The sequence below is a fragment of the Anoplopoma fimbria genome, chromosome 8 (genome assembly GCF_027596085.1).
Source record: "Anoplopoma fimbria isolate UVic2021 breed Golden Eagle Sablefish chromosome 8, Afim_UVic_2022, whole genome shotgun sequence".
Lineage (NCBI taxonomy): Eukaryota > Metazoa > Chordata > Actinopteri > Perciformes > Anoplopomatidae > Anoplopoma > Anoplopoma fimbria.
In genome coordinates, this window is record NC_072456.1 from 15,172,491 (window position 1) to 15,316,669 (window position 144,179).

Sequence of the window (144,179 nt, forward strand, 5' to 3'; positions counted from 1 at the left end):
TTTCTTGTGCCCTCAATCTCTTTCTCTTTGACTGTGCTTTGACAATGCAGGGAAACATACAAGCACATCTCGGTAAACACGAGTGATGTGGTTCCAGAGTTTAAAAGCTTCACACATAACACTGGCAGACACAACTTGAGGCTGTTTGCGTGACGGAAAGGAGAACTTGCTAAGAAACTGACAGCACTGCATCTGTATGTGTGTGTGAAAAAAAAAGAAAATAGTTTGTGTGTTTATGTTGCTTTTGGCAAGTTATTCATTTGTGTTTTTTTTTTTTTTTTTTTCTTGCTCTCTGTGTGGTTATCTTTTGAGTTGGTCGGTTTGGAGCTGATGTCCACCTTCGGGGATGCGCATAGCATGCATTTCTGATTATTTTCACCTGAGGCTTCACTTGTTAGAGTCCGTGGATAAATGTATATACATTATTTATACAAATTCAGGGCGAGTGAAAGCAGGTTTAACACATTTACAGACAGGAGGCCAGGCACTGCAAGCCAAGCTCCAAGTGAGGATTGCTACGCTGTGCGCCGGGGATCGAGCTGGCCTCTTGCCCGGTTGTGACCAGCATCCTTAATGCTGCACGAGAACACTATCATCAACACCTCAGCAATCCAATACTCCCTCAAATCATTTTTTTTCACGAAGAAAAAAGGAAAAAGAATAGATGTCAAAAGCTTGGTTTGTTATTCCAAATAAAAGAGACATTAAAACATTTACAGAAACAAATTCAGCAATTTCGTGACTCTTCCTGCTAGAGTTTGCAGAGACTCTTACAATCCCAGTGTTAGTGCACTTATTGAAAAGGCAACCTTTTAACACCTTGTTTATTTCAGATGAACAAAATGTTTATTTTAACATCAATATATACAGTACCAGTCAAAAGTTTGGACACACCTTCTCATTCAATGGTTTTTCTTTATTTTTATTTTTTTCTTCATTGTAGATTAATATTGAAGACATCCAAACTATGAAGGAACACATATGGAATTATGTGGTAAACGAACAAATGCTCAACAAACCAGAATATGTTTTATATTTTAGATTCTTCAAAGTAGTTGAATGAGAAGGTGTGTCCAAACTTTTGACTGGTACTGTATATATTTGGTATCAAACAATATGAGAAGACATGAATATATCTGATTCAGAGCAAGGCAGCAGCAGGTTGGATCATTCAAAGGAATATGACTTTGTGGTGCTAGATTGACATTTGATCAGTCAGTCGAGTTTGATATAATTTCCTGTGAAATAGAAAATATAAAAAAAATAAAAAAATCCTTTCTCGTTTGTTGGCACAGGATTCCATGTATTTTTCACAAAACTGTACTCGTCTTTAGATCATTCATTAACCTTGTGTCAAAAATCCCTTTGTGATAGCAGATGTATGTTTCAGTAAATAATGGAGGTCTAATTTGTATTAACACCACCATTTGTGCTGTTGAAGGTTGAGACGTAGTGAACCGATCTGCTCTTTAAATTGAATTGCTTTTGATATAACATTGTTAAAAACCAAGCTAGAAGACTTCAATTGAAGACCGTAATTCAGGTTAATATTTTCAACCGGGTTAATAAGGTTGGAAATATTTCGCTTTTTCATCAATTTAAATAAGACTTGTTTAGTTATATGGTCTAAGTGAGGCAGTTTGCTAAGAGGCAAACAAAATATTTAGATGAAAGCTGTATGCAGACACAAGAGTCACACGCAGTAAAGGTCAATGGCATACACAGTAAGACAGGCTCACACCTTACTGAAACACTGATTGGATAGAAAAAATCTTACTGAATGCTGAAGGATATTTAAAACTAGGTTACAGTAAAAAAACAAGACATTTATGTGTCATTCAATCAATTACAGGGTCAGTTTTTTTAAAGAGAAACGTTTTTTGCTAGTGACCAAATCAATGACAAAATGTGCTTTAACTAAACCTTCAAATTATTAATGATTAAGAATACTGTATTTTGTAATATAACTTTCTCCTAAAACAAATTGGAAAATGTTCCCCTCCTCTTCTAAATATACCAGTTAATGGTATGGCCTTAGTCTTTACAGTTATTACAGTGTAAATAGATATTGTTTTCCTAATTTGACTTGACACTCCCCACTTACCAATACCGGTCTCCCATCCAGGAGCCTCCTCCCTCAAAGGTGGATGCCTTGCCGGCTGGTTGTAGTCTTCATGTTCCCATGGAGCTGGAGTTTACAGCTTCCTGTTTCCCTCGCAGCCCTGCGCCTCAGAAAAGCTTTGGCCTCGTCCACGTTGACTGACCTGGATGGTGATGGTGATTGTAGTTTCATATTGTGATTCTTTTTATTTTTTTAAATCAGAGAATGTTTTTTTTTTTTGTATTAATGCCCCTTTTTCTTTAAGAAACGAATATTTGGTACATCTGTGTTTCAAAGTGTTGCACACATTATTTCAGTGATCTAGGAAGGGACTCATTCTGCATTCAACTTTTCCTTTATTTTAAGATACAGTGCATGATGATGAAAGCTAAATGCCTCAATTATGATTTAAATCTAAACTTAATTTCTAAGATTTCACTCGAAGTTCATTGTTTGTATGTTTTTCATGGTATATTCTCTGACATGGCTTCACTTGCTGTACATTTGCTTGTGAAAGTGTTACTGTACATTGTCCAGTAAAGTGTGCGGCAATACTGCAGCCTGTTACGTGAACTAATTAATGGGGCATATCTGTGACCCATTAGTGTGATTTTGGATTCAGGTGGACACTTAAATCACATGCCAGCCCCCTTTCTCTCCACTGGTTTCCTGTCACTCTTCTGTCAAACTATCAAATAAAGGCCAGAATGGCATTGAGAAAAAATAAAAGATGGAGCACAACAACTGATTTCTCTTCTGATCTCATTCCTGCATGTTTTACTAAAATGTTATTCAATGGATGTTGTAATATTATTTTTTTCCCCCACAAGAAAACCAAATATATTGGAACTGGACAGCGTTAGTGTGTGCAAGAAGCGAGATTCTGGTGTTATAAGCATAATAATTATTTATTGAAATATGAGGGGAAATTCTATTAGCCTCAGAGAGACACCCCCCAGGACAGGGGCAGTGAAAGGGGCAACCAGAATGTCAGCAGGAGGGAGCAAAGTCATAGACAAGCGGGAGGAAAATAGCATTTTGATCCTTTGTGTATCCATGTGTGACATGTGACAGCATACATGAGCATGAAAATGCACAAAGGGAAGTCATTGTTTAAGTCCTTGGTAAAGTATTTATCCTGTATCCAAGTCTGTGTAGACAGTTACTCTTAAGCTACAGAATGTAAGGAGAGCTGAAGTGACAGAAAACTGTTTCTCCAAACTTTTACTAAACTTGATCTCAAAACAAGCTCCTGTTGGGGATTGGAGCCAGACTGCACTAAGTCATGCCCTATATTAATGAGCATGACTGTATGGCCTACGTGTGGTACCGAGTTGACCTGTTTGTTATAGGAAGTCCAAGGCAGCTGCAGAAACTAAACACAGAATTTGAAAAAGTTGGTGATAAAAGATTGTCTGATCGATAGACTCAGTTAATGAGAGTGTCACAAAATGGGGCTCGGGACTAGGATCTGCTTCATGACATGTGGTTTTAAGGGAATATTTCTGTACATTAAACATGCCATTGAAAGACTTTTGATCGTTCTATGACTTACAGTAATTGACAAATGTTGACAGGTAAACAAATAAACACCACAGGTTGTTGCGGGAGGCAAGTGTTGGGACATTTAAAAAAAGAAAAAAAACAGTAACAACAATTACAGTACATGTGAAAAACTCCACATGAAAATAATTTAGGGTGCCACTTTATAAGAAAAAATTAAATAAAATAAGTCAGTTTTGTTCATTTTGGATGCAATACTAGAAGTCACAGCTCACAGAGGGAAAGATGCAGTCTTTGGTATAGGGGCAGACCGGAAAGAACAATGATGATAATCAGGTTGAAAAGAAAATCTGATGTGGCACAAACATCTTTCACACGTACTTGCTTAAATACAATACTCTTTTCAACGTACTGACTTGCATAAACATTAAAAAGACAAAGAAATGGTGGTTTTTTTTCTTCCTTTTTTAAAGCCCATTATTTTGCTCGAGATCTGCATCACTGAACTACTTGTGGAAACAAAACAAGAACATGCTACAGTAAACAAATTTATTCTGGCGCAGACACCTCACGTCATGTAACACAAAGATGGAAACCCAGAGACGCAATAAATTATCTTCATTATTAAGCGTAACCAGTGACATACTGTACATAAAATAAAGGTAAAAGCACTGTAAATAAAAAAAGAAAAAGTCTATATAAAGGTTGAAAGTGAAACGGAATCCTTTTACAGCAACGCTTAAGAAACAAATGTTTGAATGCCAGCAGACAGATAGAAATTAATATTTTAAGTGTGATTCCTTTTTGATTTTAGTGTCTCACGACATAATTTAAGTACTGCTCAAAACAAATAAAAAATAAAATACTGTACACACACCAAAGAAAGCAAACCAGAGGGATCTTTTTTTTTCATTTAGTTGTTTTCATTTTTTAGGAAATCATTGCTTTGCAATTTATGCTTCATCACAGTTCTCTCCCATATGACCACATTAATGTAAACACCTGTTGAATTATTCTTTTTTTAATTTTTACAACATTAATACTTTATATATATATTTGTACATATTTTCATTCACATCTGCACGGTTATCTAGCATGGTAATGAAATAAGGCAAGACTCACATAACTGTGACATCAAAAATCTTTTTTTTTTTCTCTTATAATACTGATTATTAAGGTTTTTGTAATTTCCTTCTTCTGTTCTGCAGCAAGCTTTGGTCTTTCCGGTCAAAGGCAGGGTCAATCCTTCTCCGTCTCCAGAATCACACTTTGTTTGTTCCAGTTGTAATGAAATAATAAAACAGGAGTTTTTTTCTCTTTTTTTGCAGGAAAAGGGCTATAAATACAATTGTTTCAGCTGACATTATTAATTGAATTTATTTAACACTGGTCTTTCTGAGGTACATAGTTTAAGATGATTTGGGGTGATAGAATAAGAAAGGGGAACCACAAGGTGACCATGAGAAGAAAATGATTTCCATTTCATGAGAACAAAAACATCTTAGTATTTTTCTTCTTATCGGCCTATTTATCATTTTGTTCATTAAAGAATCTTCCTCTTTTTTAATTCACTCTTCTTACTCAGATCAAGCTGCCGTGGCAGGCATCTTATGTCTCTGGCCTGGTTGACTGCTTGTCCGTTTGTCTTCAAAGTACCAACGACAGCTAAAAGCTGGTTTCAGTGAAAGAGCACACTGGAGGATCGTCGACCAAAATGAGCCACCACTCTAGTCTCAAAGCTATCTGAAAGATGGCCTCAGCCTCTCACAATGTCAACAGCTCCCAAACACTCAAGGGTTGTTAATGCTTTAAGTTGCAGCCCGCCAGTATTGATAGTCTGTGCCCGTACAGACGATCAGATCCCATCTCGTGCCAAATGCAAAGTGTTTTTTTTGTCTTTTTTCCTTTCAGTATTGTCTTTTCCTGTGTGGTTGAGGAGATGTGGCTCTTCTTTCAGACTATTTTTTATTTTTTGAATAAAGGGATCCATATATTGTTTGTGTGTGCACATGATCTGTCTCTGCGCATGTGTGTTTGTCCAAATCTGCACTCCAAGTTGAAGAAACTTGAAGATCAAAATGAGCTAAATGTAGACAAGAGTTGCTAACCCTCTCTGCTCTTCATCCGCCAGGTCATCACTCAGTCAAGTCTGAGCTGGAGGTTCCGTTATTTGGAGTTTTTGGGTTGCAGCAAATCTCTCAGGACATCTGCACAGCTGCATTATGGCCAGCGCTGTCCCCTCCTAAGCCCTCTTGGCGTGAAGCATTTCAATGAGCAGGTTGTTGCAGGGCACGTCGCCGTTCAGGTGTTTGTAGTAAAGGTATTCTTCGGCCTGCAGGCTGATGGCTCGGATCTCTGGCATCCGGAGGAGAAGCTGGCCAAACTTGTCCGTTTGCTGCGGGTAGTTACACATGACGTAGTCCAGCAGCGCTGCATTGACCTGCTCCTGGACACTTTCTACCAGGTGGAAGTTCTCCAGGTTCTTCACATCTACAGGGACAAGCAAAAAAAAAAAGGTTAAATAAGATGACATTTAAGCAATCTCTGTGAGGGCTGCTGAGAAGTATAGGACTAAAGAAATTACAAATAATAACAAAGCCTAAGCGTAGACATAATGGCTAAGAACTACTAGCCATCGTGTCTCACACAACAGCTTCTAAAGGCAACATTTGTCCACATCCATATAATTTAATCACTGTGGTTAGATTGTGTGCACATCCAGTCCTATATTTAGGCATGGTGTAAACTTCTGAACATCAGCTGCCTTCATGTCTCATGTTAACTCAGAGTTCTTTATTGCAGAACCTATAACTCAAGACAGTTTTATAGTGTCACAGTATCCTCATGGAGACAAATGCATGGGTCATAATGGTTCATATTTCAAAGACAAAAAAGGTGGAATAATTTGTATTCTCAGGGGACAGTGTTACAACGTGACATGTTTGGTTTTTTTTTTCTTACTTAAAAAGGACTTCAAAATGAACCGCATGACGAAATATCCCTCCATCCACTTTCTTTTCCCTGTGAATCATCTCTTGAGACGGCGATGTAGAGGGATCAGGTAAAGGCAAAAAAAATGCTACTCCACCCAAGAGATTCATTCCCCAGGAGTCAATGAATTATGTAGGGCAGAGTTATAGTCATATAAGAACCAGAGCTGCTCCTTAACCTAATGTCTTCACCTCGTCTTTTATATCATAACGAAACAGAATGTGTTGTAATTATTATTTAAATAAAATTGCTATTTAGTGTTTTAAAAAGCATCAATCTTGTGTGAAACAGTAATCACTTAAACTGTAGGGTACAATAAAAGCGCAGGAATTCATATTGGTGGGAAGGTTTTTTTTTTTTTTTTTTTTTTTACTATTAATTCCCTGTCAAAATACGTTTTGCATCTTTCCAAAATCCTACCTTTACGCGCAGCTATAAGCACTTTTCCTTGACAATAATAAGCTCACTGGGGGTTTGAACAGATTATTGCAAGACAAGACAAAAATTTGCTAAATGGATAATGGTGAACAAGAGCGCTGTGTGTACTTGTCATGATTATGAAGCGCAGGGCTGCAGAATATTTAATCAGATAGTAGCTCTGTGTATGTGTGTGTGTGTGTGTGATCTTTTATTAATCTCTTTGACCCCAGGTAGAGTATGCTCACAGTGGGCTAATGTGGAAGGACAGAGTCTCTGTGTCTAGTTGACACCTCCGGACCAACACATACACACCAACCCACACTAATATATACCATCTTTAACACTAAAGCTCTGCCTTTCTCTCAGACACACACACAGACACAGACACTAATCCATGGAAATACACAGAATATTTCTCACCCGGTACCCCCTTCCCACACTCACACACACACACACACACTCCATCCACCCACCCAGAGCATTAGAAGGAAGGAGGGGGAGATAAATCAGCGGCTAATGAGGTCTAGAGAATGAGAAGCAGGTCCTTCAAGGCACTTCCATCTATGATGCACTCTACCATGCTATTACAATATGTATGTGTGTGTGTGTGTGTGTGTGTGTGTGTGTGTGTGTGTGTGTGTGTGTGTGTGTGTGTGTGTGTGTGTGTGTGTGTGTGTGTGTCTATGCCTGTTCCTGTGTATGTGTTAGCTGGCGTGTAGCATGTGCGTGATCACCCTGACCTCTGGGTGACACGGCGGGGGCTAAATAAGGCCAAGAGGAGGGCAGGAAAAGGGGGAGGGGGTGCGGTCGGTGACAAAGGAGGCTCCAAACAAACATGGCATGTGCTTTTTCCTGCTGCCACTCAGCTGTCTGACCCCTTATCAGACTGCTGAACCGGCTTTCATGCCACCAACCCCTCCGAGAAGCATTGGTATAGCCTTACATAAGCTAACCCAGTGGAGTGAGGCCTTTAGGCTCTAACACACGGACGTCCTACGCAGGTCAACAAGAAAAATAATGGACTTGTTTTTATCTGCACAATAAAAAAAATGTTGCAAAGACGTGGAAAACAAACTTCCAGAGTTGCTCAGAAAGTCTTTTAAAAATGTAACTTAGTGTTAATGCATTTTGCTGATTTTCAGAAAAGAGTCCACAACCCTCCACTGCACCTCCCCTCACCCGATATTTCTTACTTTATTCAGATGTTCATTTATTATCTTTCCCTTATCACTGTGTCAAAGCATAGTCATTTGAGTCTAAACCTGAAATCAATACACAAAATACTCATCATGTGTTTAGTTTTTAATTGAAGAACATACTATTCCTTATAAGATGTCCCCCAAATTCACATGACATGACCTCAGTGTCCTCAGTATCAGCCCTGGTTTTTGGAATACAATATATGTTCTTATGAGGGTTCCTTTCTGCCATTAAATGATTTTAGTTTTGTTAACAGTAATGCCGTTGAACCACTGATTAAAGGACAAAGATTAAAAGGAAACATCTTCAAATGCAACGCCATACAAAAGGTCTGAAAATGTACAGTATCTTTTTACAAATTTACTTTTTAGGCATGGTAATTATTTCGTCTGTAAAATTTGTAATGTAATCTGATACGAGATAGGCCAAGTTCCCTCTGCAGTACAGACACCTTCCAAAACACTACAAAAACAAAACATACAGAGAATGAGTACCCAATGTCTCTGTCAAGCTAATTAATGGAAATTGAGGCAAAAAGACAGCATTTTAATTGCTAATTATGACATGAGTCCATTTTGAAATTAAAGGACAATGCCAAAATGACAATAGCTCGATACCTACTCCCTTTGCAAAAAAAATAAATAAAAACACTCAGGTTGATGAGAAATGTTGCTTAATGTTTTTGCTAATCACAAAGTCAAATCAGTGGTTTGATTCTAATTTACTGATCATGCAAAGGCAGGAGAGGGGCGATGAAGGATAAAAAAGGGTTAGGGGCGAAAAAACAACCAAAAGAAACAATTGATCAATGATTCCCAGACAGTGTCAGGTTGGAGCATTAAGTGTGCTAAGCGCTCCCCCCCCCTCCCCCTCTCCTCTCTCTTTCGCCCTCCATCTCATTTCTCAGTCACTGTGGGACTAATTATCAACTTTTTTTTTCACATAAAACAGCCACAGTTCGTTGCAGCGCCGAGTCTGAATACTCAAATGGAAACCCCGAGGTCCCGCGGAATACATTGTTTCATTTGACAGGCGATCATGCTGAAGCAAACGACCTACACACACACACACACACACACACACACACACACACACACACACACACACACACACACACACACACACACACACACACACACACACACACACACACACACACACACACACACACACACACATCCATTCTCTGTATCACAGAGCCCCTGAAATCACCGCTGTGCTTTTTAATTAGAAAAGATTTGCTCTGTGCTGTGAGTGTGTGTGTGTGTATCCGCATGTGCTTTTACACTTTTACACAGCCCTTTGCAATCCACCTGCTCCAGGGACACACACAGTATTCAGACACACTGCACATTCACTCATGCAAATACTTGCTCCATTACAACACTCTGATCTCATTGATGCCTCACAGACTGGACACTGTGGTGTAAAAAAAACTCTGATCCGAAAAAATAAAATTAAAAACACCACTTGGTGTCAAAGTTCAAGCAAACATGCACCACTTTGTTTATGACTTTAAGAAGCTAAAGTATACTGCACTGAGCAGTAAGGCAGCATGGTAATAGACTCTAGGTGAGTAAGACCTGACACTTGAGCCAAATTGTAATAAAAAGACGGGTGAAAAAGATCAGAATAGGCTGATTATGTAAAAGAAAAAACTCATGTTGTACAAGGTAATATGTCACACCTTTTACTACCTCCACACCTCTATTTTCCATCATGCTATTTCCTCATCACACTATCAACTATTTCCAGTCATGTCGTCTTGTTGTCATGTTATACATAGCAAAACATCACAATAGTCTCTCACAGTACACCTTTAGTGCCCCAATCAATATACCTCAGTCACATGCTGCCAAGTTCACTGAGCCGTTCAAACTTCACAACATATGTTTCCTTCCTTGTCCAAAAACAACACATAAAACTCTTGGGTCATAAACAGTTATTGAGTCAAGTGCTGTCAGTAAACTTGGCCAATTAAACGTGAGTGGAAGACAAACTAGTCACTTCCTGTATAGGCGGGAATTGGGGGGCTCCTGGTCTTCCAATTGGGACTTTCACAGGAGTTTATACGAGCAAAGAACGATCAAAGTTGAAGCACCTTTTACTACGGCAGCGGTGCTTCAAAGAGCGAGGAGTTGAACCCGTGTCCAGGCCAAGTCCTCTTTATTGCACCCTACTGGATTGCTATCAAGTTAACAATGTCAACTGCTACTTTATTCATTATTAATCTGCCTCACAGCTCAGCTCCAATCAGAGAAAGGGGCGTTTAAAGAACAGAGCCCAATAACCTTTGACTCTGGGTGGGTTTTACGGGACAAAGTGAGGACTAAGGACTGCCTACAATAATCAACATGTAGAGCTGTGTGTTCACTTTTGAGAATGTGGCTGTGTGAGTGTGTATGAGCGTGGTGTTAAAAAACAGGGCAGTAAGGGATTTCAAAACAAATAAGGTTCACGGGCCAAGGGGCAATGGCCGCGCGGTTAACGGGAATTACGGTGCACTGCTGGGCTTTGTATTGGAGAAAAGCAACCTCCTTTACCCACATTTTACCCTCACAACACAATAAAGTCATAAAGTACACAAACTCGCTCTAACAGCTACACACACACACACACACACAGCAGATTGCATCGATACTCCACTGACAGCATTTCACGTGGAAGTGTGTGTCTGTTTTTTTTCTCTATAGGAGACTCTGCTTCCCTCATCTATCTAAGCTTGCCAGCAAACAAGTTTCTCTTCTCCCCGGAGATCTCAGCCTCCTTTTTTTCCTCCAAGTCCCATTTGGGGAATTCCCTTTCTCAGATACAACGCCTCCACATTAGAGGCGGATAAAAAATACAGGGGGGGTAAACATATGTTGATTGCTCCTTAACATTAAATGGTTGTTCTTTGAGACTTGATACACCAAAGGCTAAAAGGATAACTAGCATCATACAGTGATTATCCTATCACAGGATGCAAGAGGAGGACGTATCAGCTGAATGTTGATCTTTAATAACAATGACTTGACCTACATGCTGCACACATTACTGTTTGTAGATTCATGGTTTAAAAGCCTGCTGTCATAGACAGAAGCGAGAAAAGATAATCATTTAAATAAAGGATTAATGGCGCACACTTGCTGACAGTCTATACTGACAGACATACATGGTGCTGCACTCATTTATACATATGAAAATTGACAGAAATAGTTGTGTAAATAATGAAAAAAGAGCGGTAGAGAGAAACATTTTCACCTCAACTCACCAGGTCAATCATTATGTGAAGTGGGTTGTCATTATCAGAAATTGTCGGACACAGCCCCCTAATTCTGACGTGAGAAATGTGTGGGGTATAGAGGTTTCAGATGCTCTTAGACCATACAACATGCACTTTTTTTGGAGCATACAGGTACACTTACGCTATGATATAGGATTAGGCTTGGATTTACATTAAAACACATCATCCAACATATACGTCTTGGTGGACAGTTTTATCTTAGCCTACAGAGCGCCTATCGCTTATAGCTAATTAGGAAATTAATTTTCTTCTGTATCTAATGAAGTGAAAGGATCTCAGGAAGTATCCTTCACATTAACTGTTTAATCATTTAACAAAGGCCTCATTAAGCCACGAACAGTGACCCTTCATCTAGAAAAGTGACCCTTTGTTTTTTTTACCAGCATAGAGTGATATACTGTAGCTACATGCCCTCAAGCTAACATAGAGCCCAGTGTCCAGAGGCTAAATATCCTCTGCGCTAACAATGTATAATATCAACTGTCTCACAGTTCCTGGAAACCTGTGGCAATCAATGGGGACAGGCTATTGTCAGTGTGTTAGAATAAAGCATGAAGGCTCAATTTGCTCTCCGGCTCATCAACCCCTCCCTTTAGCCACTCAGGGGGACAAACGCCATGCGGCTATAAGAATTACGCAGGTACATTCCAGTTGGGGATATATTAAGTCAAATATTAACCTCCTCTGACAATATTGCTATAGTTGTTAAGCTACACAGGCAGTGGCTGGTTCTGTCCTGTCGCCCAAGGACGGGTCGTCAGGCTCGGCGGGGCGATGGAGAGAGGTCAAGAGATATTGAGAGGAGAGGAAAAGTGCCTTAGGTCCCATAAAAAAAACAAGAGAAAAGGCGCTCCGAACAGGAAGGAGACAAGCTTCCCTCATTGACTATGCCGGCTGGAAGGTGCTGGGGGTTTATCCTGCGGTGAGGGGGGAAAACAAATTTACATCCTGTATCACTTGGTCCTCTTTGTGGCTGTGGTATTATGGACTTACAGGCCTTCAACAAATGGGCACAGCTGGGAGGATAATATCAGTGTGTATAAGTATTAAAGGGATAGTTTGTGTTACTCTACTTCAATGGTGGAAGTTATGTGCCGTCATATTGGTACAAACAAGCTGCTACAATTAGTCTATTAATCGATTTGTTGATCCCTAACTAAGGAGAATAGCCGTGATTTTCTGGTTCCAGCTTCTCACATGTCAAGAGTTTAATGATTTTTCTGTTTTGTGGCTTAAAATATTGTTTACCTACTGGCCCGATTTGCTGCTGTTCATGTTATCAAGCTGCGGACTCACTGGGATAAAAATAATGTTGCTGGGATAAAAAAAATAAAAATAATCACATTGTCTCAGCATTATGAAAATCCATTTGCCAGAGGGATACTGAGAGATTTGAATCAGCAATGAATCTGTGGCCCCTCTAGTCCCCCCTCCCCTTTCTTTAGTCCCTCGGAGGCTGAACCAAACGCCTTTCAATGAGCCAACCTCAGACGGCGCAGTTCACCCACAGGTCCCTGCTCTTTCCCCTTGCTAATGCCATCTGGATTTTACAGACAGTTAAGCCCCCCACACCAAAACAGCTCCTAGTCACATAGCTATATGCAGCTAATGACGCTAACACTCGACTGACAGGCTCAAATCTAATGGACAACGATACAGAAGAAAAGTCACTTTTCTGTGTAATCTGAGCTAATGATCTATGGAGAAGTGTATTGGAACAAAATCAAATTTGAATGAATTAGAAATCAATATGGCTGTACCTGTGTGGGGACTCTTCAGGGTCCTCTGAACTGAACCCCCCCCCCCACACTTCATTTTTACCTGTCAGCAACAGTAGGAGCAGGCTCAACATAATTTGTGTGTGTGTGTGTGTGTGTAGTTGCTGCCTCTTTCTATCATGCGTGTGAACCTTGTTTACATTCAGTGCACTTTTGCACCCCTTGGCTAATTACACACAGGGTTTGTTTTCTGGTGGAGGGAAAGCGTTGGGGAGTGGAGGGGCATGTCAACCTTTCTTGTTTATGATAAAGTGACAGAAAATCATTGGGGGGTCAAGTACCCCCCTCCAACCCTCCATCGCCCCCGAAAAGTCCTGCAGCAGTACAGAAGGTGCCTGGTGTGGGAAGCCTCCCCTTTAATGAGACCATTAAAGGGCCCGTCTCCCCGTCAATAGATTTCTCTCATTCTTTCTCTGACAAATTTGAATTAATAATTCAGTGCCAAGCGCCTGGGGATGTATATTTTCAGCATGAAGGACAGTTAATCCATAGCGTCATTTTTCCCCCCTCTCCCTCTCACTCCTTCCTCTCCTCTCCTGCACTCTCTCGTTTTACATCTGCACCGCTCTCTCCCTCCTCCTTTGCTCCGTTCTCGTTTGATGATGGAAGCCAGCAGGTAGAGTGCAAATTAAAGAGTGTGCGGCATGTTTTCAACACCTTTATTTAACTTCTTTGTTCTCTTTGTGATTTCCGTCCCCTGTCATGTGACAAGTGGAGTCAACTTAAGTGCAAATTGGGGTGTAATCTATTCGAAAGTATTGGATGGCGGTGGCTGTTCTTTCCTCCACCCCAGGGCTAATATAAGATGGCATGTTTGCACACCGACACTCAAAGCTGAAGTTGATTTGGAGAACTGGGGTTTCACTGTATGTTTTGTTCTGTGCCAAATGTAAGGACTTTCAAGTACACTTTACAAGGGCATTAGAGTAAATTAGTAATTTTGAGATAAACCACAAAGACACTAGTTTCATAAAAATAAAAATAAAGATTTCCTGTAGTGGTGTTTGTTTGGTGCAATTTCTAAATGGAAAAGTACTTTGTAGTACAAAAAATGAAGAAAAAAAAACTTAACAAGAAAAATAACTAGGGAAGATCCTGGATGTTTTAATTCCCTAAGGATTAATGGGAGGTTTTTTTGACCAATTAGAAAAAGAAACGGCAACTTTCGTCCAATCTTAAGAAGAAGAAGAAGCAGAATAATAAATAAAAAAAATAATATTAATCATTCTATTTTATCAGATCCTTGTTTGTGGGCAGTTGTAAAGTTGTTGAGTTTCCATGTGTCAGACATCACTGAGCACTATGAGAATTTACAGGCTCACAGTGTCATGCCAACAGTAGCTATCGATATCAGTGCCAGGTGGCACCAAAGTACAGCTTTATGTCTGAGGCAGCGTGCAAAGGCCAAGAGCTGGCATGACACATGTCTGGCAGTGCGCAGTAAAATTCCTTTTCATTACACAAAAATATATTCTGATGATGCGTGTGTGTGCAAAGAAGGTTGATTGATTGATGCATGCTTGTGTTTCAACATGTGTTGGCCCCCTGACCCTTATTTATAACATTTGAAAGCATCTCTAAAGTTTTACATCACTATGTTGTTTTATAATGCAATACAAGGAATAGCTATGCTCAACATGTATGTGTCATTGTGTGTAAGACAGTAGACTCATAGGGCTTTGTTGCTTAAAATATCCTTCAGCACAAGAACTAAGAGACAAGAAAGGAGCTGTGATGGTTCAGGAGTGGGCTCAAAGTAGAGAAAGAGAGAGAGAGAGAGAGAGAGAGAGAGAGAGAAAAAAAGGCTGGGAGGACAAGAGACAGCGAGCACCTGTTGGATCATCTGCGCTTTAAAACGTTTAATCACTGTCTCTGGTTACGCGTGTACACATGCCTCAGCATGCACACACACACGCATCACCTTAAAGCTCCGCTGTTCTCTGCCCTGCCAGAAGTATCTCGTAACCGCATTGTCCAAAGACAAGCACGCACACACAGAAGCTCAAAGAGCAAAGGGAAAAGGGTGTATAATCGTATAGCAGCCACCTGACCACCATATAGCTTACCACCACCATAGTTTAAACACATTCCTCTGCACTGTACACATTCAAACAGGAACACAATGGCTGACAACCCACATGCCAGACATGTCTGTGATGCCAGTGAGTTCCATTTGTGATATCAGGGCGGTAGGTGAATGTAGAGGATTATTTTTACTTCTACTGTTATTGTCAGTGTTTTTTTTTTTTCATGTGTAAGCTCACAAGTTTGCAAAAGTAAAGCCAGTCACAAATCAGTGATCAGTGAAAATCAGTGAAAATTGAGAGCTTCATTCTAAAGATAAGAACATTTTTAAAATACAAAGGGAGGAATACGATTCATAGTAGTATTATAAATGGGCATTAAGTCTTTTTATATAAGTTGGTGTGTCATTCTTTTTAATTTGCTCAACCAGTATGCCTCTGAGTTTATTTCATTCCTTTGGTTTTACATTACTGTAGTAATGGTTGTCCAATGAGTAACACTAACGACACATAGTGAGCTATAGTGGCCATAAATGTCCTGTCATAAAGATTTGTCCTTACTGCGTAAACGACAGTTGCAGCACTATCACTGTTGCGCCTACTGATTGATGGAATGAAGCCATTCACATTTACAACTTAACATATGATTGACAAGGTGGGTGTGTAAAGCTGGAGGTCCATCTGATTGCATATTTATTTTTAAACATTTGACCTGTGATACACTAAAGACTGTCTTAAGCGTATCACAGGCCAATATATATAAATATATATTTATATTGTAAATATATATTTAACAGTACCAGTACCAGTCAAAAGTTTGGACACACCTTCTCATTCAACTACTTTGAAGAATCTAAAATATAAAACATATTCTGGTTAGTTGAGCATTTGTTTGTTTATAATTCCATATGTGTTCCTTCATAGTTTGGATGTCTTCAATATTAATCTACAATGTAGAAAAAAAAATAAAAAAAAATAAAGAAAAACCATTGAATGAGAAGGTGTGTCCAAAATGTTGACTGGTACTGTATATATGTACACACACACACACACACACACACACACACACACACACACACACACACACACACACACACACACATATATATATATATATATATATATATAGTATTCATAATTGATAATCAGTTGTATTTACTGCCAAGTGCCCCTCTGTTGGATTTGAAAGAGGGGTTCTTGTTGCTGTTTTTGCTACACTTTTGTATAAGTAAACATGAATGCAATATGTTGTCTAAAGATGTTCTTTGATTTATAAGTCATATAATATGTCATTATAGCCCCCCCCTTTTTAAATGTAACGCAATAACGTTTACTCAGAGTGACTGTCAACTTTTACATCTCTTCACACGTTTTTACTCTTACTTGAGTAATATAATATATATTTAAAGTAACAGTACTTTTACTTGAGTACAATATTCTAGTAGTCTTTCACCTCTAGTGTGTGTGTGTGTCAGTGAGGGCTTCCTAGAATGCACGAGAGCAAGAAAAGGAAAGAAAAAGCAACAAACCCAGAGTGATAACTGGTGGAGATAGCTCTGTGTGGAGAGTTGCTGCTGTTTCTATGTAATGTTTAGGTAAGGTCGAGGCAGGCGGTCTGATCAATATGGTGCTTGATTGTGGCAGTTGTTTTAGTTTTTTCCCCCTGCTCTCCTGCTGCAACACGCACATAGACACACAGTCCCCACAGTGGATTTGTGCGGCAGGAGTTTCTCTGTGACATCCCATGGCCTCTGTTTAGAGGGCATTAACATTATTTTTTTTTAAATAAATTGAATGATATAGATTAGTTCCAACCGGTCAACTCTATGTCAGCATTGGCTTTGCAAGGTTCAGATTTAAAACAGTAGATGGCATGTTGAGCCTTTTTAGCCCATGAAATGCAGATTTTTTTTTATAAATTCCGGTAAAAAATATCAACATTAACATTAATTGATGTGTTTCATCACAGTACAGTCATGCAGTTTACAGCTCAAAAACAGGTTTAAGTGTGTAGTACCTCCAGAACTTAATAGGTCACGTAAAATCACAGCCAGGGAGTACATGGTCTCCATTCAAATCATTCAAATAAAGAGTGGGAACTCCAATGTATGCACAATTTGTACTCTTAGTCTGTTTTCCTCGACTAATGTGAGCCGGTTCTCCGCAGGGCCCCGGGTAGCCCAGGCCTGTCCTCCTTACCCCAAGCATATATCCCTCAGCATCTAATTGGAGAGGAGTAGCAACCTAGCTAGCACAGCGCTGGGACCCAAACTGCCACTGAGAATGCATTAGCATTAGCATTGCAGCGGACCGACAGGTACATAATGATAACCTCAAGCTCTGCCCGCTGGGAACAGCTCCTGTTCACACACAAACACACACACACATACGTGCACACCGGTACACACTCCCTGCCCCCCCCTTTACACGCAGTCACGTAAACAAGCTAGTGGAATGGAGCCCCAGCAGTGGGCTGCTCGACGAGGAGGAGGGGGGGATCTGTTGCTGCCGTTCGGCTGAAAAGTGTGTGTAATGAACTTGAGTTCCATTGATCGGGACTGAGAGTACAGGACCGGGGGCTGTTTGTCCCAGAAGGGCTGCCGCACCACTGCTCGGTAGCTCCTCATAAATGTTTGAGAGGCCTCGGCCGCTCTAGATCCACGCTACCTGGGTTACAGTGCACACACATCCAGGTTGATGCTGATGATGGATTGATAGTCGGGGGTGGTGGTTGGATGGATCGATGGATCGATCATCATTTTAAGCTTGATGACATTTAGGTGTAATGTATGAGTGTTTTTGTGGCGGAGAAATGGAGGTGTGTTGACGGCAACATTCAAAAAAGTGTGGATATTTAATTGTACTTTTTCAATAAAAACCTTCCCTTCATACATCCACACATTTCATGTCTCTGTCCAGGTGCAGACACTGATATTTGCAAGCATGTGCTAATTTGTTTGCCGAGCTATACTTTCCTATGCTGTATCCCCCTAAGCTCTTAGGCCCTCATCTGCCCCCCTGAAATCCCCATTATGCTGCACGCAGGATTTATATTACTGCAGATATCACTTAGAAAAACACCTGACGTGCCGGGCGGACCGTCCGCGCCGCCTTTTGACTGCTAAGTACCAGCTGGCGGGAGGTCCTCTGCTTTATGCAGCCGGTAATAAAAGTTGAACATTGATTTTCTGTAGCAGCTTGTAACTGTTAATGTTGAGACATCAATAGCAAAAGCAAAGCGCTGGTGCCTTAATAGGAGGCCGAGTATGTGAAGGCGCGAGCAGAGGCGGACTCTAAATCACAGAATCTATCCCTGCCGATCGATAGGACAGTAACTGCAAGTGTCCCTCTGCTTTCCTAATGTTTTATAATAAACTGACAGCCTGTAATAAGGCCAAGGGAGAGGGAGAATGAGGGGGGGGCAGAGATGGAGGGCAACAGTTTCTCCGTAGCTTGCCCATCTTAAATCACCCCACATGGGAGTGCAGGAGAGGAGGCAGAACGGAGTAGACGTTTTTTTTTTTCTTGAGTGAAAAAAAAAAAACTTTTACAGGAGCATTTGTCTGGTTGTGCTTACTGCTATGGTAGTTAGTGAGTGTATCGATGGAGGGGAGGAGAAGTTTAGGGGATATGTCCTGTAATGCTTCGGCAGGGCAGTGAGTTAAAGTGTGTATTAAATCCTACTGCCACCGAGCAGATGGTAGCCGGGCTGCACGTGTTATGACTGCTACTGGGAGTGGATAGTGCTGAAATTAATAAAAAGATTACAGCTCTTGTAATTCTACTTGTTGCAGGAGCACTCTGTTGTGATGAAGTTGCATGCTTTGGATTTATATTAGTGTACTTGAGCAGTGATAGTGCTCGTTCAAAAATGTTTTGCTCATTATAAGGGCTTGTAATAAGAAAGTTGTCTTAAGGTGACAGGCATACATTGAGAATCTAATATTTTCTTACAACATTTGAATACCAGGTCTCTTTGGTTCTACTTTCACCACATTTAGGCCTTGAGAAAAATTATGAAATGTAACAAATGCACCTATTTACTCCACTGTGGTAAGATGCACATCATACAAATGTAGACAATTCAAGATTTTTGAGGCTATAATGTGGTTTTACTTTAAGGTTTCTCTGAACTATTGAAAATGGTAATCTAGGTCGCTAATAGCCAAAAGTATGGTTATTATGAGTATTTAATTCCCATAAGCATGTCTATCTTACTCATTCAGTCATTATAGGATTTAGGACTCAGTAGTAGACTATGCTCTCTATCTACCAGATTGGGAATGAAGAACAACAATGATGTGGCTTGTCGTATCACTTATTTATCACCTAATTGTTTGTTACTGGGGTCCGTCAATTTACAAATCCCTTTGTAAACATAGGGCCCCTATTATGTTTCTTTACTCTCTGATAACAGGCTATGTTAAGAACCAGATAAAGAACAGTGTCAACAACACGATCACCATATAAATCCCTGTAAGAATGTGATAAGACCTAAAAAGAGGCAAGCTTGAGCTGTAAATTGGAAAGATACTTTGGAGATAATCTGGGAAATGTCGAAATCCATCAGGAAACTGTAAGGTTTATCAGGCAAGATATCAGGCGGAGGCTAAAGGGGGGGAGTCAGGTCAAGGGTGAGAGGCGGCCCTTAACATCTCCACCACCACAACTCACCCCAACTGCTACTTAATGACAACAGCCTGCAGTATTGCCAGGTAATAGTGGTAGGCTGGAGACCTGGAGCTTTTTATTGCTTGATAAAGTCTGAAAGCCTTTTAGGCAGCCTCATTACATGGAATTCCCTACAAAGTGGCGGCCGGCATCAGCAGCTGACTGCACGCCACGTTAGATTTCTTCGGCTAAAATTGACAGAAAATAGGCGGAAGTATTAGGTTCATTGCTTTAGGGCACACACTCCCAACTGCTCCTGATGAGATGAAAGAAAATGAAAGAAAAAGTCAGGACACTCAAACATGATTAGCTGGGTTCAGCTCTTCTGTCGGGGGACAAAGTTTGAGCATATATTTTTTTGTTTGTGTCCTGCGTCGCGTTGATGCCCAAGAGAAGCTGATGGGGGTTAAAAAGATTTGTTTGACAAAATGAGGGACCAATACTTGTCAATCAGCACGTGTTTGCCAAGCACTTCGCCAAGTTTCCAAACAGAGTGATGAAAAAGCACTAGACGCAGTCGCTCGAGGCACGGATTGCACTTTATGAACCACATACATACATTTATAGTGTTTGCCCAACTGCAATCACTGCTACTTTATTTCACATTACTGCTGTCATTGCACCAATCCTGTTCCTCACTCTGTCATTTTGGGACATGCAAACATTCGTGCCACTTTTCACACACATGCTTTCAGACAGTATCTGGGTGTATTTTCTCATGAACTTCTAGTGGAGGTAAATATGAAATGTGGATATGAGCTGTGTGTCTACTTCAAGTCTACTGTCCCCAAATGTAACTTTATCTAAGAACTTGGAGTCCTAATAAGAGAGTTTTTTTTTTTGCCTAAACTAAATGCAACATGCATGCAATGCAGGGTATGATGTGAGACCACAATGTGAACAGATTTCCGTTCCCACACTGTACACTGTAATTGTACTATTTACTATTTTACTATTGTAAATAATCACCCTAGTAGCAGTCTTGGGTGATGTAGTGTTTGATATTCCTTTATTGTGTGATTTCTGCTGTTTCTTTTAGTTAAATATGCTTTATTTTATATTTTTCCTGGTCCCTCTTAAAAGCAGGAGAATACATTTCATGTTGAGTCAAGGTTTCTCGTAAGCCATAGCCTAACAATCCATACAAACACTAACCGTAACATTATACATGTATTGATCAGGTCAAATGTACTGATGATGACTCCATTCCGTTGACTTACGGCCCAGTAAAAAGCTTGGGTCCCATTCAGAAAGCAGCTCAAAAAGGAAAGAAAAAGGCCCTATGATGTTGCTTTTAATTTAGTTGTGAAGCGTTGTTCCGGTTATATGCTCCATTATTCGGCCCCTTCAATGGCCTCAATGGATATAAATATTGAACCGTCGTTGCCTCACAATGTTTATCAATCGCCGACCAAATTCTGAATTATTTGGTTCGTTTCAGGAAATTAATATTTGCCAGGCTTTATGGGGGAGAAGGAGGGCGGGTGATGTGCATGAATTAGCCAGCTCCCTTGCTGGCCGGCCAGGGATCAGGGCATTGATTCTGAGCAGCCTCGGCTGTTGCTTAATTAGGATGTACCTGTCTGGGAATTTCAGTTTTTTTTTTCTCTCTCATTGTGTGGCGATACACAGACAGAGAGAGAGTAAGAAAGAGAGAATAATTGTCTTTCTTTTGTCTAGGTTAATCACGTTTGTTGTGTTTGTGTTGTCAGCAGATTGGTGTCTGACCTCGCGGTGCACAAAACCTGTCTTCGGTGTGAAGCCTAAGCATGCTAATGAGAGATCCCAGCATAGGAATACATGTGGGGGAGGGGGTTGGTAAGTGTAGTCATGGAAAGATAAACAGATAGGTTGGCTAAAGTGAGAGGGAAAAAAAAATCAAGGTTGAGTCACTTCTGAAATGTTTTTGTAACACAATTTCACTTGTTTTCAATAAGTCTACTTATTTCATTTTAAAAAAAATATATATTCTTATATAACTTATTACAAAGTCGTGCTACTTGTCATTTACAGTATTTAGAGATTGGTGAAATTATCTCAGCGCAAATGTTTTAAGAGGAAAAGACAGACAGACACTCAACACAAGTTTAAATGACTGTAGTTAAGACATTCAACGGAAGGAAAGGGGTGGAGGAAAAGCTGAGGGAGGGAGGAAAAGAGATAAATGGCAGTTCAGATGCGGGTGAAGATAAACGAGGAGCGAAGGAGTTGGATGGGAGGATGGAGTTGTGATAGATCGAGGCTTACAAAGACGGATGTTAAAAAAAAGAGCGAGAAAGGGCAGAGCAATGAGAGAAGAGACAATGCAGAGGGGCTGGATGAGGGTGAGGGATGGAAGGCGGGAGGGATGGATAGGTGGGTGTCTCTAAACTCCAACCTCAGAGCCTGACTAATCACTTGACAGACAGTTAATGTGGTGCTGAGGCAGCTCTTGAATCACTGGCTGTCTTGGTTTCTTATGAATGGACAACAGAACTGATTTCTGATCGCCGACCTTGAATAAAGAACAGCCAACATTACTGTACACATCATTTCACCATGTTTTGAATATTTATTTCATTGTATTAATAGGCTTTATATCGTGGAAATGTATATATTTTTTTGTTTTCTAATCTGTTATTTGAAGATAAACTTTTTGGTTTGACTTTTAAACAGCATATTACCTAACCAACAATCTTGTTGTGTCCTACAGGCTGAGAGTAAAATGTAAATCATTTTCCATCTTTGTGTTTGAAGGCATACAAGAACCTAATACTCGAGCTGCAACTATTTTATTCTGCAGGCCATTATTTACTAATTTCTTTTAGATGTTTTGGACCAAATGATTATTATTTGAGAAGATAATCATCAAATAAATCAATAACAGAAAAAATTATAATCTTTTGCAGCCTTATTTGATACTGAAAGGATATAGTTCAAATAAACTTCTGGAACAGACAGATTAAATAAACAGGCATGAAATTATGGTTCAGTTTATTTCCAGTGTTTGGCGTTCTAGGCTAAAGATAAAATCACTTGCATTACTTTAATCCATTAAATTAATGTATAATGCAGTGTTTGACCCATTGCTTTATTTAAAGCAAAATAAAGGGAAACACATGGAGATTACATTTACATAGTCAACAGAACTACCAATGAAATAAACCTTTGCTGCAGATGAACCAAACACGAGCCTACAATTCTCTACATTTTAGCAGCTTTTCACTGGCTTTGTTCCTTCTAAAGGCTTCAATATGGGAGCATTATTTAGGGCTATGTCCACAAATCTGCTCCCTCCGCTGGGAGCATTTACCACCCCGCGCTGGTCTGGCAGCTACTCTGGTTCTCCTCTTGGCTGACAAGGACTGGCAGCGCCTGTCTCACCCAATTACACCTGATGGGGTCTGACCTGTAGAGCTGGGTTAACTGGTTGCTGACTGAACAGTCTCTGACCTCTGTCACTGCATCTGCTTTGCCAGTATGGAAACTGTCTGATGCGTGTATCAGAATACATCTGCATGAGGTTTGGGGGAAAGTTGATCAGGAAAGCTTGTTCTTCTTTTCTTATTCTACCTCGAAGATTTTTTTACTGAGTATACTGTAGAGTGCAGTGTGGAGTTAATTCACCCAAAGTGGGAAGAAGAGTCTTTTTTTTTCACCTTCCTCAGTCTGTATTTGAACTTTCGACCCATTGCTCACCTCTTGGCTCCCATGTCACCAGTCTTTCTATTAGGCCTGTGAGCCTTTTAAAGGAAATCAAAGTCCCATTAACAGTGTTCTGAAACCAAACGACTACCAGTGATCCTTTACTGAACTCTGACCCACGCAGCACTCTCTCTCTCTATATCTGCCATTCTGCCGGTCTTATTCTCGACACCCTACGCCCACAAATTATTGCTCACAGTCCTACAAACACTTACGAGATCAATGCTCTGAGAGTGATAATCTCATCCCTGATAGAGGGTGAAAGCCTTCACTTAAGACAAGCAAAGAGTGACAGGGGACAGAGAGGGAGAGAGGGAGAGCAGAGCCATAGAAAGACAAACACACACACAGATCAGGACAAGTGTCTCCTCTCGGCTGGAGTGACATCTATATCCCCGTCTTTATCGACACCTGGCCTAACTAAGAGCTCTTCTGGCAGGGAGGAGGTGACCGATTCATCCACAGAACGAGAGAGATGAAGATAGAGATAGAGGGAGAATTACTGAGACACAAAAAGGATTGGGAAAGAAAAAGGGGCAGGGAGATGGAGGGAGTAAAACTACCTTCATGACTCACAAAGGAGAGCAGAAGCTTATGTAGTAGATAGTCAAAAAAATGCTTGCTTTCTACAAAATATCGTGCAGACATGGGTATGTCATGCCCAATGAAAGTCTAACTATTTCCTCAGACATATTCAAACAGTATATATACCAGTAAAGTAGAACAAACAGTAAGTTCCCACAATGAAACCAGTGTCATGATCAACATAGTCCATTTATATTAGCCCCAGCTGAGAATACAGGGACCCATGTTAGAGATTGAATGAAGCTAATAAAAAAGGGGGAAAGTCTAATCTTTTTAGTTCGGCAGTCAGCGCAGAGCTACCTTAATGCCTTATTTCACTAAAATCTTAATTCATTTCCAGTAGCAACGGCAGCGCTGGTATTGTGATTGATTATGTGTGAGTGAGTCCGTCTGTGGACGCAAACTGTGTAAGATGCAGTCAAGAAACTTTACAGGCGTGTAGTTGAGATCAAAATGAAGGCCAAGTTCGAAGATTGGTGTGGACAGAGCAACGGGCAACAGTGCAATGGTCCTATTGGGCATTCCGGCTGGTGAGGTCCCACCGCAAGATGGTCCCTAGTTGTGTCTGCTTGTAGTTCAAAAGCAGATGTGTGGACGCACACACAGATGTGTGAAGGCCCTCCTGCTGTCTCATTGCAACACACATGATGCCCTTTTTCACTCAGGTAAATGTATGTCTCTCAAGCTCACATCTCTATTCAGCTGCGTGAGATATTCATCAGATCAATTCTAAATCTCCTGGCTTTACATTACTCCAGCCCGTCCCCCCCCCCCCCCCCCCCTCACCCCCCACCCCCACCACCTTCACCAACACTGATCCCCATCAGCCGCCGCTGCGCCCGGCTGTGTCGGGCTTCTTTCACAGGAGGCCTGAACAGGCACTGCCGGGGGCGATACACATCCCTCAGGTGAGCCTTTCATTATGGATGATGTTTCTGCCAAATTATTTAGACCATGAGCCCCTGCCCCATATAAAAAAAAAAGAAGAAAACACACAAACAAAACGCACTCATGCACACAGACACACAGACTCCAATGCCCCACTGCAATCCACCCCATCCCTCCCTATTTCTTCACTATACCACAAACACCGCTAACACAAACGTTAATCCTGCCTGATCACCTGTGTGTGTGTGTGTGTGTGTGTGTGTGTGTGTACTGGATGTGTGTGTGTGTGCACGCTTTTGCCTAGCAGTTCATTAGTCCCTCTTTCTTTGTTTAGAGGAGGTAAAGAAGTGAAAGTATGACCCTTGTGGATTACAGTTGGATGGAGGGAGGGGTAGCTAAGGATGAGGAAAATATTCATCACACTGCTGCTCTCAGTGCCATGGAGGGGCCAGGTTGAGCGAGGCTACCTTGACATCATTGGCCTCAGTAATGTAAGATGTTAAAATAGGTTTGGTCAAGTGTGTGTGTGTGTGTGTGTGTGTGTGTGTGTGTGTGTGTGTGTGTGTGTGTGTGTGTGTGTGTGTGTGTGTGTGTGTGTGTGTGTATATTCCTCAGAGGCCATTTGCTGCAGACTTGTTAGGTAAGAGACAGAGATGACAGTCTCCTGGCAATGTCTGACCTCGGCTTAGAGAGTGGAGAGCAGCTTTGGGATCTGAGCAGACACACACACACAAGCGCACACACACACACACACACACACACACACACACACACACACACACACACACACACACACACACACACACACACACACACACACACAAACACACATCAATGTACCCCTTCTCTTAGTCCCTTTACTCATTTGGCTACATATCCCTCCACTTCCCTCTCCTCCCGAATCCCATGCTCCGTCTCTCCTCCCAGCCTCAGTTTCCTCCCACCTGTCCATCCCAAATGCTTCATGGTACCTGCCTCCCAGCAATCCCTTCTCTCTCCCACTTCATCATCCCCCTATCTCCTTCTTCCTCCCTTTTTGCCTCCTCACTTGACCCCCCAACTCCCTCATTTCCATTCTCACCTGCCAAAACTCAAAGGAAAAAAAAAAGAATCCCAAAACCCCCCAAAATGTCACATCCTGGCTTGTTCCCACATCCTAAACTAAAAATGATGGTCGGCAAGCCCCCAGTTTGGGGAAGCAGACAGGAGTACTAGCACACTTTCTTCTAAAAGAAAAAATAATCTATATCCGTTTAAGTGAACTTAGAATATTTTCCAACATGGACCTGAACTGAAAGTGAAACTTATCTATACTGTTTTTGTCAACGAAGGCCGGTTACTTTTCAGGGCAGTTTCCCGTCAGAAAGGGCTGTCTGATGGTAAGATAAAGGAGTAAAAATATTCTAAATATAGAGTACACATCAAAGGATATATGTTTTTTCTGTCCACAGCAGCTCCTTTGTCAGTACTCCTGCTATTTCTCAAAACAGGCTTCCCGCTATCATTAGGGTTATACACTGAATAAAGAGTGTAAGTACTTCATGCAATGCCATTTCATTTCATTCTAGAGTGACAGCTGAATTACCTAAAATGTAAACTGTCAACATTCATTTTACGTTCCCACTAACTGTTTTTCTCTCTTTTCTATGTTGGAAGAGAACCATACTTCCCTTATTTCCTCCCTTCCTTCCTCACTTTCTCTTTTGTCCCTTCCTGACCACTGGTCCCTTCCTGCCTCCCCTCCTTCCTCCCTTCCCTCCTTCCTTTCCACACCCTCTCTCTTCCCACTTTCGTACTTCCATTTGCTTTTTCTCCCATTCTTCCTGCCTCTCTCTATCGCCTGTATCACTGTGATGCATCCACCATTCATACCTCAGAAGCATCAACTTTAGTGGGGCAGGAACAATTATCCAGGAACCTTTTACAGTATCCACCCTTCAAATCTTTCCACTTCAGGGCTTTCATAGACTCACCCAGGCTGAATAGGACCAGGAACTTGAGGCAGACGAACTCCCGTTGGTCCAGCTGCAGGGAGCGTAGCTTGGCCACCAGCTCCTGAGCGTGGCTCAACAGGTTGTTGAGGGTGGCTCCCGCCTGTGAAGCGATCACTGCATAGTCCACCTGGAAATAGCAGGGAGAGATGAATGTTAGGAGATGATATGAAGGCAGAAAATGATGCATCAGAGGGGGAGTTTTTCTTTGATTTGTGGATGTTTAATAGAATGTCTTGATAGCTTTAGCTTGTTAGCAACTTGTAGGGTAGCAAAGATAGCCAGATAAATAGATAACTCAACATGTTTAGATCAGTGGAGGCTCGTGACTCAAAAATTGGAGAGAACAGGAGGAAAACCAACTGATAGCGTCATGTTAATTTACATTAGTTGACTATTTATCTCTACTTTCTTATGTTCAATGAAATGGGATGGGATCGTGTTGCCTGTGGGTGCAGTTAGCAATAAGTACTTTAAGATATATCTTCTAATATGCTACTGTATAAATCTGCCGACTGCTTTACTGCCAGTTTGTTACTCTCACATACAATACATTGGTAGAGAATTGATGAAATTTGGAAATCATCATTAGACCAATGTCAATATTGTATTCTGGTTGTTGATTGGTGTTTTGGCCAATAATAGATTAGCATTAAAGAAAAAAGATCCCACCCAGAGGAGGACAGCAGGGGCCCACCACTTCAGACAGACTGCACATTCCCCTATATGCCCTGCAGGTGATGATCTTGAAGCATTTTAATCAAAATTCTAATAATTGATTTTTTCCAAAAAAGAGAGAACAATTACTTTATCATACTGACACTTAGTAATGGTTTATTTCAAACAATTACTCGAAGAACAAACCTCCTCTAGTTTAGATAGAGCAGACCTTATAGATATTAGCTTCCCCTTTCCTACTTTTTGCCTTTTTCACTTGATTTTAGTATGTCTAAATGTGGATATTTCTTTGTGATGTTTATTTAGCCCATTCAGGATTTATTTCAATCAATGAAAATATCCTTAAACCCCAATACTCAAAAATTGATAGATAACTATACAAAACACTCAAAATGTAATGTTTTTATCATCCCCGTACCTGCTCTTCTGCACTCTCAACACAGTCAAAAGCTTTGGTCTGTCTGTCAGAGCATGAGACATTGGTGGATGTGTCAAAAAAAAGCAGCTGCAGGCAGTAGGTTTTTTCAGTTTAACAGTTTTTTTTATGACAACCTGCTGTAGGCGTACGAAGAACGCATGGGAGTTCACCTCCAACTGACTAGACCTGCCAGACTTGACTTCTCTCTCTCTGTTCTCTGTTACACAGCAAAACAAAAACATGCATGCTGAGACACAACAAAAACAAGATAGATGGATAGATTACCCATAAACCCATTTTTCTTGGGTCCACCCATCTGTCCAAACACACACACACACACACACACACACACGCACACACACGCACACACACACACACAAGCACTCCTTTTTCATGTGCACCTCATATCTGCAGCCGCAGCACATTTGTCTGGGAGGCAAGTCCTTAGCTGCCACTCAAAGTAAGCAGGACCATATTAAATTTTTATATTTATTGACAATTCATTACCATAATTGACTGCTAGGGTTTCCTGGGGAAGGTAGATGTTGGCGTTTGCAGTTCCTAAAGCTCAGGGAGGAAGAGGGTCCCTGTGAGCCTCCATTTGCAATTAAAAACACCCCCCCCCCCCCCCCGATTTGGAATTAATTTATTGTGTATAGAGAATGATTGGCGCATGTTTCTCATCTATGAAGAAGGGAAGGGTCAAAGTAAATGTTAACAATACATTGTGTTGTCCTCTCTTCTCCTATCCTGCTTTTCTTATCCTTCTCTTTTACTACACTACTGTACCTCCTCTCCCGATTTATCCTTAACTCCTTTGTCCCTCTCTCCTTCCTCCTTCCCACCTTGGAGACTGTTAAGAGTTATGACTCGATGAACAGCAGACACTGCCCCCCTTCCAAGATGTCAATCAATTTACATAAAATCAACTGTGCATGAAATAACTTCATTGAAGGATTGGACTGTTGATGGTGATGCCTTGGGTTATTGCCTTCTAGCCTCAGGTAAAAAGAGAGAAGAAAAAAACGCTATAATGTCACTATAGCAGACTTAGCACTAACCCCGATGACCTGCTTATCAGTCAATCAATCAATACTACTTTATTATCCCTCCTGGAGAGACATAGAGAGTAAATATATGAATAAACCTTCAAATCTTAACACATCATGAATACGATGGACAGCCTTAGCAGAACATTAAAGATGAATATGGAAGGTGAGCTCGGTTTGATGGGTAGAGGGCTTTTGATGTGCGTGGAAGGCATGGATGGAAAGTGTACCTTGTTTCAAAGCACAGAAATCTACTATTGGCCGAGGAACTTCTGTTTTTGCATTTCTTCCTCATTTGAATTTCATGTACACCAGGAGCGTTGTGCTATCAAAATATCAGGATTTTCATACCGAAAACTGGCTGCCAAGCTGTGAGGCCTTGCTTAATCATTCAACAGTTCAGTCCAATCTTTGTCATTTCATGTTTGCACACATTTTTTTTACGTTTGATGCTGTGACAGGATAAAGAACAAGCCTCTTTTCTTCCCACCAAAACCCCCCAAAAACCACTCATGGCCATTTCTCACTGCTGATGGTGACATGACTGCATGGAGCAGTTCAGAGAAAATAAGAAAAAAGACATAAATTAGCAAGTGAAGAACTTTGGGACGAAAGAGACAGAAGACAGGAACTGAATGACAGGCTACAACAGTAAATCTGCTCGTACCATGGGTTTCCTTTCAAGTATGAGTGGAACGGGGACTGACGAAAGAGGCATGATTCAAAGCAAAAGGGGAGAAAAATCTGTCCAAATTTCCATTCTAACAAATTGTCTGTCTAAAAGAGTTTTCTCTAATAAAACAGAAAATAACTGCCAATTTGAGGCCTTTTAAGTTGTTCCCAACACAAACTTTATCAACTTAAACTTTAACCATATAACTGGCCTGATCTGCCTTATTGGAATATATAAAGAAAATGAAAAAAATAGAGTTGGATGTAATGCAACAACAAGACATAAGCGTCCGACCAAACGTAGAAAATCATGTTAAAAATAAAAATGAATGCCGTCACAAATAACTACCTGAACGTGAAGGATAATTACATAATATCCCATTGGCCAATATCATGAGCATATTGTAACAATTGAATGTTAGCACATTACAGACCAGTGGTGGCCAATGAACGGCGCAGTGTGTTGGCCCAAACAGTCATTATGTGATTTGCTATGTGTGTGTGTGTAGCATTTGCTTTGGGTAATGCTGCTACTGTGTTCTAAATATCCCTGGTGTGGTCTCTGTGCTGTCACCCCTGGCCAGGCAGAGAATAATAGGAAATAATGAACTGTTTCAGACACACACACACACACACTACACACACACACACACACACACACACACACACACACACACACACACACACACATAATTTTCCCCATTGCCCCCCCCTCCTCAACACCAGCTGTTCATTAACCACAGTATGCAAACGAAACTGCCGTCCTGTGCCTCCCCTGATTATCAGGCCCTCCTCCTCCTCCTTCTCCTCTTCCTCCTCCTCCTTACTGCTCCGTTCTCTTCAAACTGCTCTCATCATCTCCTCGATCCCTCATTGCTTCATCATCTCCCTTCTTGTCCCCTACCACCTTTAACCTCTCCTCCTGTCCTCCATAGTCTGCCCTTCCTTATCTCCTTCACCTCTTCCTTAGTACCACCTTCTTTTTCTCTCCTTCTCATTCCTCACACCTTTGTCCTCCTTTTGCCTTATCCTCCCTTCTTCCATTGCTTTACTCAACAGACCTCTTTATCTCTTTCCTCTCTGCCATGTTCTTTCATTCTCCTTCCTCCATCTCTCCGCTCATTTTCTCCTCTTCACCCCCCCCCTCTTTCTCTTCTTCTACTTTGCCCTCTGCTTCCATCTATTTTCAAACACCTTTCCTTCTCTCCTCCTCTTCATCCCTTTACTTTTCTCCTGCCCTCATTGTGCATACTCCTCTTTTCTGCCCTCCTCCATCGTTGCTCCAGATCTCCTCCACCTCTTCCATCAGTACTTCTCCCTCGTTCTTCCTTTTCTTTGTGTTTTCTCTTTCGCCTATGCATATTGGCCTGATGTACATGCCAAGAAGGCTACTACTATTAACCACGGTTTGTACTACTCAACACTAGAAGTACTACTGACTATTTACCACAGCCAGTACTTCTACAGTTACTCTGAAACTCTACCCTCCGACCTTGTCTTCATTCAGAATCATGGACGTAATGCAGGACTTCCCTGTCTACAATGCACTTGCCTTGCTTCAATATTTATACCAGCATCTTTTGTTGTAAAACATTTTGTTGAGGAGCAATGTTTTGGAGAGCCAGCCAATCTATAATTTAGGGCTTCTCATCTCACTGACAGCCATGCCACTGGTCAGAGTCATATTCATGATGAGCAGTCTCATGTCTTTGTGTGTGCAGGAGATTATGAAACCTGCTCAACGCTGAAGGAGTCTTCCCTGTGTGTTTGTGTGTGTGTGTTTGTGTGTGTGCGTGTGTATAAAGTCAAACAGAATCACAGTATCCTGAGGCTTTGAGGACCTCGATTCGGGCCTCAGGCATCAGTTCCCACCGAGTTCCTTAAGGGCCCCAGTAAGACAAAATAACATACTTAGCCACATTCTTTATCTGTCCGCCCACTCTCTATGCTGCACCATGCGTAACCGAGTGCTTTATTTATGCGCTGGCAGAGTCTTTATGCACTTAGAAAATAAAAAAAAATGCTAAATTGATTATTCTGGTGACATTAGTATATATCTATAAAGCATTATCCATTTTTAATGAAGCGGGGACTCCCGTGCGGCCGAGTGATCAATACGGCTTTAAGGGAAATGTTGAGGTGTTGCAGGGTCCCCTGAGGAGCAAGTGAAGCATGGTCGGCAGGGTTTTTGAAAGGAAAAAGGAAAGGGTGGAGGTAGCTGGAAGTTTCCAGGGTGGGTTTTTAAACCAACTCACGTGCTGGCCAGTGACCAATAGGATGGAGCCCTCCTTGGCATGCATCACCTGCCGGAAGACGTGGTCGAGGATGAGTAGTTCGCTCCAGCAGTTCTGCAGCAGCTTCATCTGGTCGTCCACCTGGTGAAAAAAAACAAAAACACATCAGGTCAACTATTTGACTCGACTAGAAACAAACCAAAAGAGATGTTTGATCGATTTATATTTCACTAAGACACAAGAAATATCAAGTATCCCATCCTCAAAAACAAATGGTTGAGGCGCTGTGTCAGCCTCAGTGACTTGTCAGTATCACAGGCAGCTGTTTAAAAGGTAAGCTTGCTCACAGGTCAATCAGTTGCCCACTCTGGTATTATTTATTCAACCTCAACACAAAGCTCAAAAGTCCACCATACACACTCTAAAGCTTTCTCATCGCTCAGTCAAGCAATTTGCTCCGTGCCTGATATCACAATTTTGCCAGGTTTATCTGTTTGCCCGTTGCCAGTAGTTTCTGAGTGATTCCACAGATGATAATGATTAAGTAGGCTTTTTTTCTTTTTTCTCCTGAATGCCAGCCGCTGGCTCCCAGGGACCTGCCAGGTGAGCTTGGGAAGCTGAGGTCAAAGAGCTGGTTCTTTACACCAAAACAACCCCCTCCATTGTAACTGTTAGTCTCTTCCCATGCCTGGCTGTGTTAATCATTACTCCGCATAGCCAGACTCAGACAAAAAAGGCCACATTGAAAAGGAAGGAATGAGGAAAATGTATGAGAGGCTCTTTTCTTTCTCCTCCTATTCCCCCCCTTTTTTCCTATCAACAAACATTGTCCTCTTTGTGGTATCATTGGAAATAATGTGTCTTTCTTGGCACACTGCGGTTTTGTGGTGATGTGAATCACTTTGTTGCTTTGAATCTGTGAGAACTGTCCGTGATGTTCATCACTAATGTCAACCACAACTTGTCGGTTGAAGAATGTGGATCGATGTTAAAACTTTGCGACACAGGCAGGTGCAGCATGAACACTGCTAAAAGGAATTTCTTTTTGTGCTGTCTGGAAATTGCACAGAGGTCCGTTTGTTGAAATCTACAATGACCTTAGGTAAAAAAAAATAAAAAATAACTTTATTAAATGAATGACAGTGGCTGTGGCCCAGTCTGAAGTCTATTGCTAGTTGATTAGGATTGTTATGACTAGTGATTGTGGCTGGTGTCAAACAGTGTCTGTTTAACTTTCAGGCAGACAAAATAATAACTGTGCATTAACATTGACCTGGCACACACTGTTGGAGGACAGAGCTGCCCGACTATGATTGTCTTTGACCTCAGCTGCCATTTGGTTGTTGTACTGGTTCTGATGTAGGTAAACCTTCAGATTATTAGGGTTCATCTGGAGATGTAACAAAGTTCCATCATGCCTTCATCATTCTTTCCACATTTTAAATGAACCGTTACAACATGTAATAAATAAAAAAGCAAAGCAAAATGCAGCAAAAAAAAACCCAAAAGTACCCAATGTTTGAATGCCTTACTTCTCTCCCGTTTCTCTTTTATCAGTGAAAGTCAAATGACAAAAAACAACAAAGCTTCTGTGACCTTTTCTAACATTTTTTTTTTGACTCACTTCTCCTCCCTCCTATACATACATTTTTTTTGTAGTCCCACACTGAATGCTTCTACAGGATGAAAAAATTCAAATGCCTTCATTAAAACCATCAGAGAGCAAGAAACACGGTCAAAGGAGGGACTTCTCTATCGGCCCCACTTTTTTTTGTTTCTCCATATACCCTGTAACAGCGTGTGTGTGTGTGTGTGTGTGTGTGTGTGTGTGTGTGTGTGTGTGTGTGTGTGTGTGTGTGTGTGTATGGACGGATGGGTACATGTAAGGCCCAGGCTCTTCAAAGGACCCCCCTTGCATGTCAGCAGTGCTGGCAAGTGTCGGGGTCCTCATCAAAGGGCTGTCCTCACTCTGCCTGCCTGGAAGCTCTTCTCTGACAAGAGGCCCGTGTCATCAAAGCGGGGCAGCTCAGAGGGGATGACGGCGGGTGATAGCGGCCTAGACGAGGGCTGGGGACACCCGCCTGGAAATGGGGAACTGGTGACAGACAGACAGGCGCGAGGGTGGACCAAGGGTTGGGGTTCAGTTCGCTGACCTTTTTTAAGTGCCAGCGACACGAGCTGTTTCCCTGACAAGCTCTTCCTTTGCTCTGTCAAATAAGCGACGTTCATGGCGCCTGATCTTACAAGATCTGCTGCCTGCTCTCTCAGATAGTATGAACTTTCTGACATGGAGTTGACAAGCGCCTCGTATTGTGTTTTCATGCTAGCAAGTCCTGAGTACTATCTGGAGGCATCCAATGCAGTCCAACGCTGGCTGATTGCATTACTTTATTCGCTTTACTCACAATATGACCCAACAAAGTTCAAATGAGCAGTTTTTATTGAACTCACCGGGAGCAATAAAACAGCTGATTTATTTAGCCAGCTAATTCTTATCTCACCACGTCGTCATGGAAAGTGTAGATAACTGCTAATTTACTGTTTCCAATAATGTCGACTGAGTAGGAAACAAACGTGTTGGGTTCTTTTATCCTGAGTGTTTCTCACTTCCCCGTTTCGCCAAGTGATACACAATATGCTTGTTATCACTGCTATCACTGATTGCTAACAATGAATCCTAAAATAAGATCATTCAATGTTATTGATTGACAGGCTTTGTTTAGGGGTAGCAGCTTAGACTCAAAGTGTTTTTGAAGATTAATCTGGAGAGTCATGATGAGGAGGTGTTTGGTGGATAAGTTAATTTGGGTTCTACTCCAAAGAAGATATATATATTTGTTTCTATTAGCAGTGAAGTATCTTGGGAACGTCATTTTGGATTATTTAAAAACTATCAATAAGTAAATATTTTATTTGATAATATAATTCTATATCTGCAACTGACTATAGGAAAGAGATGTTACACATGGTCCAGATAAAACCTTTTTCTCATTTTAATGTAGAAACACTAGTTAGTAACATTGTTTTCCCCCGAGCACATTTGTTGCCTCTAACACACAAACTAAACCAGCATTACTTTTAATCATCAAGTGCATCCTTTTTATTTGGTATTTATATTAACACCTATATATGTCACTGGATGGATCAACCAAATTACTCAAAAACGGAAGCTGTCAACTTCTAATTTCTGCGGTTCTCATTTGTATATACAAAGTAATTTAATTTGCTTAAAGAGCAGAATATTTATGAAAAAACCTTTACTCTGAAATAGTCTTTTGAGTAAATGTTAGCTAGCAAGACACATTTATCACTTTGTGGTTGAAAACCACCGTTTTGCATTTGGTGTCAAATGTACTATTTCAGTTACATAGTGTAAATTCACAGTGACATTTTTCACCAACATAAGTAAAGGAGTTTTCAACATTTGCTTTCACTTTACACGTTTGGACAATCCCAAGTCTCCACCTGTCCTTGGATGGAGCAAGATTTAGCTTCTAAGGGTTACGCTGATGCAGAAAACATGCTCCCCAGCTAACTGGCTTCAAAATCCACATTTTAGGCGTTTCAAGGTGTGATCTATTTAATATTTTAATATTATCATCAGTGTTTGGTTAAAGAATTGCGAGAAATTCCAAGCAGGAACTTCTCCTTGCAGCAGCCAGCAATGAAAAATACATATCCTCCAAGAAACCAATTTAACACCTTTATGATCGTTCAGGCGAATGGGATCAATGCTAGGATCAATCGCTTAGCCCATAGCTTTTGTTCAAAACCACTGGCTGAGATTAATGGGATTTTCCAGAGAGAGAGGTAGAAAAAGAAAGAGAGCGTGGGTGAGAGGGGGAATGAAAGTGCCAGACAGGGAATGAGAGAATGAGAAAAGACTTGGGGGAAATTGAGAAAATAAAACATAATGATTAAGAGCAGATATTCTCTCCGTTTCTGGGTAAATGTAAATTAATTGGAAATGGAGCATTCAGATGCTCGCTGACTAAAGTAATGTTTATTCATAGCCCCCCGCTAAGAGTAGAGCAATTATCGTGGTGTGTTGAGTCAAAACAGGCCAATGTAGTAGAATCTTTTCCCCCCTTTCTTGTGGCCGGGTTTTGGTCTAGTGCCACGAGCATTGTTAAGCTTCGTACGGTACGGCCGGCTTTAACGAGAGTACACAGCTGGATCTGATTTTAATAAGTAGTTCCATTTTTGATGTGGCCTAATGAACAGATTAATGGAATCTCCTTCTGTGGAGCCTTAATGAATGGAGAGAATCATGCTAGTTTTTTTAGACAAGGGGGGGAGAAAACACACACACACACACACATACACACACACACACACACACACACACACAAACCATGAGTTTTTCTGCCTCAAACGACTTGTACATAAACAATAGCTGTGCTTCCATCTTTTCCGTCTCTCTCTGCTGGACAAGAATCAATGCCGTCTCGAAATACTACAGGTGAGGTTTGAAGCTGACATCAATGCTCGCGCGTCTCTAGCAGCCGCCCTTTGGTGCAGTCCTGTCTTGGCATCTGTTCGCCTTGAGCCAAACAGGCCCAGTATTCACCTGGGAACAAGGCATTAATTCACCTAGAACAGCGGCTGTTGTTCTCAGAGCGTTTCGAACACTTAATTATGCCGTACTTGAATGTACTGTAGCTCATTTTTAGTTTATAGTTCGGTAATTTAATTGAAAAGAGTCTCAGTGTGTGGTTTCATTGCCAGCAATAGGATTTTGTTCAACTAATTGGTCATCAATGTATCACAGATCATGGAGCGGTTGACACTTTTTCCAGAGAGAGAGGTAGCACACGCTACCCTGCTGACCGGTTTTTACCATGAGTCTGTTTATTTCTTGACTACCCTTCCTTCCAAAGACCAAATGACAATGAAGGAAAAAAAACAAAAAAAAAAACAGGTCACAATTGACTCATGACACAACAAATTCCTATTGAGTCCTAACCCCAAATCATTTTTGGGCAGCCATAACTTTTAAATGCCACAAATAGAGATACACCCATCAGAAAGAACAACAGCAGAGTGAGTGACAAAATGCCCAGGATGTTCCAGCTATGTGACCTGCTGGTAGGGAGAGGTGAGCGTTAGGTTTCCATGTTCCAAACTATGTCAGGCTGCAGAAGCGGATGAAAATAAAATCATTATCCCTCCCCCTCACTTCTCCAAACCAACTCTTGTTTGTCATGGCATACAGTTTGTGTGGGCCTCGATCCTACGGCTGGCGGGGTGATAAGAATGCTGGGAAAATGAGCAGGTGGCAGGTGGCGCTGCGGGTCTGGGGGGAGGGGGGGGGCCTGAGGAGAGGAATGATAATAATAGAGATAATATGGTGAGCAACTATAGCTTTAGTCAAACTGACTGTCAGCCAGCGGACAAGGTTGAAGATTGAAGCTACCAGAATCTGTTATTTGCTCGCTATACACCTGTTGGTTACCTGACATTTTCCCTGACTTTTAGGGTTCAGCTCCACTGATGCACTCTTAAGCAACATGATTAGCAAATTATCAGATATCCATCCATTGTCTTTAGAGCTGAGTAGTCAGGTAAACTCAACTCAAGGCATTGACATTTAAAAAAAAGAAAATTGCCAGAAACTGAACTTCTTATTTTTATATGTATGTGATTTTGTTTCAACCAATAGTTTCCAATGTGTTTCCAATGGCAAATCAAAGAAAGCCTTAAAAAGCTTTTTGGTGATGCTTGGACAATAGTTATTGTACTTCCTTCATTTGGTAGGTTGAGGTAAACTTTTTGTACCAGCTTCATGTAATGGTTATTAAACATTTATGTACAGTACATAGAAATAGTGGATGTTGTTGTTTGAGTGTGAAATGATAAAATTACAACCACTAAAGTAAAAACTCTTACAGCTTGTCTTATGATGTATTTTACTGACTTTCATGAGGTCTTTAACCAGATGGTGTTTCACGTAATACACATTTTTTTGACCTGATTGATCGTAAACCAATATGGACCCCAAACAAAATCCGAAACAAAACATCAGGCATTCAGAGATACATTAATGCATTTCTCTCTAAAAGACACTAAGCTAGCAGACTTAATGTCAGCTTGAGACGCCATGTGATCTGTACCGTGAATGCATGTGACACTGTATGTGTATCATAGCGTGCATGCTCATCAACAACTCATGTCACTGGCACCTGTTTGTTGGTCGCATGTATCTCTAATCCGACATATCAGGTCGTGCAGATGCCTTTGGGTTTATATCTGACGGAGACTCTAGACTGCTATCAGGTCCCTAAACAGCCATAGCGATGCCTCGGGCCATCTGTGAGCTCATAAAATATGAGCATTGTCACAAGAAGGCCTTGTATCTGCAGACGTACCCCCCCCCAAAAAAAAAAACCAAAACATAATTGCTGTTTCTAAATCTCACTTTAGAAACACATACATTTACTCAGAATACCGTGGAGCATGTTTAATGTTTATAAATGTGGATTTTTTTTAAGGCGTCAAAGACAAAAATGAGGAAATATAAAGAATACAATTTCCCCTTCTACAGAATAAAATCGTTAAAAATGTGTAGCAATTTTTTAACAAAAAAGTAGTAGTCAGAAACATCTTTTTTTTGCTGCGGTTGAAGTGAACTGTTTCTGTTAGGGCAGCGTTGGTCTACACCCTCTTCTTTTCTGAAAAGTATTAGGCAAGATGTTTTGAGTGTGTGTGTGTGTGTGTGTGTGTGTGTGTGTGTGTGTGTGTGTGTGTGTGTGTGTGTGTGTGTGTGTGTGTGTGTGTGTGTGTGTGTGTGTGTGTGTGTGTGTGTGTGAACTCACTGTGTTGGTCTGAGAGCAGAAACCGCTTTGTAAGATTGAATGAATGCTGTATTGTGTGTGTCAGAAAGAATGCTGTGCGTGTGCCCATGTCTGATCGATATTGCCGCGGCACTGAGATTGATCGGTTCCCACGGTGACCGCATTAACAGACTCTGGAGGCTGACCTTTGACCCTGGGAACACTCTGCTTTCGATTGGCCGTGCTCTCTTCCTCTCCTCCTCTTCATATCTTTTCAACCGTCTACACAACCTGAAATTCTAATTCTTGTCCCAGGGTTGTGGTAGAAAGGGAAAACATAAAGCCCAGCCAATCATTTAACATGCCCTCCTGCTCTCCCCTATCCGTCCCTACGTCCTATACAGCATCCTTTTGTCCCAAGCCTTGTCGAGACTAGAGGAAACAGGATGCGGGCCTAATAAGGTCTACTCTGCCTGGGCCTCAGTAATATTAGATCACTACTGATACAGGAAATGTATCTGTCTATGGTGGCAAACCACTGTAGTATTCTGTGTGCTTAACAAATATGTAATTAGATAATAAATAAATAACGATGAGGCAAAAGATACAACTGTGACTGGTACAAATAATAGATCACGGCACGTAAGGTTACGTTGTTAGCTTAATCAAGCTAAGCACACATATAAAAATGCAAACACACATCTGTGAGAATCCACAATAAGCGCCACTACATTCATACGGAAAAGCAAAGTATCTCTGTGGGTCTGCGTTGCAGCGTGAATACCATTTTGTTTGCTCAAGGTCGCTGACGATTGCAACAAACCCTCTTCTCTGTATTATTAGGTGAGGGATCTGAGGATTAACAAAGCACGCCCCAAACTTTCCTATTCTGTTTTTACTTGATACATAAGCATACGAAAGATAGAAAAATCAATAAGGCAAAAGAAAGGACCACTGAGAGGCCGGACATGAATTTCAATTCATATTTTCTTCATGCATGCAATGTTAATTGTTGTCTGCAGCGCCTCGTCTGTTTACTAGATATGTACAAAATCAAGACTTTCTAGGTAACGTCTGCCAGCGATTATATTATAATCATGTATGACATAATGAATCCAGGCGGTACAGTGTCTAAAGAAAAGTGAGCTCAACTCATTGGTGAGGCAAAACATGAGAGAGAGATCTTCTAAAAAAGGCCATGAGAACTGAACGTATGTACAGTAGCCTCATTTATGAAGAAAGTTAATCCATGAGTGCATGGTTTAGAGGAAGGGAGTTTTTTTTCCTTTTCTTTCTGAGAGCTATTGTTTTCAAGATACCTCTGAAGTGGACTACCCCCTCTGCACACAAACACACACGCACACACACACACACACTTGAAATCTCAGGGCTTAGAGCGAAGAAGCTATCAACTAATTATCAAAAACACAGAGAGGCCCTAATCAATTATTCACATGAACATTAGACTGCTAATACACATGCAGCCCAGGGAATGGCATCTCCCAAAAGTAACCCTTCCTCCTCCTCCACTCCAACACAAGACACACACACACACACACACACACACACACACACACACACACACACACACACACACACACACACACACACACACACACACACACACACACACACACACACACACACACATATGCACAAACAAATGCAATCATGTCAAGACCTGGATACTTCCACAGAGACACATAGTAATATCCATACCTGCATACTTACACACACTTACACGTGCAGCATTATGCTCCCTTTCCCGCCACTCCACTCTCCACTGAGTCAAATGCATGCCATCCAAAATGCAAAATAAGTTGTGCAAGTGCACTGTCTAAGGTTCCTGGCTGGGAGCTGCTGTTCATGGAACTCCTATTGATCCATCAACACCCCCCTCCCCCTTCAGACTCCCCAAGCACGCACAAACACACACCCAGATCTTAATCTAGCAGGCCGATTCCTGGGCATTAAGCTCCATCCATTGAATTTTCATGCCGTGCAATCATTATTTGAGTTAATGCTGCGATTTATGACTTGGTTGTTTGTGTGCTGAGTGTGATAGGTATGTGGAGGGGAGGCAATATAAGGGGGGTGAGGCGGGGAGTGTGTATGTATGCAGATTTGTGTGTGAGTTGGTTAAAAGTAAAGGCTTTGCTCTCACTTTATTATACGGTTATTATGGCTGTGAGACGTGAGTGAGAGAGGATTTATGATCATGCATGTATGCAAGTACACGTGTGTGTGTTTTTGTACTATTGGATGTGTTTGTGTCTGTGTGACTTTCGGTGACAGACAGTGGGAAATGACCCCATCATTCTTGTCTGGCTGTCTGTCTTTTAAGAGGAAGCCAAGACAAGAAAGAGAGGAGACAGAGAGGACAGGCTAAAGGCTTCCCCCCTTCTGTATTATTTAGAACAGTCGAGACAGTCCTCCTTAACTCTCTCTGTCTCTCTCACACACACACACACACACACACACACACACACACACACACACACACACACACACACACACACACACACACACACACACACACACACACACACACACACACACACACACACAGACAGACACACACATACTGTATATGCAATATACCTTAACGCTGCTTAGACTAAAGCTGTTTTAAAATGCAGAGACTGACGCAGTGATGCTTTTTGTCTGAGAGGGAGGGAGACACAGATTCCCATTAGCGTTTGACGGGGTGGGATGGGTGTGCTTTTTTTTTTTTTTTTTTTTTGAAGGGGGGTTTAGAGCAGACAGCTGTGAAACCACATCCAAATGTGGCACAGCTCCAGAGATCACTGGGATCACAGCCCTTGATGTACAAATTAAATATCTGAATTAGCTAATTGAGCATTTCCGGAGCTCCTGTTATATATAAACAGTCGAAGTACAAGGAAGATGAGGCATCAAAACCGCAACGCAGCAGAGCAGATGGAGCCCTGCTTCTCCCTGAAGTGTATCTCCAGGACTCGTCTGACAGAAACTGACAGAAATGCATCTGTATTAGGAGAAATAAATCTCTCCGTAGCACAGCTGCGGCAGTAAGAGGCCTAGTGGTGCTGCTGCTGCTGCTGCTGCTGATGGGAAGTGCAGTGCAACATGTGGCGTATAGAGTAATGGCCGTAGGGAAGGTGAGACTGCGGCTTGCCACCTGAAAAACACGTCCTTTTTTTTTTCGTTTTTGTTCAACATTTTTGGTTCACTTCCAGAAATGTAACGGTGTTGTCGACACCCTTCTCAGCAAGTACCCCTTTCAGCATATTTGGTTTATTGCTCGTCATTGTTTCAGCTTGCTTGAAAAGCCGCTTTTCATCCTCCTCTAAGTGGCCGCAATCCTTAAAGCACGCAGGACTGTAATGCTTAATATTAATGCCATGCCTTTATTTCACATGTATGGAATCATTTATCCGTAGCTTGTGCCAGGTTTGCAGTTATGGTGCTTTGGGAGAAATGAAGAAAGAGACTTTATAGATTGAGAGGTGAGGAAGAGGGGAATGGTGTGAGAGTAATGAAAAAGTCCTGGTGTACTGTAAAAGAAAATGAGGAGAGCAAAATTAAAACCAGCGAAGAAAGTACTGCTTAAAGTACGGATAGGGAACAGGTGTCTTTGTCCTACTTTGCCGGCGGGGCTGGAGCCATTTTCTCTTCTGGGTCGTTGTTTGCCGTGCGGCCCCAATGAAATTTCACGCTGGTCGTCACAACACAACCACAGTGTCTAGTGTTACTCCTATGAAATGCATGCATCAGTCATCGCTGTGTAAATTCAATCAAACCGCCTTCCCAGATGAATATAAATACCCCTCTACTCTTTAAGTGTAAAACTAGAAGGCAAGCTGTCGACTCCGCTCCACCGCTGTCTTGTCTATTGTCTCCTGGACCCCCGACCCCCTCAAAGCTCCCCCACTCCCTGTCCAGAATAGACAAGCCGTAAATAAGCATCAAAAATAGACATCGAGGGACAACTGTTGACAGCCCAGTGACGAAAGAGGCAGACACAGGCACAACCCCTAAGCAGGCTGGAATACACCAAGATAATTGAGGCCACGCAACATCGAAACATTAGAAGCTATAGGGGCTCCTGGTGGTTTCTTTTTAAGATCTTGGAAACGGGTTGAAGCATTGTGTTTCAGAGCGCACTTTGAGGATGAACCTTAAGTCGTAGGAAATTTGATTTGACGATTACAAGTTTTACTATTTTAACATATATTTCCATACTTCTTTAATGGAGTCATTGTTAAAGTGGAAAATACATTTTCTTCTGTTATTCACCCCATGTTTCCTTTAGTTGAATTAGAGGAGGACCTGGCTAATTGTTGCCCATTGACATTTTAGTGACATATTTTTTTTTTGAGTTCTTTAGGGCTTATAAAGTGTTTATTATTTAAGCAAAAAAAAAAACCCATTATATTTCATGATGTGACCATATGAATAGATGTCGTCATCATCAACAGATTTCAATGTGGAATGTTATTTCAATTTGAAATGTTATTTCAATGTCAGCCGTTAATGCTTTCCAAATTGTGTCATCTACAGAGACCGAATGCTGGCAGATGTAAAAGAGCAAGATAAATTAGCTGACAGGTTTGCATACTTTTGTGTGGTGAGTTTAGTTTAGAGGTTGAGGGTCGGCATAAGACTGCGGCAGCCACACCTCGGCCCCTCTGACCTCCAGGAAACTCTATAGCCAGGAGCTATTTAGAAGCGAAATGCCGGCACTTCTGTCTGTATATTTACCACTCGCCTGACAACATATCGGCACCCCTCAGCCACAGAGCCCGTCGGCAGATAACAATACTTTTTTACGAGGATCACTTCTAATTTGTCCTTTGCTGCTGCAAACTGTGAGCACCACAGTTTTCGTCTTGCAGAGTTTTTCTGATGGGAGGCACTTTTGAAAAGGTTCCTGCGTAAACTTTAACACGGCTCATAGCTATAAGCACAGCAGAGGGGGGGGAGTTGCTTTGTGTGTGTTTGCACGCTGTTGAGTTGATATTTTTTTAGCAGCCCGGCTAACTAAATCAAGTCCCCATATCCACTTTGTTTACCTATTTTCTTTGTCTTTCATTCCCACTTCCGCTCCACCTTTCAATCACTCTTGCTCTCTCTGTCTCTCTCTCTCTCTCTCTCTCTCTCTCTCTCTCTCTCTATCCCTGCTGATTTGACTGACTGTTTCCAACTTGTGGAAAAAAAACAACCCTGATCGTTCGGGGCCACCGAGGCAAACAGCAAAGCCTAGTAACCTGCGTCACCGTCTTAACAAGCAGCGTGACCTGCCAATAAAAAAGGCTTTTACCCTGATCGTCCTCAAACAAGACTTAAACACGACCTGCTCTTTCTCCCGCCGAATGCCCAAAGTGCTCGCAAATGTGAATCAGGCTTGAAAATGAAAAACTGCGGAAGAGGTGGAGGCATTTTTTTTTTTTGCTTTTCTTTGCCGGTTCATCAGCAGTGGTTTGTAGAGGAGGGTGAGATGGAGAAAGGCATTGATAGATGGAAGTTATAAAAAAACCCACTTCTCTTCTACAGGTTTAGGACGGTGTAGACACTTGATTCATCGGTCAACAGTTACATGTCTTGTCAGTGTCCAAGTGTGCTCCCTTCCTGTTCTCACATATTGAGTGAGGATTCCAGCTAAATGTTGAAACAGTGAAAACATTTCTCTGAGCGAGGATGAAGAAGCTACAAGGAAGAGGAAATGTTCTTGAGGACAGTTGAGTCCATCATTGCCCGGAGCTCTGTAAACTTGTACTTCATGACAGCCTTTCATCCCTCATCAAAGCAACAAGTAGATGAGCAGACTCTGTGCATGCTAAACCTCCTAACCCCCGTCGTCTCCTTGTAGCTGCCGCTCCTCTGGGACGGGCGACTCTAAATCTTCTCTTTTAACAAGTTTCCTGTTCTTCCTTCCGGCTTTTTCTGCAGTCCCCTGGGGTTGAACCTACGGGACCATTCCTGTGTTTGGGAAGCTCATTCTACAACCATCAGGGGATGTGAGGAGGACATTGGAAAATTAGATTTTTGTCAGATCAGTTGTCGCCTGCCATCACAGCCAAAGGATGGCAGATGCTAGTGGAAAATGCAGACTTTGGAAATGCCAGGATATGAATACTGATGTAGCAACAAAAAAAAACATTACACCATAAGAGCTTCCGCTAAACACATGTCTGCAGTTGCTATCTTGTCATGTTGCACACAGAGGAATAAGAACTCTTTCAAATACCAGAGTCTCTCTGAGACGCATACATTTGAATGCATGTTGTCCAACCTGTAGCTGTCCGGATAGAAAACAGACTCTGTTATGTCTGATGCGTGCTGTTATTTGACTGACCACACACTGTATCTTTAAAACAGATCCTAAACCGACTTTTTTCCATTTCGTATCGTATTATTGAAAAAAAAAAGAAAAAAAAAAGGGGGTGGGGGGTTTACAGTATTTATGAAAAAGAAAGAGTGATGTCTTGAGCAATGGTCAATAATTTATGAATGAAAAGAGGCTTTTGTGAAACCGGCCCCCTCTCCCTCTCCCTCCCCCGCACCCCCTCTCCCCCTAACTCCTGCTCCTTCCCAGTGCTACTGATCAAACAGATATTGTTACCACTAAAATAGCAACTTAAAAAAACACACACACACACACACACAGGCGGCTGTAAGACCTGCCTGCAGCCGGGGAGAAAGACTGACAGCCGGGAGGGGGTGAGGAAGGCTGGAGATAAAGAAGGGGGTGAGAGAAGCAAAGAAAGAAAGAAAGAGAGGAATAGAAAGAGAGAGAGAAAAGTCTCCTGACTAGAACAACAGAATTTCTACATAAGTGTGTGTTAGGAAGGACAATACTGTATGTGTATTTATGTGTGTGTTTTGGGGTGTTGGGGTGTTGGGGGGGCGTGTCATCTATCACTGGACAAATGCTGGGCCGGGGGTGTCGGTGGAGGCGAGGGGGGGGGGGGGGTTGTCGGCCAGAATGGTGCTGCTCCTCAAATGAAATAATATATCTTTGAAAGCCTACGCCCCGCGCCGGGCCCCGGGCCCATATATCAAGCCCAAGAGCGTCTGGTGGATCCGCTCCAGGCCCATTAACCTTCCACCTGTTCTCCCTTACACCCCCAGTCCCCCACCTACCGGACCTCTTTTCACCCCACCACACCCTCCCTTGTTGTCCTTCACCATGCCCCCCCCCTCCTCCTCCTCCTCCTCCTCGTGCCCTTGGTTGTTGCCTCTAGCAGCCCCTTGTTCATCTTCCTATTTAACCCCCCCCCCCCCACCCCCCCACCCACCCCAACCTTCCTCTCTTCCTCGTTTCTCTCTTTCTGTCCTTCTCTGGCTGTCCCTCATTATCTCATTCTCATGTTCTCTCTCTCTCTCTCTCTCTCTGTCTCTTTCCATCTCTCTTTATCTCTCATGGTCAACTCTTCTTTTTCTCCCTCCCTCTTTGCTGCGATATCTCTGTCTCTAACTCCATCTCCGACTCTGTCCTCTCTTTCTCTCATGGTCACTCTCTCACTCTAAATCATTCACTCTGTTTCTCTTTCTTTCTGTGCCGCTCAGTTTCAATCTCAGTCACATTCTTTGCTCTTCGCTCTCTTTACTTAATCTGTAACTCATTTGAACTCCCCATATATTTATGTGCCTTGTTCTTTCCCCGTCCTACCCTGCACCTTCTTTCTTCCTAACTAAGGTAAAGCAAGCAAGCTATGAGGTGTGAGTGTGAGTGTGTGTGTGTGTGTGTGTGTGTGTGTGTGTGTGTGTGTGTGTGTGTGTGTGTGTGTGTGTGTGTGTGCGTGCGTGCGTGCGTGTGCGTGTGTTGGTTGTTGGTTGGGGGGGGTGCAACACAGCCTGCCGAATAATTCAAATGCAATGGACCAGGGACACAGTTACAAATCTCTGCCAACTGCGTGCGGCCGCCAACCCCATCACGCTTGCAGTTTGTCAGGATTGGGGTGTCGGGAGGGGAGGTTGTTGCGGGGGGGGATCGTTGACCTCTATGACAAGATAGGCATTGCAGCCTAAGGCTCTGAATCTGTGTGTGTATGTGTGTGTGTGTGTGTGTGTGTGTGTGTGTGTGTGTGTGTGTGTGTGTGTGTGTGTGTGTGTGTGTAGAAGGTGGTAAAGATATAGCACTTCCCAGGGTTCACAGATCACGCCTAAAACGGCTTATTAATTTCCACTCAGTTATGGAGTGTGAAGAAAAAAAGAAAAGGTACATTCAGCGGTCAAAGCAGGGCAGGAGCAATACACTCCCCTATCCAACACACACACACACACACACACACACACACACACACACACACACACACACACACACACACACACACACACACACACACACACACACACACACACACACACACACACAAAAACATGCGCACACACACCCTTGGTTGCACCTTGGAAATTAAACTGCTCCTGGATAGGTCATGTAAAAAAGGTGTGTGTGTGTGTGTGTATATATGAGGAGCATAACCAAGACTGTAGAAAAAAAACCGTCCAGTCTGAACTGGGCGGGAGGGTGGTGTAACTTTAATTTCACCAAAGTAAATTCATGTAATATTTATAGATGTAGATAGAGGGAAGGTGAAGAAGGGGTGAAATTATGCAGCAGGGCAGAGTGTGGCGCATCAGAGGATCTTACATTATTCACTCAGGTAAATCCATAAGTGGAGAATATTCAGGTGTGAGACGTGAACATCAACCCTGTTCTTGCCCCTAACCCAGGGATCTGTCATACTGCCTGATTGACTGACACGAAGCCGCTTAGAGGGGTCGAATAAACGGGTGAGAAAGAGTCTGTGCTGTAAATAATTCTACTGCTTAAAATGCTCGTGGATTTGTTTTGAATTTTGTTTTTAAGACCTTTTTGAAGTTTGAGTTTGTAGAGAATTAATGACCAGGACCTTTCTGAAAATATCTGACTGCCACGGATGGTGCACAGATATGACATGTTTTGTAAACTCTTGATTTGGTTGAATGTATTAGTTTATCGTTCATGATATTGTGATTGTTGTGCTGAAAAAGATAAAATATAACATTTCTAAATAAAAGGAATATATATCAGAAAATACTTTTTTGATGGAAAAACTGTTCACATTTTATTCAAATAAAAGCGAAATTGTAGTTTTACAATATATATAGACTGTCTATATATTTAGTATTCTATATATATTTCTGTGTGTAAATATTACAGATCTTGTTCCATGTTTCCATCTTGTTCCATGTGGATTACCTCACCCCCTTCCTGTCCCTTTGCCCTTCCTGTTGCCTTTCTTTAACTCTTATCTCTCTTTCTCTTTGCTTTTACATTCTGTCTTTTACCATCCTTCTCTCCTTCATCACATCACCTTTCATATTTTCTCCCTGCCTTACTTCTTCCTCTTTGTTATTCCCTCTCCTTTCCTTCCCTCTCCACATTCCTCCTCCACTCATCCCCTCTCTCATCTCCCCTCTTTGTTTCACCTCTGTTCTCCTCGCCTGTCCTTTCCTTTCCCCAGCCATCTGTTTATCCAATATGGCCGTCCCATCTCAGCTGGGAGCTTTCCCAGGGAACAAGACTTCTAATACAGTTCCTCCTCAACTTAATGGCCCTCAGTTCTGCTTTTGCCATTCCCGCTACATGCAGAGAGACAAAATAAGAAAAAAAAAAACTGAAAGAGACAGAGAAGCACAAAAACCTGTCTGGTTCCCCCAAAAAACAGTCCCCAGATGACTAAAATAAACAGTGAAGCCACATTTCAAAACGCCACAGCTATTTTCCTCCCTGCTCCACTTTTATCAGGTGGACGGACTAAATATATGTATAATGTTACACTGCATTTGTCTCAAGACAGATTCTAAACAACATGTCATCTCTTGTTACTCTGAAGTAAACATTTAGTAAGTAGAAGAAAGGTGACGCTTTTCCTTCACAACTGCTTCAACCCTCTTTGAAATGTTGTGAAATACTTCTCAAACTGGGCAGTTTTGTTGAGGCTCAATTCTTTTTGAGGCTGCAGTTTGATTTTTAACTATTCTATTCATGCAAACACTGTTCCTGTTTTGAGTTGTAATTATTTCCAGACTGTTTTACATTGTTTAAATCATCTGTGGTGCACCTGCAATTTTTGCAGAATCAAGAATGAAAGAAAATAAAGTTGGTTTATCGCTTTAAAGACAAAACAATGTTGCCAGGCCTCATTTGTTGACAGTAGATGTCACACACTGTTAACTGGTATTTGGCAGTTCTACCAAAACCATTTACCAACATTTGTTCCTGGGAAGAAATGAGCGTGCAAATGCCAGTGGGGATCATATTTGTTAAATAATCACAGCATCACCAGCGTAAGTGTCAGTCCGTCAGAATGGAGAAGCAAAGGTTTATCACACCATTGTTGCAGTTTAAAGACGTGTTCTTTTAGGGGAACGATCAAGGCTGCAGATTTAAATATGTTTTGTTTATGTCTGATGAGCTCTTTTCTGGGTGTTGTAAAAGCATCCTGGCAAATGTAGTAAATTACTACCTGAAGAAGTGATAGTACATGTGACCAAAGGGTGAGGTTAAATGGGGTATAGAAAGAAAGAATGTTTATGAGAATAACTCCTGGAAAACATGGATCATTTAATGGTAATGACAGCGTAGCGTATGTAAAGGTTTCTTTTTCGTTTTACTGTTGCCAAACAGTGAAATGTCTTTTGGACGTGGTCCCTCCTCTCTAGGTTAACTGTTGACAAGGAACACAAAAGTGCTCGCTGTCCCAACATCAGACAAACATTCTCTGCAGATAGGAAGGGGGGGTGGAGTGGTGTGGTGAAAAGGGAGTAGCGTTAGGAAGGTAAGATATAAACATATGAATCATCAATAGTCCCAATTGCCCTGCTAAAATCTCCCTCTCATTGTGTTTGGGTCGGGAGTCAGGCCAGCCATCCCGACACTGGAACAATGGAGGAGAGGGTAACAGTGGACCAGCAACAGTATGAGTCACCCTCACACCCTCACACACACACACACACACACACACACACACACACACACACACACACACACACACACACACACACACACACACACACACACACACACACAGTGTAAACGAACATCTCATATCTCATCTTATTTCATATTCAGCACAAACAGGAACATTAGAAGAGGTGTTTAAAGAAGACTGTGTTTATACTTTTTATTCCAAAGGTTCGAATATTTAAATTTTATTGGCCAGTTACCTAAACTATTTTAATTTTTAAAATGTTATAAATTATCTTAGTTGTGTCTTGTCCAAGGGCAGTTTATATATATATATATATATATATTTTTACATTATTGGCTTATTTACCGCACTTCACCGCTTTACTTTAATTTCTGTGTAAGTTATATATTTTTTACTAAGTACTGTTTTTTTTAATAATTCTGCTTCAGTCAGAGAAATCTTCATTTCCTAGAATGCCTTCCATAAAGTGGAACCTTACTGTTCCAATTTTACTTTTTTTAAATTTTAAATCAAGAAAACTCTTAAAACCCAGCATCCATTTGGCCGCATAAAATCAGTTTTACTGGAGCTACTGTCGATGGAGAAACTGCTATCAGGGATTTTTTTAACCTCCTAAGGACAAAATTAATGCAGGAAGTCAAGACCAACCATTGCCAGTAGCTGCCTTTTTAAAAACAGTTTTGAGTGGATTTATCCTTTAACACGCAACGTTGCCTTGATGACGGTTGCCACCAGAGCGGGCGGAGGGGTTCATGGCAGGACAGGAGAGGATGAGAAGGGGAGGGGTGGCAAAGTACCGGCCCTGTGCTAGCAAATGTCACTGACAGACAAACACATGCGTTTCCCCCTCAGAACGCACTCAAATGCTGGCCCAGTATAAACTCATACACTCATATACTGAGTTAAGCACTGCTAATATACTTTCATATGCAGTATACAAACTATGAAACACGTCCACAGATTTAAAAATACCCCAATACCTGTTGATAATTATATGTATCTGTACACCGTTATTTTAAAAATAAGTTTTAAAATGAAGCCGAACATCTGCAAAATGTAAATCGTTCAAAGATAAGGTTTAGAATTGCAATTTTCTTGGATCCCAATTTTTTTTTGGGGGGGAGGAATAAATAACAATTAAAAATGTCCCATAATAATTAACAACAATCAAATATTTCATTAAAAAATACTATCCATACATTAACAAAAACTGACCTAAATCTGCATCTGTAACAGCATTGATATCAGGGAAAATTCATACTGAAACTCTGATTAAAAACACAAACTAAGGCTAAGTAAACTAAGCAGGCGCATTGGAAAAAAATAGGCTTAGGTGCAAGTGCAATACCAGACATAAACACCCGCACAAACATACAATACACACACGCACCTGTCTTCAGCCTGCTCCGAATTTTATTAAAATAACCACAAATGATCGTGCGCTCAAACCTGCCAAAACCTTCCCTCATCACACCGGTAATTTTAATCTTAAAACCAGTGCACCAGACCTGAATTGTCGATGTGTTAAACCAATCAAACCTGGGGTTGGTTGGCGGTAACTTAAGACCCCACCCCATCTTCTCAAATCCAAGGTGTTAGAAATAAACGTCCCTCACGTCATACCTCGTTTCCAGTAAGAGAAAGAGAGAGGCGACATGCTGCTTTGGAAAAGAATTGGGAGAGCTCTTTAGAAGGTACTCATAATGGCTAAATATTTATGAGTCCTGTGACCGAGGCCAACTTATGGAAACTAAATCTTTAAACACTTTTTTTGGCAGACGCCTCTCACACACCCTCCCAGCTTGGCTCTATTACCGGAGAAATTCTTTTGTTCTTACGGCGCTAATAATAGAGAGAGGGGCTGTGCGTTATGTGTGAGCAGTGTCTGTGTCTTAATGTGGGTATGTGTGTGTGTGAGTGAGATGAAGGTGTATTTATAGCTTCCTGGAGCGCCACACTAGTCTTGTGACAAACCTTTAATTCTGCTCTGCATCCTGTCTCCCTGGTCCCAGGCTGGTCTTTAAATTCAATATTAAAAAGAGATGTCGGTCAGGTGGATTCAAAACAATGATACTTTAAAACAATGGAACACACTTTTTGTATCAAAGGAAATAAATCCTCTCACGTTAGAAATGTTTTGTCATGTTTGAACAGGACACGACCATTAGCCTGCATGTATTCCTATGTATGAACACACACAGGCACATAAACACATAAACAAAAGGAGACATATTAACAGGGAGATAGAGTGGAGATGGCAGAGGTCCTGGGTGGGTTTTTCTATTTAAATTGGTGTTGAACTGCAGTAGCAAACGCATAAGAGTGGGCAGCAGAACAGAATAGCAACACATTTACACACACACACACACACACACACACACACACACACACACACACACACACACACACACACACACACACACACACACACACACACACACACACACACACACACTGCACAGTACACACACTCTGCAATTATGATTGATAAATAGATTAAACATTAAAGCTCAGCTGAAAATACAACCTCTAAGGCAAACAATTTGAGGGAGATGTTTCAAAACCAAAAATGTATCACAACAATACCCACAATGGCAGTAAAAATGTGTTCAATATCAGTTTGGCTAGCTCACGGTTTGCTTATTCTCCTCACCATCACCAACACTAAGCCTTGCTCAGCAGTTCTCCCATGGTTACTAATGCGAAACAAGCAAAGAAGGACTTTTTCAATCCCCCTTGTGCTTTAGGTAGGTGGCTCTTCAGTTCAATTATCTCCCTCGTTGAAGTGAAATACGCCCCCACCTCCCCTAAACCTATCAGGCCTGCGCAACTGCAACTGTATTGAGCTCAGGTCATTTTCTACCTTTGTAACAGGCACCCAGCTCAATTACTATTCATTAGGCAAACATAATGACATTTCATTCAGCAGCAAATCAGGGAGTGAAAAACACAAGTGGGGGAGATAATTGAATTAGGACGAGAGTGTGAGAAACGGAGAGTTCAGAGTGGAGAAAGAATGATGGTTCAAAGTTAATGGGCAAACCATACACAATTATTCGCTGTGGCCACACCTTACGGCGAGCCTGTGTATGTATGCGTGTTTGTTTGTGTGTGTGTGTGTGTGTGTGGGTGAAGTACTGCACACCGCAGTTGAATGCAAATACAGATCTCGAAAAATGTCAATAGCGGGGACACGGCGTATGCTAAATGTCAACATGTGTTTTTCAAGGACTCTTTTCAGTGTTGTAATTGGCTCTATTTTTAATATTACATTTATCTCATTTGTTATTTTCCCCTTTGAAAACAAAATACTATGAAATATTTGGAAGGGAATTTTTGCAACAGGCCCAGGCCCATGAATATGCAGCTGAGCCTTTGGCGATGCAGTGCGAAACAAACAGACAAAAGGAGTCAGACAACAGGAAGAAAAACAGGTGAGGCACAGACTAATCAAACGCCTTTCATGTCGCTCCGAACATTAACCTTCATTGAGAGCAAATGAAGCTGCGAGCGCACAAACACTCCCTTGGGCTCTGTGATGAATAAGCACGAATTATCACAGTTTTACAGTGAGGCGTTAGTGGACGGTTACTATTGGTCAGTTGGGATTGACGGAGAGCACAGTGTTTACCAAGCTCAGATTTAGTTGATTTAATAGACTCTGCAGATGACGTATACCGAGTGAAAATGCCTTTAAAAGAATGTCCATCACAAATAACTGAAGGTTAAAAAAAAAAATTCCTTTCATTGTGACTCTATTCTCTGGGTGATTTAGTCAGCTCTCTGACTTTTTTTTTTAACAATATGCTAATAACCGACATCTCTTATCATCACAGAGTGTGTGCCCACTTAGATCAGAAGGATATTTCAAGGGGAGATGGGCGGTATGCAGTATTCACATAAAGCCCTCAGAATAGGACCCCGTTAGTATGAAAAGTGCCTGAAGCTTGTAGTCACAGTTTTTGCAACCCATCGCCATAATGTGTCACACACAGGGTAAATGTGGCTGGCTGCTGTATTTTGATCAGGCAGTGGGACCGACAGAGGTGGCAGCTACGAGCAGACAACCCCCCCCCCCCCCACACACACACACATCCCTGTGTACCCTGTATTAGTGTTGAGCTAGTGCATAAAAGGGGAAGATTAAAGGCCTACTGAATATAAAGGATTGAGCACACGACGTTCATGAACTGTGTAAAGTACTGTCAATTATGGATGACAAAGTGGTGAAATAGCATTGAAACAAAATGCAGGGTGATTTATTGAAGGCCTGCAGAGTATCTGCAAATAGAATTAAAGATTAAATAGTAGCATGCTCATAATTAATAGGAATGCTGGCCAAAAGCATGAAAATAAGGTTGTAAAAGATAACTCGGATATATATAACCAAATCCCTCTCATCAAATGGATCGTGTCAACCTACCTTGAGTTCACGGAAGAAGATGCTGCTGCGTGCCCACTCCACGATGGAGAAGAGCGTCTGGTCAGCCATCTTGCACATGAGGCCGAAGGTGTTGAGCTTCTCGTGTTTGCCTCGGCTGGCCTGCTCCTGCTGCAGGTAGGCCATGATCTTGGCCTGAACCTGTGGCTCATCTGGCTCACACTTGAGCAGCTCCACGATCAAGTGAGGGAAGCTGGGCGGCGAGCCGGTCTGGTAGGCGTCGACGTAGGCGTAGCCCATGATGGACTCCGGCGAGCTGGTGTACGGGTCTGGGTACTCAGACTTGATGGTTCGCGTGCCCTGGAAGTGTCCATAGGCCGCCTGGTAGCCCTGCAGGCTGCCGGCGTGCGGCGGCATTGTCATGCTGACCGGCGAAGTGACAAATGGACTGCGGTCGTAGTCTGTGGGGGGCAGGGCGGTGGCATGATGATGGTGGTGGTGGTGGTGGTGACCTGTGTGGTGGCCCGGGTGGTGGCTCAGCGGAAGGCCCTTGGAGGCGGCCGAGTGGATGTTCTGGATGGCCGAGGAGATGGTGAGGTCGGTGGGCACTGCTTGCATCACCTGAGTCATGGCCTCAATCTTCAGGCCGTTGGCTCGGATCAACGCCTTCTTTTGCTGCTTGAGGGCCCGGTCACGTTTGTACATCGGGCCAAACTTGTTGCGACCGCCACGCATGCGGTCCGCCCGCACAGCTGACAGACAGATGGAAGGAGAGATGAAAAAGGAGACAAGAAGGAAGAGGGAAATATTAGCTCCTCAATATGTAAATCTTTTGTCTTGAATGCACTCATTCTTGACAATGTTCATGCAAGAACGCACGATTATTACTAACAAAGTTAGCATTTTATCCACAATTAGGAATCTCGTTGGTCTGGGATTGCAGGTGACTGACTTAAGTTGACAAGAAAATGCTGAAAAATGCTTTCACATGTCAAATCCTCTCTATTATAGCAAACCTACGAGATTTGTCCATGTCTGTGTAAGCATGGTGTTATGGAAGTGAACTCCTCATTTGTAACTTGCATGTAGGGCAAAGGTTTGACTGTGGTGATTACACTTGACATTTACCTGTTGACTCGTAAACCCCACAGGTCTAACAGATAGTGTCGTTACTCATTGACCAGAGACACAAACTTCTATGAACCGCTCAGCTAAGTGATCATTGTACAGCTGGCTATCTCTGTCTGCCACTCAGGAAATGCACACTTCAAAAGCTAGATATCAGTGTAGACTCAAAGAAAGCTCTCTTTCTTCAATTTAGAAATACATGATTTAAAATGCTATCCAATTATTGCAATATCTAAAAACTTTAGAGTGTCACTGTCCATTAGCAGAAGCATTTTTCTTTGCAAAACCCCAAAGGCTAAAAAGAGTGACAATAAGCTCATAGTTTTTTTTTTCTTCGATGAACCAAACATGATGCCCCCTGCCTACCCCCTCAGTGCAGGATCCTGTGGTGAGGATCACAACGAGTCTGTGCTGTGGGTATTTCTAATGAACGAGATGGGCACACAGTGGACTGCTACGAGGGCCATGTGTGATCTGGCCGACTGCTGCCACGGGGAAGCTGCTCTGCTGTCTCCCAGTCGGGGGGCGCTGGTGTTAATTATTCATACTTAATTACCTCTTACCCTGACGAGGCTCGCCGGGCCCAGCGTGTAACGCACTAACGGTCGTCTGGGAGGCTAAGCAACAGAAAAACACTCCCTAATACCAGTTCTGTAGACTATAAGATATTATTTTAATTGTGTTCAATAAAATTAAAAAAACCACATATTTAACTGTATATGCAAATACATGTACACACATTTGCCCTGCTCATACATAGTCAATAGTCAGATAACGGGACAAGTCAGCCTGAGTCCATTCCAGCTTACGATGTCTTGACTTATGAATGAAAGAACAGAAGAAGAAAATTGAAGAGGGGGTGTTGAGAGGGTGAGTTTGGGGGTGAGGAGGGGCACACACACACACACACACACACACACACACACACTCGCACTCTCCTAGCTGCCTTGGGAGTGATTTTAATGACCTCCGTCACAAAAGTCTCACTGATCTTAGCTGAGAGGGGAGACACACACATACATACACACACCCACACACACACACACTCTCACATACTCACACCCACATGCTGACTCCTTCTTGTACACTCTCAGGGAAAACACAGGCACACACATGGAAAGCATCACACACTGGTCCAGATCACACAGAGAGAGATAGTAGCAGGCCCGACGCTTGGCCACCTCTGAGACAACTCAAATGGTATGCAATTTATACACACACACACACACACACACACACACACACACACACACACACACACACACACACACACACACACACACACACACACACACACACACACACACACACACACAAAATCATTGCCCAACACACTTAAGGTCAACCCCACTACCCTCTCAACGAGGCCCGGAGATTATCATGACCGTTAAAAAATTGATCACACATCAATTGAAAAAAAATATGGAATCAGGAGCCGTCAAATGTATCCATTATACATTATTGTAGGGCGACTTTAACTATTAATGATTTCTCCACAACAGCGTACTGTGATTAATGAGCTGAGAAACTAATAGTTGGTCCTACTGGGAAAACAAAATTAGGCCGTGACTGCCTTCTTGGCTGCCTCGGACCCGGGGACCCACATCATCATGAATATCACACAAACACACACAGATTCTTTGTCTCTAATTAAACAAGGTAATTTGCATGCATGTAACACGGATTAATATGGAAGGGGGAGGGGAAGAGAGGAGGAGGACAGTGTATGTGTGAGTGTTGGGGGAGTAGATGAATGTGTGCGTTTGACTGAGGTGGAGACATGTTAACGGGTTAGATGCTTCAGTTTGCAAGTTATATGACACCGTAGCTTCAGAAGGTTACAAGGTTAAAAAACATAGTAGTGTGGTAGTAATTTGTAAATGTTTTCATGCATGAAATGAGAAAAGAAAACATTTTAACACAACAACGTAATTGAATTTCCCTTTCATAAAAGTGTGTGTCCACACTTAAACTCACTGCTAGGTTTCTGTGATGTGTTTGATGTTTGTGGTGTGTCTGGCACAAACAACACAAACTGAATAGATAGCTTGACAGTGACAGCCACCACTGCTGAACAGGCAAACAAGAAAGACAGCCATCTACAGAAATGAAACAAAGTTCATCCACAGCAAGAAAAAATGACTACAGCACTGCACACTCAGCTTGATTGACAGGAATTGTCTGGAAAGTGCAGCTAGGAGTACTTAGCTCAGCGCAAAGGTAAAGGCCAAAAAAATACAGGACACATTTTTTATATATATTATATATATATATACAGAAAGTTATAAGGAAAAAAGTTTGGCTATATGAGAAGAAACTGTGGGTTAGCAGTGAGGCTTTGGGGTTAAAGCCAGGCTGAAAGGCTAAAAGGCTGACGCTGTCTTCCACTATGAATTCCCCCGACATACTGTCTGAGAGCACGTCCACACAAAAACATACTCGGGCACACACACACACACACACACACACACACACACACACACACACACACACACACACACACACACACACACACACACACACACACACACACACACATCCAGAATTTCAGAAACTGACCCAACCAAAGATCTGGTTCCTCTTTTCCCAAAAGTATCCAGCACCCCGTGTACACACCATCTCAAACATGTACGAACCCAAACAACCACACACACAAACACCATCTTTCGCACACACAAAATGTCCTTGCACACATAGCCCTAAACACACTGAAGCACATCACACACACACAACAGCCCTCAGCGCTTATATCCTCTGATTTATGGTTGTTTAATATACAGGAATATTAAGCGCGCGTAGGTGAGGATCCCTGTCGGCTGCCAGCATATTAATGGGTCCCGCGGAGCCTTGCTGACACCCTGTTTGTCATGTCGGGGCCCCGGCCCCTGCTCCGGATGCGCCCTATCCCATGCACACACATGAATACCTATGATACCTATGCATAAGTAATGGGACAGCTCCCTGGCTTCTAGCGCAGGTACTGGGAGGCTGATGGAAGACAAATCAGAGCGAGAAAGATGGAGACAGGGAGGAAATAAAAAGTGGACGGAGAGGGAGAGAGTTACAGTGAAGAATATACAAACATTCAGATGGTGTCGATAATTTGGACTGAATTGGCTCTTTAGAGGTTTGGCATTTATGGTAATTGATGAGTTTAGATCTGATGATGGGTTAACTGCATGAAAAAGATTTAAATTAAAAATCGCCCGACAAAATTCATACCTGAGGAAGCCTGTGTGAGTTTGAATTAAACAAAGATAAATATCTGAAATGCAGCATCTCAAAACTGTAAAGGAACCAGAGAGTAAAATAATCAGCATTTTATCAGTTGATGACAAAAGTCTCATTCAGTTCTTTGTTTTTGCTAAAATATTGTAATAATTTTGTATCATTTATTTATGTTGTGCCTGTCATCAACCTATGTTTTCAATGGTTGTTAAGAAAAAAAAGATATAACTTCTGCTTGGTTGAATAGCGCACAGTGGAAACAGAGTGTACAAATACCACTGTTACGCTCTGTCTTTAAGATGATACACAAGTGAAGGAAATATTAGGCAGCTCAGTGAAGCATGTGATGCAAGGCAACTTCTAGCGAGCATAAAAAGAAAACCATGCCAGTGGGAGCTGTTCAGATACGTCACGCCTCATCAGCTTTATGAATAACACGCTAATGGGTCAAACCTTAGTGGGATGTGGCTTTTTTTCTTTTTCTCAATGAGTCTACACTGAGAGCCGAGACGCTACAGTGCATACCAAGATGCAAGAATTTCTTACAGCACCAAAGCGTGTGTGTGTGTGTGTGTGTGTGTGTGTGTGTGTGTGTGTGTGTGTGTGTGTGTGTGTGTGTGTGTGTGTGTGTGTGTGTGTGTGTGTGGTCAAATGAGTGTGCGGCCACCAGGCTCTCTCATCATTGTGTGTCTATATAATAGAGAGAATGTGCGCTTTTTTTTTTTTTTTTACCCTTTTGCTCCTTTCAGTAACTAGAAAAGATAAATTAACAGGTTAAACAAGTTTTTGTAGACCAATAGTAATATTGATAAAAAAAAAGATATATTAATTTATTTAACTTTATTAAATTTGAATGATACATGAACATTAGGATTTGTAAAATGATACTGGCAAATGTTAGCAACTGATGGTGTGTGGTTAAGGTTATTCTAGGTCAAAGATCACACTTTAAGTGTTCATTTTGGGGATAAACCTGTGTCCTCTTTGACTCTTAAAGTTGATGCAGTAACTGGAAAGAGATCATTTTTTTCATTATTTTATTTTGAAAAAACCTTTCTTTGATGTTCTATTCTCGACACAGAGGAATATGATATGCCTCTGAAGCGTTCCTCCGTTATGCAAAGACAGGCGTCAGGTTGAAATATTTTTGTTATCAGCTCCAGATAATACGACTGATTTCTTAGTGCTGGGATGCAATGATAGACATGTTTACATGACCGTTTACTGTATATCTCTGTGATATGAGCCCGGCTACCATTTCACCTAGTTTTGCTGCCTTCCCACAACTTTGAAACATTAACACACGCAAACACAGACTTCTTTACTGCTACCACCCTCACAGCAAACTGCAAAGATCGCCACGTGGGCGACAAACAGGAGGGACATAGAGCAACACCAGAGAGGCAAAAGTAAACAGTAGAAAAAATTTAGTCAACTTTCTTCACAATTTTTTTGTCCACATTTGGTCTTGATATCCTGAATTCGCATGTTGCAATAACAAAGCACATGACCCCAAACCTTTCCTCTTTCACCGCTATTGTACACACTTTACAAGTGTTTTTTTTAGGTCAAATGACAGCTTCTTCCTCTTGCCCGTGGCCTTCTGAACACCTTTTTGGGCTTCTCATGAATATATGTATTTGTTTACCAGGGCGAGCTGTATGTGTGTGTGTGTGTGTGTGTGTGTGTGTGTGTGTGTGTGTGTGTGTGTGTGTGTGTGTGTGTGTGTGTGTGTGTGTGTGTGTGTGTGTGTGTGTGTGTGTGTGTGTGTGTGTGTGTGTGTGTGTGTGTGTGTGTGTGTGTGTGTGTGTGTGTGTGTGTGTGTTTGTGTGTGTGTGGGCTGAGGGTTGTCAGCCTTTTCTGTATCGGACGTCTTTACTGGTTGTGGCAGGAGTCGCCCACTGGAGCTTCTGGACCCTGACAGAGTGCTGCAGGGCCCGTCTTGCCCCCAAGCTGAAAGCTACCGCCAGCTAAACAAATCAAACGCCACCCCCTCCCCACTCGTGTCAGCTGGAAAATGACAGGCCGGGACATTCTGCCCAGCGGCCATTCACAATTAACAGCAATTAATTACACCACAAATGGCAGCAAAAGGGAAGAAGCCTCCGGAAAGATTTTAGTTAGGCTGTCTTTGCTCTACTTTCACCCTCCCAGGGTCTCATTTCTTTAACACATTAACTTCATTCCAGGAGCCTAGGGATTTTTAATTTTGGATTGAATTACAAATGTGTGAAGAATGTGTTTCAGTATCAGACTGAAACTGTATGAATAACAACACTTACTCTCATTAAAGGACTACATAGAGTAAAACGAATTGCAGTATTTTTTAAAAGACAGTATTGTATCAGCTTCTCGTTTAACAGAATAACAATTATTATCTTTAGCTATTTAAATCCTCTATTTAACACGTATTGAAAGATGACCTTCAGGTTGATTTATCGACTCCAAAATTAACGATTTCAGAATGAAACTTGTCAACTCGTATGGAAAAATAGTTGATTTTAAATATTATCTTTGACCATTGGAAGAATTTCTCTTGCCCTGCCGTCCTGTCACTTCTGGATAACCGTGTTTGAACAAGCTTCTGAGCCACGTTCAAATTAAACAAAGAGGCCTCGAAACGGCCGGCCAAAAGTATCATCATTACCATTCTCGCCCTGCCGCCAAGTTTAATATTTTATCTTTTACTCTGTCTGGCAAGTTTAAGTGCACGGCAGCTACAAGATACCCCCTAACTCCCCCTGACCCCATCTAAAATACCTATAAGCAATGCTGGATTTCAACGCTTTGGTAGTAATGAAAGGTTTCACTTCACAAAGTTCTAGTCAGACATTTGCAAGAACAGATATTACTGAGATGTTCATTGTTAAATGTTTAAATAAATATAATATTCTCCCTCCATACAGGCAATTATTATGTCAGAGCAGGTTTCAACCTTTCCTAAATGGTGGACATGTCAGTTTGGAAGGAAACTATTCACATGCAAATTGATCATGGAAGAATATTTTCACAAAGTAGTCCAAATAGGTGAATGTGATTAACTGTTATCAATTGTGGATCAATGGAAAAGACTAACTCTGTCATTTCACTCAAACACCTCTGTGGAAATCCAGAAGCAATCAACCTCCAATTGAAGCTGCTCCATGTTGATATTTCTCCTCCCAAAATTTCAGCAACAGTAATTGCAAACAGGCATCAAATAAAAAAATAAAAATGATATAAAGCCACACACAAAGAGCAATAACTGGTTCTGCTTTTCCATCCCTGCAGATGATATTGGATAATATTTTTGTGAGTGGTGTTTGGGGTAAAACCCTAGAATAGAAAACATACAGAAAAAAAGAGTACCACATATGTGCACTTTAAAAAAAGATAAATATTCTCCCAGATTTAATAATGTTAAAAATCTTCTGGTGAAAGCTGCCTACAGGCTGTGAATTTGACAACCTAGATTTTGTCTTGAAGTAATGGAATGTAACTCAAGTACTATACTTACAGTACATATTTGAGGTACTTCATTTGAGTATTTCCTGTTTTATTCTACTTTATCCTTCTACACTGCTACAGTTCAGAGAAAAATATAGTAGTTTTTACTCCACTACATTTATCAGACCGCTACAGTTACTAAAATTGTTACTTTACATGTCAAGATTTTACATATAATTTGATTAGCATATACATTATTGCACTTTTAAAGATTAATCTACCCATCAGTAGCCAATATAAAATAATTGAAATCAGCTCAAACTCCTACACTGGTTAACTAGTACATCCATATTATCACTCACAGGGGACATTTTTCTAAATTATTATTGCCTTTGCTTTTGATACATTTAGCGCATTTGATTCATAATGTGCAATTTTAAATCTGTAATGTTGATACTCAAACAAACAATATGAGTATTCCCTCCAGCTCTGGTTACTGCAGACGTTGCATGTTAAGTTCTATTAACAGCCATCTGTTCTGTCTGAGAGCCTTTGAGCAACACATTGCAATGCTAGTGGCCAGTCTGTCATAATCCCTGGTAGTTTGGACATGTAACCCCTTTCTCTTTTATGCCACAACTGTATCCTATTTATCTATTTTGAAGAATCCCAAACTTTTGACAGTTACACATTATCTATCAGACATTATTTCACTTTGAAACACTGTTGAACATTTCTCCCCAGGTTATATCTCATTGTAACCTCATGTTTAAACTGGAAACAGGTTCGAAATACAGATGCAAAAACACCAGCAAAACTGAAGTTTAAAGTCATTGAGCCATGAGCCATACACAAGAACAGTAGAGAACATGTTGCTGTACCTTCTAGCTTCATGCCGACGGTCAGGCACTTTTGGAAGCGGCAGTATGGGCAGCGTTTCCTCTGGGTCTTGTCAATCTGGCAGCTCTGGTTCTCTATACATGTGTAGCGCTTGTTGTTCTGGACGGTGCGCTTGAAGAAGCCCTGCGGAGAGAACCAATTAAGACGTCAACCCGCTTGACCCCTGCAACGCGATGGTAATTGGCCCATTCACACTCCCAGACAGATGGAGAGGGACAGGCTTAATGGATACACACACACACACACACACATAGGGGGAAGTTTTGAAAGCGACCCTCCAATTGATGTTATGAAGCTTTACGGACATGCACATGAAGAATAAAGCAGGGCATGAATACACACTTCTTACAAATGAAACAAATGTCAGTCTTTCTGAAAAAAAAAAAATTCATTACGATGTGGAAAACTAAATATTTGTAATACTTTTTGATAAAGTCACACAAGGAAAATATTTATAAATTAGCATTTGCAACATAACTTCATTTTAATTAGCTTTGAAAAAATAATCAAAACAGAAATTCTCTACATACCGGCCTCACTTAGTATTTTCACTGCATTATAAACTGCTTTATAAAGTGTATGAAATCTAATTTGTGTCCTGTGAAAATGACTTTGCTATTCTCAGTATTATTAATATATCGTCATATTCAGGCAACCACTCCAGAATTTACGGGCAAAGCATCTTTTCAACTCTCCACTTAATTATTGAAAAATATGAGCACAGGAGTCCAAAAATCCAATAAATTATATCCATAATTCACAGTTCCGGGATTACAGAGATTCATACCTGCAACATGGAATTAATTATAGGCAGCTGCAGTGAAAATCAAACGAGGGGAAGATGGTATTAACGTATTCCAGATCTATAACCAAGGAGGAGAATCCTTAAACCTGGTCCTTAAAAAAAAATAAAAATGAAAAAGAATGTGCTGCTGTCAATATCTCACCAAACACAAATTTAATTGACAATCTGCATTGCCTGATCCGTCCCAAAAAAAAAAAAAAATCCACTGCGCTCGGTTTTGGATTATCGACTTCTCAGTGCTAAAAAATCCATGCTTCAAAGAGAACTTTCTCTCCAATTTTCCATTTAGTGCACAGCACGCGCTATAAATATATGGACCAAACTGGATTCTAACATGCTCCTAAAAACCACACAACATCGCGCCTTGAGATTAAACGGCCAACATTCCTGAAAAGCGTTCATTTGACCGGCAGTTCAAACCAAGAAAAGGCACTTGTCGAGGCTTATTTTTAATTTCTAAAGTGATTTCTGTAAGAAACGTTTGCCTATTTCTCGTATCATTACAAATAGCAACCTGTCTCATTTACCCAAAAATGTGACACAATTAAAATACAGTCTGAAATCACCACAATGATCTGAAATGGTATGCTGCAATTATTACTCATAAAAGTAAAGTCCAATTTTAATTTGATAAATTATCTGTGTAATTGGGTATTCCTGACCTTGAAATTCCATCCTAAAAAAATCCACACTCTCTGCACAAAAACAGCAACCAAGGAACTGCTTTTATCTCATGTCAATACAGGCCAGTAAGTCCAACAAAGAAGCAGCAGAAACATGATTCACATCACCACTTTATCTCCCTTGATCCCCGTCTCCCATGCTCTTCACTTGCTCTAATACGTGTTCTGTCTATCTTTGAAATGCAGACAAAATCCCCGGCTTTGCTCATATTTACTTTCCTTTAACTTCTGCGGATCTTTAATATATTTTTGATATGTCCACTGTGCACTCTGGCTCTGACCTTGACCTTCTTACTAGTTGCTTGTAATGCCAGTATTTGAGGGTTATTCTGCTACTGCTCTCTCAGTCTCAGTCTCCCAAAATGAAGCACGCTGGGAATGACCTGTTTGTGTACAATGAGGTCCACGAAGCCAGTTTCAGCTTGTTATTGTTATTCCAGCAGGTATGATGTGGTACCATGTTTACTTTATGTGTGTAGTACAGTGTGAACTAACACTGTCTGGTGTGTATGAGTCGGTAGGATTATGAGGAGGTTAAAGGATCTTGCATTTCAAAACTGGCAACACAACCAAAGCACCAAAAATATTTGACCCTGATAACAAATGCCTCCTATTTACGACTGAGTTTTGGGGGGTTGAATAATATAGGCAGGGGTTAGATGGTACAAGAGGGGGTAGAGGAAATTTACAGAATTATAATGCGAAACTTACTACGGTAGCGCATTACAAGAACTGAAACAAAGGTATTTTTATGTCAATAGAAAACTAAGAAATAAATGTAGCTGCTTTTTTTTTTTTCTGTTTTTTTTCATAGAGCTAAGGAACCTCCATTATTACACTGGAGATGGATTGTACTGCCTAACTGAGAGCACATTTTTAATAACGATATGAGTGTGCAATATGTCAACACACTGATATATCAGTCCTGCTCCGACAATTTCCCTGAATAGATTGCCTGCATTCTAGAGATAATCAATGATGAGCTTCAGGTAATTATCAATTTCATTCATGTTTCAACAAGGATATGCAGCACTTTATAAAACCCTTCATCTACATCCTGCATGCACGCACACACACACACACACACACACACACACACACACACACACACACACACACACACACACACACACACACACACACACACAGCGTTTCAACTGAACTGGGAAATGTGTTTGTGGATTGGCTCTCCAACACGAGCTTGTGCTGACTCTGAAAAGCTGCAGAGATGCCACTGACGTCTCCCTTCAAACAAGTGCTTAGCATCTCAAGGTCATAATATGGGATAAAATCTATAACATCTGCTTTGAATAATGACCACATAGGCAAGAAATGTGCGCCACGGCATCAATACTGTGAGCGGCACTTTTACACCGAACAGTGTTAACACAGAGACAGTTGTCTTAGCTTAATTTTGTGCTGACAGCTTTACTGGGCTAACAAAAAAACTTGGGCAAAGCCTATTAGCTCAGTGTTGAGGAGGTGGTGGAAATAGGCAGGAAGGGACAAATAGGTTGTTGATAGAACTCAAAATAATAGCAGCAACAGTTTGCTTTGCTCTAGCCTCATTATGAACATGGAAACGTTTTGCAGCCGGACAATGTTGCTGTTCTCTTAATGAACTTGTGATGAGAGTTTTAGACAGTTGGATACAGGAGAGTACAAACAGAGACGGTATTATTGTGTACTCTGCTTCCTGGGTTAAACCTCCTTCCCCACCTCCTGTTTCTGTAGGTTGCCAAAATTGCAACAACCCCCCCCCTCCACACACTTTGCATGCTTTTGAACTTGTGTTTCTTTTCCAAGTTGTTAACCGGTTTAAAAAAATCCTCCGACATTCACAGGAAAAGTTTGTTACATCAATTGTCAAAGCAATATTTGACCCATGGCCTCTTAACCTTTTTTTTTTCCTTCTCTGTAATATAAATGACGAGGAACTGAATCTTTACTGTACCGATACACTTGTTGCAAGTCACTCTGGACAAGAATGTCGGCCACATGTGCAAAAATATAACCGCAAAATGATATATATCCACAGATGAACAAAGAGATTGATACGCTAAAGTAAAGCAGCTGCAGAAAAATACAAGATCCATAGTATTGCTATGTATGGGTGGTATTTTAAAATTGCACAGTGCAAACATGGCTGTTTCACTAGTCAAGAAAAAAATTCAGAAAATGAAAAATGCCAAACAGCACATAATCACATAACAGCTTCACTACTGAATATACGCAGGCAACAATCAAACAGTGCTCAGCCACTGTAAACCTAAGACTGAGAGGCTTCCCTGCACTACAGGAACTTTATAATAACACCAATAATAATAAGAAACCTCACTTGCAAAAAAAAAAAACAATTTTAGACACCATAATGTTGTAGATATAAAAGCAAATACGGGAAGGTCACATTCTGCTCAAAAATATCATTGCAATAGTGTAATGCTTTCCACCGTGGGAGGGGGGGGATGAGGGCAACTAACCTTGCAGCTCTCGCAGGTCAGTAGTCCGTAGTGATACCCAGAAACCTTGTCTCCGCAAACGGGGCACATCTCGTCCAAGTCTTCGTCATAGGTGTAGTCCATCATTTTGAACTGGTGGGCTGAGGATGAGACACGGACACACAGTCAGTAGTCATGTGCTGAGCAATCTCTTTTTCCAAAAAGCCCACTTTCATCCATCAAGATGAACCGCGGGGGGAAGCACGCCACGCAACTGGATGCAATATTTTAAAGTTGGACTGTTGGACTGGTAGAGGTTTAATGTGAGTAGGGGAAGACTATGAATAGTCGGGGTTTGGAGTGAGTTGAAAGGACGCGACCATTTATTTCGCCTTGTTGCCTCCCTCTTTTTCGACATGCGTTGCAGACAGAAGCCAAAAAAAAAAAAAAAAAAAAAAAAAAAAAAAAAGCAGCGAGTCTCATAAATATGCATGCATCTAAGTCGTGAACTCGCTGGGGGAAATGGTGAGATATTAGAGTTAAGGATTGGAGGAGAATATGTTACCGCCCACAGACAAATGAAGACACACACAGAGAAGCCCTTATCTCTGCAGGCGAGGAGAAAAAACATCCAAAACCAACTTGATCCAACATTATTTTCCTGTCGAAGAATCTCGCAATGCTAAAGGCCTTCTTTGTGTGTGTGTGTGTGTGTGTGTGTGTGTGTGTGTGTGTGTGTGTGTGTGTGTTTTGATGATACAAACGCAAAGGCAACATTTAATGTGACTTTCTAAGTGTGCAAGGGGGGAAAAAATAGTCAATTTAAGAAGTGTTCAATATAATATGACGTGATCGTATCTATACATAACCAATTACTGTAATTTGAAAATCAATTTAGAATTAAGGGGAAGTTCCAAAACATTGGCACATTTCTCCATTTCTTATATTAAGATTTAAGACTGAATCCACTTTGATTCGGATGTAATGTATAAAGTTGCAGTGTATTTGTTGCACCGCCCCTTGCCTTGCGTATTAAAAATACTTGCATTGATAAGACTGTGTGTGTGTGTGTGTGTGTGTGTGTGTGTGTGTGTGTGTGTGTGTGTGTGTGTGTGTGTGTGTGTGTGCTCAGCAAACAGCCAGGCTGACATTTACAACAGTTACAAAAAAAGCCTTTATGGTTGTAATCATAAAAAGCAGCCAGGATCAAACAGGAAAACCTCAGTGGATGTGGCTGTAAAAGTGGAAATATTCTGTCAACTAGACGCCTTCCAAGGCCTCCACATATATTAGCCCAGTGCTCTACTTCAAAATCCAATCATCTGCTCACTGAGACCTTTTAATTAGACATGATTTCTGGTTTGTTAACGCGCTGCCCTGCTGGGATCCGCGCTGCTTATTCCAGCTGAAGCAACAAGTTCCACCGAGCTGCTGGCTTTTCCACAGAAGCTCAAATGAGACTCAATTTCCCAACTTTCGTCTGCTTTTGAGCGCATAAAGGAGGAAATTTAGTGGTTGTTGTCGTGATGCACGACAGCTTCAGATTTGGACACATTTATAAAAATAAAAAAAAAGAAGAAGACTACTAACATAACCGGGACACTGGTTGCAGTTACGCAGGGATAGAGATTGTGGTAAACAAAAATAAATTAGTAGCTTTTGTTAGACATTGTACTAATGCCATAAATAAGGATTATTTCCACAAATATTCTTTGTAGGTTTAAGCCAGCTATTTTTTTCCCTTAACATTTTAAAATGATCTATTTCAATGAATTATAAAAGAACAATAAACTGGTGTTATGTCAGATTTACATCTTTTTTTGTAATTTCTTTTTATTTATATGTAGCCAATTTGAGTTTAGTTGAACCGTCCTGCTACAGAAAGAAGCGGAGGTTTGTGCACACAGTGTGTGCAGGTTACATTGCGTTAGGAGGTGCAGAAACACACCGGGACAACACAGTCTCTCACCTGCTGCTGGCTCTCACCTCGACGGTCACTTGCTCAAATTTCCAAAAAGCTACAACATTTGTAAAAAATAAAAATAAAAAAAATGTTGCTGATTCCAGGAGAAAACCCTCAGTCAGCCGGAGCTGCCTTGTTTTAGTCCTGCGTAAACGTAGATAACGGGCTCTCTAACAAGCCACTCCTTGACTTGTGAGTGTATGTTATCAGCGTCTCGTAAACCAAGACCGGGCTAATTGATTGCCCGTTTATATTGCTGTGGAATCACACGAGGGAGGATATGTGAGTTTATATTGGCAGAGGAGTTATCCCCTTTTGGGATTCTCTGCTTTATGTGTATTTTTTTTTTTTTTTTTTTTTTTTTTTTTTTTTTTGGAGAAACAGACCAAGAAATAATATTACTTTTATATGCCGTAGGGAAGTTGAAGAAATATGCCCCAATCTAAAAAAAAAATTCTTAGTCTAAGCTGCACATTTTTTTTTTTAAATCATAAACCTAAATTCGCAAATTCAAAGTTAGGAAAGCACCTAAATGATTGACGTTCATTTGTGAGATAATAAAAAAAGATTTCAAAAAAATACATACATACATCGTTAACGCGATATTTGGTACCCCCTATTCATTTAGTTAAACCTAATTGTGAAATTGCCTTCATTTTTAGGCTTTTAAAAAAAAAAAAAATGATTTAATACAGAACGGAAATTTGTCACAAAATATGAATTAGTTGAGCTATTTGTCACACAATTATAATTATTTTACAACGCCTACAAAGTATAAATTACACAAGGCTTCTTAGACTAAAGTTCAATGTCCCGAGGTCAAATATTGGCAGGGGGCAAATCACTAAAAGAAACCTGTGAAATGCTCTGCAGTTTTTTCTTTCTTTTTGATAAATTGGCAACAACTCTACTGTTTGCATAAAGACAAAATCCCGAGTCAATTCTGCACACAATACTAAAAACGAAGTTAATTGGTTTATTAAAAAAAAAAACACAGATACATATCTTTAAAAGTTAAATCCAGACCCCCCCCTCTGCTCTGTTTGGCCGTTTTTTTACGCACCAGGCGCCCTCACACTTCCAGCATGAGTGACTGTGTGTAATCCAGGTTTGATCTGCAGTCATGATTTCTAATTTGTATCATAGTAAAGATATTACTGTAAGATTCAGAGAAAATAACACCTATCCCCAAACCACGATAAGAGAAATTCCCCAAAATATCAAAAACTAATGACCCTCCAAATGCCTAATAATTTAACACGATCACCATGCATTAAAAGCCTAAATTGTCTTATCACAGTCATGTCCCTATACGTTGTCCGCACATACGCGTATTCAAAACTTTTTGGATGCCATACGCGCTGAGGACTTCCATTCCGATAACCTTCTGTACAGTGGACGTGTATGAATGTACCTTTGTGGTCTTTCTGAGTTGATAATGGATTGACAGGTCTTACCTTGTATATTCCTTGGCATGCGCCCTTGTTCTCCATACGATCGAGTGAGTCCCAGGGATTCAGTCTCGACTTTGGGCAGCATGTCAGCGCTGCCGGCCCGAGCAGGAGACTCCGCACCGCCCGGCGGGACACCTGGACGTGAGAGGCAGACGTCCCCACAAACACCTCGGAAGTGTTCCCAACGTCTATTCAGCTCTTTATTCTCTTACTTTTTTTTTTTTGTTGTTGTCTCTTTTCTGTCGTCCTATTATCGGACCATGCTCCGAATATGAAGTCTGATTCAAACGAGTCAGACTGTCTTCAAACGCCCGGGTTGCATAGCCGGTGCGTGTCGGTTCTGATTGAACTTAATTTATGTAAATTTCTCAAAATGACATTTGCGCACAGAGCAGCTTTACGGTAATTATTAAGGAATAGATGCGCGCTGAGTTAGGTAATCGGTCTCTGACTAAAACGAGAAAACTGCACAGCGTCCGGATTGGAATACGATGGTGAGTTTCCCCTTTAGCTTCTCCAAAAGTGGTTTTTTTTTTTGTTTTTTTTAGCGCGTCACCCATGAAAGTGGGACCTTCAGTGTAACTTTCAGGCTTTAGCAGAAGAGCACGAGCCACCGGTGCCGCCCCCTCCTGTGCGTAAAGTCGGATTCGGTGTGCCGGTCGGACTGTCTGGAGATGTGGAGACCTCTCCTCCTCCTCCTCCTCCTCCTCCTCTTCCTCCTCCTCCTCCTCGCGGCTTTGTTTACTCCTCTCTCTCTCCAATCCGGGGCGCATGCGATCGTGTGACATCATCCTCCCCTGCTCCAATCAGGCGAGGAGACCGGCTCACCATCGCCTCTAACCCTCCAGCTCCGTCTCTTCCAAATCTCAGCTGTTTAAATCCCGTTAATGATGGACTTTAAAAGTGGAGGGAGGACAAGGAAATCAAGCAATGTGATGCAACTGCATGTGAGAGCAGACTCCCCACGAGCGCACGGAAGCGCGAAGGCAGCGCGCGAGGTATGTGGGTTGGAGCGTGCTGTAACGGCGGTCTGCAAGCGCGCGCATGCACGATGCACGCCGGTGTGAACGATTCTAAGACTTAAAGTTAATGTTGTTTTTTTGTTTTTTTTTTTAATGTTCTTTATCTTTAATTCTAAATGTAGCAATGTAATACAATGTTAAGTTGACTTCAATAATCAATTCCAGCATCATGTCTTCTGCTTCTGTGATAATCTAGTAACGATCATTAAAATGTCATAAAATATCATTGAATAAAATGTGCTATTCTTTCTCTCGTTCTTTCTTTCTTTCTTTCTTTCTTTCTTTCTTTCTTTCTTTCTTTCTTTCTTTCTTTCTTTCCAACAGGGATATCTCATTTTATAAATCAAACTTCTGCCCATAAGCCATTAAAAAGTAATATAAACTGGAAGCTTTTGGGTTTGTTTGCTCAATTATACAAAACGTGAACAGCTCCGGCCTCGGATTTATAACGGCCCTTATTTTTGGATCAAATCAGCCCCCTTTACGCAATAAATTATACCAACTGCTTCTGAATTATTATCAGTAATTGGCTGAGCAGGGATCAATTAGTGATATGACGCCAAGTGTTTGAAATGTTGTCTATTCCAAATGAAATACATAAAGACAAGAAATAAATATGGTTATATTCGTCCCTTAAATCCACTTCCACGCGCTCCACATATAAACACCAGAACACTTATTTTAGTTCCCAGAGACACAATGTCTCGTTATCATCGGTCTGAACCGGCGGAGGACGAGCACGGGAACAGTCCCGGGGCAGACCGACAGACACACCTGAAGGGTCGCAGAGGGCACACACACACACACACACACACACACACACACACACACACACACACACACACACACACACACACACACACACACACACACACACACACACTTGTAGTCGCGTCCAGTATAACAAGAGAAACAATCAAAGGTAATTATGATAGTTTTAAAGGTAATGTATTAGTCTTATCGACCTGTGAAATGTTGGTATTATTATAATAGAGGATGGAAAATTGCAACCGAGCACAGTAAGGGGATCAAACCACTGGTTAAATACATTCTTCAACGCACTTTGTCTTTTTTTTTTTTTTTTTTTTTCTTCTGTTTTTACTATTTCTCTCATTTGTAATCGCACATTTCATTTCTGAGTGAAATGTTTACTGAATCATTTTCGTTCAATTTCTCTCTCTGTAAGAGTTGGCCTGCTTATGGCGCACTATCAGACGACGTGCTACGAACACTTCTATTATTTCATATGGACGTTTTTCTTCTTTGAAAAATAAACTTTATATGAGATCTGGATAATATTTCAGCCTGATCAATAAACACTGTCAAAAGTTTGACTGTGGCAGCATTGGCTACAATATTGTATCGCTTAAATCCATGAGAGGTGCATGTTAAATGTTTTAATGTGCTTCTGCTGAAAATCCTGTTTTACATAAAAGGCCAAACATGGTCAGCACACACAAAACAGGTGTACCTGCCTCGATTAGGTCCACTGTGGAGCTAACCTGATCCTGTTGTCTTAGTTTACCACTCTTTCTTTTCAGTGACTTACCACTGAAGTTTCATTAATGTCTCCCTACTAAAAATGTCCTATTTCACCCCTGTGCAATTATTTCCTTCACACATTCCCTTGCAACAGAAGGGCCAAACAAGTGGGTTGCAGGGCATTAATAAAGTATAATATGAAAATAAAATAAACTTGCTGTGGACTCAAATCATATGACAATAATAATACTATTCCAGTACCAGTAACCACTGTAAGGGAATGACAAGAGGGAGGACAAGTAGGGGCAGGAGGCTCAGAGAGGGGATGCAGGTTAGGTTATAAAATGACACAGAGACTGATAAGACCTTCTCTGGCGAAATAGCCACACTGGAATGATTAACCTGTATGGAGAGACAGGGAGAGAGAAAGAGAGGGGGGAGTGGGTAAGAGTAGGAGAGAGAGGGAGAGAGCTGTGGTGAAATGAAATGAGGGGAACGTGAAAAAGGAATCTATAAAAGACCGGTCAAAAGGTTCAAACGAGAAAAGACAGACAACAGACAAGCGAACAGTATGTAGAGCACAAGGCTTGTTTATTATTCACAAGCACAATAAAACCCATTGACACCTAAAACTGTAGAGAGAGAGAGGCTCTTAAGTGATACTTTATCTAGACAGTTTACAGTTTGATGTGGTTAAAGTAAAATAAAAAAGTCATGCCGACACTCTCACTCAAACTTTGGACTAATTCTGGGCCACGTTTCACTTCCAGGTTTGGATTTATCTGAATGGCTCTCTCACATAAACACACGCGCACACACACGCGCACACACACTCACCCACACACACACACACACACACACACACACCACACACTCACACACACACACACACACACACACACACACACACACACACACACACACACACACACACACACACACACACACACACACACACAGACATTGACTAAACCTTCAGATACAAAATTGCAGGCTGTAAAACTAATAATTTTACATGCACTTATTCATTAAAGCACAAAACTCACTGTCTTTTATTATCATTTTAATGAGGAACTATTTTATTTTGCATGTGTGTGTGTGTGTGTGTGTGTGTGTGTGTGTGTGTGTGTGTGTGTGTGTGTGTGTGTGTGTGTGTGTGTGTGTGTGTCTATGTGTGTGTGTTATTCAAGTTGTATGTGTGTACATTACCATGTGGATACCTAGTGGGACATGTGCAGCGTTTCCATGCCTGTACTGTTTGCATGGAAGTCTGAGTTCGGTGTGTTTGTGTGTGCTCATTTGTGTACATGACTGAGTGTATGTCTGCATGTATGACTGATCTGTTCTGTTCAAATAACAATAGCCATGGAATTGTAACACACACTAACATCATTAAATTATAATCAACACACATTCGCTATTCATAGTCAGGAAATCACATATCCAGGCCCACCAACCTGAAACACACACACACACACACACACACACACACACACACACACACACACACACACACACACACACACACACACACACACACACACACACACACACACACACACAGTCACTCGCTCCAAAAACATTGCAGGACTCGGCGTACAGAGCAACCACACATAAAACAAAACAAAGACGGGGGCATTGTGACACAAACATTATGAGGGAATCAGCAGAGTTCTTAACCTGTAGGAAGTAGACACTGATGAAAGTAGTAAGGAAGAAGATGACTATAATATCATGGCTTAAATACAGTGAATCAAAAGTATATAATCAAACGAAATGGAACATTCAAAACTGCATAATCACATTTTTTTGGCCACTTGGGGGCTGTTTAACAAGTTCTGAACACCACGTTGTCATATTCTTACCATTTAAAGTTGTTGTAGCAAACATTTTGGGAAATCATTTCCTATCACAGAAAAACTTTGGATTGTATTTTTGCAAGCAATGTAGACTGTGGTGATTTTATCCGCCATCATCTTTGTCTCCTGTCAACCAGTTCTCACTCCCAATGCGTAAAATGCCGCATCTTCGTCAGTGCTCCACGGTGTCTGGCATGCACAAAGCGTGTGTATGCTACGCCCCCGGCTTGCAACTAACTCCGACGTAAACACACCTGCATCCTTATTAGACACTCACAGCAACTGATGTAATATAAAGTGCAGGATACACATGGCCGGCGTGAGGACAAAGAGGAATTTAGCTGAGGATACTGCTGTTCGTGTCGAAGCTGAAAGTAAACGACAGTCGATGTGAGTTGCTAGTCATGTGCTTCTTTTGCCAGTGAAGCAAACTTCAACCATGCTCTTTTTGTAAACCTAACTAAGTGTTTTGGTTTTTTTTGCCGAAACATAACTTCCTGTGATGATGGATTTTTATTTTGGAAAGACACTATGCATGTAACAAGCGTATGTTGACACTTCCAACACTGTCGCTAGAGGGGTAGGTAGAGCGTCGGAGTTTGAAACTTTGGAGCACCAAGTTGTGGTATTTGACGCATTGGGATGAAAATATGTTGGTTCTTTCGCTTTCTGCTCTTCATGACCACTTTTATTGAATTGCACTATTGCCAAACATACAATTCATTTTTTTCCTTGGTGACACATTTTTCTTCAGTTTCTGCTCTATGAAAGCTGTGCAAGTATTAGATAGCAATTCCATTTTGGCTCATACTTATTACTGGTAATCCCTCCGCTGTTGCATTAAAAACTTTTCTTTTTAAATACAAAGTTAAACAAAATAAACACAAGATCAAAGACCATATCCAGAATTTTGAGATCAACAATACTTTTCTTTATAATTAATCAGTTAGAGATGACAAAAAGTTGTCAAGTACACAGTATCTCATGCTGCCTGTACTGGCATTTAGATTTATCTGAGAGCATTATCGGTTGGTTGCGAAAAACACATTTCTGTGGACAGATGGTCAAAATACATAGGAAACGATGTTTCGTGTTTTCAAATTCAGCTTAATATAACTCGTGCATGACGCTTTTGCCTCATTTCTGATTTCCCCTCCCTGTCTATCTCGTATCCCTTTGACTTTCTCTTGTGCCCCTGCAGGTCAACTGTTACCTGTTGGTCTCCAGGTCTTAGGCCGTGGACAGTCACTGGATTATTGGAGGAAACCTAGTCTGTCAACAGCAAATGTTGACATTTGGGCTTAGGAGATAAACCTCACAAGGATCAAACAAAGACTGGCCCTCTTGACTGAAGAGAGGAGTGTGTGTGTGTTTGTGTGTATGTGTGTGTGTGCATGCATGTTTGTGTAAAGAGGTTTCAGTGTTGCAAGTTTGCTGCCGACAACCTTATGTGGATGGATGCTGATATTGTCTGAGGGTTTTGTTATCTCCATGTCAAACGGCTGAGAAAACATGTAAGTGAGGTGAGCCGGAGAACACACGTGTACACACTTTTCTAATGATTTTTTGTAAAACCTAAAGCAAGGATATAAATACATACATGATAAACCTGTATCCAGAATATTTTCAAGCTTGACTGGCACCTGTGTGCTTGAATGTGAAGTCTCACAGAGACACACAATAGAGCTTCACATGATATTGAGAACAGTGCACAACAGGACAACATTTTAAAGATCGGACTGAATACTCTGCATTTGCATTTTGAGATTTCATTACCACAGGAGTTCTGGGACAGTAGTTGAAAGAAATAAGAATATCACTGAGAGGAAAAACCTTTGCTGATGTTTATTTTGCAAAACTATTGTGTTTTTGTGACACAAACAGAAAGAATAATAATGGAATTAAGAAATGACAAAAAGTATTAAAGGAAGATATGTTATTTCTTGCCATGGTTCATTGTGGAGTGGGCAATATAATTATCTTTCTAAGTAAAGCCAAAGAGAAAAGAAATATCCGTTTTTACCATCCTGATGTCTCTCTGAGGATAAGTAGCAAGAATAGAGAGTTTCACAGGAAATGTGGTTCAAAATTGTTAATGTCAACCCCTAAAACAAAGATTACCAATTATGTCTCTGAGTCTTATTTGTCCATGGTACGTGTTGAGAGGTATCACTGTTAATTTGACAATGATGAAATACTCTTTAACATATGCTACACATAGGAGCTGTAACACTGGCTAATGGAGTGGAATGATGCAGACAGGAGATAAGAGGTTAATAAAAAATACTATGGGCTTCTGTGATATGGAGCAGGTCAATGCTTGACACTTCCTCATCCCTGATGAAATTTTCAATTATTGGAATGAGGGATGGTATAAGGGATGGTAAAGGAAGGAGAAAGGAGAGCATCAGAGGGAGGGAGGGGATGGAGGGATACCAGTTTAATGTTTCTGACAGAAGGAGGGGAGAAGAGAAGAGGAAGAAATAAGATCTGCACGGAGCTAAATGTCCCACTAACATCTCTGACAGGAGGGTGGGAGAAGGCAGGGGAGGGCTAGAATACAAGGGAAGAGCAAAAGTAAGAGAAGAGAGGAAGCCACTAGTTAAGAGACCACTGACCTGTCATAACAGAGTAGGGAGATGACACAGATTTCATCTCAAAATCACTTAATTTTGAGAAATATGTGACAAAATGGAATGAAGTGGAGTAACGTAATGAATGCAGGTGTTTTCATATGGGACATAAGAACACACTGAACGGGTTGATGAGTAATGTGAATCATATTTATGGCCTTCACAGTGACCAGACCTCAAATCAGTTGAACACTTAAGATGAAAATACACTGAACGCATAGAGTGCCGCCTCTAGCATCGATAGGGAGCGCTGTGCTGTAGAGGGTCACTAGAAGTTATTGGTATCTTTACTTAAGTAAAATATATGAATATTTCTTCCACCTCTGCCTTAGCTTATAATCATGTGTGGACACCCACAGTATTGTGGGTTGTATCGCTCGGGGTATTTCTCAAATTCAACAACTAGTCTCTCCTCTTCCATTCTTTGATACGTATAAGAGACACATTAATGCTGTGTTCACACTACGACAGGCTTCAAGTCATTTTCAATGAAAGCCGAAGACCTTAAGCTACAAACAGATGCTCGCTGTTTGACAGATGTGACACCACCAATTTAAGGTGAAATGGTCTCAACTTTTATTTTAAATGTGGAGAAGGCCTTATTGGTCACTTTTTTACGCTTCATTTGCATTCTTGACGTTGCCCGATTTTCAAAGCTTGGAACAAGGCTGAAAGTTAAAGAGCGGCGAGACAGAGTACAAGACAAGATTAGATCCGTAGAGAAGGGAAAGAAACAATTAAGGTTGGAGTTAAATATGGAAAGGGTTGAGAGGGAAGTGTGAGAAAACACACACACACATACAATTCACCCTAGTATAAACATTATGCTCGGAGAATGTCCAGGAATATATGCTGCGGTAACTGTGACTCACACAACCTAACCACTTCTCCATCGTCTCACACACACACACACACACACACACACACACACACACACACACACACACACACACACACACACACACACACACACACACACACACACACACACACACACACACACACACACACACTCCGGCATGTCCAAGATTATAATTAATCTGCCTGCCTTTTGGATCTTACCCAAGCACTTCTTTAGGAACAGAGGTTTAATTGTTATATCTACTGTCAGTATGCTGCAGCTCTGACCCTTGACACCCTTTCTACTTGTTTCGTTAATGTGGGCCATCTAGAAGAAACTACTGTTGGACACACTTTAATGGATCTGTAAAGGAGTGTCAGGCCAATGCCTTAAATGTCAAATTTTCCTGTTCGCAAAACCAATACCACTCACTATGGTAAATTTCAGGTTATGTCTTTCTGTAAAAAGAATGCATACTGTAACCTGAGAGCTGTTGTGTCACTCAAAAGACCATATGTTTTCTTTAATGTGTGTAATGGCTCTTTGAATACCGTGCATATACATTAACTTGCACACATATGACCCGATAAACAATGTAGACGCACACACACTCACACTCACTCATCCTTTTCATCATGCTTGTCCCTCTCTCTTGCTCTCTAAAACACACACACACACACACACACACACACACACACACACACACACATGCACAAGCACAGAGCAACTGCTAGATCCATTAGCAGGTCATGTAACAGTCATTGTTCATTGCTTCGTAAAAGCTTCTATTTTCAAGAGCCAGCAAGAAGAAGAATAGTACTCACCAACACTGTATGTGTTATGGTGGTAAGAAAATCCAAACAAACCATAGGGTGAGGTCTCTATCAGAATACAATATGTTGTGTGTGTGCTTGTGGGAGAGAGGGAGTCTGTGTTGATGTTGTTATGCATGCAAGGATTAATAACTACATACTCTATAAGCCCTTTGCATTCTCTTGTTGGTAGGTGTATCGATATCATCATCAGGTGAAATTCCAAGGATAGCTTGCCCTAAGGTGGAATGGAGGTTCCCATAAAACAGCTGGAGAACAAGTGTCAACTCATTGCATTGTTCTCCTCAGAAAGGCATGCAGTTGCTAACATACATGTTTAAAGTGTGACTCTTAATTCACAGCGGAAGTTTGGCCAATGTGCAACTGAGAAAGTCAGTGGACGCCTGCTAAATGTGAACAGGAAAAAGCTCAAGAGCTTGTTTATGGTCCGTTAGAAAACTTGTTAGCTTAGCTCGGTTGCTAATGAGACAATGAGTTCACACAGTTTATTTAAAAGATGAATTTGAACCATCCTCTTCGATCTCATAATGGTCGTCAATCTTTGTCATTTGTGCAACAGTTTTTACTCTAACACAGTAGGATAAATAAAAGTGAATGGTACTAAAGTACAGCTAATAAGCTACAATAGCTTCCTCTATTTTGGTCTCCAAAGTCCCTTCAAAGGTCAGCCCTGTCAAGACGACTTGGTATTGGTCAACTATGCAACTCTCTCAAGGTTCACCAAGGTTACATTTTTTGGATACATTTTGCCGCCATGAGCAGATCTTCAGATCATATCTGATTACATTGCAATTAACAGAATTTGCCAAAAAATAATTGCAGATATTTTAGATCCAACTCAGCCCTTTTTCCTTTTCTTCAACTGAGAAAATAAGACATGAAAAAAAACACCTGGTTGCCAGTACTATTGCTTGCAAAATGATTAACAGGATCAGAAAGAGAAACAAAAAACACAATATTATATTAATTGTTTTCTGACTTGTTTTCGAATTCCACATTTACCACAGTTGGCCTTCAAAAATCTCTAAATAAAGCATCTGAGAAGGAAAAATCACTCTGCTCGCTTTGCACTGACATATGTTATAAGGGGTCACAAGTGATAACTGCTTAACTTTAAGGGATCGTAAGGGGGAAAGTTTCAACAAGGAGGGACTCACTGACTCAAGTAGAAGCAGCATGCTGAGGCACTTTATCACCAAATATCATGTACTAGTAATGTAACAAGCATTTCACAGTAATTATATAAAGCACAGAAAGTTTGAATGGATTTTAACATTAACTCAATCATTCACATTCATGGATTTGAATACAACAAGGATAAAATCCTTTCACTGGGGCAGTTTCAGCCGCCAGGTGAGTGTGCGGTCATTCATGACAGAGGTTTGCTTACACACATAAAATAAAAAAACACACACACACACACACACACACACACACACACACACACACACACACACACACACACACACACACACACACACACACACACACACACACACACACACACACACACACACATACACCTGACTCTATAACAATCTCTTCTCTATTCACATTGCTGTTGGTCTAGGTGAATCCTGGGTGATTGTGAGGGTTATTAACTGCTTTATTCTTCTCTCTTAGACACACACACACACACACACACACATTTACATACACACACACACACACACACACACACACACACACACACACACACACACTCACAAATGCCCTGGGGTCAGTGTGCGGTTGGCTGTAACAGCCTGGATAGTGAAAAAGTGTGTGAAAGAGGATGGACTGGTCTTACTCTGCATGACACAAACACGCACACACACTCACACTCACAAATAGTAATGGCTGGTGTCTGTGGTCGCAGAGCGGTCAGTTGTGACAGACACATCGTATCCCCTCTGGGTGACCCTTGGCCACACACACATACATACACAACTGCACCCAATGGACCATTCCCTTCTTCCTTTATCCAACCCCTGTTCCTTTCTACAAACCTGCCATGCCATTCACCACTGTGCTAATGGCACAGAACAGCTATAAGGCCACACACTCCTCCACCTCTGCCAAACTGGACACATTAGGCAGAAAGTCTCAGCTTCTGTTTGAAATCCTCCAAATCAATGAGGACTACTGTACATAGAATCTAGCAAGTAGCTGTTATGCTGCCTTGCGGTGCATTTCACATGTTATGTTGCTTTTGAAGAGCATTTTATGACTTATGTATATTAGGTTTAAAAAAAGGAAATTCGCTTGAGCACTACTGTAAAACAAACAGTTGTATGAGTAACCTTGCAGTTTGAGAGCCCATTTAATTTTCAGATTAACTTTTAAAACAACATGTGGGAGATATTGTTTTTTGGTGTCTTTCTGATTTGATCAACAGTTTCCCTCCAAATCCCCCATTTTGCATATTTTTGCCTACAATAAGTCTAAACCATACCATCATATTTTGTGTGAAAAGGTCATGTGTCCACACCTGTTTTACCAGGTCAATTTATTAAAGAAAAACACCTGAATAATAAAAACACGGCTGCATCTCTTTTTCTTCATCCTCTTTTCAGTTGCCAAACAACACTACTGTGCATGTAGCCAACATATGGGAAACTGTAGGAAAGACACAGCCCGCGGACAAAATCACTATTTTATGATCACTACATGATCTAAATAAATACAGGTTAATGACACCAGCTGTGTGAGCTGCAATATCGTCATTTGAATTGAGTGATCACAGAGAGAATTGTCATCTTAATTTTACAGCCACATAGTCCCCGACCCGCACATGGGCTTTTGCAAAGGTTCAGGTTTCCCTGTACATACTTTAACACAAAGCAAGCATTTTAAGATTTATTCATATACATTCTAAGGAGATCTGAGGTTTAACTTTTTCTGCAACTTGATGCATTCTTGTACACTTCTCACACTGACTGAGTTAATTCAAAAAAGAAAAAGGAGTTTAAGGATTACCACCATATTGCCCTGACAATCACCACAAAGACAAATCCTCCCTGCACATTTACTGTTCTCATGATGTGAACGTTTCTCATCTAAATCCCTTACTGCTGCCCAGTTTGAGGGGCTAACACCTCTAATCAATGTGTTGCTATTCAATTAGGGCAACTATTGTGCTGTGTCATTCAGAGAATGGCTAATAAAGCCTAATTGCAGTGCAGAGATCCATAAAGTCAGGCAGGTGAAGAGGCCGAGAGAGCTGCTTTATGGGTTTAAAAGAGGGGTGGGGGTGTGGGGGGGCATTGTTCTCCCAATGATAAAGCCCTGCTACACTCTCTGTGTGTGTGTGTATGTTTACTTACCTCTCTGTGGAGGCCTGTAGGTATAATTTTTGGTGACGTTCGTGTGTGTCTGTGTGTGTTTGCTTACCTCTTAAGTGAGAGGCTGAGGAAATGGGTGATGTGCAGGTCACTATGACATCTTGTGTGTGTTGCTGTATGTGCTTAGACCTAATGGAGAGTAAATATAAAGATCCTAACCATTAACTGTGAAATAATGTTTGGTCATGGAGACACTAGGAAACATTATCTATGGTCAGTTCCTCTCTTTGACTGAAGGAATTTGGTCCTGGAAATTTATGCTCTTTTGTTCTTTGTCAATCCTCCACAGCTGAACAAAGAGGTCACATGGGAGCATAAAATGTAAAAGAGGGAGGGGGCGACACTGTGATTAACCTAAATCCATCAGTGATGGATTGAGTAACACCTAACAAAAGTACCAGAAAAAACATTAAAGACGTACACAACCATTGGAGAAGTTACTCTTTAATATTCAATAACTGCATCAGAGTCTCATACCATCAAGAGCACTTTATTATACAATAAAACCAAGTATTGGTACTTTTGGATCACAATAAGTCATTAAAACATGACACATTGATAATACGTCTCTGGACTTGATCACCAGATTTGGAAATTTAAGAGATGTTACATGAAATTGTACTAAAACTTACTTTATATTAACGCTTTCTGGTCTGGCTGCAAAATAAGTCCCCTGTAACCTAAAGACCACCAGTTTGATCCCTGTAATGGTACTGTGTCCAAACAACAGCCACACTGCATGTCTTGTTGAATTTGTTTTGATCATCTTTGTGAATCTACACCTGCTGAAAAGTGCTGTGCTCCTCACTGAAACTAATACAGTCATTTTACAGCCTTTGCTAACATGAGGAATGTAGAAAGGACGTTGGCCAGCAGGTTCTTTGACAGAAGTTTGGACAGAAGGAGAGTTGAGATGCGAGTTAATTTTATCTGGATGGAGTCCCTTCTGCATTGAATCATTTAGTCAGCCAGACAGCCAGTCAGCCAGCCAGTTGGTGAGGCAGCCACTGAGTTCACAGTTTGTCTGTCAGTTGATTAGCCAATCCAGCTAACAAGATTCAGTCATTCAGCCAACCAACCAGAGAATGATTTGGGGAAACAACCCCTTAGTCAGGTGACCAGATAGCTAACCAGGCTGCTGCCAGGCTTCAGCTTGTGATGGCGAGTAAATGGTCTATTTGTGAGACAATTAATTGGTCAGCCAGTCAGGTTATCCCACCACTTATACAATCAGTCAGTCAATCATAGGATCAGATAATTAGTCAACTAGTTATTGAATTGGTAAGTCAGTCACCAGTCAGCCCTGTAGCTGGGCAGTTAGTCCATCTGGCGCGATCAAAAACAGCAAGTCGATCTTTTCTATATTTTCAGGGCTTTACAGGCAGATGTGTGTGCAAGAAAGAAAGAGAGAGGAAACAAGTACTACATTTAATGTAAAAACTGCACAGCATATACATACAGTACGGTATGTGCATTTGTGCATCCGTGTGTACTTGGTTGTGGACCACCCAAAGGCCTTAAGAGTCTCTGGGTGAGGCCTGGACCTGGATTAATTATGGTCCCCTTATGAAGTGGTTTTGTGGCAGGTTGAGGGGAGGGATGGGGTTGTTACACCTGTGAACTCCGTCACTGCAAACCTCAAGCCAGCTCCCTGACATGGGGCGGTAGGTATGTTGGCCAGGATGAAAATGACTCCCAGCTTTCCCCACTTCAGGCCCGAGGGGGAAATCTAACACATATGGTCCATTTACTCATTTGTCCAAAAGCGAAGAAACATCATGAAAGAAGTCCAGATATGTTTTAAGGAATGAGAAAGTTTTAGCTTTCCAGCTGGATAGGAGAGTGAGAGCAATTTTCTGAGAAATGCGGACAGAGTCCCCTGTTGAGGAGATATATAGGAACTGCCCTCTGCTGGGACCCCAGCAGATATAAATGGCGCTTCAATCTCATCCCTCTGGCAGCGGGTCTTCGGGTGTTACCGAGGGTTTGACGCGTTTTACCTCGTACCGATGCCAATAAATCTGTCACCTGGTAGAATCCGTCTCCTGGCCCCCAGTCGCAGGAAACAAATTGTAGCTTTCGGTTGGAGGCAGGGTGGAGAGTCAGGAGGAAGAGGAGAGGCTGGAGGGAACGAGAGAAAGAGAGCGTAAGGGAGAGAGAAGTGACCTGTCAGCCCAGCCCATTCATCATCTGGACAAAATGGTCGCCTTCGTCCTTTTCCGCTGACCAGCCAAAACATCCTGTGGTAAGCAAGTTTTAAGGTGACGTTTAAGTGTGTGTGTCATAGACCTTCTTTTTCTCTTGTTTGCTACCTTTCTTTGACCTCATCAATATTACAAACATTTCCTTGTTTTCCTTTTTTTGAATGAAAAAGAACACACTAGCTCCATGTTTTCATCCAGCACAGTGTAGATAGGTCGAATGTTGCATCTTCTCTCATGGCAACAGAATTTAAGATCACTCCATGAATGGGAATAAGATGAGGTCATGAGTGTAGGAAAAGTCGTGTGTGGTATTTAAAGAACGTGGTGAGGCGGCTTCTCCGGTCGTTCTTAATTATTATTTTTTTATATACAGCAGCGGGCCCCATAATCTGACGTTGTACAGTTGTGTGTAGCTATTACAAGTTGGCATGCTGTGGACCACATTAATGAGGACCTCCAGTTGGAGCGGTCAGGTAGAGTCGGGTCTGTGGTGGCCAGAAAGCTGACAGCTTGGTCCTCTGGAGAAAATGGTGAGCCAGTTTGGGTTTGGCAAGACTGTGGGTGTGGGAATTGTTCATACTGTATGTTTTAATATAGAGGAAAAAGAGCACATACAAATAAATGTACATAAATGCAAGACTGCAATTTCTTAAGGGAACACCAATATAAAGCTTATAAATACTTCAGCAGACATACGTTGTTGCTTTCACACACATGCACAAAGCGGACAAATGCAAATAACCCAGCCCATTTTCTGACGCACAAACAAATTCATTTGGACTAAATTAAACACTGAAATTTCAAACCCTTCATAGTTAAGCTTGTCGAATATCTCCTTAGGCCTGCTGATGTAGAGCTGTGCAAGGCACCTGGAATTGTACAAATGGAGATAAGAGGGTTAGACAGTCTTGCAGACTATCTCTCCTCAGAGGCACCCATGGGTGTTGCAATCCGTTGTACACATGGAAAGTGAGGGAAGTAGTTTTGTGAAGAATACAAAGACCTTGAGAGAGAAGTTAAAATCCTTCCCACATTCTTACTGCTACATGCGTGTTGGATTGACCGACAAGAATTTACAAATTGAATGCGTCTTGGACAGATTGGATAATGTCCCATTTCAACGACGCTTAGTGTGCACTCAAGACGCATTAAAGATGGATTGAAATTCAATTACTCAAACCAGCCCACTAAATGATCTGTGTGGGTGTAAGAGCAATGTGGGTGAAAGCTTGTGAAGATTATGAAACACTTTTGCCTCGTTTTTAGGTTATCCATACCTTTTTATGTTAAGTTTATTAATGGTTGTAATGCCAAACGAAACACCTTATATGTGGAGATGCAAATCTCCTCTGGATTTTATCAGTTAATGACAAGTGGCAAATGGGCCTTAGATGTTGCGTCACACACTTTATTTAAAGGTTAGTATTTGCAGCATAGGTGTCAGATCGATCTATTGCAAACCAATAAGTTGATGAGAAAAGACATTTAGATTTTGTATTTTTACCATGTTTGATGTATTTATGATTGTTGTCAGTGAAGGGGATTAAAACAGCTCCACACATTTTAAATAAAAATAAATATATGAACCTGCCCTGTCTTTATGCTGTACCTATATTTCTACACTTCCTCCACTAACCCTTCAATCTCACCCTGCAACCTATATCTGTCTCTCTCATTTTTCTCACACAAATACACAAACACACATAGTTTTATTTATGTTAACGTACACTAATGCTGTAACGTACACTGCTGAAAAGGTCTCTTACTGTTCCCCCTTAATATTATGGGCTATCAAGTGGTGCACCGTGTGGAGTTTTTTTCTTCCATCGTTGTTATTCTTCCTCAACAGGAGCATCAACTAAACATTTTGAAACTGAACTTTTATTTGTTCTTTCTTTTGCAAAATGTGCAGTAAAGCTTTACAAATTCAGAATTTCTGCATAAGCCTAAATCAAACCATCTGAATCTCATACATTTCAGAACAATATGCCATATATTTTCACATTCATGTACAGTGTGTGATGACTGATGGGCTTCAGTGATGGCCTGTCAATAAGCAGCATGGGCAGGAAATAAAGAGACCCCCCCCCCACCCCCTTTTCCCCAATAGGCAGCAACATAAAGAGAGGTGGGGTGGTGGTGAGGGTGGGGTGGGGTAAGCAGATAGATCATAGTAACAGCCAATAATAAATGGATCATGCTTCTATGTTTTTAAAGCCAGTGGCAGCTGTATTGAATGGGAAACCTTGTGTGGGGGAGAAAATAGAGGTTTATTGATCAGACACAGCTTGTCGGGTGGAGTGGTTGGGGGTGGGGTGTTTGAGGCCCGTCGACCTCCAGGAAAATGATGTGCTCTCTGAGTTTTCTATTTCATAGACAACCAATCCCCCACCCTTCCACACACACTCCAAGTACCTCACCTCCCTGTCCGGTTTGCTGCCACACACACACACACACACACACACACACACACACACACACACACACACACACACACACACACACACACACACACACACACACACACACACACACACACACACTGTTTTTTTAATAGATGGATGGATAATGAGGAAGCTTTTAGGCTGCGGCCACATAGAGACACGGCAGTGCTTGTTTCAGATGTTTGTTTGTGTTAAAGGTGAGGTCAAATGGGGATATTTTTGCATACGTCTTTGTTTTTTTTCTAATGGTCATTCAGAGAGCTGCATTGTATGGCAGTAAGTGAAAACTTCCACAGTGAAAAAGGAAATTGTTGTTTGGATACAGACTTTTGAGGAAGGGAATACTCGGATACAGAACAACCAGCATAGCTCACCACAAAAATGCCAGCTGTTCAGTAACTGGCGTACCTGGCAAATCAACTCAGTTAAAGGAATTCAGTGAAAATCTGATCCTAATTCACCTTGGTAAAACATTTGGCTTATTACTTTATTAAACTATTATCATGTAAATGTCATGGCTATTCCATCATGACTCCTACCTTATGTTTTATTTAACACATTTCGCCTATCATTTTGGCCAAAGTACCGAAACAAAATGCTGCAACTTCAGTAGCCAAACTTCATTCAAGAACTTTCTCTGCTACACGATTTGATTGAAAAACATGTTAGGCGCCAATCTCCCTCCATAAAACATTTGACATACTGATGGTGCGGTGGCTATTTGATTTGCAGAAATGTGCATATTTATTTTCTCAGTTGCCCTCGCCAAGCTTCAATTCCGAAAAGGATTTTCTCTCATTTGTCTGTCCTTTCTTTTCCTGGTATAATTTTCCTTCCTTTTCGCTCTCTCGCTCGCTCCAAATGCCCAGTCGCATGCAGACTGGGTTGCTGACCAATTTGAACAGCGAGGTTTTTCGGCAGCTAAACGCCAGCAAGCAGGAGTGCTGTGGTCTCATGCAGTACTTTGTCTGTGGCCACACAATTAAGGATTTAGGTGTGGCGATAGGAAGAATGTGGAAATCGGATCCTGGCAGCCCACACCCTACTAACTCTTGGTTTCTTTCTTTCCCTTTCTCTTTAACTCCACAATGTTCTTTGAGAGAGAGAGAGAGAGAGAGAGAGAGAGAGGAGGTAGATGTAGTGGGTGCATTTTAGATTGAGATAAGGATCAATGCAGATGTAGAGAGAGCACTGCAGAAAAAAGACAAAAAATGGTGAGGGATTTCATCCTTCATCTAAACTTATCAGGTTTATTTAGGAGTAATTAAAGTTGAATAATCTTGTAGATAACTGGTTTAAATAAATGTCAGGTTTTTACAGGTTGATTGATTGCAGATTGTTTAAATGCATTTGCTCTGAAATTATACTCAGGGCATTTTGAAACAGGTTTTTAATAGAGGATGCACATTTATATACTGTACTTTTGTTAAAGTTTTTCTTTCCGATTATCTGTAGTCTATCTTACCAAATACACACTTTAACATGCAATATGTAACCTGTGCAGCAGCAATGGGAACCTTTCCATCAAATAGGATCTCATTGGGGCTTTCCTGTTTCAGAATTATTATTTTTTTCAACATTGTGTTCACTACAGAATCACCCTATGTTTAAACAGATGTAGATTGGTTCTTTGATCTTATGAGATATTAAAAAGCTAAAACACAAATGTACACACTGGAAAAGTCTACTAACATAAATCTGTACAAACTTGAAAGATACTCATAGAGATATGGATAGGACAAATAAATGAACACAACAACAAGATAATACTGTTCTTGGAAGTATGGACCACCATCCTTCATTCACCATATTCCCCAATATGGTGTATTGACGATGTTGGTGGCAAATCTCCCATAGATGACCAGTTGGTGATCTTGTGATTGTGAAGGCTGGATACTCATCAAACCATTCAGTGACCTTCTTATGGCTGCATCATTCATTATGTTTCTCCACTTTCTTCTCATACACAAAGATAACAAAACAATATCGACCGCTTGACACACATTTATGCATATTTTTAATGCTCTATTTGTGTAAATGTCTGTCTCTGTCACTGCCTGTACTCTTTCTCACTAAATCGATTGAGGCATACACACACACGTACACACACAAACGCATATTTTGCGACTTGAAGGCTCGAAAGGACTTGAACTGAACCTCCAAAATGCATCACTTGCTGACAAAATGCTGCCTGGAAGAAGTATTTCAAAAAGAAAATTCCAGCATGGACCAAATAAACTGCTTCAGCTATGACTTATCAAACCCACAACAAGACCATTCTGCCTTTTGACCCATAAACTTTCTCCATTATCCCCCAGACTGTCACCAACTTATGATCCATGCTCCATAAAACCTCTTCATTCATCACCACCAATTAAATCAATTATCATTCCTGGGATCGGGTCCCGACAAATCACAGCGGTCGATGGGTAGGTAGGCTCAGGCCAGTGGGGGCATTCGGACAGGCAAAATGAGACAGCGGACAGATAGAGTCATCCTTCATGCTAAGTGGGATTGTCCTGACGCAGGCTGAGATAGACCCCGAGGTGTAATGGACCTCTTTGCCTTGACTTCCTCTGGCCTCAGCGACAGTGCAGGCTGGAGAGCAGACCTGGGTCAAACAGCGGCTGAATAGTTTTTATCCAAAGTGAAATAGCTGCCATTCTAAAATTAAAAAAATGATTCATGGCACAAATCTTAAAATGTCCTTTCATTTTTTAAAGCTATAGTGTTAACTTTTCATATTAGACTGAAAAGTAAACAGCACATATTCATAACACTTAAACCATTCGTCCTGGCAACTGAGGTGATGCCCGCAGTTTAAGGGCAGGAAAGTCATTGCATCAACAATGAACACATACAATAAATAATAGAAAGAGGAAAGTTTCTTGAGCAATAAAACATGTCAAGCAGGTAAAACTTGCATGTATTCAATATTTTAAAGTGGACCACCTATAATGACTCTATTGACTCATGCTTGCACAGCACTATTCCTGACACATACTTAATCATTTCAAACAGGAATAAAAAAGCAATGTAATCACATGTTTTGGTGTAAGGTAAAAAGTAAAGTATATATAAATTCTAATATGTTGATAAGATAAAATCTCTTTAAAGTTGTTGCACTCTTATGGACAGTCTTATGGACAGGTGCACTCTTTAAATCACTTGTATTTACCTTATTAAAACTTAGTTCAGGTCTTTTACAGGTAAAATTCATACATTGTAATTAGTATTAAACATGCTTTTTTTAAAATCAACAATACAAATTGGTAAAGGTTTTCAACAAACATTCAGTGATGGACACATATTTATAAAAGTTGTGGATGAGTGAATTCCCTGCATTGTGACAAAATACTGCCAGTTGACACATACTGCTATTGAAAATAATGTCATCTAGGGGACATGACAATTCTACCGGTATAGTCAATGTAAATTAGCTGCATATGCATAAAATACACCGGAGTTGCTTGTGTTGGCTTGCTGTGAGATTGTGTCAGCACTGTCAGATATATCTAACCATCAGCTACATTCAAAAATCACTGATAAGCAAACTCTAGGACAGCTTGTAACTACTATGGTCTCTAGCAAGGGAAGCTCATGCTGGCTCTTACTCCTTCTGCAGTGTCAGAGTCATAGGATGCAGCAACTATCTGGTCCTAAATGTACCATCCTTACAGGACAGTATATAAATAAGACAATATAAGAAATTCTACCATTCTGACCTGAACATTGTTCAAGTAACTTCAACTTTGGCTCATTTGTAAAACAATATCTGTACAAACACTATTAGATGAAAAATTGTATGATGCTATATAATCTGATCCATTTGTTTTGTTGATCTTGATAACAATATTAATAAAACACATTTGACCTATAGGCCAAATATCCATCAGATAATTTTCAGCTCTCTAGCCATAGCCTCTGTTATGTCATATTTTAAACATACTCTGGTGGGGTACCTAATGAATAAATTTTAGGCCCATTCTTCTTAATACATACGAGCACTCGCTTGGTTACTTAACAAGTATACACCTTTCAATTGACGATATGTAGCTACATCTTCCACTCAACCTGGTTGCTCTAAAGGTTTGGTTTGAGAAAATGTTTTAGAATAAAAGATCCATAAAAGCATAATTCTAAATGATTTGCCAACCCATGTAACATATCAGCCTCTGAAATTTTTTTAATCTTGCCTTTGATAAATGTTTTTTTCTTTCTTTCTTTTATACCACTATTGACTGTCTAATTTTATGACAATGTGTCTTGTTTTCATTGTCTAAGCACTTTTTAATTTTTATTACCCCGGAGGGAAATAGTATTCACTGTAGACAACGGCTTTGCTGCCCTTGTGATACACATGCTAATGTTTCAGCATTCTATATACTATTTAGATGGTGACAATCATCACCTTGAATAGTACAACAACAACAACACTATCAGAGAGATTAAAGGAAATTAAGTCCACTACTATTTATGCAGTCAGGACCTCAGGATGTGAGTAATAATAGATCAGATACCATGGGAGTATACCCTCAGAAAGCGTCTGGTTTACTGTCATGTATGACATTAACTGGTGGGTGGCCAAGGGCATTACAGCAGACTATACAGATGTTATAGTTGAGTTTTTCCATCAATTCCATCCAAAACAAAATTGTAGCTTTAAGTGGATTTATAGTTTTTGTATTTAATTACAGCGATTTCTTCCAGAAATATCCAAAGGGAATGGTCGGAGTACAGAGAAGGTAGACCTTGGTCTTAAAGTGCCTTCATGAAGGGACAGGGGAACTGACAGACATAAAGAGAGTGATAGGGAGATGAGAACACATGGGGTGAAAGGGATTTCCTGAGGCGATGGTATCAATACGTTTAGCATGTCCTCTCTGTTTTACTATCGCACCACTGGGTTCCCACCCTCCTTCCCAACATAAAACACATCATCGAGTCCTTCCTGTCCTCTGTAGCTTCCAAAGATGTTGACGGATGTTGGTTTGGACTCAGGGATGGGGATGGCTGCCAAAACCTAAGTCTTATCTTCTCCTTAACCTGCGTCATGTTTGAGACAAAAGAGAGGAGAGAAGAACCACCACAATGACCATGGGGCTATAACTAGTAAGGTCATTTTTTTATTGCAGTAACATTTCATCCATTGTGACTTAAAAAGAGCAAGTTTTTTTTTTAGGGTTGTTACCAAAGGCATGTCTATAACTATGACTGAAAGACTGAGAGAGCAATGGAAAACAGAGACAGGGTCGGTCATTTTGCATTTTCCAAGAGGCACAAATACATCTGGTTCACATGGGACATGAACATTGGCCTCCTGGGTGAAAGTCATGTGTTTGATTGAACCATCTGTTGAGTAGGAGGTCTTTTCCGGTAGGTTTCATTACATTTAAGTAGTATGATGGACACGTCCTGGGGTGTCTAACAAGTAACCTGTTGTTTCTTGAATGACTACAGCATGTATTTCTTACAATAATAATTTTTCAGAAGTCTATTTTTGCAAGTACGACAATGAAAAAAACACTGTAGAGACACTGTACTTAATTGTTTTTATTCTAGACTTCAAAAGTCTATCAAACAAGAGTACACAGCAGTTTACCACAGAGAAATACATTTTAAAAAACATTAACAAAATGCAAATCTAACTAACCAATCTTCAAAATATCATATCAAATATATTTGCCACAAACACCTGTTTCAATACTAGGCAATGTCAGTACGCTTCCAGGGTAAAGCTCTCTAATGAATTTTACAGTTCATTTTATCCCCCTCTCAGACATGTAAACGACTAGGAGATTATTTTGATGGATTTCTTTTCCTCAAAGTATTTTCATATTGTAAAAAAAGATAAGTGTATTAATTTTTGATTAATTTCCGCCCATTGGTCGTAACCAGTTTCTGTTCAGTATTCTGTGCAGTATGTTAGAGAAGGGGGGGTAGAGAAATAAACCAAAACTGACAGAAACAGGGAAAAAGAGAAAGATAGAAAGACAAAGTGATAGAGAAAAAAGAGAAACTGAAAACAAGAGAAAAGGGAGGGAGAGTGAGGTTGAGGCCTGTGGTGGATTGCGGGCTGGGGCTGCTGCTGCCTCAGCATATCAGCCGACCGGTCTAGCCTGAGGTGATATGTTTTCCTCAGGAAATATCTGTGGAGGCTAGTGGGTCTAGTACTGGGAGCCCTGCCGGCTGTGAGCAGCCAGGGAGGGTAGGGGGTGGGGGCTGAGATCGGGGCTGAGGGCTTGGAGCAGCCCAAGGAAAAGACTCCCTTCCTGGGGTAGAGACAGGCGTGAGGCAGCCTGAAACATAGAGCTCAAACATGATGGGGCTTTGAAATTGTTGTCATGCAAGGTGTTTATACTGTTGGTGCTGCTTGGTGTTAATAAGTCAGACAAAAGAAGCGCTTAAATTCTTCCAACATATTTTTCTGGTTTAACTTTTAGGGCCAGTGGGGCCTTTTTTTAAAGAAAAAAAGTTTTTATTCAGCAAAACCACAATGTCTTGAACGTATTGATTTTTCCGATTAAATACATGCCTCTGCAATAAAGAATGTTTTTCCAAAATGAAAGAAAAGGGTACCGATTTTTTACTGACGTCCATATAAATTGAACAACTGTGTTTAATATGTAAAGGGGTCATAAAACTCACTCAACACATCAATGCAGAAGTAAACTTAAAAAAAGAATTATATTTACATATTTTGAGCATTCTTTTAAATAGCGCATACTGTAGTTATACTCAGCTTGATCCTGAGCATTGAGGAATGCTTTCAACACAGAAAAGTACTCTGCTTGCTATACTTGGCTAATTACCAATGAAACTAAATAACTTTAAAACCTTCAGATGGGATGGTTACCATGTACGTCGCTGTTTAAATAAAGTGCTTATTATGCCACACGACTAGTAATCTTTTTTATTTATGTGCAGAGTTTTAGTCTCTGGACCGGGATAAGTTTCCTTCCAAAATTAAATTCTCACCACTGGAAACAGTGTTTCCTCTTACAAAAATAATAATAACAGAACATTTAAGGAAGTTAATGGAAAGTCTTGGTTGACAAAATTAAAATCTCATTACTGAGTTGATTTAGATTTAAAGACATGGAACAATAAATGTTTGACAATGATTTGTTTTCATTTCAATGATGTGAAACACCCTGCTCCTGGTTTAATTAAAACGATTTACTGAATCTAAAGAGTATCTAGATTATTCTCCATTATCTGGTACTGTTCTTTGCCATGATGTCAGTGTTTTCCACTTAGTATTTGAATAGTTTATTGACTATTTTCCCCTCGACATATAGACTTAATCATTAATATGTGAAGGAAACAGAGGAAAAAGGCTTCGGCTTCCAAAAGAAAACTCATGTTCAGCTTTCCAGATTCTACAACAGCATCCTACAGCAACTTCATCTGTTAAGTGTGTGTATGTTTATGTAAATACAGGGAGTGGTGTGCATTTGTGTTTGTGTGTGTAAATATATATACTAGCATTTAATGTAGAAATATCCTCAAATGGGGCATACAGCTCACATTCTTTAGGAAGCATTCTTTATTTGCATTTTGAATTCTGGGATAAAATCATATTTTTTATGTATAAGAAGAATCTCTTCAATAAAAGCAGGTGAGAGGAACCTAAATATAACAGCTGGGAATCTGGGAATGATGAAATATCATTAAATAATTTTCTTGCACTCGACAGTGTCTTGGATATGATGTTTGTCAGCAGTGTGTATTAAAGTGATACATTCCCATTAATATTATAGTTCAATTATATAATATTCTGAAATGGGGCACTTTGCATAATGAGTGCTTCAACTTTTGGTACTTCAAAACATCAAAAGAATACTTTTTGATGCTAATATTTTTGTTACTTGTAACAGAGTGTTTCTACACTTTGGCTACTATTAGTCACTTTGTTTTGTATTGCATTATGGTACCAAAACAGGAGGAGAAAGCTGTTTTCTGTTGTAACCAAAAGCAACACTTTTAGCGTTTCTTATAATGGGAGGTTATGGAAAGAGTGGAAGAGACAAATCTAATTTGATATTAAAGGTAGTTTGTTGAGTTTTTGACCACTGGTAGTGCTATAAAGCAATAACTTAAAGAGTTGTCAGTATATCATGTATGTTCAGGTAGACTCCCATGCATGCGAGTTATGCAAAGCATAGTCCTGCTAATGGTTTCACACTTTTCCATTTATGAAGTAATATACCAATGCTCCAACAAATACAGGCAACAAAGACTGCTCAGAAGCAAATTTGGATGTAAATGATGGACGTTTTAGTTCTATAACAAATAAGTTCTGCAAATGCTTTATGTGCAGGGAAAATCATTTAACATATATGTGCCTCAAGGACACACACAATGCTCATACAATCATCCAAAGTAAACAGATAGATCCTCTTTATAACATTATGCAACAGTCTTGCATTTAAAAAAGGCTACCAGTTGTCATGACCTGAGACCCGTTTGTTCACAATATTTATAAAAGTGACTCAATATCCTCACTGGTAGCCAAGCACTTCCTCGTTTCTAGGTGCTGCTATTGAGGAAAACAAGCAGAGCTTTCCTTGTTGACGGGTGATTGTTTACTGTGAGACAGGTTATGAAGCCACAGCAGGTGAATGACTCAGTGGTTGGAGAATCTTCTTGTGCTGATAAAACAATGCAACCAGCCAGGAAATACGAAACCACGAAAAGCACAGAAAGATGCATATGTGTGTTACTGTAGTGTATTAGTCTATTTATATTTTCGTATATGGGTGTAACTGAGCGTTAGGAATTTGAATTTGTTTGTATTTAGACATTTTCTAATGTTTTTGTATTTGAGTGAGTGTGCATGTCTAAGCATGTACGAACAAGTTGAAAACAAATTACACTTCCATTATTTGTTCGTGTGTGTGTATGTATGTGTTCCTCCTGGCTATCTCAGGAAGAGATATAAAGTCCAGGTCCAGTCGTGATCGATGTGCTCCTGTGTTCAGAGGAAGTAACATGTGTGTGAATGTGTGTTTGTGAGTGTGTGAGTGTGCATGGGGATTTTGGAGGGAAAGGGGAGCAGTTATTTTGGAACTGTCAAGACGGAAATGGGACCGAACCCAAGGAGGATGCAGATACGGGTGTCAACTCACACACACACACACACACACACACACACATACACACACACACTTTTACAAGTGCTCCCACATACAACAAAAAGGAATTGGTGAAGCCACATTGTAGTACGGTCATGTTGACATTCGCCTCATTACTGTGCAAACAATGACCACACTCACACGCGATCACACAAACACACACCTGCTTCTGATATAAAAAAATACTTAGGCTGCAGTCTAACAATGAAATGATAATGAAAGATAAAGGAAATGTTTTGGGTAATACCTCAGTAAAAATATGAACACCCCAAACCCCCCTCCCCTTACTCTGACATTATATCACTCTCATACCTCTGTTAAACACAAACCCAATGTGTGATTTTGTTTTATGAACAAGTTTAACTTGCTGTCACATGTAGATCCCCCATTCCCAGTTACTTTCGTTCAGTGGTTCTCAAACTTTATGAACATTAGAAGTCCTGCTCCCAGATCTTAGGCTATTACCCCCCCCCCCCCCCCCCCCCCATCAGTGTCTATTCTCCATCAGGGGGATATTACTGTACATCATAATAGGTTATAATTGCCAAATTAACCAAAATAGACAGCCAATATATACAAGGGTTAATACCATAATTATCTATCAGTTAATGTAGAAATTGAATATTAAACAAGCTCATTCATATCATATCTGGCCAGTGTCCGGCCTACATCAAACCCAGATCAGGAAGCGGGGTACTGTGTGTAGTGCAGGTCAGACTGACTGTCATCTATATCCTGTGTCACAATGTTAGTCCGAAATAGTTAACTGAGACACACACGCACAAACACCTACACACATACTGTACATGCACAGGCAAGATCTGCCAAGTCTCTCAACCTAAACACTTCTAAATTAATTTCTGAATTTTTTCAACTAACAAAACACGTCCAGTTGATATTTTAATACTTGCAAACCGGCTGTTTTGGTAAATAAGAATGCAAGAGGTTAAAAAAGGTGGTGAAACGCCCTAGTTTTATGCGTGAAGCTTCATTACACAGGAAAGATACAAATATCTTCCAGTATCATTTTCTATGTAGGTGGCTGGTATTCTTAGTTCATTCATGTGTAGTTTTTTATTTGCCTTGAGAGAGGGGATCATAAATCTCTAAATGTAAAGTAAAACTGGTGGAGTTTTACTGCTAAAAATACTGTTGGTTTCCTTGTCTGAGGTGAGAGGGCTTCACGTGTGGTCGCAACTTAAAGAAAAGACTTAATATCACAGCTGGATGGTGGCGTACATTGTGGTAAGTGCCCCAACAGAAACAGAATCTCTCCCTAATAAAGAGAAAAAATAGATCCTATATCTCTCATTCGCTTGGACAATAGTGATATGTTTTTGCTGACAGCTTTTTAGGAGAGATCCAACTTTTCATATGGATATAAAGAGAGTGTTTGCTTGCCGGCGAACCTCCCCGTCTTTGTCCTTTGAGAATCCCCCCCCCTCTGAAATCTCTTCATATCCAGTCCAGCGTCATAAGTGGTGGTCGAACCACAATGTTTTCTCAGGGCGGTTGGTTACACTGTTCTCCTCCCGCGGTTGCTAGACCATGGCAGGGGAAGAAGCTTGTTCAACATGTTTCCCCTTTAAAAAAAATGTCTGCTCCCTCCCTCCTTCTCCAATACCACCCAAGTGTTTGAGATATTCTTACGCCAAGCGGGGGTAGGCAAAAAGTGTGCAAAATGAATCTTGTGACATTGCGTGATTTAGACTGCTTCAAATACAGACTGTGGTGGTCCGTAATCTGGGATACATTAGAAGTATCCCACCAAAGAGGAAGAACCTTGGTCCACAAGACAAGAGAGGCACAAGCATTTAAATACACAGAAGAGAGAAGGTTCTTCAGATCAAATATGTTTAAACGTATTGCTGCTGCTGTTGTTTGGTTGTGATATAGAGGTTCTTGGGGACCTACGTGGATTTGCCTTGGCAAATCAGTGGGTGGATATTGGTGTGTGATTTTTGGTTTTATGTAAGTTAAAAAATGTCTGCTGTCTATTCTGGACAATGGTCTTGGAAGGTGGACTGCACCTTTGCAGGGGTCATGGTCATTCCGTAGTGTTGGTGTCAAGGCAGAAGTAAAGGTATTCAGCTTCACAACCTTAGGTCCATAGTAGAGGTTTATTGGTCCAATGGTTTTGAAGCTTGAAGGATTAATTAATTTTCTTTGAGTACAGGTGGATCTCCTTATCATTGTCCCTCTGCAGCTTCTCCACTTGCTGACTGTGGATGATTGCTTAGGATTTTGACACGTGTCCATCCTGATTAGCTTAACAAACACATGGTCATTTCTGTGTACTGCTCTCCAAGGCTGTGAGTGGACAAGCCTATGAAGCCACATACATTGCACCACCTCTGTTCATGACGTTACAATGTGTGATCTTCATTCTCTACTACACCTCAGTGATAAAGGCTATGAAGCAATGCAGGCATTAAAGATGCACCCCTCCACAACGATCCAATCTGTCACTGCAGGTTATTACAGTCTTGGCCACAATGCGACTGACCTTCACCAAAACTCAATGGATCTGTATGACAAATACATACCAATCCATCCACAAAATCATCAGGCTTTGCCATCAGCAAGCTCATAGAACATATCACCTCACTATTGCATTAAAAAAAACCTAATATTTTTCACTCGCAAATATTTTAGATGTGTTTACCTACACAAATATTTTACCTACACATAGATATTTTCTCCAGCTTAAGAATTGTAAGATCTAAACAAGTGACAACTAGGTTAATGCTGGAAAAAGAATTAAAACAATCTTTCACTCAAAAATTAAACGTAGCTAGCCCTGAAACCCATACTGTTAAAAGAAACGTTAGTCCTATAAAGGAAGACTGGAAAAAGCACACACATGATAATAGTAGATGTGGCTGACTGATGCTTAATAAAAGACCAATCATACCCAGAATTTCCTAAGTGGTTAACATATTAAACCTTCAGTTTCTATAATCTTTATCTAATTGTCTAAGGTGCTAAAGCTGTCCTTATTCACAGAATGCCTACTCTAACGGGTCAAGTTCCACTGTCATTATAAAAGAGCCCCATTCTATTTATTACCAAGAGTGCCTGTGACCTCCACACCACAGCTCAGGAGACGTTAGTACGTTCCTCTTATTTGGATGAAGGAAGTCAATTAATTCATAAATACTTTAGCACGTTTACAGTAAGGCAAGGGGAAGATGGCTATTGATTGATCCCACTAACACAACCGCCCTCTCCCTCTCTCCCTCCCCCCATGTGGAATGCCTTAATGAACCAGGGGCTTTTCTTGACCGAGAATAATGCAATCAGAAAACAGAAGAAAACATAATGATTTTTACCCTGAGTTAAGTGGGGAAGGACTTGGAATATGAAATTGGCTTGCTGTAAGGAGGATGTCAGCGGCCGGTAATTGGTATCTAATGAGTATTAGTGACGGTAACTATCTATTATTTCTCTGTAAAACCAAGGCATGAGAAATTAAACAGTGCAAGATGAAGATATATTAATTTATGTTTGAAAATGTGAATTATGAAAACAACTACAGAATTCATATTTAAGAGCACATAGAAAACCTGATGGAAGGGGCTTTCAGAAGCTGGACATCTCTAGATCTTCTGATCTGACCTTTAACGAAATTTGGTGAAACAGCAAAAAAAAAACTGACCTCACTTTTACAGCATTAAAATGGTCATACCTATGGTGACCTAAACAGACCTGAGCATCACAGAACTCAGCACTTCACAGAAGTAATTTTCACTCCCAGGTCACTAACAGGAAGCGATAATGCAGAATCTGTAAAAGAATGTCTTCAAAATAAAAAGAAGAACAGCTTTTCATCATCTTTTTTCTCTCTGTAGGAAAACAACCACCATATTTCATAGCTGCTTGACAGGGAAAGTGGTGATTGAACGGATTCATATTTTAGCTCAGCAGTGGAAGAGAATACCTTTCCATTGGAAACAGCTTTCCTATCAGGAAAGTCCATGCTCATCAGGGTATTACGCCTACTTAGGGTTATGAATTACCGGCAGGCCATCAGCCAAGCAATGTCTCAATAGAATAAAATATGAATGCACTTTGAAGCCGATTTTATGCGCTTTAAAAACCCATGCAGATAAATGGACGTGTGAAACACTTCTTAGGCTGACTAATGTGGGAAATATTGAGCTAAGTAATTGAAGCTGTTTCATCAATAAACTTGGTAAAGTATATCATTATAGTGAAATGTGATTAACACAGAAATTGTTGGGTAGTGTGGAGAGGCATATAGGCAAATGGAATAAAAGAAACGTACTTCATAATTTACAATCAGAAGTTACTCCTGATTAAAAAATGATGAGAGTACTGATGGTGACTTTACATTTGCCAGTGTGGCCTCAGAAAGAGCAATGAACTTGAAATGTGTTGCATGTGCTGCATGTAATAGAGATACCTTTTCTGGTTCATTTTTCACCAGAAGCACCAGTTAGCAAGTCATTCTTCTGCCCTCTGTCTTCTTTTGTCCGCACAAAGGTTCACAGCTATACAGCAAGCATTATCTCAAATGGAAGAAGTCCCTGTATGTCTGTATGTATGTGTGTATGTCTGTTCTTCAGTTTCCTGGACAACCGTTCATCTGATGGAGTTCACATGGCAGATGTATTTATTAGTGTATTATGAACTAACTACACCTATAAACTGTTGTACCGCATGATGGGGACGGCTTGCTGTCTGACGCTCGCTACAATCATAATTGTTACATCACCAAATGGCATCCTGAATACAGCTCGTTTTTACATCCCTTGCTACAATTTTAATTGTTACACCGCCAAAACAATATTTCTTTCGTTATAGATTTGACAAAATGGTGGGTGTAACAATGTCAGTCATGGGCTGTTTACTTGCTGCGTCACTTGCGCAGTTAAATCTATTGTTGTCAATGTAGACATGCAGAAGGTGCGCTTAATTGTAAGAGCGACACAGTCTCAAGCGATCCCATTTGCCAATTTTCAGGGAACAACTGCTGTGCTCAGAGATAAAAAATAGTTAAACTTTTGGAACACTGCACCACATGTCTTGTTACCAGGAACAACCGAAAGGACGTCACAACATCCTGTTGAAACGTCCGCCAAATTGACACAGACAAATCGAGCAGTGAAGTCTATGTGAGGGATTTACAGTGCAGGAAATCTATTTTTTTTTTACTTTGTTTAGTTTAGTTTGTGAGGGTAACGGCTAAATTACTGCACCATCATCATCATCACAGCATGCAGGTTTTGGTTGACTTATAATAATAATTTAACCAAATCATGGTTAGCAAACAAAGTACAATAATTAAGAAACAAAAAAAAATACAAACTGATTCCTCTATATTACCGAAGGACTTTAAGATTTAAAATTCAACAACATTCTTTATATTCATGCCATCTTTACATTATTCAATTTCAAGGAATTACTTCTTCAAACAAACACAGCCAACAAAAAGTGCAAAAGTGGGGTGACTGTGGAACCTCCTGTGTAGGCTTATGTGTTCTTCTAGGAGTATTTGTGAAGATGTGTCAGTTTTAAACAGTAGGAATAAAAGATTGAAAGAATGAGCAAGGGAAGAAATGTTCCATGATAAGTGTCTGTGTGTGAGAGTGTATGTGTAGACAGGCGGGGGCCATTTGTTCTACTCAGGGCCCCCGGAGCAATCAGTCCGTCAACGGAGGTGGGGCCCGGCTAATTTCCCACCCCTCCTCCTTCCACTCACTCGCTCCCAAGACGGATGCTTTGGGTAATAAGGCTAATCAATACACTTCCTCACAGTCCTCCCCAGCCGCCCCGTCCCAAGATGTCATCAGTCGTTTGTCATCAGGAACGTCACTTGTTCTTATCAGGCATCACCATCTTCTTTTACATGGTGGTGCTGCACACCATATATAAACAGCAGCCACACATACCAACACCTTCTTTTACACACACAAACAAACACATTAATGCTACCAAATCTGTACACATACACAAATTTGAAACACAAACAGTGACCACCTGCTACCTAAAGTACATGCTTGTACACGCATATACAAAGACACCACGTTGCAAAGTGACATACAAAATGGTACACCATGTCGGAACACACACACACACACACACACACAATCACCTCCCAGGCAGTGATGAATAGACACATGGGTGCTCAGTGACAGGTTACACATGCACTGCGGTGTCAGGATCTATACAGAGAAATTAATCAACAATGACAACAGCATCAGCGGCTCCCCCTCCAGCCCACAACTCAACATGCTGTAATTTGCCCTGTATGATTACCCCAGGGTCCTTGGGGTGAATGGCAGCCCCTTCTTAATTAATTAAGCATTGTGCCGGCAGGGTGGTGTCTCAGGAGCGCTTTGCAGAGGCACAGGCACAGTGTCTTTACCTGATGCCACCTTTTAGTATAAGACTTCTCTGAAAAGTTCTGTTGCAACATCTTTGCTCAAGCAAAAGTACACAATAGTACTTTTTTTGTCAACAACTGTAACACAAAGTCACATCAATTGTGCAGGTCAAAACAGGTTAGCAGTGAAATTTGCACTTGCAAAAAAATCATTATAAAACATAATAATTTCATTATAATGGAACATTTATATTATTATTTATCAAAGGGGATTTTGACATAACAGTATATGAAAAATAATTGTATTTATTTTCATGTTGCTAGTTTGAATAGGCTAATGAGTTTATTTTTATTTTTATTTACATATAGTTTAATCTTTAATCTTATCTTTTTTCCCATATCCTTGATATTTCTCTGTGTGACAATAACTACACAACAAGGTCAAAGAAAATGTTTGTACACTTTTACCTCCTTTTACTTTTTTTTATCTCCCTGTGACTCAAATGGCCTTAGGCATGTATAAGCAGTCCTAAAGACATTTGAGGATGTTTCACATACTGAATCTCAGCCAGCATAACCGCCTGCAAGGGAAGAGAAGGAGGAGGGCGATGCCATCCACAGAGTTACCTTAATTCCGGACAGACGCTCAACAATTTGGCTACCTCTCAGGTAAGGGTAAAAACCAGCCCGCTCTTTGATTCCCTCAAGGCAAGGATGGTGATTGGCTGTAGGGGTGGTCCATTCCCGAGGGGAGACTGAGATGGGAGGAGGCAGCAGGTTGACATCGTACCACGTGACACCATTGTTTACCTCCAATAATGATCAGGGGACTCCATATGATATGGGAGCCTTTGATGGATGACTAATTTATCAGAAGCTGTCTTGGCTTAATGATGGTTAATGATGCCACAGTCAAAGGGGAGGCTTTAAACATAATGGTCCTTTTGGTTTTTTGGCCAGTTTATTGAGTGAAATAATACAATAATAACTTGGTGCAAATGTTACATTTTGCAAAACATTACTTGGAATTTAAGGTATGATGTTCAAGGTGGTAGCATCAAATCTGCTGCATATGGCTTTAAGTCTATTAGCAGCTGCAAAAAAAGTTATTCTATGCACGAATAATTCACGGATGCAATATTCAGGGAAAATGTTCCATTGAGGATTTATTTTAATTTGCACCAATATTCTCCCTTGTGAGCCATGGATGCCCAAGTATTTATACAGTATATATTTCTGTTGACACCATAATTGTTATACAAAACAACAATACAGCCATATCTTTCATTATAAGTCATTTGAGCCAGTGAGAACATGCAGTTTTAATAAGTAAAAGAAAACAAAGGCTATTTTCAACAAAAGGACTTGATGTCTCTGTGGTGTGGAGACCATACCTTTCATCATGCAGTTGTTCCAAGGACTCTGTGCCATTGTTCTTTGGCTATCCCTCTCTGGTTGTGGACCCCACTGGAAAACAGGTGAGGCAAAACAATCATGCAAAGTCCCATCACTCTCTCCACATTCAACAATAACACTCTGACTGCATCTTTCAGTACCAAACACAGTCCTCACATGCAGACCCCGGGCGAACGTCGCTCCGGAAACAAATACATTGTCAGAGACGGAGTGAGGAAGTAAACGACAGAGGCCAAAGCATATTGGAAATAGGAAAACAGCCCTCTCTTCCCTTTGAAAGAGCCCTGGCGATGAAAATATGTAATATAAATAAAGCTGTGAACGCTTTGAAAGCCAAAGCCTTCCTTCCTGAACCGGCCCTCAGCGGGGGGAAACGCCCAATTCTGAGCCCTTGCTCTTAAATTCCCAAAGACCACTCTGTCATCAGTGTCCCAACTGCTGCTTTCATACACGCGATGGCCAGACTCACTTCCCCGTCTTGCTCTCTCTATCTGTCCAGCTCTTAGTCACTTTCGCCCCCTCAGGCCTTTTATGTCTACCCCCCTCCCCGGACAGGATCTTTCCTTGTCGGCTTAAATACCCCCAAACAAGTTCCAATTATTTCACGCGTGACGTGTTTGTGGCTAGTAAGCGGTATGACTCCGATCTCTCCGTTGGCGCTTTAAAGTACTTGTGATATTGGAACCTGACTGGCGGATGCAAGGAAAGACATAATGACAGATGACTGGCTGATTGGCGAAAACTATAAAACAGCTCATTAAAGCAAAACCACTCAGTAGGTTTGTTTTGAAACTGACTCCAGCTCCTTAGCTTTAGCACACTGTTGTATCACTTAACTATGGTCACTGAGAGATTTCATGTTTGCTGCAGGAAACACCAGCTGTGGCATCAGTGCTTCCTGGGATTCTCAGTACAGTTATATTTATTAACCATGGCTAAATGAATAAAGGAAAGTGTGTCATCACCCGAAACTCAATCTCTAGCAATCAGAGAGATGGACATCACAGTACATTGTATGATCGACAGAATATTTCTTGCTTGCAGAGGAACTGCAGAGTGCTTCACACCTAAGATGAAAAACAACATTAAAAAAATGAACATTACTTTGTTAAATGTAACTTACTACTGACAGATATCAATATAGGTATAAAAATGCTCAAAGAAACTTAAAAATAAAAAAGATTCACATTCACCATCATTTCAACAGTGTACACACAGAATAGTACACTGCACAGCACAACAGTGGGGAAACTGTGTGTTTATCTGCAACATTGCCCAAAAAAACTCCTGGATCATACATCAAATTCAGCCCAGGACACAAACTGGGCCCTGTGTTGACCCTCGGTGGCAGGGTCCTTAATGACATCCACCAGCTTGGCTCAAACAGGGCAGTGGTTTCCACTGAGGACAGGCCTTTTTGATCTATCTGCTGAGCTGGTGGAGCTTGTGGGTCAGGGTGAGAGACCTGCTGTTCAGCCCACCGGTCAGACCTGCGATGAACTCCGGTTAATTGCAACTGACTCCATGTTCTATCTTTTCGGTTTTTGGTCATTTCATCAAACTTTTGCTTTTTTCCCCCACTCATATATTGCTCCGTCTAGCTCAGAGGTGGTCCGGAATCAGAGGTTTTTTACTTCAAACCACAAACTTGGACGATGCAGGTTCAAGTAATAATTTTTTGTCCACACAGTGTTTATGATGACATACTGTATGTTTCAGGAAAGATGAAGTCTTGAATTTCATATACAGGAATTTTTACTTTAATTATTGCAGTTTTTTAGTGAAATTATCAATAATTAATCATCCTGAAATGTCTACTGATAGGCAAGAAAGCTCAGTGCAATAAGAAACATATTTTTTCAGTATTACTTCTCTGAGCAGACAAGGTCTTTAGTCAAAGTTGAGTATGTGTGCATTTCTTAATAAATGAGAAGGTATTTTAGAAGAATTCAGCAGATACTCACTACTGAGGGAAGCAGTCAAACTCTGCTTGACCAGGTGACTTAATCTGTTATATTTCATTTTTCAAGTATTTCAATTTGCATGAAAAAATGTAATTGACATAATTGATTCACACTTACTGCTAAGTAAATAGTAGTTATAAATTTAGCATACCATACCATATCATTAAGTCTGCAATTTTAATGAAACTTAATGATTCAATTGTTTATGAACCTATACTACTCTTGTTTTTGTATTTTCTTATTATGCTGGCTGGTTTGTCTGATCAAAAAAAAACAAAAGACATTAACTCGAAAGTCCTTTATAGCTTCCTGCAAGAAGAAACCATTAAAGTGGAGCACATTGTCTGGGGGTCAAGCTGAAAATGTGTGAGGAAGCGCATAGTAATCAAGTGAAAGAGAAAAAAAAAAAAAAAAAAAATGCTCCGTGAGAAACAGACGTAAATAATGGACCAGGAAACGGGAGATCAAAGCTTTTGAGTCGGGCCCCCGTTTGTTTTCATACTCACCCAGGCCTGGCAATAAAACACGCAAGAGTCGCACTTCAGAGGGAGGGGGGGTGACGCAAGGAAGTGTTGAAAGCGGTTACGTCCCATCCTGAGGATCCCGTGCCACTATCCCCATGTTAGGGGAAGGCGTCAGGTACAGCACTGTTTACCAGGAAAGGGCACAAACCACACAAAACGTCCACATCAGAAGGGACTCTGTGGCCAGGGGCCATCTTGTTAAACACAGACTTTGTGTGTATACAAAGGAACCTTTTCCTTATCTCATAATTCTACTGTACAAAACACAATGTGTGCCTTAAATGGCACAGAGATCAAACTTAAAACTCGTTAGGTGACGTCATTAGGTTTCCAAGAATTGGCAGGACGAGTTTACAGCCAAGACAACAAAACACAAAATAAAAAAACACAGTTGTAAGACACTTACATACACTGCACTAAATTCTTTGGAGTCCCATTCTTTTTGTGAAACAAACACACATACCTGCAACTGGAAGGATGTTCTGATTGTTAAATACTGCAAGTGTTTCCCCTCTGAATTACAGTCTTTATCATAGTATTCAAGAAAAGAAACAAAAAAAACACCCAACAACAAACCTTTTCTGATTCAGATATAAATGCCATCTCTTAATAGAGAACTGGTTATTTCATCTGCTGTCAGATATTGTCATGCTTCAGGAAAAACCCTGTTGTATTTTGGCATTCAACTTCTCATTAAAAGGGGTTACTCTATTAGGGAGGTGCAAGTTTGGTTGTGTGTTTAGGTCACAGCACCTTTGTGTGGATGTTTGATGTAAAACAGTAATAAAGCAACTATGAACATTTCATCATCATACTCTACTGAGTATAATGAGCAGTTTGTGTTTTTGGAGGTCAAATGCTAAATGTGGGCATCCTTTCTGGTTGGTCAGCAGATAAATCCCCAAGGTTTTGGGTAGATGTCTCTCTCACCTGCTGTTTCTACAGACACACCCTCTCTTCCACCATCTGTACCTGTGTTTAAATCATTTTTAAATCAATTAGATATTGCTCAAAAATCTCAACAAAAGACTGACAATTTGTGACATCTATCCGTGAGGATCTATCTGGGTGAGAAAGAGTAACACACAGCTGCTGTAACGGCTGACAGCAAACTCTCAGCAGCAAAAATGCAAAAAATGTACTGTATTTTGTAAATATACAAATATGTACTGCCGTCAATCTAGCAGCACTTCAAGTGATAAGATCAGATCAGAATCAGAATTAGTTTTATTGCCAAGTACATTTTGCACATACAAGGAATTTGGGTTGGTGATTGGTGCATAACAATAAACACAGTGCAAAAGTATAAGAATAAGATTTACAATAGGATAGACAAACGAACAAATTAAGAGTATGTTTAAATTAGGTCTGTTATTAAAGTCTCAAGATTGTTATCAATTAGAAAATTGTGAAGCTTTATGTAAAAGATACATTACAATGTAAAACAATATTAACACTTGATGTTAAGGCTATTATTAAACAAGAAAGCAACAAAAACTTTCTGTTACAAAAATTGGGATACACAATTAATATCATACATTGCAAAGAACTGGTGAGCAAAATAATACAATGAAATTGTGTTTGTCCATTTTTACAGCACAGATATATGGCTTAGTTGGCTCTGCAAGTTGCACCATTTGCTCATGTCCATCTCCTCCTGAGGGATCCAATCTTATAGTGAGGTAATATAGCAATGTCCAGTAAATGTATTTGCACTGAATTCCTTTCCTCTGAGTGTGTATCTGACCTCGGAAATCAATAGCATTTTGGCCATTACTTGGCTCTGACCTCAGTCTTTTAATAGTGTTTTGATATGCAGGCAAATTAATTCACCTTAATGGAGTACATGGGGTCAATGGACTTTGATCCCATTTGGGCTAAAGGCTGGAAGGATTCCATTTAGCTTGCTGGGGTCCTGAATCCTGTGTGTGTGTATTTGTGTTGTGTGTGTGTGTGTGTGTGTGTGTGTGTGTGTGTGTGTGTGTGTGTGTGTGTGTGTGTGTGTGTGTGTGTGTGTGTGTGTGTGTGTGTGTGTGTGTATATGTCAGACTTTCGAATTGTGACAGGCAAATTCACTTCTCTTCCCAGGACCCGTGATTGATTCCCCTGGGTTCAATCCACAGAAACTAATAGCTATATTATGCACAATTTCAAGTTGGACCTGTAATGTAGATTAATTATTGTGTCATTACCATGACATACTATTTTACAAATGTGTAAATATCCATCTTAAGCAGCTGAATTTGTCCACCTCAACTACTTCTATCACTCCCTGCATATAAGCAATACAGGCTGAGCCGGCGAGTTAGATGGATTTTGTGGACAACCCATTGACATCCAAATAAATTCAAGTTTGGGGAAGCTTTTCAGACTGTGCAGTGAATCTAGCTCAGTGCGCCCCTTGCCTCTACAGTCCATTCGTATTGATTCCAATCTCTCAACCTTTTCCAATAAAGCTGGGTTCATGAGTTCATTATTACAAGAATGGAGGTGTAATTGGCTTTCAGGCATATAAGAGGCTATTTGCACTAATCTATCTGGTGGGGAGATGTTAACGGCCACTTTGAATAGCACACTGTGAGCCAACTTTGCTCTGTGGTCCTGTGGTTTTGGAGCTATCAAGTCAGTCAATAAGCACATTAACCAGATATACTGTAAAACCAAGGGTTTAACGACATGTTAAAGGTGCAAGACCCAAGATCGAGAGCATTTCGATGGACTCTCAACGGCTCTCAATGTGGTGGCGGCCGGCCGGCAACTCACAGCTAAAGGTGCTAACAGTGCTTACCTGTGGGGAAGTAGGAGGATGGGTGCTACGCTTCTGCAGTTCCACTGTTGGTAGGGATGTCATAACCGCCATGTGAGAGTAGTGCAGAGCAGCGGTTAGGAGCTAACCAGTTGGGCTAAATCAGATGCATGAAATCTACACTATGCAAAGCAAAATAGTTGTTTGCCTCTATATTATTGTGCATAATGTTGAATACAACTACTTTAAGGTAGAATCGTAGAATTATTACCCAAGATACCAATTTTTTTAATCTATTTTTTATATAAAGGTGTGCAGGCTAACAATTGCATCCATATCAATTGGTGAAAAGATAAATAAATAAAACTCTGCATATAAGCATAAGCATATACTCTAAAGCTGGAGGTACTAGCCTCCAAAAAATATACCACAAGCACTTAACATATAATAATATAATTAAGGATCTTTTATTATATTTAAAGGTCCACTATGTAGGATTAGGTGGCCTCTATAATTGAACGCAAAACGTTGGTATTGCCGTGGTATCTCTCAGGAACTTTGTCTCACCTATTTTAGGAGCGATGAGATTCAGATGGCGGCTGGCATTACCAAGGTTTTGCAGTTAGCCGCCCATGTTACCACAAATTCCTACTCGTGTCAGAGAACTAAGGTAGCCTAGGTAAGTAAAAATATTGGCATTAAAATATAATTAAATAATATTTTTTTATTTATATACTTTCCCTAATTAAGGGCTATAAACTACTTAAAAATATGTCATAGTTTTTTTGTTGAATTATATTTTTTTATTTAGAATCGGAATCTCTAAAGTAGTACAACTAGTAACTATTTTTGTCAAATACATGTAGTGAAGTAGCCTTAATTCACTTAGTTACATTTCATCAATGCAAGAACAAGAGCCCAAAAGTGTTTACAAGATCACAAAGTTCCTCATATATCTAGTCTCTTATTTTGCTCTCAAAGTGCACCGGATTGATGCATTTAAGTTCAAAATGTACCAAGTGTTATTCCTGGTGAATTTTTTTTGGGAACAGATGTTTTGAGGCCGATTTACCATAATCTCACCAAATCCTGTGTTAAACACTGTATGAGGGGCTTAGTATTCATTTGTGGAGTAACAATACTTTGCCATGCCTAGGATCTGGTCTGGCCTACTGTATACTCTTTGTAGCTATACTTATGAACAGTAATGCACTTTATCTGGTATATATCTAACAAAATAAATGTATATGTAATCCACATAATCATGAACGAGGAAATATAAAAGTGGCAAAAGGCCAGGGAGGAGGTCAGGGTGGATGTGTCAGTCCAAAAACACTGGACTATTATCCACGAGGCCACAGTTTGAAAACCAGAGGGCAGCGTTTCATTTTTTATATGACTTCCTTTCTTAAGAAACGCCATATCTTTAGTAATTTTAACCCAGACCATGATCTTTACTTAACATTAAAACTACCAAGGAAGTCATTTTGAACATTATCTGTGTTTCCAGGTAAATAATGGCCGGGAAAGAGAGAGAGGTCGACCACAGGAGTATGGACGGAGCTGTCAACATGATACAAAAACATTCTTTTGATCATGACGCTCAATGTTCCGGTGCAATTCTGTATTTATTTGAGTATTTATTTGACATAAAAAATAATGACATGAAAATGAATTGATGAAAACACTCTGATAACAAAATATGCAAAGGTCGGGCCCCTGAACCCCTTTTTTAGGCAAGTTTGGAGGAGATTGGAAAAACAGTAGTTGAGGAGCAGTGGCACACACACACACACACACACACACACACACACACACACACACACACACACACACACACACACACACACACACACACACACACACACACACACACACACACACACACACACACACACACACAAACTGCTCTACAATTATAGTAGTGGGATGTTGAGACAGATTTGGCTGAAATCTGGGTACCCGTTAGACAAAGGATCTGTTCATTATTGTACTCTGGTGATACAGACAAGGATATAGCTCATTGGGAATAATCAAATTCTGACAGAAAGTTTTAGTACTACTGAAAAAATTCTGAACCATCCAGCTTTGGTCGCTCAAGTTAACTGCTCCTAAACATATTGAAATAATCAGGTGTGACGTGATACAGTGGTTGCAGCTTTGTAAATAGGAGAAAGTGTTGAGGTCCACTGAGTGCTCATTATTCATACTCATTCCTCTGTTGGTTGGCACTGACAGCGTCTGAGCTCACACATTTATAAAATAAATGCAAGAATCCATGGTATAATAATAAACCTGGAAATAAATGTCCACCGAACAGCAGGTGTTACGTTCCCTATATGTCTAAACGACCACCTCCTGTTAACTTCTATTCCCAGTGCAGACACAGTGTGGGGTTATGCAAGACAGATGCAAGCTAGTGACACAGAGGCCAGTCGGCACAGCTCTCCTTTCTACTTAGAGCTGGCAAGATGGAGTCATTTAGGTTGATTCCTATCTTTCCAGCTGAGGGTTTTATATTTTGGGCTGTAAGAAGGCGGGTGGGTTGGGTGTTTGAGGCGGGGTGGGGTGGGGTGGGGGTGGTGGTGAGAAATAGATAGATGGATGAGAGCTGGTGGAGGGAGGCCCAAGCGGTTGTGGAGACTTCCTATGATGAAAAGGTCAGTGGCACCTGTAAATCTGTGCAGCTGGAAAAAGTTTGGGAGCGGGGGGGAGGAAGAGAAAAGGAGTTTAGCTGAGCAGCCAGCTCTCCACTGCCCCTGCTGCTTAGCAAACATAGACAGACACACATTTGTATTATTGTACTTGTGAGAATGTAATCTAACTTCTCCTCTACCTGCCTAGTCTAAATTTAATCAAAGCTGATCAAAGCCATGGACCTAACACAATATCCTTAACTAACCCATAACAAGTCGAAACCATCCAAAATGACCTTACTAAACAAAGAGGTCACCTCTATGAAGGACTAAAACCCAAACTGCTTCTCAGAAGAGTAGCAAAAAGTACACACACACAAATACACTCTTTGAAAAAAACTGGAAAAAGACAAACCTTGACCATCAAGTCAGAAGCAAGCACACATCCAAGAAGCTTTCTGAGTTTTGATGGACCCCAGACTCCCTTAAAAAAAAATCTTTATATTTGACAATTCTGCAATACACGTTTCATGTTCAATACCAACATTACCAATGGGAAAAAGAATGGGAAAAGTAACTGCCGTGTATATATGTGTGTCAATTTTAACTGTACGAACAGGAAACTAATAAAAAATTGTAGAAGCTATTTTTTTCGTCTTTTCCCCGTTGTTCGGAAAACAAAACATGACACACACTGTTGAAGTAGTAACACTGCCACTGTGATAAAATTGTTTATATAAATCAATCAGCACCTCACACATACACCAGGATAACACTTCATGCGAATGCAGGTGCAGCTTAATGTGTGTGTTATCCAGCTGTGTGTGTGTGTGTGTGTGTGTGTGTGTGTGTACTGCCAGTGTGGATTTACTGCCCAAGCCCTCCACGGCAGCTGGGTGGCGGTGAGGGGCAGAAAGGCCTGGTCAAGGCTGCTTCCTCCTCCTGCAACCCAAAAGGATACAGCCTGCTGACAGATACCTGCTCTGAGCCGACAGGACACTTCCTCCTCCAAAATATGTTGAAGTTACATTTAGCTGACACAATGTATCTAGAGTATCTTAACAAATGCACAGACAGTCGCTGTTGTTGCTGCATTAGACCCGTCACACAGCAGCTACTCGTCCTGTGAAGACAGAAATCCTAATACTAAAAGAACACTACTGTGATTCCAATTAAATGCTTTAGAAAATCTTCAGGTGCACAAAATTGATGCACTTTACTAGCTGTCTTCTTGGGACTGATCATTTGTCCTGCCTTAAAATATATGTTTGTATTTATATATATATTTTCAATTAGGTCGAGTTGAAGTATACTTTTTTCTTCATCAAACAAACATCTCAACTGAGTCAGTACATTTTTTTTTAACTATGTCCTAAAATAGGACGGACAAAATTTAAGCCTGAGTATGTCACTAAAGTATTTACAGCCACCCTACAGTAGCTGGCTGCTTGTTGTATTTTTATCTCCATCTAGTTATTAATATAGTCAATAACTTGTTTGTCCTGCAGTTAAACCACATTATTAAGATGCACCAGGACAACAGACTGTCCTCATTTTCAGGTATAAGTTGCAAGGAAACAATCACCCTATATTTAGTCTTCCCCTGCTATTCCTGTATTTTACTTGCAAGTTCTTGGTAATGCAACTGTCATGATGCCTCATGTCTTTCAAGGGAGCTCTAGTTGCTGTCACAGAAACCCATTGTTATTTTGGAAGCAGCATGTGTTTGTCTAACCAAGGCTCGGGTTTCCTGGTCCTCCAGTGCAACTCCACTTGCTTTGGTCTGTAAAGGAGCCGGGGTCGATGTCCCCCCCCTCCAAAGCTCTCTCCAGATATATATATATATATATATATATTATATATATATATTATTTATGATCGCCAACATCAACAAGAGGTGTGCAGCGCTGATAGCTGTAGTTGCACCGTCAGATTTCAGTTACTTGAGGCTAATCTAAGTTGGGACAGGTTAAATATTGTTGATATGAGTGCACTTTTTCCTGATCTAATATTATGAAGAAGACTGTTTTCACATGTTGGCCAAGATGTTGAAGATCCAACTTCTTTCTGTTTAAAAATTCATCAAAGGTCCAAGTCTAAGTCTCTTAAATGTAGAACGCAAGACCCTTGACACGAGAATTCTAATACTAATAACTTCCTTCTTTTGAAAGTAGTAGGATAGCTAGTTTTTATTTGTGTACTCTCGCCCCTAAGAAGGAAATTCAGTCAGATTGGTCAAGATGGCATCTTTACTCTGTAAGTTAATGTGAATCTGCCATGTTATGCTTCATTTGATAATTGATAGAGCATGTTAATTGCCTTGATCAAAGGTCAGGCGATTTAGTATTCTGAGGTTAGGCTGTAGGATTTGAATTTGACACGTCAAATGTTTATAAGATGAAAACCTAATGCAGTCATGGGACTCTGGCCAATTAAGAACATTAAGAATGTTTTATTCTAATCTACAGTGATATTGGCTGCAGACATCCACATTAAGCCTGATGAATATTCATGAAATCTCTTCTCCGAGCCTGTCGAGTGCATATTAATTGCAGAAACGTGTGTCTGGAGTCCTCCGACGTGATCACATTTCCCACTAGCATCAATCCTAATATGCAGATGAATGCTCTTTTAAACCTAGCAGGGGCCACTGAGGTACATTTGATATTTCATTCATGTGAGCGACTGGAAAAAAAGAAAGGAAAAGGAAATGGCTAAAACAAACAAAAATACCCACAATGCCCCAGTGAGAATTCTCCAGAGGTTGTGCATAATTACCCTGTGGAGCACCTTACCTGCACACCTCACGCCGCCTGTCAGCACTGCATAGAGACACACACAGTACCACGGACACACACACACACTCACACTCGCACTCTTTTCCTCTCACATACACACTCCCTTCTCTTTTCTTTCACACACACACTCACTAACACACACTTACACCAACGCGTAGACTAGCGCATCAGCAAAGAGCACTGCAGCTCTGCGGCCGACCGCGGCGTACACAGGGGAGAAATCTTCAGCTCATTTCTGACCCGGGCTGCCGGAGTGTTAATTGCCCTCCTGAGTTGGCAACATTTTCAGGGTAAAAGGTGCTATCCTTGATGGATCAGCACTGTTGCCACCAGTGACTGATTCTTTCAACTCGGACATGTACCGTGCATATCCTTAATCTCATTAAAACAACCTGCAGGATGGAAAAAGAGGGGGTGTTAGGGGGGTGCACATGTTTTTTTTTTTCATTTCTATTGCAAATGCAAACGCTACATATTCATCCAACTCTGAAGCAGACTTAAAAAAACATAAACTTTGTAATCTGAACATTCAAACACAAATGAAAGTGTTTCTACATCAGCAATAGATCAATTAACGTGAAAGGCTACGGAGGGAACCTGAGGAAGTTATTTTCCTCGCTACATGACAGGACCTATAGAGACAAACCCGTGTACCCTTTACATGCCCCAAACCCTTTTTTACCACCAACTGTCAAATTGTCCACTCTGTGTTTTTGGCCCTACAATTTCCTCTTCAGATACCTTCTGACTACATTACACAAAGCAGACTACCTACAGCATATCTTTATAACTTGACTCGTACAATCAATGTGCTGCAAAGTTGCTTGATGCCATGTTCTGTTGTGTCTCATATAGGCCACTGTAGTTTTCAGCGGTTTGATTTAATGCAAATGTATTTTCAGTGTGCACATGGTGAGCATAATAGTGTCTGAAATTCTAGGGACCTGAATCTTAAATTCTCTATTATTACAAGCCCAAAGCCTCTATTTTAAGGTTCACACCATTCTAGTCGGTGCACAAAGTTTAATCGTATCAAATTAGCAAAAGGGGATCACAGCTTGTAAAAGGCCACAAATGTAAAAAACAAATGTCTCATCGCCAAGTTCCAAACAAGCCACTGCTATTGTTCCCATACTGTCTGTTAATATGGGGACAAATCAAAGAACATTATTTAATCTGTTATTGATGTTTTCTGACTATGTTAAGGTTTGTTTACCTGAATGGTATTGATAAAAAGCCAAATAACAGTCCCTATTTAAAATTCTTATCAGTTGTAAAACATACAAAAAGAAGAATCCTTCTGTATGACAAACCCTTCATTTACGTATTAAAAAACCCGCACACACATGCGCACACACATGCGCACACACATTTGCACACACAACCTTGCACTTCATCTTTGTGAGGACGCTCATTGACTTAATGCATTCCCTAGCCCCTAACTCTAACCTTAACCATCACAACTACATGCCAGAACCCAACCATTAACCTAGACCTAATTCTAACCTGAAACTTAAAACCAAATCTGAACCATCAAACAGGCGTTTGCAGGTTTGTTGCCCTCACTTTTCAAAAATGTCCTCGCTAAAAAGGTAAAAAAAACCTCCAATCGGTCCTCACAAAGATAGCTGTGCAAGTACGAACACACACACACACTCCCCCCCACACACACACACATACACACAATACAGCCATAATAACATTTTAAGTTTGATTCAGGTCAATCAATCCAAATTGTAAATGGAAACTTCTGTTCACATAATGAGTGAGAGCTTTACTCCCTGTTCTTCCATTATGGATTGAGACATTAGTGCCTATTTATGATAGTGTTTCAGAAGGAAATCCACAATCTGGACTAATTAAACTCAAAGTAATTCCAACCTTCAGTTTATAGACATTGCAGTGATGCAGTGAGGAATATTGTTGCGTAAATGAGGCCTTGTAACAGCGCAGCAGATTAGACAGGGAGGATATGGTGAAGGCACTTATTCACTTCAGAGGAAGCATGTATACTTTATGTCTGTATGTCTGTGTGCATGCATGCTTTGATATATATCTGTAATAGAAGTGAAAACATAAATCAGTGTTAAATCAAGTTTGTCATTAAATAAAACTCTATAAATATATCTCACTGTCAACCGAGAACAATAATTAGATAGTCAGATAATGGAGGTCATGCTTTGCTAAACCCTTGATGAGGGTGGATTTAGAGAACTTCAGTAGCTTCCTAACCTATTTTAGTCTGCTTAAACATCTCAGAATATTTCCACGATATATAAGCTTTACAAAAATACTTATTTTCCAATTGATGCTTATGCGTATTGTAGTTTATTTACCTTTTTATTTTTAAATAATTTGAAACATTCAATGACTTGTGTGTGGCGATATACATTTGGTGTGTTGCATTGGAGATGTTTTTATTTCTAGCTGTGCTCCTCCATTGCTAGGAATACAGCCACACGCACCACGCACATGTTCAGCACATTTTTACAACACAGCCACACACAAACAGATGTTATTATGCATACATTTTTATAAACACATAACCCACATACACACAATTCTAGTGACAGACACACACACAGATGTCTGCATTCACACACATAGACACACACACACACACACAGGATTAACATAATAATTTGCATGGGCTGTAACATTCTTGCCTACACCGTTCAATATTCTGGAAGAAAACCCGACATCTTCGAAACCACACATATATTTTCAGATCAATTTAATTATTGCTTCATTCAAATTTTTGGCTTCAGTTTCACATTTTATAAAATAACACAAAAACCAAAGAGTGACAACCTTTAATTTATTTGGAAATGAGAACACAATCCAGCTGTAAAACATCTCAAATGTTTGCAGAAATTCTTTCCCAGGACTGATGTAAAATATTAACCATTCCTGTTTTTTTCTTTTTTCTTCCTCCTTTTTTCTTGTTCTGCCTGACGCCTCTTTTTTCCAGTTTGACAGGAATCCCAACCTGAACCTTGTCCTGGTGTTATTGAAAATACAAAACAACTTGGTACCATCACGTGCTTTGACTTTTGTGAAATTACTCAAATCATTGAAAATATGAAATACCAATTGATTAAATGACATGAAGTGACAACAATAAATGTAACTAAAAGGATTTACTTTGCCTTGAGAATAAAATCTTCAACATTTAAATAGTATTTGGGTCTTTAGTAGGAAGCATGTGCTTCTCATCCTCTACTGCTGTCATGAGTAATAATTGTACTTAGTTGCATACATTAACAAAAAGTAATTAATTATTTTCAATGTGGTGAAATTGGTAGTAGACAATAGCGTTGCTACATGCTGTTGTATGTTGTACATTTTGAAATATTCAAAGATGATACATTCACTCAACTTTGACACACATTCATAAAACATTCATTCTGGCCTTGAGGATACTTTTTTGTCTGATACGATTGATTTAAGTGAGAAATGAATCCATCGGTGCACCCAAGCTTAGCAAAACATGAAAAATTGACGGAAAAAATGGGTGAAAATTAAGATTTAATTGGGTGTAATTGTCCTGTCAGAATCGTTTAATCGGCCAACCAATCTAGTTCAGTTGGTATGAATGATGCTGAACAGTGCATTATTTAACTGGTGCCTTTAAGTATTATTATATAATTGCATATAATAAGTATTTCTCATTATTTTAAGAAAACACCCGTTCGTTCTCATTAGTCATTAGTTCATTTCGTAATTTTAAGAAAGAAAACCATGATGATCGTCAATGAGGAAACCAATAGCACCAAAGATTATTTGGTGTCTAAACTTATATTTTCTATAATGAAACTATTGATTTTTTTAAGAAAGCATCACAGATGATTATCACATGAATTGTATGTTGAGATCACAGTTGGGATAAGACTGTGCTAAATGGATGAAAGAAGCTGAAACCTTCACGTTAATTAATATATTTTTCATTGCTATCCACATGAGACAAACTCAAGCACACAGATAACATACGCACATCCCACATTCACATACAGAGCAACCGTGAGAAAAAGACTGAGACAGAAACGATGAACACAGGTAGACGGCAGCCTTTCTCTCACACACACCACTCACACACACACACACACACACACACACACACACACACACACACACACACACACACACACACACACACACACACACACACACACACACACACACACACACACACACACACACACACACACACAGCAGGGGGCACACACAGCAGGGGGCCTGTGTGAACCGGGACAAATATATGGCTTCAGGTCCACTCCCAGGCTCTTTGGGCTTTGGGGACTTCACTTACTGGTTTCCAGGCCCTGTGTCTCCCCTGTCACCAGTAAAAAGAGAAAAAAGAGTAGAGTAAAACACCTGTTCTATACATCTACTGTAGGGAACAGTGGCGCTGCATGGGTCAGATATTACAGCGAGGTTCAGAAAGAACTCTTCCTGGGACTATGGAAGAAATGTTCTGTTTTATTTCTATGTTTTAGGACTTTTAAGAAAATGTAAATAGAGTAATGATCAGCAACAATTTCATTGCTCTGGCTGGTGTGTTTGTTTACATTTGGTGATTACACACACACACAAAGAACATGACGTAGGTAATTCGCATTAGAGGTGGTTGCCTCCAAGGGTCCCAACAGAAAATCCAGTTAGTTTTGGTACAGGCAACAACGTATGGTGATTGATGTATATTTGCACTCTGATATGTGTTTCTGTCACAAAAAATGCTAAAAAGTAAAGGAAGTATTTAACTCTGGGGATAAAAAAAAAAAGTGTGTCAGAGTAAAATAAAACCAACCATTTGAACGGCTACAGTAAATTGCTATAAAGAGACAAACCCATCACATGTTTACATGTTAGGTGCCTCCAGAAGTCACTGCTACCTAATATACATCTCACCAAAGCAAAGTATGTGCTAACAGTCTAATTATGGGCTGAGTGTTAAACTGACTTATATGTAGTAACAATGGAATTTCTGCAATTTAGACTGCTCAAAATACACTTGAGCGCGACAAACTGTTTAAGATCAATATAGGAGAAGACAGACAGGGAGGTGGTACGGGACGACTAATGTATTGTGATTTAAGAGATAAGCTGCAACTGTTTATCATCAGACACACATCCGTAATGTAGATAGAGACATACGAAACTGTTCAATTCAATTCACAACTGTGTCTCTAAAAGTGGCCTTCAACACTGTTGCCTTGAATTTTTTAATAGGAGAACCATCCATATCCAAAAACATTCAACCCTACAATTGGTATTGCTTTGGTTATAGTCAAATTTAGTCAAGTAAATTGTTTTTCTAATTTAAGAGACATACACACAGAGAAAATATACATGACAAAATCCCAAGACATACGGCAACTGATGTTAGCGAGACTGATAGCGTGCATGTCCTTTACTAACACAATACTGCCATCTAATGGCAGATACATACATAGACCACATAATGTTCATTCTACGTTTTTATTCCTAATTAAAATCACATACACACATACATGTTTGAGGCAAAGACAGATGCTTCCCTCACAAAGAAGCTTTTTTATGTTATTGTGACTCAGGTCAGAGGTCAGACTGCAGAGAGAGAGACTTCTGTTTTTTAAGTATTTCTTTATAGCGTCGAACATTAGGGATCTAAATTTCCTTTCAGGAGTTTACATTATTAAGGAATATAATTGTAATGTAGACTTTAAGTTTTTGATAAAGATTCACATTTTACATGTGTATTTATTGCAATACAGAGATGATTTTTTTTCACAGTGATTTCTGTCTATTTGGTGCATAGAGAGATTAAAGGTGTGCAGCATTTGAGTGGCGCTCTACGGCTTCCCACTATTGGAAAAGATCATGTAAAAAACTTTGTTTCATCATTTCGATAATATGACAAAATTAAGACACATTTCCAAAATAAAGCATAAAAGTATAAATTTTCCTGCAGAAAAAATATTGTACACCATTGTCTAAAAAGTTTCTCAAAAGGAGGTCTTAATTTATTACAAACCTGACATTGTACTCTTTTTAAACATACTGTTTTATTTATAGTAACTGTAAATTTACGCTCAAATCCAAATCTTTCATCAGATAATGAAATACACCAATACACACACACACACACACACACACACACACACACACACACACACACACACACACACACACACACACACACACACACACACACATACACACACACCTCCTTTATACAAAACTAGTGCACCAGATTTATATATTTTGCTAAAATGTTGAAGTAATTCAAGGCACTAAAATGAGGCACAATGTGACCTTCAACCAGTTGAAATGATCAAAGTAGTGACATATCCCGGTTTATTATTACATCAGAGTGGTGTTGGGTTTATATATCTGAAGGGGCGTGTATCTGCAGATTGAATAGACATGATGACCTTTCATGTAAAACTAATCCTTTGATGCAAAAGGCCATAATTCTCCTATTTTTAAATCCTCTTCTTACAGCATGACCTTTACTGTGGTGAACTTATCGCTGCTTTATTTTTCAAAGTGGAGTCTCCTCTGTCTTTCCCTGGATCCCACCGCCAACAAAAGGGATTCTTCTAATATAATCCTGAGAGGGGAACCAGCTGGGCCCTTTTATATTTATTTGATCACATTTGGGACTCAGTGGTGCAGTTATTGCTATTAACGAAGGGCAAGTGTGGTCCCAACTGACAACACCCCCACCCCCACCCATCCCACACACATACACATTGTTCTGAGTTCATCATTCTTCTCCTCTCCTCTCCTCTCCTACCTTGATCCTTCCTCGGTTCCATGAGATTCAAAGATGAAAGCTCCTCAGTAGCTCTCAGAACACTGCTTGTCTTGGACAATTTCATTTTTGTGTTATTGAAGTGTTGAATTTCTGTGGATGTGGCTCCATTCTTGTTATTTGCCATGATGGCTATTGCTTCTCATCGCTCTGTAGGTTGAATTACAGTACCACTGTCGCTTGTCCGCGTCCTCTAGAAAGAAATATAGATGCATTTTCTTCCCCAACTGGCAGGATTCGATTTTTTGTCAGTGCTTCCTAAAACCGTTATAATTCACTTTTGAAAAAGGTGTCTGTTTAATGATGTGACAACGCTATGGTTAAGGTTTGGTCAGGTTAAGCCACAAAAACGGCTTGGTTAGGTTAAGGTTCGAGTTAGAATGAAAATTCTATTATGGTTTGGGGGACCTTTGTTGTCATGGTTACAATATTAAACACTTTAAGGGTATGGAATGATCGGGGTGGTGCAAAAAACAATTTTGGCTGTTGTTTTTTTTACAGGAAATAAACAGCTGTCTCCCGTTTTAAAGTCCAATTCTTTGTTGACCCATCCAGTTTGGCTGGCTAAACATTCAGGCTAGCAGGGTAAACCATCTGGGAGACGGGTTGGTTCACTGCAGGAGTAACAGGCAGTGGAGTCTCAGGCAGTTGGCAGAGATATTTGCCTGGAGTCAGGTGCGCTGTGTTGCGCTGTAACTCTAGCCACAGAAGATGACAAGCTGAAAACCCACAAATGATGCCTGCTGGACCTTCAGATAGTTCTCCTCCTGATCTGCTGAAAGCTTGGCTGGCATACAGACCCTGTGGGAGAGGGCAAACACAGGCTCAGAGATCTGACACACTAGGGTTTTCTGCATTTCAGAAATTGAAGCTGCCTCCGGAAATTGAAGTGGACACTTTTTGGACATTAAGTATTTGCAGAACCAAACTCAATTATAATCCTATTTCCCTATACCCTGGATATGTTTTACAGAAATGGACTTGCTTTGTGTGTATTTACAGGAAAGAATCTGTTGCAATATGTTATTTTTCGGTATGTTTCCACGGACGTTATGTGCTAGTTACAGTTTATGTCTCATGAGTCACAACCCCTTTATTTTTTCAAGTTCTAGATTTTCAGGACACACAAGTACACTGAGTAGTCCTACACAAGCACATCCAGGCAAATATAGATGATGGAGAAACATGCATGCAAACAAACTCCCATACCAATATCCCCAGCCACTTTGAACCCTTAGCTTTTTAAAAGTATTTAACCAGGCCGACACTCAGGGACACAAAACACATATATCCGCATACAAATGACAACAAATGAGAAATGTGACACAGCTGACCCCGAGTTACGGGTCGCTGGCAGGTCAGCCACTCACTGGACCGTCCTCCTCTTCACGCTCATCTCCTCATCCTTTTCATCAAATCCTATTTTTATTTGCACTGTGATTAAATGTAGATTTGCAGTAATAAAAAAGACAGGTCATGAGGTGATAAAAAACATAAATGAAGGTGTGATTTGAAAGAAATATCAAAAGGGCTCATAAAAGCATCAATGTCAGCCACTGCTCATCCCCATCTTTGATCTATTAAGATCAAAATGTAACCCTTTCCAAACTGTTCCAATACTAAACATATTTAAAATATTAATATATCACTATATACACAATTATTGCTGTTTTAGTACTTCTGTCAGGAACATCGTTTTACTTTTGTTGTTTTCTGTATTGTTTATAAGTTAGAATTGGTGATGTAAAGTTACTGTTTTTGCTGAATCACTGCCCTAAAAATACCCTGATTATATTTTTTGCTCTTTGGTGCAGCTGATCTGTATGCTCGCTACAAACAGCGCCAGCTCTCCTACAGTCCTGCAACTCATCTCCCAGCCTCCCTCTCAATCCGCTCAACTCCATCTCTCTTTTCTCCAAAGAGACTGTCCCTCTCTGCCAGCCGGGTCCCAAAGGAGATGGCCACCCATTGGGGACCCATTAGGGGGGTTGGGGTGGGTGAGGGGAGCACGGAGAGAGATGGCGGCAGGTCAAATCGCTTTGTGGCCAAGGGGGTTATCATTTACTGTAATTCAGGCCCTGTCAGGCTGAAGGAGAGGGAAGGTGAAGTGGCGGGAGGCGCCCGGCTCTCATCTGTCCCCCCCCACACCCATCATATACAATGGTTGGATGTCTGCTGGCTGGTGAGTGGGAGGAGAAGATATTACAGCTACAGTGGGGTATATCTATTCCGTCGCAGAGCATTGTTCTATGCCATTTTACCTGCGTGGCACATTATTGACTGACTTATTCCTAGCTATGAGTGAGTAGGTAGGGGTTCAGTGCCTTGCTCAAGTAGACAAGACACGTGACTGCTATTGGAAACAAACCACTAACTTTACATTTTAGGTATCATATTATGCCTCTATTCCTAACAATTAATACTTGAAACCTTAACAATACACTCTAGTATTGACGGACACACTGGGTTTTGGTCTGATCAAACATGAGACCAGTTACAGAACATTTCCTCTGATCTGAGAGGCTGCAGTCTTTTTAAGTTACGGTAGAATAGAACAGAGTATATATTTATTGGCCTCCAAGCTTTAAATATGTATTCGTCTCACCAAACACAAGTAACAGCAACATAAAAAGCAGTTAATAAAATCACATTAAAACAGTTCATGTTTATGTTTGTGATTTTTTCTAGATATGATACAATAAAAAATATTTGAAATTAAAATTCCTGATATCTAATACATTTGCAGACTATTCTGTTTGTTATCAAATTGTCTTTTGTATGTGAATTAGAATAATGCCCTGTACTCTATCTTCAAGGTAAAGCAACACATATGTACAATATAAAGCAACATACAATATCCCAGGATTGAATTTAAACTCTGTCGCGTAACCTATTCAAAAGTGAATTATTATGCTAATTATTATTGTAATGTTAATGTAAATTTTACTAAAATATAGTACTGGAGACCCTAGGAATGTTATGTACAGTACTGAAAAGTAAGTGTATGAACAAGCCAAGGAAGTAAGGCAAGAACCTTGACATTTCCCCTTCAAAATAACAGCTTAAAAGCTTCGTATTTTCCTTTACTGTGGATATTTGGCCAGATGTCTTTCACCGTTGTCAAAAAATAGCATAATCTTAACTTCCTTGTTTTTCTTGACATTTCAAATACATTTTGCCAGCAGATAGGCTGTTTGGAAGTATATCATTGTGTGTTTTTAGTACTGCTTGTAACATAGAAATTGTGTGGATAGACTTGTAAGAGATACATTTGTATACAACAAATTAAAAAGCAAAACAAATCAAATTTAACTGAAATTCAAGGACACAGTACACAAATGGGTAGTTTTAAAGTAAAGAAAGTGTCACTGGATAAAAGAAACTAAAAACAAATCAAATACTCGAAAAGAACAAATGTGTTTATTGCAAAAAACAATTATTGCCATCCCGTAATTATCAATCCCTCTATTTCCCTTTCTTTCTTCCATCTTTAAGCCTTAGAATTAATTAACTTCCTTGACCGCTCAAATTTCCCAAAGGGATCATTAAAGGACCTTTTTTTCTTTGGTCTTTAAATTTCAAAACTAGCTCCAGGCCATGGTCAAGCCCTACACCCCCGCCCGACCACTTCGCTCTGCGGCCTCGGGGCGATTGGTTGCCCCGTCGCTCAGAGGTCCCTGCGGCCGATCCACCCGGTCACAGCTTCTTTCTGTCCTGGCCCCTCAGTGGTGGAATGAACTCCCCACTGACGTCAGGACAGCAGAGTCGCTGCCCATCTTCCGGCGCAGGCTGAAAACTCATCTCTTCAAGAAGTACTACCCTGAGCCTTCCACTTAGCACTTATTGTATTCATATTAATTTGTTGCACTTATTGTATTCGTATTAGTTTGTTGCACTTATTGTATTCATATTAGTTTGATTCTGCACTGTACTTTTGCTCTGGTTTATGCTCTTAGATGCTTGTTTAAGAAAGGAGATGCACTTATGACTTCTGGTGACTAGTAGTTCTCTTGAATACCTATGTGGAATACACTTATAGTAAGTCGCTTAGGATAAAAGCGTCTGCTAAATGACTGTAATGTAAAGTAATGTAATGTAATGTTGTATGTGTTTTTCAGATGGGAGATTTCATAGTAGGTAATAAAAAAATAACGCCATTCTGATACTTAGCTTCCAAGAAAATAATTGTATATTAAAGTTATGAGTCATCTAAAGACCTCTACCTGCGAATAACAGTCTCTTGACTGATTCATGTCGAGCTACAATATTTCCCAAAATTGAATTTATTCCGGAGAGGTAAGCTGCTATGATGAAGTTTGTCACTAGAGGACAGCATCTTCCTCTTTAATAACATTCACCAGACCAAAGGAAACGCCCTTACAGTCAGATGCCATTCGATTGCTTTTGACTTTTGCATGTCGCCACTGAGTGACTGTTTCCATTGAAAAAAGGGAAAAAGAGAAACAGGCTCAATCCATTGGCCTTCTATCCAATGATGCAACATTTTTTTTTTTTTCAAACACATTGATGATTTTCCTTGTAGTGGGTTGGAATAGGGTTTTTGTAACTTGCTCCTGTACACTTCGACAGGTTCATATTAGCCATAATAAAACAATTAAAATCACAAGTGTATGGTCACAAAAGAGATTCCAGGCAGCGTGCCATGAGGTGGATGAACAGGTAATTGTCTATAATTTCACAAACTCAGGGTGAAATATGTGTTAATGACGGGTTGTTGTAGTAACATCTGTACTCCTATTTGTTGGAATAAAGAGGTGAGATGAAATGATTGGCTTCGGAGGTTTTCCTTTATGACTGCAGAGACATCTGATGTAATTATCCTTTTGTTCACTGATGAGCACCAACATGAAAGGCTGGTTTTTATGTCAAAGTAAACAAAGGAGGTTGATAATGGTGTAGGTATGTTGTTAGAAAAAGGGTAAATCATGTACATTACACAGAGACACAACACGGAGGGGCAATTATATTGAAGCATCGACACAAAGAAACCCATACCTCGAACAGATGAACACTGCGTCAATTACTGTTCAAATCTCATCTCAGCTGACCTCATTTTGAAACAGGCCTAATTCCTGAATGCATAATGGCATTAATGAGCTGTCAATGCAGTTCAATGTCCTTCCACAGGGCGGCGATGTTGAGCTCAGTTTTGAAATGTTTGCCCTCCCCTAAATCATCGCTTCATTTATTAAAGCCTCACACAAACCGTCACACCAAATCTGTTAGTGTCAGCATTTAAAGAGTAACACAGCGGCAGATGAGAGCATGGCCTTTTGTCTGAATCCCACCGTTTAACAACACAATTCTAGCTTGCAAATCACTCCCGCTGCATCCTTGTCGACCTGTTTTGTCAGTCGTCGAGCAAGTAAGGTTTGTGGATAAACCAACACGTACCCGGCCCATAAATAAGCCTTCTATGTCTCCAGCTTTGAAATGGGATCTTAAAAACAAGAGCCTAGCCCAGCCACACTCTCTAATTAGAGAGGCCCGCAGATGCCTGCACCCCCACCCCCCAAACACACACACATATACACAAACACACACAAACCACACATGCACACACACACACGCAAATTACAGAAGGAGAGAAGTGATCAAAGAAAAGAACACAGTACAGTAGTTGGTGTATATACAACACCCCTACCAAAAAAGGACAAGTAGCAAGTGTTGTTCTTTTTTCATTTTTTTTTAATGGTGATGCCGCTTGATACTGCTGAATGCCATGAATGCTGCCTCTCCTAGATATTATTGGCACACCCATTGGTTTCTGTGTGCGTGAATGGGCTGGCTGTCATTTTCTATCTATGCTCTTTTTCAGTAATGTGTCACATGATCAGCGAGGCAGCCCTAGCCAGCCTTTATCATGCTAATGTTTTTCAATTTCCCCCCACAAAGAGCATACATAGCTCATACAAAAGATGGCTTCAGACGGGCCCATAACTCTCCGTCTCTGTCTCTCTTTCTCTCTCTCTCTCAAAAACACTGCGCGCACACTCTGACAGAGTCCCGTTTCAGTGGCCAGATACAGTCATTTCTTGTCTGATGGACACACTGATGCATTGAGATTCACTCCCATCCGAGACACAAACTTGCCGGCTCGCACATACGCAAACACGACCCTGCATGCGTTGATACACACGAAAAAGAAAAACAGTGCACAAATGCACACGCTTGTACTCATCCTCACAGCTGGTTGCCCTTCTGAATGTGACCAAGTGGATCTTATCACTGGTTCTCATGTGTATACGCACACACATACAGCAAAGCACAAAAAGGCCTTTCCATATCCAATTCTGTCGTTATACCAACCTTTTTCTATCTTTCCTTTGTTCTTTCTTTCTCTTTCTATTGCTCTAACTCTAATCTCTCAGCTGGCCGTCCTTGTTCAATCCCCAAATAACCGCAGCCTCTCAGCATGTTAACAAAGAAGCCCAATCAAGAGATAAATGTCTTTTTTAGTATTTTTTATTCTGTCTCTCTCATTATCTTCCCTTCTCCTTCGCCCCAACAACGTTAAGGCATTTATTCTGGCTTGGGTTTGCTCTTTGCACCATAAGTACACGCCAATATATTAAAACATTATCTCGGCAATTAGCGCTGCGTACGGCTCGCTTGCAAAAGCACTGAACCAAGAAAGTGAGATTTGCGAATCTGTTAGTATTAGGAATAGATTAGAATTATATGCATGTTCTGCAAGAGTGAAGCAGTGATATATTTGCATTTAATGTTGATTTTTGCACCGTTTAATGGCTTGATTAGTATTTAATGTTCCCTTTGGATATATCTTTCTTATATATTAACCAAATGATTTATAAAATTAAACACCATAGCAACTGCTTAATACTGTTTCACATATATTCACTTACTGAATTCAGGTAATGTATTTGTTTTAAAGTAGACATACAATTACATTTGTGTTCTTTCATTGTGCGTATTGTGCAGTCCTTTAGATTAGGAAGATGAAGGACAGTTGTCTTTTGAGCATGCAGCTCTCTGACAGTCGACCTAGCTGCAGGCTATTGTTGTCTAATAGCGGACACACAAACTCACAGAAGCACACATACATATGCCGAATCCCCCCTCCCCTTTGAGTAAATCCAAACATGAAGCATATAATTCTCCATGTAGGGGCCGTTTAAGGGGGCATTATAGCCCATTTTAAAATCTCATTAGCAGGGCAGCTGCACTTTGCACCCCAAGCTGGTGATTGGGGCTCTCTTTTTGTTTTGGGTTTTGTACTGGGGGCCCCGGGTAGAAACCCCGTCACTTATTCACCTCCTTCCCCACCATCCATCCCGAAAAGACATATAGTGGCACGGTTGATGTAAAGTGGCTGTGCAAAGAGGGCCACATGTAGTATATAAACTGAGCATACATTTACACTGTGCCTCCTTATTTTTCCCCTGCGGAAGCTCAGATGTAATGTTTTATAATCAATGACTTACACTTTAATGCTTTAAATTAAATTTGTCAGTGTTGTCATGTAAAAATAAATTAACCTTACAATCACCTGAGAAAACTGTCAGCATTTGTGCAGCCACGGCTGGGCTTGCCATAAAATTGTGTACAAGACACAACAAAAGGAAGAGACAAATATTTAACCTGATTGGCATGCCGCAACTAATTATTATAAGTACACATAACGGAACTGTACTTGGTGAAACAAAAGCTGATATTTGGGTTTTTGTTATTGTCAGGCTTCAACTTGTATTTATGCAAATAAATACCAGGTTAATTACATTCATGTTGTTGTAATCTAGGCTTCAGTTGTTGTTCCATCTGTGAGGATTCCCATAGTGCAGTAGCAGCAGTTGCTGCTATGTTTGTGATGTATTAATTTTATTTGTTATTGTATGTGCTTGTTGAATTGATGCTGCAACCATAATGTTAGTGAGAGCACTACCACGGCATTGTAGTGATATACATATGCAGTTTTCTCACACAATTCAATAGTAATAAGTCAGGGAAATGGAAAGGAGGATACTGAATGTAGTTTTTTGCAGACATCAATTTCGACTAGGTTCATATTTCTGTTTCTTTGTTCCAAAATTATGTTGAAATAGAAACCCTCTAAATGAGGTGTTGACAGGCTCGTTACCATGTAGATTCACTTTGTTTCTAAAAAGTAATTTTATTACAAAAGACTGTACAGTACTCACTAGATAAAAAGAAAAGACCACTTTTAGGAAATAATTCATAGCAATAACTGATGTTAGGTAAAACAAAATAAAATCATATTTATCATATAGTAATACTTCTTATATAAGCTACTTTATTCTTTGACACACCAAGGCTGCCTGTATCTTCTCTATATTGAGAACACTGTCCTTCAAATGAAACACTGATTCCTTTTGCTTGTCTTTTTCCAAAATAATTATGCACAGTAAACAGCTAAACTCCAACTACTACCTACAACTCTTCTGTCATTTTTGTCTATTTTTACACTATGTTGCCAGTTTCCAGCTGGACAGCATTTTTTTTCTCCAAGCAAGGCTACAGTAGAACATGATAAGAAAAAAGGTGTGTGAAAATATTAATTTCACACCTTGTCTACGAGCATTCAGCCAGTTCCCTATTTGTATTTCCGTGTAACAATAAATCTCTGAAATAAAACTTTGAACTCCCTGAAGCTTGCTTTTGTACCAAAGGAGTTTTTATTAAGCCACAGACACACTCTGGCAGCTCAAAAGAATGGTTAGGGGTAAACACGCAAGGCGGTTGATTCTGTGCACACCTTTTGTCATATTTCTGGCACTCTGTCATACAATATGCAATGAAGGGTGAGGTAAAAGTTATAGTGTTAGCGGGAAAGAAAAAGAAAAAATATATACCACACTGTCGAAATAATTTGGTAAAGTGTAGAATTTAGCAAGGACTATTTTTAAACATGGAAAAACCTCACAGCCTGTACTTTAAGAGAAGGTCAGGCAAGGCGAGATGGAGAAGTGCCATGAATGAGGTTCTGGCAGATGTGGAGCTGTCGTTTTGTCTCTTTTTCTCCCTCAGTTTCCTTTCCTCACTTCCTCCAGTTTGTTTCAGGGTCTGCTGGTGTCTTTCTACTCCCTTCCTTCCCCATCTCCCCACGTTACGCATGTGTGAATTTAATGCTTATGAAATGGCAAAAATGTATGCTCTTTAATCCTTTAAAGTCGAAATACAATACTTCTGTATCAAATTCTTCAGGAGTAAATAATAACGTTTTCAGCAAGTTGGCCTTCACAAAATACTGTGTACTCTTTACTAAATCAGTCGTTTTTTGGCAGAAATGGATATACAAATGGGACCTGTGGTGTTTGCTCACTGCCGTTATGAGTCAATATTGCTTTAGTGGTTGCTACTGTAAGCCAACAGTAGGACTCTGGCAAAAGTAAGCAAATGATGGTTTTACAATTATTCAGTGGGCTTGAGACCTTGAGACAAACTAGTTATTCTACGTTGAATGGTGTCATTGGTGTCAAGGTCATGCATCTTCAGTACACTGACAGATTTTGTGGTTCTCAGAAACCACACTCCCAAAATCCCCAATTTGGTCTCAGATTCTCTTATTTCTTTAGAAACACATCTTTTTTGTTTTTGGCCTTTTCATGATTGTCAATGGATTATATTTGATAGAATCTAAAATTCTATATAAGGATTGAATAAGAAAGATTGCACCACTGGTGGAACAATTGGAATAAAATATATATATGGTGGAGACTGTTAATGCATTTAAGTGATCATCATCATGTGCCCACATAAATGTAACTAGCTTATTTGGCTTTTGACAGTTGGAGGCTGGCTAGGGTAATATTAAAGTAGTAAAGGACATATTGCTACATAACACTTGTGGTATAAAAACTATATTTTAACTGTTTCTTTTTCAAACACTTCCTTTTATTATACACGCTAACACTTTTGTGACTTTATTTCTACATTAACCACAAAGGATGTGTGTCTCCTTTCCCTAGTAATTTGCTGCATGTCCTTGCCATGCTGAATGCAAAAAGAGACTGAACAAGGAGAACATCAGATATCAGCCCGGCTGCGTCCTCCCCACACTGGATCCAGCCAGATCCACAGATAGATTTGAGGCTGAGGGAGAGAGTATACGCCCAAGACAGGATATTAGAATGGACGTTTCCTTCTTCAGTACGCCACAGGCAGGGCCCTCTCCCACTTGTCTTCTCTGTAGAAAGACAGAGAGAAGATAAAGATGTGAGCGGAGCTGACAGGCTGCTGGATCTACGGTCTCCTTCGCTGTTTGCATCTTGAGCCGTTTTCTGATTTGATCCCGGGAGGATGATTGTGATGGGGTCTTTTTTGGTATGCCGACAACAGATGGCAAGGGAAGATGCAGATCTCTATGTCCAAGGCTGTAGGATTCCGAGATTTTCTGTATTATACTCGTTTTAATTTAACCTTTATTTAACCATGCACCCCCAGTGAGATAAGAAATATTTTCTATTCTAGGAGACGGGGTCAAGAGAGCCACATTATGATACATTTATGGCTGTAGAAAAACAACAAGAGACAGAATGAAAAAGCACATTTCAAACAAAGCCTGCACGTGAGAGGAAAGGGGAAAGGCAAAATGCCCAACACAGAGCAAGGGTTAAGGATGTCACTTTTCTTAGAGCGTTTAAAATCCACGGACATTGTTTATCTAAGATTTATACACAAGACTGGATTTACTGAGGCTGCTGTGACAGTTTTTTTTTTTGAGTCGTAAATGTGACTCACTCTGCTACACGTGCACTGAATGTAAGAAGCAACAAGACCGGGTCAGAATCACTGCTTGCGTGCCATTTAAGCAAATGTTTGCGAAGAGCTCTGTCTGTTTCTACAGTAATGTCACCCACAATGTGTTGTTAAAATTCATCTATCTGTTTAGATGGAGATACATCTTACTCCTTATGCCAACCAATAGTTTTACAAAGCTACATGTTAAGGTCATGAAAGCATCATCATCATACAGTAGGCATTTGTCCTTTCAACAAACAGTAACACTTTAGACAGCAAATATCTGACTTACTTTTTCAACATTACATAGGGTGTTTTATTTCTCAAGACCTCTTCACCCCTGAATTTAATCTTATAGCAGAACATAACACATGCCATTGTCTAACAATGTATATAAGCAAAACAGTATCAGCCATTTCCAACTTTAAGAACAAAGTCACATTTTATGCCGGAAATGTGTGGCATTGGTGAGAGAGGCTGCATGTTTCTATAACCTTTTGTGACCTTTCTGATGAAAAGAGTAAAGAAACCAGTTCAAATGTATGACAAACTTTGCATGGCCATCGACCCAGCTTTAAGTGACAACAACTGTATTTAGTTAAATGTGTGTTTGTGCATGCCAGTGCATTCATGCGTATGAATTAGTATGTATGCATGCCTGTGGATAGGTATTCCATATGTGTGAGCATTTGTGTGTGTATGCATATTCCATCACACACAACCTGCTGTGGCCTATGCTCTATACCAAGTTATGCATTCTCTGCAGTGCTACTTCTTGTGACACCATAAGCTTTAAAATGCATTTTAAAAACTCCACAACTACACAGTTCTTCTTCTTTAACTACTGAAGACCAAGATGTACCTAATGAACCAGACTGATCAACACTACCTGTCACTGGAACCATATTTTATCCACTACAGATTTATTGTAACGGGACCTCGTTAACATGTAAAAGTGGATCCATATGTGCTTGTCGTGCCTGTGCATGTGAACTGACACATGATTTACATAGTTAACTAGCAGCTGAGCATGAATAAAACATGTGAACCGTAACGAGATGGGCAACATTCAGTGCAACATATGTCCTAATCGGATGGTTGTGGGTCCTTTCCACCCCACCCTGTTTAGGCCTTGAGTAGAAAACCTTATTGCCTCCAGTATAAGAGCTGAAACAGGTATTTTTTTCATGATAAATATTTTTTTCAACTCTCTAGTTTTGGTGGCATGGCATTGTAGCATTACAATTAATGGCACATTGTGTGGTGGTATGTCAGGAATGGTTTTAGCTTTCTGTAAATCTGGGGTTGAGCTACTCAGGATGGGGGTAGCCAGGAGATATAATACCACGGATTACTATCTGTCCGATGTGGAACAGACTTTAGTGCGTTAGTATAAAAATGGTGGACTTATGTTAGACGGGAGAGCATAGTCGCAACTGGCCTCTTCTTTCTCCGTCTCTCTCTTGCTCTCTCTTTATCCTAACCCCCAAATGCTATGTATGTGCATTGGTAATTGCCTGATACACTGGGAGTTTAATGAGAAGATGTCTGGAAAAGGCAATCACCAGTTCCAGGCTATTTGCTTTCAGTGCAGATTATTTCAGTGAGTGAGTGCACAAAATTGGATCATTATGGAGTGGGTTTTATAATGTGAGAATGACAGTTAGCATTAGAATGAGTAGGCATGATGCTTTCTTATTTAACTATTTCATTCATCAGTCCGGGTTAGTCCGAGTCCTACAGACACTTTTAAGAGACAATTTTAAAGAAGGTGTTGAATAGAGAGGGTAAAAGAAACTGAGAAACAGAAGAGCGAGGCAGTAATAAAGGGAATAGATTGGCAAAGTGTGTTGTCCTCAGTTATTAGTATTGTGTATTTGTTCAATCTTGTGCTGATACTTCCACTGAGACCAGCTTTCGAAACAGCACATTTATTTGGATACTGACGGACAGCACAGCCTTTCAAATGAAGTAATAGACAATCTAAAAGTGATGTGGGAAAGAACAGAAGGAATGAGAAACAAGCAGAAAGGAAAAAATGCAGGGGGACAGTTTTACAAATGGAATGATGTTGGTTTTGAGCTGATAATGATGATGACGGTGATGAATGTCAAATAAAAGGAAGGGGGAAAAAACAACCATTGGAAATAATTCATAAAACACTAATGTTGATACAGACCGAGGCAGGTTTTTAACCTTGACTTTTAACATTACCCCCCGTAAATCACGTGAACCTAAAGCCTCCCTCAGGGCTGGCTCCACATGCCAAGACATTTGTTTGGTTGGTATAGTATGGTTCCTATTTCCGATATCCAGTACTCTGAACGTATGGGCCAGACTGAGCTAGTCTATCCAAAGCCAGCAGGGCTGTACATAAACCCTGTCGATTTTTCCATTCTAAGAATTGTTGGAAGCGTTCCCAGAGTTACGGTAGGCTCAGGCCACAAGTGATGATTTCACCATGAGACGACCTCATTTGGGAACTGTCATGACATTACAGCTAAATCCCCCTTAAATAAAGCTTTGATTTGGAACCAGGCTGTGAATTGTAGTCTCGAGGAAAAGCACCTATTGGGATTTTTGTTTGATTATTAGTGTCAGAGGACGTATTGAAAAATGGGAAGGAGGTCTGCGGACGGCGTGGTGGTGGATCTGTGAATGGGTAATCACATCTGCAATGCCGGGGCTCTGCCACCTAATACTCTCTGCAGGGTCCAAGGTAAACACAGCTGTGAAATATCCTGAGCAACTGCACAAATAATGAATCTGAATGGGTGCAGTGGGCGGCTGCTGGGCTGTTTCTCCTTGAATCCTCTGTCTGTCTGTCTGTCTGTCTGTCTGTCTGTCTGTCTGTCTGTCTGTCTATCTGTCTGTCCGTCTCCCCATCTTCCCCAAAGGGACAGTAGCAGCACTACCAATCAGCAGTAGAAATCAGTGACTGTGTACGAATGAAAGACGGCAGCAAATCATGATGGATGACAAAAAGAATGACAACAAGCGTGCTTTGTAGGTATTGTAGATTTGGATGCATCCATCCATCCACATTTATTCTCAATTTGGACAAGCTGCTTTAGTTTGGAGCACTGTGCTGCTTAGAAGTGTGTGAAACATTATGAGACAGAATTCATTCATGTGAAGGGAATACAATGTTCTATTTTTAAATATGTTCACAGCAAAATTGGCCTTACATGTTTGGTGGAGGTAAGAAGTACTAAGCCATGTCATATTAAATGTCACCTTCCCTTAGGAGAGAGGTTTTTATTTAATTTTTCCCTTTTTTCAAACACAAAATAAAGGACCGCAAGCAAATATGACTCAGACTTTACTGATGTATGGATGCTGTTTGAGAATTTTTTTGAGTCATGACACTAATCTCTTTCCAGAACTTTGGCCAAGAACATTTCTCATCACTATTAATGTTAAAGAATTACAGTGTATAATCCTAAACCTAACTTCCCCTGTCATCTGACTTTTTATGTTAGATCTATATAAAAACATTTTTCCCAGTTTTCTTTATATTCTTTTTAAACTCAGACATCTTATCCTTTCTAAATGAAGTTCAGTATGTGCAACAGAAATGTCAATGAAATGCAAACAAAGTGTGACTAACCCTGACTATTTGAACTTAAAGTATATCTGTTTAAGCTCTTCTTGGCAACATTAGAGGTGGAAATAAACCATTTTGTTGATTCCATTTACTCATAGTCACTCACAATATAATTATTTACATACACATTTATCCAAGCTTTATGGATATTTTTTTGTATTTCTTTTAGATGTCATTGCAGATATCTACAATTAACAATCATTAGCCTTCTGCGTATTATTATAATATCTGAATCAGGTTATCATGTTAAAATAAACACACAAAAAAACATTACAATTGATGTTATTTTCCAACGAAAAGCCAACTTGAATGACTTTATAGCCACAAAGAATGTCAACAACAAGTGTGTCCCCGGCCATTTACATTCATTTTGCTGTTGTCTATGTTGTGTTGTGGGCTTCTTGCAGCGTGTTTCTGTATTTGTGCCGTTTCTCTTTAGATTATGCGCCTGTGTCGTCAAATTGATGAAGTTGCTTCTTCATTTGCTTGTGTTGTGTGTCTATTTGCACATGTTTTCTTAATTTGCAGTGCGTTGAGCTTTCAGGGCCACTCTTAACTAGCAATAATCTACCCTGACAAAAAGATTCAACACAAACTTGCAGACTGTCACCCTAGTAAATCAGGTGCTGCATTAAGTGCACAGGCGAATTTGTGCCTAACCCGTTTTGTCGTTTCTTTGTCACTAAAGTGTGGAGATCTCCTCGGGGGGATTCAGGGCAGGTGTAGGAACATTGACTTTGTCAGTGCTTTAACTTGTGTTCTTCTTGTCAAGAGGTGTTGAATAGTCTCTGTATATGTCCCTGGGAGTGAGAGCAGTGGAGGAAGCCAGAGAGTGTTTCCCACTCAGACATCACAGATCACCAAAGCACCTACATCAGCACTGTCCTTGTCAATAATGTCAGACGCAAACAGTGTTTGACTGGCCAAGAAGAGATTTAGTTTGACCACATTTCAGCTCTAAAATATGTAGATATATTCCCAGGCCTTAAGACATTTCATCTGGATCTCACCAATGTCCGCTAAAGTTTCTGACACTGAATAGACGTTAATAAATACAGCTTGCACCAACACTGAAAACTGAAGCTTCATCATCAGCCGCCATAGCTGTGGCTTCAAACCAGGACCTATATATCCTTACAATATCCTGGTTACAAACAGTTTTTCATTTTTTTAGCATGGTATATTTCTGTGCTTCCAAATAACTGTGTCTAAGAGATTGTTTTTACCGTGCTTTTCTTTAAATGTTACACAAAAGAAATGAATCGTCTCTGAACCTGCTGCAGCAGATTTAATGACTTAAGATGGAGTGACATACAGTATTTGTTGGTGCTTGCTATCGGAGATAGTTGTTCATGAACAAGAGTATTTCTAACTGGCCATGTAAATAAAATATAAAGTATGTGTATTCTTGAGGTCTTCACTGCAGCTGATTTCCACCTCAGTGCCAATGAGCCATTATGTCGGTCACGGCCACTATCACCATTTTGCTGTACCTTTCAAATGTACTTTCATATTCGGTTATGAAGACGTGTGAGGGGGGCAGAGTTGTGTTGATTGAGTCACATCCAGCAGTGCTGCTGTGGGTGCAAAAAAGCCTCCGGTATTAGCATGTATAAACAGGCTTATAAATGGAGCACTATTTGGCTGTTCATTTTCATCCTCTTAACAGTAAACAAGGCGGAACAGGCCCTGACACCCTCAAATAAATGGAGACCAACACACACAAATTCATCTGCAGCGGGGAACCAAGGAGGGTTGTTTGAGTTAAGGTCAATCCTGTTTAGATTGCATTGGTCGTGGGCCTATTTTTTTTCTTTTTTCTTTTTTTTGCATTTTGTTTGTTGAGCTTTTCTGCAAGGCAAATCATGTATTCATGTATTCTGAAATCTTATGTTGTAATGAATGTGACTGTGTTTGCTTGTGTTGTAGGGCTGTTTTTTATGGCTAAGTAAGTGTGTGTGTGTGTGTGTGTGTGTGTGTGTGTGTGTGTGTGTGTGTGTGTGTGTGTGTGTGTGTGTGTGTGTGTGTGTGTGTGTGTGTGTGTGTGTGTTTGTTTAGAGTGCTGGGGTACAAAGGATTCAACACAGTGGATGCACTCATAAATAGAGGCCTATTCTGGCAGAGGCTCGTGGCTGGTACAACTTACTTTATATCTCAATTCATGGGTCATATATGGAATTTATTGGTTCTGTCAAATACTACTTGAAAGGTCTATTTTTTGTTATGTATTAACTCGTCTAAGCTTTGGCTGGGGTCAATCTGGGAATTTTAAGACTTCCTCAACAAACTTAAAGCTGTTTAGTGTGAGTTGACCTTACTTGAATCCTATGTTCTTTAGTAGGTCATGCAGCTGTTAAAACAAACAAACTCTTCAACTTTAATTTCAAATGCATCTAAATGGCGGTGGCAGCATGTCCAGAGCAATTGGGTGTCCCACTGCTAACTGAATGAGTTTGGTTAGAGCCACTGGCAGCGGTTTCCCCCCCCAAAAAAACTCAGGCAAGCAGAGTTTTTATCCAGCACACAATGTCAAAAAGCTTTAGTAAAAGATTGGCTTGTAAAGAAAGTCGAGAATCAAACAAAAGACCCAGTTAAAAAGAGAGTGAATATTGGACTTAGATCCATCAGGTGATGCTTAACGGCTATTGGATCCATGATTTAGCAGTCACTGTTAGCTTGCTTACAGTCTATCTCAGTAGCAGTGTCTTATCTTAAAGCTGTTACTTAAAATGCATAATGCAGATTTAAATTAACACACTTGAAGAATAAAGACATTCCTTTTTTTCAACTACTAACCATTCTCAGCTAAAAGCTGCAAATTGTCATGAAAACTTAACTACAGAACCTTGAACAATTAGTTGCCTGTACAATTGTTGAATTATGTATACAAATCATTTGGAGTCAAATTTAAATGTTGTATTAGACTGTAAGTCGTCCTCATAATCGTACGATACAAAGGCTGAATCGTAATCAGAGACAAAACAGTATTTTTACAACCCATTTGTCTAATGCATCTATCACCTTTCAGCGCTACAGATATATGGCGTGTCTCTATTGGACGACATGTTTTGCTTTGAATTATGCCACATGCAAGGATAATGGTGATTGTCAAAATGGTGGGCATGTTATTTATGAGATCTCGATTCATTAAACACTGTCAGTCTTTTCTGAAGAACCCATTTAGATGAGCACACTGGAGACAATGCAGCATGTCATTGTGATAGGTCCAATCTTGGCGTTTTAGTGCTTTGCTAAAACAAAGACAGGATTAAGAGCATGGATTGAAATGGTAAACCACAGTCAAATACATTTGTTACTCTAACATGGCACAGTCTCTGAGCTCCCTGCGGCGACCTGCTCCGAGTTATTTATGATGTTGAAATTAATCTCACTTAGCGCGATGGGCTCTCGAAGAGGGGCCCTCCTTCTGAGTCGGCCGCCGAGCGAGGGATGAGAGGGAGATTGAGGAGTGGAGAGAGAGCGCAGAGCCACCGAGGACTTATTCAAATCCTCCCTCATAGATTAGCAATCGCAGCTTGACAAGCCGCCCTGCAAGTTATTATTTATATAATTTTTTGAAAATCGAAGCTGTTTCTTACTAACATGTCAGAGACAGGGGGTAATCCGTTTGGATTTTACGAGTGATGAGACATGAGACAAACTCGCCAGCGTGTCACAGAGTACCGAGGAGGCAGGAAGTAGAATATGCAAAATAGGTCTGCAAGCTTTAAAGCAGCTGTCTTTATGATTGCCGCTCTCTGGCATTGTTTGCCTATGATGGATGTAGGCTTTCATTACAGGGGCCCATTAGGAGTAGAAATATTATGATATATGAATACTCATGATATTTGATTGTGAATTGATGTGAGGTTCTTTAAAGGTTTGGTGTGGTACTGTTCAGATATGTATAGGTTGATGTAATTTATAGTCGTATATATATATATATATATATATATATATAAAAAAAAAAGCGTTCACTTTGATGTCCTCTGGTGTCTGCATGTTAACAAATTGTTCAACAAAGATTAAACAAGGGCAGTGATGGTAAAAGTCCTAGTAAATTAAAGGCTTCATGAAAAATGCAAAAAGAGCAGCTCATGACCAGGGACGGCATCACATTGAACACTCTGCATCGTCTTTTCTCGCTTGCCTAAGACTTAATCTATTAAGATAATCTTCCTGCTCAAACAAACAGAATGTGACAAGGACTGTCTGAGGGAATAAACACAGCTCCTTTGTTGCAGCTTCCTCGCTGGTACATGTTTTAAACAGACAAACAAAGCGTGCAAGTGAATTCCGGTCACCCCTGGCACCTCTTACTGCAAATTGTAATATAATAAGTGAATGATTCTGCCAAGCAAAAAAAAAGAGATGTATGCACGCTCATATTGACACCAAATTAAGTAGATTTATGTTAAATGATGTTTTCCAGTGTGAAAAAATATTTAATATTCTAGTATAGGTTTTGTTGAACTTTAAGTTGTTGTCAAGTGAACTGATGTATAAATATGTAAAAGTAAAATATTGCTTATTATAAATGCAATGACATTGAACACGTTAATGTTTTTTTAAGTTCCTTAAAATAAGAAAAAGAGAGGGAATCATTAGGATGAATGCATCATATTCTCCACTTGGTCAAATCCTCATCCATTAAGAGCCATCATATTTGGTTATCAATAATGCATGCAATATAAACACTTCCTTTCCTGATGAATATGTTATGTGACAGAATATGTTATAATGATCACTAATTCAGTTAAATTAATTTTAATTAAATGCAGCTAAATTAATTTTATAGAACAAGGGAATGTGCATTAAAAGGGGTGTTGGAAATCTTTACCATGGTAAAGGGTTTCCATAAACCTACTGGCTCATTACATTGGCATCGTTTGGAGGCCTCAGCTCCGTGACATTTATGAATATTTGACATCAGATGAGTGGGCTCTGTGGGATGCCACTCCAAGCACCAAGGACAAGTCTGCTAATAAAGCAAAAGGCCATAAGCAGTTCCTGTGTCAAAGACTGCACTCAATATCCAGTGGCCGAGATAGCAGGGAAAACATGCACACCAGTGCTGATGCACGCACTTGTGGAAACCCTTGCCTTGTGAAAACTCAGCCACACACTCCTACACCCACAAATATCTGCACCAACACACACATATAATGTATATGTAAGCTGCTTAGCGTGTCAGTATACTCCATCAACAAGTGAGGAGTGCCACTGGGAGACTGTTTAAAGTGTGTGAGCCAGTCAGCACAATCAATAACAGGGAAAATGACATGACCAACTGTGATTTCAATAATAATACTGTTTGTGAGCTGGGACATCAAATGATCTGCCACTGTAGCTGTTTGCTGCTACACTTGGGATAAATTGTCGCAAATATAATATGATTCGGATGGTCAACCTGTGGAACGTTTGTGTGTAGGTGGGTGTGAGCGCATGTGTGTGCTTCAATTTTCTTCCCAGGCAGCTGTTAACCTTCCAGGTTTGAATGAGAAACAGGTGGTGGGGCCAAACGCATGCTCTTGGCGACGAGGAAACAGAAAAAAAAAGTGTTACGACTGACATGTTGCTAATAATGCACTAAACATTGCCTGATGGGGGATTTAGTGTGTTTTGTATACTGTATATTTAATTTGCTGCCACGTTACACATGAGTAGAACTCTTGCAGTCCCACTGTATGCAGTGGTTGCTTCCTTTTCAGTTGCTGTCTCCCCTGCTCTACTTTACCCAGCACGTTTTTTTTTGATTGAATTACTAGTTGTTGAAACAAGCTGATAGTTATACAGAACCCTGCTCATATTTTGAAACTTGTGAAACTTATCTAAATATAGCAACAGAATTGCAGCAACATCTGCTGTTATCCATGCCTTCACATTTTATCATTGAAAGCAAGGCCTAAATATCAGTTCCATAGGTAAATAATTTGGATTCTTTAACACAATGCAATGTTACATTGTGAAACGTTAGCTCTTGAGCTGATGTCAAACTTTTACCACATGCATGTCACAATACACAAAATCTCCCAGGTTGCAGTTTGCTTTTCCACATAATTTTTTTACTGCTTTCCTCTTTCCTCTTCTTTTATTTCCTTCTCATCTTGTTGGCCTCTTCATCTTTGATTACTCTTTCTTTGTTCTTGCTCACTTCTCCATTTCCTTCTTTCCATTCCTCCATCCCCCTCTCTTTCTGTCCATCTGTATATGTTGCTCTCTCTATGTTGGCACGTGCATCGCTGTTCCCCTGTTGGTTCTTGGCCAACTCCCCCACTCTTCTGTTCTCGCTCTTGTTCACCCACCCCCACCTTCCTCCTCCTCCTTCCCTTTTTGCATGTGTGCCAGGGTCCGGGGGCTCGGCACAGTCTACAGCCCAGTGGCCTAAAAGTGAATACTTACGTAATTGCCAACTGTCTCCAATCATTAGGGGCAGCCCTTAAAAAAGACATGCTTTGCCGACAGCTGCGTCCCCTCGCCTTTGCCAGCCTTTCAGATCGCATTTGCTCTAAAGGACTCACCCGCATTATATTTAAGTCCAGAGCACTGTGTGCACTGTGGACGATGGGGGAAACAGATAGAGAAAACAATTTATACAGAGTTCTGCAACATTAAGTATAAAAAGACTATAGATTCTCTCAGAGAATGTGTGACTCGCACTAAGGTTGATTGTGTTTATGTCTAATATTAACACATTTTGTGAGCTGACTTCTGAAACAACCGGTCTATCACTTTTGTCACACAATAATGACAAAAGCACGTGGAGCAAAAATATCACAATGTCACATTGCATCTTTCAACATCTAATAATCACAGTGACAGGTCTATTCTTTTCATTACATGGAACAACATCTTTATTGCCATTCATTTACATGTTACTGAGTTACTCTTATGAGTGCTTTGACCTTTCGTGTGCAACCATGTTTTCTCATCCAACAGGCCTCATTGCATTTTGTATGTTCAAAGAGGCATAAAGACAAGCTTTCTTGCTTCCCCCGGTGCCGCATGAATACTCAATTAAAGTCGCTGATATAATGTGAGAAATTAGGGTTGAGATGCTCAGAGGAGACTCATTTGTTTATATTAACTTCTGACAGTTCCCTGCCAGTTCCTGCTGAGAGACGAACGTACATTTGATTTCCATGCTTTCAGAGAGACCTCCCACGTATGGTTAGTGACAGCTGGGTCAGGTCCCCACATATCGGGGACACAGCTGCCCTACAGACATTTGCTTGCACCACACAGACAAAAACTTTCATGCACCAGGCAAACAGGAACAAGAGAGCGCAGCTTATGAACAACCTCTGAGCAGAAACATACATTTCTGTTGTTTTGCAAAAACCATGTATCTGTAAAAAATTATATTTCAGCAAAGAACAAAGACTCTTTATGTTCCTATTGATCCCCATGTGTTTTAGATACCTTTTTACTTTACTCCTGTTTTGAAGGGAAAGGGTTCAAAGGACGATGAACATTTTCAACTCAGGAGTGAAAATTGTCTCTTTTTTTTAGGGGTGGGTTTAAAAAACAACAGGCTTTGTCCCTCACTTTGACACTAATAATCAACAGTATTTTTGAATTTGTCTAAACCCTACTGCTAAACACATCAACATGATTCAGACTGTTGCTCTGGAGTGTTTCCAAAGGAACTTTACTCAATCATCTTGTGTCAGTCACACAAATACTGTAGGCCCCTAGACTAAATAACACAAGAAACTCTAATATGTTGCTATTGCAAGGACCAGGTCAGAGGTTCTAATGCCAGAGCTAATTTTGCTTGTCTGTGTACTGTGCTAGTGCAGAGCAGCAGGAAGCATATAAAGCCCACCATCATTCTTGATTGTTTTTGAAGGTTGCTGTTATTTTTTTAACCAATGACACTTTGAGGCTTAATGTTGTAATATTTACAACTGGGAAATGTGACTGAGATTAATTTGACGTAAAACTACTATAACACTTGCTTTAACTGGTAAAATACAATAATGGTCCATTAGGGGGCTTATTTTCAAATGTTCTTATTAGACACTGACTGCAGTAACAAACAAGGGAAGAAAAAGAAAATGAAGCAAAATGCAAAATAGGATTGTCCCTGCAGTCCACATCCATTGGATCAGAGGTTGGTCCGAATGGGAAACTAGCAAATACTCCGTATTATATGATCCATATAATATATATATATATATCCATATCCTCTAGAACAGCAAATCAAAGTGTTTTCTTGCATAATTTCATTGTTCTATTTCTAAACTGTTACAAATCGATGTTGATGTAACAACACAAAATTTGAAATTCAGAGCATTAATACAGCAGCCATCAACTATTTGCTATGTTAAGATATAGAGGAGTAATGGCTACCTGAGCAGAATGATGTCACTCTCCATCTTTGTGTGTTGTAATGCAAGTTTCTCTGTGCATTTTTTTAAAAAGTCAGGCCGGCCGTATGTGCATGTTGGTGCACGTTGGTGCATGTAAGTGCATGGCTAGCTCATGGGCGCTGCTATGCACTGCACTC

At 40.4% G+C, this 144,179-nt stretch overlaps 1 protein-coding gene across 1 annotated transcript; it reads right to left on the minus strand.

Moving 5' to 3' along the window:
• Positions 1–2,558: 2,558 nt before the first annotated feature.
• On the minus strand, positions 2,559–70,983 carry nr5a2 (nuclear receptor subfamily 5, group A, member 2). The gene is made up of 7 exons (XM_054602333.1): positions 70,317–70,983; positions 66,939–67,057; positions 62,952–63,093; positions 54,331–55,040; positions 32,195–32,314; positions 27,105–27,252; positions 2,559–6,094 (listed from the first exon to the last, which is right to left on the minus strand). The coding sequence occupies exons 1-7, from the start codon at positions 70,396–70,398 to the stop codon at positions 5,847–5,849; spliced, it is 1,569 nt and encodes a 522-aa protein (XP_054458308.1). The 5' UTR covers positions 70,399–70,983; the 3' UTR covers positions 2,559–5,846.
• Between the last annotated feature and the right edge of the window lie 73,196 nt (positions 70,984–144,179).

What these genes read in the sequence shown, in the direction of transcription:
- nr5a2 (XM_054602333.1), bottom strand. Translation starts at nt 70,398, where the DNA reads ATGCTGCCCAAAGTCGAGACTGAATCCCTGGGACTCACTCGATCGTAT. An exon ending in TCTTCTTCCGTGAACTCAAG is followed by an intron (nt 32,315 to 54,330) that starts GTAGGTTGACAC and finishes TTTTTTCACCAG; the next exon opens with GTGGACGACCAGATGAAGCT. An exon ending in TATTGGTCACTGGCCAGCAC is followed by an intron (nt 27,253 to 32,194) that starts GTGAGTTGGTTT and finishes TGCTATTTCCAG; the next exon opens with GTGGACTATGCAGTGATCGC.